Here is a 142,443-nt window from a genome sequence, read left to right as displayed (position 1 = left end):
ACCAGGACAGTGATCTCTAACAGATATCTGCCTTGTTGGCCTTTCCCCTGAGTCTTACCCATAAACTCTCAACCCTGTCCTCACCATCATTAAACTCTAGACATTCAAACCCCTCCCTAACATACAGGGCTACCCCACCACCTCTCCTTCCTTGCCTACCCCTTCTGAAGAGTTTACAGCCATTTGTTGCAGCACTCCAGTTGTGTGGGTCATCCCACCACGTTTCCATGGCTGCAGCTATATCATAAATTTCCAGCTGCACAATGGCTTCCAACTCCTCCTGTTTGTTGCCCAGGCTCTATGCGTTAGTGCAGATGCACTTCAGTTGGGCTATTGATCCTGCCACTTTTTGGGGGCGGGAAGAAGCCCTAATTCCTGTGTGACTGTTTTCAGGCACTTCCATGGTTTCTAAGACTTCAGCAACGTCTTTGCTGCCACGTGGATGTCCATCCCCTGCCTCCACCGAGATGGCTAGGGTGCTCTGTGTATTAGCACAGGGACATTTCAAATGTGCTCCAGTGTACTCAGCACATCATGGAGCAGACCGAAGGAGCTCACTACCATACCATCACTCGAACATTGCCATGCCACTCCCAGGCTTATCTCTAGCGAGCCTGGTTTTATCCCCTTTTCCCTTCAAATCTAGTTTAAAGCTCTTTCAATGAGCCCTTCTAACTCCTGTGGAAAGATCCTTCTCCCCCTTTGAGACAGGTGTACCCTATCTGTCACCAGCAGGCCTGGTGCCATGTAGGCCAACTCATGATCAAAAAACCCCAGATTTTGCTGGTGACATCAGTCTCAGAGGCAGTTATTGATCTGCTGGGTCTTCCTATTTCTTCCGTCATCGTTCCCTGCAACTGGAAGGATAGCGGAGAACACTACCTGTGCTCCGGAACCCTTAACCAGTTGTCCCAAGGGCCTGAAGTCTCTTTTGATTGCCCTTGGACTTCTTATTGCAACTTCATCACTGCCTATGTGAAAAAGCAATAATGGATAATGATCTGAGGGTTGTACCAGGGTAGGAAGTTTCCTCGTCACATCTTGAACCCAGGCCCCAGGGAGGCAGCAGACTTCCCTAAGAAGTGGGTCTGGTCAGCATATTGGACCTTCTGTTCCCCTCAGAAGAGGGTCTCCTGTGACAACAACTTATCTTTTGTTCTTTATGGAAGTGGTTTTGACACAGGGCGTAGGCTGACTTAACCTTGGTGGCACCTCTGACCCGGATGAACCATCGTCCTTGTCATTGTTCGGTTCCACTCGCAGAGCTTTTTAGCTCTTACACATGGGCAGCCGGTCTCCCCGCTCCCCCGAGGCTTCCCCAGTGCAGGAACTGGTGTCCCCCCACCCGCCGCCACCACTGCAATCGAGCCGGCACCAGAGCTGCCCACCTCGGCAATGAGTCGTGCTACAGGTATAAGGATAGGCAAAACCTTTCGGGTTCGAAAAGGTGAAGCCGCAGTGGTTGCTTCTAGATATACAGCAGGGCAGCCTGCTCGCTTTTGAGGAGCGTTACAAAACTAAAAAGGACAATGACAGACTAAAAGAAGCAACACGGGGATAGGTCAAAAATTAATGAGGGTTATTTGGGGTAAAAGAACAATTATGAAACAGAAACAATAGCAAAGATAGAGACACTGACTAACCTGGGGGAACTGTTTATCTGATCTCTCGCTTTCCGATACCTGAATCAATATCCTGATGACCTGTACCTGTTTGCCAGGACCTGGTTTTATTCTACGCAACCTTGGCTATCTGTGCCCAACTGGTAATATGCTGCATATTCTGAAAAGCAGCATCAGAATTTATATTGACTGTTGTCCTCAGAAGACTGAAGTGACTTTCATCATTCCCTAGTTCCTTTATGAAATGTTCAGATTCACTCATTTTATGACGATTATATACAAGAAGTACACTTTCTCCTCCAATGGGACAGATAGATATTTTTATCTAACTTTTCCACTGATACCTCTCTCTGAAATGTTTTATTCTAGAAACATGATTTTCCAGGTCACAGTGAATTTTTTTTGTAGGCAAGTTTTCTATCACTCCTAAAACTTTGTCATAGTTCCTTGCCAATACCCAGCTTCTGAAAACCAGGCATTTCTATATTGCCTTTGTTGGTCATACCAATCTTCGCTCTTGAATTTGTCAGAGCATGGTACATACTTGGGTACCCGACTTTGCTCAGTCACATACATCCCAAACACCGCAAGCGTCGTTATGGACTTGTGCAAAGACACTGAACTGAGCAGAACTTGAGAGCAGGATCCATTTTGACAAAACCCCAAAATGACCCGGCTGTCAGGGCCTGGTGTCTCAAGCTGAGGCAACAGGCTTGCCAGAATGGTGCCCTGCGCCAGCCTGTAGTATCCCTTTATTGATGACAATGCCCACTTTTTTTCTGTGATTTCCCTTGTATCTAGAGTATTTATGAATTTGTCGTATGTGGAACACAAATTTTTTTCAAGCATTCTGTCTTCGTGCATTTTCTGGTGTGGTAGGCATGCTGACACTGGCTGACTCTTTGAGATCTTAATTTTATACTATAGGTAATATGACCTTTCAAACTGTTTCAGCTATATTAAATCCCAGTTATATATTTAAAATTGTATTTCCTAGATCATTATGTCATAATGTCATTAGTAATAACAATATTTTGAATCTCACCACCTGTAACATTACCCACATAACCTGGAAATAACAATCATCTCTAATTAAAGTGTGGTACGTGGTGACTGATTGCAAAAGGATTGATAATCCACTCTGAGAAAAACGAAAAGTCTTCACGCAGCAAAAAGTCGTATAGCTTTAATAGAGAAAGACTGTGGGATTTAATAGTGTTTTGCACCCTGCAAAACTTGGCATGTTTTGCACTTTGTGTTTTGCAGTGCTTTGCACATTGAGGAAAAGCAAAATTATTACCTGTTTCCCTAAGTTCCATCTTGAAAATCGGTAACAGAAAGACTAAACAGGATTAAGTAGGCCAAAATAAACCTGAGAGAACTGTTATATGAAGGTGAGAAAAATTAGACCCAGTTCTGAAAGAAAGATTTACCCAACCTTCAATCAATGCTTTTCACGGCAATTACTAGCATAGTTTTTATGAACAACTTTAAGATTAGTTTTCCTCAAAAGGACCATCCCATTTCTTTGGAGATAAAGCTGATGGGATTAAGAATAAATCCTCTACTGTGAATAATGCATCATATGATGAGTTATATTGGTAGAGTCTGAGTAACCTCTCTGTTAGAGGTAAATTTAGCACAGGAAATACTGCCTACCCACTTTGCAGAATCAAGTTCAGTCACATTAAATTTAATGTGTTACAGCAGAAGACATCAGGCATGACTTCTCCAGCAAAACATGAAAAAGAAGATTGCAAGTTATGAATGTTTCACATATGTCAAGTTAATTCTAGCATTAAGAACCAGCTTTTTGTCGGTATGATGTGCAATAGTCAGATTTCAGCCTGCACCGCATTGGGTATTCATATATGCAGGGAAACACTCCATTAGTCAGCTCCCAGTAGGCCTCTTGCTTATTCCTGTGTTATAATATTTTTAACAGCGTAATTTCAAGTACAGTTTTCTCTGGGTCTTCGGAACATCACAATTCCCAAGCAAAGCAGGAGTTTAGGGGTTAACAATAATTGGAGGGAAAGGTACACCCACTGTAATTGTTTAAGGTGAAACAAATCCACATTTACCATATGTTGGTGCTGAAACCTTACTCAGGTGCCTCGTTATATAATTTATAATACATGAATTTATAATTTATGTTTATATATAACATATATAAATTTATAATTCATAATTACATAATCAATTTTTAGCTTCTGAAAGGAAGTGGTCGTTTACATTATCACTAGGTACCTCAGAAATTTGAAAATCAGCCTGATCTATTTCGACTGAAATTATTTACAGTATTAATAGATGGTGGCATGTATCTCCTGTGATACGAAATATAAGGAAGGATCTAGCACACATGAAAGTGGTTTTGTTTAATTCATGCAAGTCTATAGGTCTCAGGAATAGGTTTAAGATTTCCTTCATCTAATTTTATACTGCTTCTTCCCATTTTATTGTATTACTGTGCTCCAGGGGTCACAGCCCAATGAAAAGTGTTTCTGTTTTGTTCATGGCATTTCAGACTTAGGCCAAATGGAGCTACACAGGTGTAAACAAAGAGCGCACTTTGTTCCCAATGTCCCCTGCACGTGACCTGAAGCTTAACTCATAAATAAGAGTAAGAAAAAAGTGGACTGCGTTCTTGCCTTATTTAATTGCCCAAGAGACTACTCTTTTGTTTAATTGCATTTATGTAATTGCAGAACCCAGGAAAAGACTTAAATTTAGTCCATTTGACTGGAGTTTGTGCTCTTCAATTTAGATCACTGACTTGTTAAATACATTTAGTTCTATGGCCAGGAACTGTCTGACTGTTACTCTTATTTGACATTATAATTATTCCTGTCATTTAGTTTACAGCTTATACTTCGAACAAAGCACTTCGGAACGATACCTGTTCAGAGACCTTTTCGTTAACCAAGTGTATAGTTTAGAAGGTCTACAATATTACTGGTATATGAACCAGCAATTAAGTTCTGACAACACACATACTGGAAGGCATTGACTTACCTTCAGCAGTGGCAGCAGAAGTATGCCAAGCTTTAAGTCTGTGGCACTGCAGAGCTGCAAACCACTTGCATGTTCCTGAAGACACTGTGGGTTTAGTATGAAGCGGCTTGATAAGATTGGCTCTTTCCGCAGGTTTCTCTCAGTCAAATGATGCATCTCATATTAGTTTGCTTTCAGTATGTAGCCTTTGTGACAATACCCCTTTACCTTCATTTTCAACAAGTTTATGAAAAACAGCATGGAAATGGTCAGGGTTTTAATTTCGTTCCAGTGTTGATCAATACGGAGAACACAGCCACGTTGTTGTTGAACTCAGCACAACCGAGATTGAGTTTTCACCCTTAACGCTGATAAACCGTGTCGTGGTGGAAAATAGGACGCGCAGCATAAATTGACTCCCTCTTGCACATCTAGGAACCTAGGGGCATCCTCTGCATAACAGATGCTCATTAATATTAGAGGAAATCTTCTCCATTAAGAGTATCACACTAAGTGGTATTTCTGCTGCTGAAGAGATGGTGCTTTTAACTTTTTTATCCATGTTTTGCTCGGAGGTTTCCCATTCTGCATCCTATGTCCTTTGTCATTCACCAATACTTTGGTGTATGAACTAACCATAAGATGCTGGACGATATAAATCGGTCCCACAGGTCTTCTGCTCTTCTATCTTGCTATCTTTCTAAGGGATCATCTCTTTTGGAGTCCTGAGTCCAGGTGAGCACAAGAAACTCCAAGTAATTTCAAACAAGAAGCAATAATATCTTCCAAGAAACCCACTTGTTTGAGAATTTGCATCAGTTACTACCACATAAAACAAGATGAAGGAGGGAAGAAAAGGTAAACATACATGATGATCCTTTTCCTTGGATGGACTGAATAGTAAACGTCCATTTATTTTTCCCACAGGAAAAAAAGATATCAGAAGAAACAGGTTTTTTTAGTTTTTGCCTCATAACTACACAGGAGGTTTCAGTTTCAGAGAACTGCTCCTGTTTTTATTGGACAAAAAAAGAAGTTTAAGACCCATCATTCCACCTCTCTAAGCAATGTATCCTTGTGCCAGGTTCTATCAAAACCAAAGAAGGAAAATATTCTTGTGTTTTAGAATTTGCTCATTAAACATAATTATGAGATAGCAGACACCGAACTTGAGCTATAGAGGAAGCAGAAATGGCTTCAACAACACCCACTGCAGCAATTTTGCTCTGGGGGTATTGATGTAGACAACATGAAAAAATGTTTAAAAGTTCAGAACTGAACTTTTGTTGCCAAAAGAAGTCAATTAACTGTGAGAGAAATTCATCATATTTTCAAAACTAGATCCTGGTGTCTATAGTGGAAAAATACTATCACTGTATTCTTCAGCTGACAGGATGCAGTTTGCTTTTTTAAATGTAAACTCCAGCCAGTCTTTATTGAACAGGTACCTGGACTGCCTGTCATAAAAGTATATTAACTGGCTGTAATGCAAGACATCTTCATCTTCATGCAAACTGTTAATATTTAATTTAGGCATGCATGGTGAGCAAATATGTAAGTGTATTAATTCCTTTGCAGTCTTCTGATGTATACAGCAGCTGTGTGATTTGATTTGAATTGATTTTGCTGCTAACTCTGGTGACCTCCGATATAAAATTGTTGCATTCACCACAAAGTGATTTATGATAGCAGGACTCTCTATTATATAAATACTTTCCAATGCATTAGTCAGAAATCCACTATCTTACTTCATTAAACCAGCAAATATAATCAATTCTTATCTGATTTACAGTTTTTTTATGCAAGGAAAAAAGATTCTACCTTAATGCCAAATGGAGTTAAAATGTAGATCATGTAATATGAAATGTCTCCGCCTCAGTGTGTAAGTGCCACTAATCAAAATCAGAGTCCACGTTCAAGATTTTAGCTCTGACCAAACTGCGACTTGCACATTACAAGAATTAAATGCAGTATTTCAGCACTTACAGCTAAACATGCATGATAATAAATAGTGCTGAGCGTTAACACCGTGCCATTTTGTAGCTAAACAGCCACCTAGTTTAATCACAATGGAAAACTAAAGGCGTGGCTTAAATATGAGCATTGTACAAATTACATTAGGAGACAAAGTGTTTACTAGCAATACATTAGCAACATACCTCTTATTTCAAAACATCCTGAAGCACTTTACTGTCTGTCTGCACGTGCTTATGCATGGTGATACGTGCATGTTAAAAGTATTATACACAGGAATCACTTCGATCATATCTGAGAGGCAGACATAGAACTTGCCTCCTATACATATGGAGACAGAGAATAACGCATTTTCAGAAGTAATGCATTTTTTTATTTGAAAGGATAGGTGTGCTACTGAATCTATAGCTCCTTATTACAAAACAGAGTCAATAAAAAGAGCTCTCATCCAACTACTGAGCGATCCATTGATAATTCTGCCAGAACCACTAAACACTACTTTTCCTGTATTGTCCTTCTGGTCTGCTTATTTGGATAATAATTTTGAAGTAAAACTTGGGGGGCGGTGTATTTGGTCATTTTTTTTCAACATTGACCCTAGCGCCTTGCGTTTAAAGTGTGGGGAACAATGAAGGTTTTAAAAACCTAAAGGAGAAGGTGAAAACGATTCTATGTTTTCTGTGCCTGAGTGATTTACTCACTGAGATACTGTAAAGAGGTGAGTAGGAGAGGGATAGTTATCTACTGCGTCCTCTTCCTTTGGCAGCTATGCTTCACAAAGAAATGAGTGAAATCATCCCAGCCCTCTGGAGATGACCTGCAGGTTCATCAATGGAAGGGGGCACTTTCTGGAGGAGTAGCTCCAACACGACAAAACTCACCGTCTGTCCTTTAGATAGCTCTCCGTAACTGTGCGCTGGCCAGTCTCATCTCGGGGGACTTCTTTATTACGTTGGCTGTGTTGAATTCCTTCAGTCAGCCAAGTACCACGTTACTGCAGTACTCAGCTCATGCCCACATGTCTCTGCGATACGTAGCACGGGCACATCTTTGCTGTAACCTTGCACTGTCTAGAGAGCCTAGACAACCTGCATAGGCTCTGAATGCTAATGCAAGGGCCCACTACCCAAACACAAGGCACTGTGGAGTCTTAAGGCCTTTTTAAGATTCAATGCAAAGATGAATGATTAATAGCAAATCCAAGTCATGCTCGAGATTCTGCTGATGCACATACACTCCCCGCTCTTCCGTACTGAGCATGGTCCCGATGTAGGAAAGGGTCCTCCTGCCTGCTGCTGCGAGGGGTCTGCGTTTCTGTAACATTAATTGCATATATGCAAAGAGTACGGTACATAAAAACATGTCGAAGTGTCTTACAGCGAGGAGCTGCTGGCCGTATGCATACCTGTATCAGGCTCAGCAGGAATCACCTATTTGACTTTGAGCAACAAAAAAACATTCAGCCATCAACATCTGAGCTAAAGGAACAGCTCACGTAACTATCAATAGGTAGCATTCCTGTTCGTTGTTGGCACAGGTTAGACATCAGTGGGATGCTATTATCAACACGCTGTTAGCATTACATAATTTTCTAGACAAGCTATTTTTGAGCATTTAGGAATCACAACACTTCAAGTTCCATGGTGGGTTTTTTTCTGTAATGAACTGCAGGACCCTGTATAGATACATGAAATATCATGGGACAGACACAGGAATGAATCTGTCTCTCTTTCAACGCCTCAAGCTGTAGGAGTAACTCTGCTAGCTGTCAGGAAATAACAAGACCCTCTCTCTCTAAAGCAAAACATCTGATCTTGATCACAAAGTCCATGCCCTACACCACTAATAGGAAATCCAGGAAATATTTGACAGCTGGGAAGGAACAAAACCAGAACTCTTCATGGTATTTAAGAACTGGGTCTTCAGTTTCTGTTCTCTCTTCTATGATGCAACAACAGGAGGGAAAGGATAAAAATACCTGTATCAAAGGATCTTTCTTTTCAGAAAGGGTGCATTATTGGTGTGTGTTTTCGATAAGATGAAGGCTTACTTCAAAGGTCTCACCGCTGACAGCCTAGTAATAGGTATCTTAAGGTAACTTTAGCCCTGCCTAATCTTTTCAGGGAAGGTAAGCCTCTTAGCATATACTTAAAACACCCTAGCAAAATATTGCAATAAAAAGAGTAGTAAAGAACTCTGACGTCAGCTGCGAAAAAGCAAGTAGTCATTGTGGGACTATGTGGGCAGCTTACGTTAGCAGGTACAGTACTATTACAGAGAAGAAAATAGCATTTTGAAATTATAGCCCACATGCCTTCTTCAAAGCAAATAGTCAGGGGTACAAAGAAAACCCCCCAATGAATAATGAACCTCCTATTAGTGCAGTGTGCCTTGTGTTTAGATGTTTGGCTAAAAAGACAAAATGACCACTTCCTTCGGTGGAGCTTTTTTAGCACAGTGAAGAAACTTCTTGGTGGCCTAATAGTAAATTGTAGACAAGCCTTGTTTAAATGATATTTTGCTATGTGAAATGTGTATTTCTAGGTACTGTCTGTAGATTTTTCTTTCAAATGTCTTTTCTCCACCTTTTCTATTTTCTACAAATGATTTTGTCCTCAGAATGAAGTGAGGCCATTTATCTATTAGTTTCAGGCTTATCACATGAAATTAAACACCAGAATGCTCAGTAATTAGAAATCACCTCACCCTGGAAAATGGGATAATGACAGAGTCCTTGAAATCAATGAAGGTTAAAGCTGCATGTTTATAATAACGTTTCTATAAACCCAAGATAAGATGTTGATTAGGATATTATATCAGCTACATAACAATTAAAAGTTATATTTAATCCTGTAGGGAGAGTTTATTTTGAGCATTGCGTGACCTCACAAATTTATCCAGCAAATAACCCCCCCACTTTGATGCCAAAGATGACAAATACTGTACTTTGTTCAAACTTGTCCTATGTCCTCACACTCCTCGCAACTAATCATTCAGGGACATTAACGACATGTGAGGTGTTCCTGAAAATAAATAACAGTCTGCAGAAAATGAACGAGCCCAAAGTTTTTTTCTGATAGGAATGTATAAAAGACCCATATGTCAGCCAAAGCACAGACAAAAGTCCCCAGTATAATAGGTACAAATTGTATGTACGGCAGTTTGGGATCTATCAATTATTAAAACAAATAGATCTGTCCTCCCCTTGTCCTATCTGACTGAGAGGCTGCCTAACACATTTTTAACAAGCAAAGACTACTTCAAAATTTAGAAGAATGTGGGCAACCTCGTCTCTTGCATCTTTTCCCAGGAAACCTGACATACATAATCCTCGGTAGTGAAAAAGTATGGACAAAGATTTCTATTCTCTAGAGCATCAGATAATGGCTATTTCCTACTAAAATATAATTATCCACATCATCTTTAGACTGTTAATCTATATTCTATACAGAAGTTATCAACAGGACTTCTATTTAGTTAATATTGAATAACATGATATAAAAAATAGTCACATTGAGCTTAAAAAAAAACCAAAACACCAAATTTACACATTTTGCTTCCCACTCTTAGGAGTGGATTGCTCATGGCCTTTGTGCACTGAGGAAGCCCTTGAGAAACACAGTTACTCTTCCTGATCAGGGACCTGATAGTACCTGCCTATCTCCAGAATGATGGCTCCTTCTAAGCAATGCAATTTTAGTCACTTTAAATCAGATCTACCTTCCATTACATCCACACAGCACTGTCAGCATGTACATGGCTAGGAAGATGAGCTCTGAATCCTTCTGAGAAGTTAAAGTCTACAGATTTGCACTAGATCTTCCTTTGCTCTAGTTCTCTTTTGTCTTTAAATTTGCCCTCATAAAGAATCTGTGAACTATAGAATTTGATATATTATTTCTCACTTGTGGCTGCATTCAGCTTTTAAGGTCAATGACCTGATCTAATTTTTGTGATTGTGATTCCCTTCTATGGCTGAAAAGAAAATCAACAGAGACTTTTATCGTATCATGAACATCTCCAGGCCCCGACACAGAAATAGCTGAGAAATAGGGAGAAAAAATGTACTAATGCCTAGGAAAAGCTTGACGTTTTGGACAATCAATTCAGCAAATGGACAAGCATCCTGATGTGTCGATGCCATTCCAAAAGGTGTCCAACTGAGCAGTGAATAAACAGTGTGTAGTACGAGGATTTATAAGGCTTGCCCGGAATTTTTAGGGGTTTGCAAAATCAGTTGGCGTGTGCACATATTTTCCTGAAACTTAAACATACATTAATTACACAAATTAAGCATGATTCAGATTGAAATAAATAAATAAATAACCAAGGAAAAATCCTCCAGAAAGAAAGATTTTCAAACTGAAGTACTGTTGTGTTGAATTTCAAGCCAAAATACATGCCCTGGGGTAAGCAGAAACCAGCTCCTGGAAGTCAGGGTGGTGTGGCAGTCGTCTAGGGAATAACGTAACAGTTCTGATTGGTACAGGAATCAAAAAAAAACAGTTGGTACAATGTAGAAGGTTTTTCAACTGCTTTTGAGCTCACTTAGGAAAGCCAGGCTAGTTCCACAGCTAAACTAGACCAGCTTTAAACCTCTGAAAGAATCTACCTGACATTATTTCTTGATCCTGATAAAAAAGTCCCTGGGTTACATTTTCAAATTAGACTAAGTTTTCTAATTAAACATTATAGCAAATCATTTCTGTGTAAACTTGGCAGAACTTTTAACTCTGAGGGCAAGTCAAGAATTAGGACCAACAAACAAGGGAAGGATTGAGTCAACAACCTTAAATGCTGCAGATCTGTAAACTACGAAACCTGTTAGATGAGAACACTCTATAGACTAATCTTTATGAAAAATGTTAGATGATAATTCTTGCCAGCTCAGCATAACTCTGTTATTATGCCTTGTTTATGATTTTTAAGCCAGAGCTCATCTGTGCTTCTAAAGTGAATGTAACTCAACACGTGCAGCTAGACAGAGGGAAACTTTCTACAGGGTGGATGTTTCTATGCCAGAGACTAAATAACCAAACATTCCTTCCTCAAACATACTGTGTGGAAGGTTATATTGTTTAAACAACAGCTTTAGACCCAGACAGATAAAATCAAAATAAAACGCATTTGTTATTGGGTAATAATAAGATTCATTCTCTCAAATGAGTCAAAGCAGCAGGCTTGTTCCTTGTGTTTTTTCTGCTTTTGTTGGGTGGTAAGTTGGCAGCATCAATTGTATTAGTGTTTCTGTCAGCACCCACATTAAATATGTTTCTTTATGGGAGAAATCACATTCCAGCCTACTCTGGACATCTAAATTTATATCTTTCATCACATCCAGATTAAAATCCAGCTACCACCTGAATTCCTGTAGGGTTTACTTAGTGAAATGCTCAGAATATTTCTGTTCCAAATATCAAATTAAAAATGAACTGAAGTTTATATTTAGGCAGAACAGCCAGTAAACCACAGACACTTTCCCCTTTTGCTTCTATCTTTCTGCATTTTTGTAGTGTTAGACCAGATTCCCATGATCCAAGTCAGAGTGTGGTACATCCCTTGCTTTTTTTGGTATTACTTTAAGCTGCATTTATTTTTCCTTGTTTTACAAGTTTGGAGTGCCTTAGTGGCACTGCAGCCTTCTGCACTGTTTTCCATGTCCTGTGAAATTTAGAAATGGATACATGAATTTCAGCAGGGTCTTCCTATGTATTGACTGGAGAGTTAGCACTACAACTCCAGCTGAGGGTTAAATTTCCTGATGTCCATACAGTCTCTGTTCTGGCTTATTGCCTCTTTCTAGGGAAAAATAAACCAGCTTTATGGGCAGAGGACCTCACAGCAGAGGCACTGGTTCCTGCTTGATCTCTGCCCCTCAAACCTCTGTGAGTGTTCCTGGATACAGCCAATTCTACAAACCAGAAACCAAACACAGTTTAGATATAGCCCTGTGGTCTGTGCAGAAAAGTATTCAGAAATTTAGATCTGCATCAGAAAATATGTGGGCTTCATCTCTACAGAAATCTAGACAGGAACCTTACAAGAAAATTCTTCATCAATAAATTTCCAATACTGCCTTGTTCTTAGTGGGGAGGAAACTAAGGGGGAACTCCGTCTATCCGGGTACCACATCCTTTCCCTTCTAGATAAGAGTGAAGTCAGTAACCACGCTTCCAGAAATGCAGATTTTTTTTTTCTTTTTAAGTTATCCATATGCTTCGGAATTATTTTAGTTTCTAATTTTACTCAGAAGATCTGGCTGGTTTTATTTTTCTTATCTTTCATTATTACGACTAGAACACAAACATCACAAAACTAATTCAAGCAGCATTTTGGGCAGGGTATTTTTTTTTCCTTCTGGCAAATAGTCATGGTTTCTGCTGAAACAGTGACACTGAAACAATGTCATCTAATCACTTTGAAAAATACTGTATCTCTTCCTTTAGAGTACAATTATGTTTATGGATCTACAAGCAACAGGAACCATTATGACAAAATTGTATTAACTCCTGTATAACACGTTAATTTGGCACTGAGATCAATAGCTTCAGTAAAGTGCACCTTTGCAAAAATAATCAGATTCAGAGACATTAAGCAACGAGGGGAAGTCACTTTATCATTCTGCAAGTGAATAAAAAAAATTGCTTGGAGTCTTTCTTAAAAGTATATTTGCATTTGAGTTTTGTGAGCTCCAGATTTTAGCCATATTTCTTGCTTTGGCTTTGTGTCCTTTAATAAGGAACGCTGTGGGATCAGATGTCATCTTTTTCTCTAGGCAACTAGTTATGCTCAGACCCAGCTCTTTGGGCTTTAGGAAGCAAATATATACTGTATACACCAATACAGCAGTCTGAGGTCTATTTTTTTGCATTTCACAACAGGCTGTTACCAATTTTTATTCTGCTGTATTCAAGATTTCTGTTTCACTGCAGATGTCATTTATTCTTCACCTTGAGCAAAGTTATCTCTTTTATCTGATATATCCACAATCATTAACCACAATTATATAAAGACTCCCAAATCAGCTCCAAAAGGAAAATATTGCTGCATATGGTTTGTTTGCTGATTTTTTTTTCAGTTTTTTGTAAGACATGACACTGTCAAAACTCTTTGATTCAGGCCAGGCAAAACCGTGACAGGATTGAAACTAAGGTGTAAATTCTGTTCTTGTAAAACTCTACAACCCTATTAAAATTCTAGCTGAAAGGCAAAATCAAGCACATGCTTAACTTTAAATGTTTAAGTAAAATTGTTTTGCTGAACTGAGGTCTAAAGCTCCCTACTTATAATGGACAACATAATTTAACTTTAAACTCAGAACCACTGTGAATGCGCTAATGCAGAAATCAATGGTAAAACCTAATGGAAAGTGAGAACATTTCAAGTTTCATTTTTTCTTTCATTTCCTTTGAATATAATTATGCCCTTTTAGTACTGTTTTTCCTCAGTCCTCTCCGCCTACTATGTCATAATTATAAGTCCACATTTTAGAACACTAATTAAGAACATATTCACAGCAAGAATAGTGGATGGGTGGACACAGAGAAAGTGTTCAAGCACCGGAGAGCAAATTAATACCCATAAAAAGGAAACAAAAACAGGAGGGAGGAAAGGAAAAGAAAGGGAGAGAAAAAAAGATAGCTTGCTATGTGCCAGTAAATACAGGTAAACTGAAAATTACATTCTCAGATGTATACCTACAGCCTTTTCTGTCAGCATCGCACGGCTATTACTGTCACGTGATTGAACATTATATATATTTCTTGGAGTTTAGAAAATTTTATGTAAGCATCTAGGAAAAAAATTAAGCAACTCTTCTGAGCTTCACCCATAAAAGTGCTGTTGTATCTGTTTTTGCAGAGTAATAGGGTATTAAAGTATCCCTGGAAATGCCTGTTTACCTACTAAACGGATGTGCGCAGTCCTAAGTGTAGATACAAATCCTCCAGGAGCAGCTTTTCAGGTGTCATTTTAGGTGACGTTCGATAACAGCACAGTGTGGCTGGGCAGAAGCCTGGCTGCATTGAGGAGGTTGAACAGATGCAGGAGACTGACTACAATTTTCTTCTTGTAAGGTCAAGAACCAAAATGTCTAGAGCAAAAAAAAAATTATTGTAGATAGCCAATACGTCTTAATCATTGTAAACAATGCAGCTATTGTTAAGTAATTCTGATTAAAAAAGTGGTCTTTCAGTCATCTTGAAGAACACGTGCTCTGAAGTTTTAGTCATGTACACAGATATTTGTATTCAGGTATGTTGATTTGCTAACATGGGATGGAACTGCTGCATCATGTGGTTATTAATATTGGGTTACTGGAAATATAAAAATGCGACAAACGGACATGCTGTCCACTTCTTAGGAAATAAAGTACAACCCCATTTGATCCTATTTGATTTCAGGTCTTTTCTTAGCCTGTTCAAAAATATGTCATACCGTATTTTAGACACCCATGTAATCCAGGGGATTTTAGCACAGTCTTTTTTTCACATGAGATTTAGAGGTGGAAACCAGCATTTTGTTAAAATTTAAGTGCCTGAGAAAATACCTAAAAGCAAAGAGTCATATATAATGTAGAAACAGTGGCTCCCTGATCATACTCAACAAAGTCAAATAACAGGCACTGTAAAAACATTATTGTTATTTGAAATGCTTTTGAAGTCTCCAAAACAAATTCATAGTGACCATCACCAATGTATTAGCTATAACAAGATGAAATGGAAGGTCAATACTGAGTGGATTATGTATGAGAGGTTATGAATATGACCAGGGTAATTTTCATCCTTTTTTAGGGACCTATGCATAAGAGAGTAATTATGGAAGGCACTGCCACGAGAAAACATGCATGCAAAGGACAGCATGCTGTAGAAGGTGTTAAAGTGTGCCCTGAAAAAGCATGGAAGGTTTGGACTAGCAGTTTACCTAAATGCTAGAGCAGTGAGTTACCAGGAAACCCTTCCACCTAGTTCTCCGTGTCTAAGGCTGCTGTGAAATACCGGTGCAGCTTAAATAGCAAAATCGGTTGAGCTGGAGCTGTGTCCTTAGCTGGAATTAAAGCTAGAGGTCCTCTTGCACAGAAGCAGTTTCCCTTTAGCCCCATTTTCTCCTAGAAAAATTGAGGAGTAAATTCCCTTTAGGGCAATGACATCTATAGGTTGAGCAGAGTAACAGACCTTACTGCGTACTATTCTAGCTGAAGAGTTCCGTAATAAGCTTCCCATGGAACGCCAAACCAATCGGGAGAGACCCGTGTAATGAAAACACAACCCTCCTTACTGACACTCGGCTTTTTCCACACTGCACTGATACATTCGTGTTCATTTTACAAGAACTGAGACTGTGCAGCAAGTGAAGATTTTGAGTCCCAGAAGTTTTGATGCCCAATTTGTGGGACGTTGTAGAGGCCTTTCAAAAGTGCTGAGTGTCCATTTCCTGAAAACCAGCTACTTTGAAAATGCTTTTAGTTGAGGAGCCAAAACCACAAATGTCTTAAAACTTGAGGTAGCTACAACTTTGTTTAGTTTCTAATGGGGAAAAGCAAAGATAAAGTTTTTCCAGTGTTTACATTTTTTTTTTTTTTCAGATACACTGGCAGTAAAGTTTTCCTGTATGCTAAGCCTGGCTCTGGAGAGCACATGGAATGTAAAAATTAGCAAAACCACCTTGATTTACTCCATATGTAAGATGTACCAAGTACAGTGGCGAGTTACGCGACTGAGAAAACGCAGCATAACTCTGTAATATTTCCAGGCTCTTTGCAGGAGATACCAAGGAACTCACTTTGAAGTCAGATATTTGGTATTCGGTCTTATTTGTGGATAAAATGTTTAATTCCTTGGCTTTGGATTACTCATGAGCAACCAATATTCAACATGAAGCACATTTTGATCAAACAGTTAGCACTCTCGATACAGGTTGCTTCCTGATTGTATACAAGTTCTTAGAAAACCAGGGTCCTGATGTTTGCATTCACAATTCCAAATTTAATTGCTGTAACTGTTCTGCAGTTGTTGCTTTAAACGGTCTGTTTTGACTAATGCTCATTGTCTAGCTCGTAATCCCACAAGATGAACTGACACAGTTGGCTCAAATATGAAAGAACTCGGTGGTGGAGGGTGAGGGACATAAGATACCCTCCATCAATTTTGATGACAGGTTTCTCCAATAAAAGTAAAAGTCCAAGGGTCATCTTCACCAGGGCTGGCACGGGAAATCACAGCCGACAGCTCCAAGGACGGATTCATCTCTGAGAGGAGATCCACTTTAACTCTACTCCCTCCTCTTCCCCGTTTACCCTGTTTCCCACTTGGGAGCACGTGTTTTGCTCAGGCAAGGACCAAACCCAACTGATGTGTCCTCCGGCAGCTTTCGGTGCGACTGCTCCCTCTCACGTCTGGGGCAGCAGCAGCTTCTCAGCTTAATGTTTTTCAACACTGTTTCTACCTTTTCCCCTTTTACCTTTCCCTCCATCTTGAGGCTTTGAGTACGAACACAACTCCGGGTAGCTGGTGAAAGGTGAAATATTATTAAATAGTTTCGCTGCACAGCAATAAACCACAATTCTCCCACCTGTAACTTTTCAAACATGCAAATAGAGTAGAATAATTTGGAATCCGGACCCTTTCTTTTTCTTTTCTTTTTTTCCTCTCTCTCCATTGTGCTTTATTGATAGGTGAAAGGCTAATTTAGTCTCAAGAGTGTTCTGTGTCCACCCCAACTATTTCATTTCAATAAATAACCTTGCTGTGAATACAATTTAATCAGTGATTTCATACTTGGAATTGCACAGTTGTAATACAGTAGGCGTGAGGATCTATTGAAATGGTATAAAAAAGGCATAATTATTTTCAAAAGCTCTGTTGGAATAATGCAGGTAAAAAATTCCCCTGCTGGTGTCTGTTTTCTCTGTCCAATGTATCATTAGCTCTTCACATTCTCTCTGTGTTTATAAAAGGGTAGATGCTTGGACTTCAGGTTGTGCAGGATGCCCCCACAGTCCTGGAGATTTTTCATTCTTTGTTTGCTGTTGCTTGCTGAGATCATTGTAATGAAGACAAGATTTTGACTTCATTCGATAATTTGGGTCTAACTGACGGAAAGATATTACAAAGAAAAATAGGAACAAACCCATGAGATTCAGAAGGATTTTCCTAACTCTATGCGCCTGGCCTGGGATCTTTTCATGCAATGTGCAATAAAATAAAGTAGGGCCTAGGAACAAAAAAATCAAAACCTTGTCATACGTGTTACTGTTGAAGGCACGCTGACAGAGGAAGAGTTTTGAGGAGCAGTGAAAGAAAAATCATTAAGAACCATAAGCTAATTTCAGAACCGAATCCGAATTTGCAAACAAGATGCTGGGCTTCAGCCTAGAGGAACGAGGTATAAAATTAAAGGGGGCGACAATGTATAATGTGATTAAATCAGGCATTAGTTACATTTACTAGGAATGCTGCTCAATTAATTTGGCTATTGCTCTCAGGACACACACTGTGGCACAGAACAAAAAGAATGATAAAGGCCAAATGGATTTTTAAACACTACATTAAGCTGCGTTTGATGTGCGAGTTCCCTTGAAGGGCCTTTTTCTTTTTTTTCTTTTTTTTTTTTTTTTTTCAAAATTTTCATGTTTAAGAAAACTGCCAGAAATTCACTGGCATGTCAATGAAAACAAGAAAGTGTTCTTAAAATGTAGGCAATTTACACCTACTTACAGTGACTATAGTTGAAGAACACGCACATATAAGCTGTCATATCTGCTCCCTTCAACTCCCTCATAACGTCGATGCGGACATTTTGGCAAGTTTTCTGACCTGCACACAGTCTGAACAAGTAGGCTGCCTTCAGCTGTCGTACATGCTGGCATCCGAGCCAGGTTTTTCAGCCCAGGGAAGAGCAAACCCGTCAGCAGAGGACACGGGGAAGAGCAGCGGGCTCCCAGCGGGTCCCAGTCTCTCTGGAAAGAAGAGCGCGACGCGGTTTTCCCAGGCTGCTCCTCATTTCTGGGAAAAAGACGATGGTGGGAACAACCGGCGAGAGCGTATCTTTGCGTTCCCATCTCCCCTTGTTTCGTTCTTTTTTTTTTTTTTTCCTCCCTGGTCTGTGATTTAAGGGAGGAAGTAGCCGCAAAACTTGGATCCAGCCCGTCTAAAAAGAAGTTCAGACCCTTCTCTGACACAAATACCGGTCTCCATCGGCTATCGGGCATGACGGTAGTTCGGAGGGGGAAATTTGCTGTCTGTGGAGCTACGCTTGCAACTGTTGGAGGGAGCGTGGCAGTCCTCAGGCTCTGCTCAGCGATGGGCTTGGAGTGGCAGCTGCCACTTAATGTAGTGTGGGAGCATCACATTGCACGCGGCTGACTCTGGTAATGTTTTAGCCAGTGGCGTGGTTCTTTTTGTCACAGAGAGAGCGTGTCGATAGGTCTAGCGAAGTACCTAACATTAGTCAACAGGGAGAGAAAAGCTTATGGTCTCAAAACAAATTCATGGGAAAAGCAGTGAAAAGGGAGTGTTGATATTCCGTCTGAAATTTTACTAGTTCAGAAAATGAGACTATTAAAACCTTGTACAATTACAGATTGCAACAGCAATTTACTGAATCTGCCATGCCTTTAAATGTGTATCTCGCTGAAAAGGCTTGACACTGTCTCTGCTTACACATCCTGTTGCAATGCAGACCCGGCACCTGCTCTCTTCATCCCTCATTTGTATTCCATTATTTCACCATTTCTCCTGACCAGTTCTTAAATTTCTTTAATCTTAAACACCAGCGTCTCCAGACAAGAGGAGCCTGGCTTACGGGAAAAGGAGCTTACTTGTACATAGTCTCCTCAGGCAAGCACAGCAGCATCCCTCCCTGTGGCAGCATATTGCTGCTAATTAATTACCTATACGTTGCTCTAGGCAGGAAGGCGCTTTCATCAAGAGCACCAAACAAGCAGTGGTTTTGTTTCCAGAGAAACCTCAAGGTATAATTGTATACAGAGGGTATCATAAGATCAGCTGTCTGAATTAATCAATAATAAGGGCTTTGGAAGAGGGGAAGGGAGGTTGGAATATGAGGACTGAGAGTTCAGAAAGCAATCGGGGCACCTGAAATACAGCAGCCCTACAACCTGGGGTCAGAAACAGGGGAAAAAGCAAAAATTAAAAAGCAGTCCCAAGTACGAACGTTTAGTCGGTGATGGAAGAAATTTAAGACTGAGGTGTATTTGTCTGGGCTTTTCCACGGGGTGCTTGGGAAGAAATCTGAGAAACCTGCATAAACTTGAAAGGAATGTGTAATAAAGTAACTAGACAGTAGAGAGTTTAAGGACTAGACTGGGGTGGATGAAAAGATAAGATATAAAGGTCACTATGCAAGGACCTCACAAATTCTTATTGTATGCATTCTTGACTAAGTTTTAAAAGGGGAGAGAAGTATATTGATGTTACAAAGTGGAACAGAGTCTGGTCTGTTTTGTGCAGATAAAGCTTACAAACTGTTGTGTATCACTGAGGAAAACAAAGCACAAAAGAAAGTTCTTCGGGGGAAAAAAAAAGACTGAAATCAAGAAATAAACAGGAAATAACAACCTTTACCCACACCTGCTGCCTTGCAGTTGCTGGATATTGAACATCTTGGATGTGTCTATCTGCACTGGGCAAATAATTACCATCCTAGGGGAAAGTCTGGAAAGCACAGGGAGATCAAAATCCCTGGAGCATATCCTTCTTTTTCAGAAAGTACAGTCAACGAAGCTATGATCACTTAGAACACCTCATGATATTCCTCCCCTAGTAACCAAACCTCTACTTTTCCCAGATATGGTGATCTTAAAAATAGAAGAGCAGGAAAATTGTCCATTCCACTTATTCCATTTATACTACTGAAATCTGAGTTAGGACAGATACTTCTTATCTCCCAGGAAAATGGTTTCTGTTAATATCTTGGCAAGGGATTCACCCTCGGGAAGTGTGTGCGCTCCACAAAGCTGTTCAAGAAAAGGCAGAAGGACATACTGCCTTTTTTCCACCTCCCACTCCCTTCTTCATTTGGCTCACTGTGCATATTAGGAGTAAAAGAGAGAGGGCAGGTTTTATTCCCACCTGACTTTTTCAGTTTTCCAGAGATGAGCAAATACCCGAGACTGCACACCGATCTTAGTTCGAAGCACGCTCCGGTCCTATATAAAAATTACTCCCCTTCTCTGTGCACTTTATGAATGGAAGAAGTAGATGATGGTCCTGGGTGGGTGAATGCAAAGAAAGCAAGTTGGTGAGGCGCTCTCTACGTTAGCACTGCTATACTTTTTGGGTCTCCAAATTAGGATGCAGAAGAAGAATGCAGTCTCTGCCTTAGCCAAATGTAAAGGGAACATTTTTGCATATATTTGATATGTGATCTTATCAGCAGACAGCTTTTTCTTTTCAGTAAAATAAATCCTTGTAATTCCACAGTACAGAAATCTGACAGTACAGAAAGTAATCTTTATGATGGCTAAAAGTCTTTGCACAGCATACATTGCAGCTTACGATAATTATTTATTACTGGTGTTACCATTACTGAGTGTTTAATGCACTTGTGGCCAGTGGGCAGAAAATAAGCAATACCTGGTGACAACAGCAAAAATGCACTTCTTCACATGGCAAGTAACTTTTTAAAGTTCCTGTCAGGCTGTAATATTTTTCCCTCCATGCAAGAGTATTAAAATAAAAACTTTGGTTATATAAATCAGAGTAGGGTGAGTTCACTCCTGTGCCAAGAGGGAGCCAAATGAATCCTGTAGATGTTAAAGCTGAAAGGGGCCTCCTAGATCATCTTGTTCTGCCTCCCTTCCCATTGCTATTAACAACTACTAGTGTCACAAGAGCAGAATCTTAAAGAGCAAAAGTATGGAAAAGAAATACTGGGCTCTCCCCTCCGGCTGCTCATCAGTGCATTAACGTTTTCTACAAAATATTTACTACAGCTTTATTTTTCTATACTTTTCTATTTTCTCACGTACCATATCTAATATTCACGTCATCACCTCTGCAGTGATGGTGAACTTTCTCTAGATAAGTTATTCCATTGTAAGACTGACCTTCCCTTAAGAATGCCTTTTCTCTTAATGCATAAAATGAATTTTCTTTTTTCTAGTTTCAGTCCATTACATCTTTTAAGTACTCAATAATTCCTTACCAGCTTTATTGTCACTATAGTTAGGTATTTATAGACAAGTACGTCCCTTGCTTATTGCTTCAGTATGGAGGCATGGAAGTGACAGCCGTATGATAAATAGCAAATCTACTTGATAAACTGAGGAATCACATGGGAGAATACTTTCAAAGGCATAAAGAGGAATTAACGATCCCAAGTGCAAGCACGTGTGTATGCACACAAGTGTGTAAAAGAGGAAGGAAAAAGAGAAAGGGTTTTCAGCATGACAAATATTCCTCCACAAGGAATGGTTCTTTTAAGGGGTTCGGAGAGCAGTGAGATGGAGCTATCAGTGTGCAATTTTAGTTACTTTCACTTCACCGAAACAATCAATCTGGAGATCAAATAAGGCATATGAGATGATCCTGTCCACCTCTTTGCCACTGGGCATTGCATGATAATGCTTCATGGTTTCTGCATTTAGCTGCGCAAGCCTTAAACAACGGGATTTCCTTGCTTGTCTGCGTTACAGCCCTCGCCCACAGCTAAGCCCCAGGGTCGACGTGAGCTGGCAGAGTGCCGCCGTGACCAAAGCTATGCCGGGCTTCTTTATCTGGCTGAACCAGGACTAGAGATGTGCAAGCGCACGTTGTGACATTCATCCCCTTTCCCTCTAACTCTTCTTCAGCTCCAGCGCTCGGGTCTTTTACCACCATTTCCCCTTCCACGGAATTCATTATTTCACACGTGACTCTCCTTCCTTCTGTTTTAATGTTACCTTCATTTTCCCTAAAAGGGTTATTGGAAATGTGTCCTTGAAAGAACTCTATCATGACAATTTTATGCTTATAACTGACTGCGTTTCCTGGTTTTCCAAAGGCTGCTCTTTCTTTCCCATATTTCTTATCTCACCAATATGCTTATTAAAGCTTTTGAATATCTTCAGACCATTGGCTTAGTAGTGACTTTCTGCTTTCTGAATACCAGAGTACTTGCCTAGCACTCTTGTGATATATCATCTGAATGCAGGCTATTTTTTTTCCTATTATGCAAATATTTTTTTTACTGAGAGTTTGATCAGTTTTCGTGTATATTATTGTCACCAGTAGCTGCAACTTGCTTATATCCTGAAACAAATAATGGTAGCATTGGTGGTATAAGCTTAGTAAAAGATACTATACATCAAAAGTGTTGGAAAAACAAAAATGGTCCAGTGGGCTGGGAGGAAGTGGCTAGCTGATCCCTCAGACTGACCCATTTAAATATTGCTGAATATCAAGTTTTACCCACTATAAAAACTTTATAGGATGGTCTCACATTGGTTTTCAGTTTAGTTCAGGCCTGTTTTTTTTTCAAAAAAGGCTTTTTTTGCTCTGGTTCAGAGCACCATAAAGTAGGTGCAGAGATGGTAGCATAGCAACCACAAAAAAAGTAAGTTTAAACACTGAGAAAATGAGCTTTTTGCTTTCTAATAGCAGGGCTTTCATGTTCATATCTTCTTGCTGGCTTTGAAACACCTGTTTCTATTTCAGCTGACTTTCTTTGCTTCATTCTTTCAGTACAGAAAGCTGTGTGGCAGTCCTGAATTACAATTAAGTAAGCCTGTTTTCTGTGAATATTCTCTGGTCATGGGCAAACGGCGAGCAGAATTTTGAATGGTGGAGAATTAATTTAGTTTTTAAATTAAATTAGCATTTCCTTGAAATGGAAGTGGGTTTTGGTGTGAAACAGAATTGGTTCCCACAATGGGCATGAGAATAAACCTACTTTTGGCTGCTGACTCAGGAAAATTTTAGTGATCGCATCAAATCACTCCTAGCAATAACCACTGTGATTTTTTAAATCTGTTTTAAGGCTATGGGCCCTGTCTGCACAATAATGTGAACTCTGTCTGGACAGCTGAGGGACTGAGAGTTCAGTGTTTTGGCACGTCATTGACTTTTGCTGTTTACCTGAACTGAATTTAAGGCTGTGACTCATCTCAGATTTGCATCTTTGTTTTACAAGTTCTTGGTGTCTGGAAAAGTGGATGTGAAATGCTGACTTAAATAGCATCTCCTGCTAGTAACATCTCCTCTGCACGCCTGTGTAGCCACATAACAAGAAAAGCATTGGAGAATAATCAATGAAGACTTTTAAACTCTTTCTTTTTGGAATCTTTCTTTAGTTAATCTTGAATCCTTCTGCATTCTCTATTATATTTCTAATTAGGGTAATTTTTTCCTGCTGATATATTAAATTCAACAGACACAAAAGATCTCTGAATCATAAAAGGTATACTATACCAGGTACACCCTCCAACTGTGGTTTATCCTGAAATGAAATTATTTCTACCAAACTGGCATCTCACTATCCCCGCACCGCAGTTAATGACAAGTGATCTTTTGGTCAGGTTTATCCGTATTTTCACCCATTCTCCCTTCCGAGCTGTCAGCCTCCTGAACACACACTAGAAGGCCCCTAAACCCGTACTAGAAAAAAGTAGTTCCAAATGTGCCATCGCAGACTTTGCAGTTGTGTTGGCTTGTTTCCAATGCACATAAAGCATTCTGACGTATCTGCCTTCAAATTCTGTGATTTTTTTCGGCCGGCCCTGTGCTCCTCGTTAACACGGGAGCGCGTGAGGCGGAAGAGATGTTTTCATGGGAGCTGGATCTCTGTCAGACGTATTGCGGTGCCTGTGAAAGGCAAAGATTAGGCTAAAAAGGCAGGAAATGACTGAACAGACCTCCTCGTTGTTAACGTAATGGCTTCGCTTGTCTATGACCTGGAGGGCTTCCAACCACCAGCGTTTTGGATGAGAGGTTGAAGAGCTGACAGCTTGCTGTACTTGACCCCCTGCAATTTTCCTACCACCTGCAGGGTCCCAGCTGGGGAGAAGGGTGCTCAGGGCCCCCCCCTGCCCCAAGGCGATCATGCCCCGATATCCCCTGTGCTGGTGGGGCCAGAGTTGCAACACAAGGAGGGGAGGACTGATGGTTTTCTTCTTCTGGCAGGGCCACGAGGCAGGACAGAGAGCTTCTGCAATGCCCCCAAATGTGTTTTCTCCTCCAGTCTCGTGCAGAATGAAAATTATTCCCTATTCTTATACCATAAATACAAATATTACGCTTTCTCTCAAATTTTTCTTGCCCTGACAGTCCATGAAAAGCAAGTCAAAATGAGAAGTTCTTAAAGAGCTTTTTACCCCATCATTGCAAAGCAGAAATCTGCTATGACTTAAAAAAACAACGAAACTTATAACTTCCATGAATCTTTTGCATGACTAAACTTCTAGGACGCACTTTACTATGTAGTTTTCCATTACTAACCCAATCTCTCTTTAAGTTTTCCTCTTCCAACTATAATTCTGTTGGCAGCGTTTCAGCTGTTGTAGAAGTAGTGCTATAATACTTCACACCAAGCTGTGCAAAGCCTGTAAAATTACGGAGCTTTACAATGGACCTAAAAATCTTATGTCCATGTTACAGTGGGATTATCCAAAGCCCAGAGGTTATGCAAATTGGCTATAGTTATGCAGAGCAGAGCCCTGAAGAAAATACTAATATCCTTACTCCACACCTCATTCATATCTAACGGAAGATAGATCCACTGCCATAATTGGTGCTCTTATTTATGACTTACATGATTTTTCAATGCATGCTATTGACACGTCTTCATTTTCCATATACATTTTGCGTTGGAATGTCATTACTGACAACTTATTAGAAGTAAAATAACAACAATAAAAAGAACAACAGTGTTGGAGAATTATTGATTATTGAATAATAAACTGTTAAAAAATGTGAAGTGTTCATTTTTTTTCACAGGTGTATTAGGTAAAGCCAGTACTTGTGCTATAGTTAAAGCTGGAGTTTCCAATTATAAGATTTATTTATTTATTTTTCAAATTAAATCTATCTTGGAAAAGTGTATGCTTTGATTAGATGGAATTTACTAAAATCTGCATTCTGTCAAAAAAGGGAACAATTTCATATGTTTACATAGTCTTGGGGATTTTCTCATAGAACATTACGTTTTTCAGACAACTCTTGGAAGAGGGAGAAAGGAAAGAGGATCAGAAAGTGAGTATAGCCCAGCCTAAAGTAGGAAGGGAAAGGTTGACTACAGTCCCTTAAAGCAGAATCTGAGATAGAAAAAAAGCAGCAGACCCTTTTTGATTCTTGTCTCATTTAGCAAATCAGGAGTAAAGAAAGAAGAAAAAAGGAAATTGAGAGCTTTTGTACATCAGGAAGCTCTTTGTTCTTTTTCTCTCCCATGACTAAATGCTTACAGCTACCTGTTGCTCAGTGGTAATGTGTATGTCTGTCAACACCACGTTTGAATCCAGAGCAGTCAGATGTACTTCCATTAGTGACACTACATTTGAGATGTCAGGCCTGAATTTAGCCCTAAATAGAACAGAAATTATACTTGCAAAGCAAATATTAAGCTTCCTGCTCTCTCATCCTCCCTTTCAGTAGTCTACGTGACCATAAAAACATGTCATTCTAGAAAGCCTCAAATAAATATATTGGAGTTCATTTTTTAATTGTTATTTTTGATCTATAATTTTCCTCTTTCATTCACCCTACCTATTTTTGGAGCCTGGCTAGTACAGACAGCCACAACCTGCTCTTTCCAGATTCCCGAAGTAGTGGAGGGCAGAAAATAAGGCATATGGCTCCAGAGAGGAGGTGCTGGCTGCCAGAGCAGACTTCCATGGCAGCAAGGGGAGAGCCCCCACAGCTGCCTCTGGACCTCCAGGTGGAGACCAGGCTTCAGGTATGAGATCTGGATGGAAAAATTAATTCAGAGTTAAAAAAAAAAAAGAAAAGTGTAGATAGATAGATAGATAGATATGCATTTATATGCCAAAATATTTGATAGCCCCTATTCAAGTTCTGGACAAAGATATTTTTTTCACTCCTGATTGTATCTCTGGGGTGTCTCCAAGCCAGCTATTGGGAACAGGATTAGTCTTGGGATTTCTCATTATAGAAGAACAGGTCTTCTTGGACTTTAGAGCTGCTATATGGAAATAAAGAAAGAATAAGAAAAAAGGAAATGAGAATAAGAACAACAAAAAAAGAGAGAGAGAGAGAGAAGAAATACCTTACTCTTTCTTTATCATTAGTAGTTTTCTACAGTAGACATCTTAGAATGTTTTATTCAGTGTGTTAGCACTAAAGGCACTAGATACCATTAGTATTTATTGAATAGCATCCCCCTTAGAACTTTTCCTTGAACTAGTTAGGAAATTTTGTCACTTTTCTGGTGGAAGTTACATCAGACTTGCTGCTCCCCCTGTATTTGTCAGTAGACTGCTCTCGCCCCTGACAGTGCCTCTCTATCCTGACACCATGTGGAGTGCCCTGTGCGAAGGCCACGCCATCCCCAATGAGCTCTACCTCTTTGCAGTCAATTCTCACCCAATTTCTGCATTCATTCTGCACCTTCTATCCATCTTCAGTGAGCTATGGCAGCCAGTAAGATCATACCACAGATACCTAAAATACACTTTCTCTTCTCCTTTGTTTTGCTACGGTGGAAAAAGGCTTCACATCCATGTAGGGGCAGTGAAACATCTGCAACGGGCAGTAGAACTACTTTTGTATCTCTTCCTGGTGGTTGCTTTTCTTTCTTACTCCATGAAGATTTCTGAGATGACAGCAATGAGAAACTACTGTAAGCCTCCCCGGACCACTTACACTGGTGAACAATTAGTGAAACAAGCAGTGACATGGACTTAAGCCTCACTGGCTGAACTCCAGGGTTAAGTATAGCATTTACAGTGGGGTTTGTCATTAGTATCACTACTAGAATATAGATTTTAAAAAAACAAATACAACCATCACCGTACTTATACAACTTAGGTGAGATAATATGATGGAGAATACACTTTTTTTTTCATATTTGCCTAAAGCAATTTGCAGTAGTCCCAAATTCTGATACCTGTGCCTACATCCTAGAAGCATCTTTTTTCTGGAAGGGCTCTTTGTGGGCACATCCACGCTAGGACTGCAGGTTGCATTCCCCACCTTGCAGCTCAGCCGTATCGTGCCAAGTTGAGACCCAAGGCACCACCTTGCCCCCCCTCCCCACTCCCCCAATACACACACATGCTGTCAGCTCAACTGCAAGCCAACTCCTGAGTAGAGATGGGGAGGCAGCGCAGCAACCTCCGACAGGGCCTTTCTATCCAGATGATCAAAAGACCTTGAGGTGAGGTATACTCATTAGACTCAGCCAGTGGTTTAAGTCTTAGAAGGAGCTACATGCTAACATTAATAAAAACACAGAATCCTGGCCCTAAAAGTGAGCTACACACATTCCAAAGAAGACATCTCATTTTCTGCCTAAAGCCAGTCAAGTGCAATGAATTGAAATAATAGATCCCTTAAGTCTTAAGCAAGTATTTCTCATTAAACAAACTTGATTTTTAATGGAGGTTTGAAGGTAAACAGTATGCTATTCAATGCAGTAATTATTACCGTTTAATTCAGGAGGCCTTCATCAATACATCAACCAATCTGATTTCAGTTGAAATCTGGGAACTTACCACCTTTTAAGACTTAATCACAGTCATCTCCAATCTGACTGAATCATTTAAGGACATTTGTAAAGGATTTTTCTTCATACGAATTTTATTGTCATTGCCTGAAACAATATTACCTGAAACAGTGGGGACACTAAATGCTTTTTAGTCGTAGACATGTAACTATGAGGCTCCCACTCTTCTGAAAAGGGAACTCGCCCCGCTCCAATCACTATACATGAACTTAGACCTCCATACCCTCACTTAGGTCAGCGTAGACAATGTGAACAACTTACTGTGGCACAACTCTACAGTAGTGCTTGTGAAGCAGGTAAATAAGGACAGGAGAGAAATTTAATATATGAGGTTATTTTAAAGGGACATGGCTCTTTCCATGCTTCAGCTACGCAGGGAGGCTGAGAAAGATTGAAGTCCAGGGCCTTGTGCTGACAACACATCAAAATCAGAGAAGCACAAAAGTAAATTAAAACATTATGGTAAGTTCATCCATGCATTCCAAAGGAAAAAAATAGCAGATACAATACAGAAGTGCAGATGATTTCACTGTACCCAAGACACATCTATCTCCAAATCCTATTCCCAGGACTGACAACACTAACCTGTGTCCTTTTTCTTATGGGTTTGTTCAACCATCTTCAATAAAAAAGAGCATGTCCTGTGCTCAGTTTCTGAACAGAAAATTGTAAGCCAAAATGTGACGGTTTTTTCCATTACAACCTACAATTAGGTAATCTACAAAATTAATTTCCTTTACCTTTAATGAGGTTCTGTTATGTGGTTTGGTGTGCATTATTGTGTGTATTAGTCAGAGCCTGACTGAAGGGAAATGCAGCATCAAATTTATTGTAACAGCAATTTTCCTTGAAGTATATTAACACAGATGAATTGGCAGATCCCTAATACATGGCTTAAACCTATCTTTTATACAATATTGCCCTCTATGGGAGCACAAGATGTAAGAGATTTGAAATAAGCATGCTGCTGTTCTTTCGTCTTTTTTTTTTTTAAGTACAATATCTACTTCCTTAAATGCTTTTCTTTTTAACATAAAAGCTTTATGCCATCAGGAAAATCAACCTATTACCTTCTCATCATTTAATCTCTTTCTTTTGAGCCTACATTTCATATTGTAACAAATATATCTGTTGCTGGTGTTTAGCTTTTATATGACAAATTCAGTTCACAGAGTCGCTGCTCAAAGCATGTATGCCTTTCTGCCATGTTTAAAAAAAAACCCCAAACTTAAATCAGAACGCACACAACCCAATAGTTGCATCGGTGGTATAATAGGCAAACAACATTTTGAATATTATTTTAAAGTGCCCAGAAATACTCAGAGAGCAAAGGGGCAACTCCAAAACATCATTATAGGTAGAAACAGATACTTTCAAACGTAACCTGTTGAATGTGAGTGGCGTGAGAAGAGAAGAAATGAGCATGATAAAGGAGTATAATGGTGAAGTCAAATAGCAAGAGCTTATTCACTTGGAGTGCTCTCACTCTTGGTTACTCCATCCATGTTTTTCTTTGATCATTTTAATATTGTCACCTTTATTTTCTTCCCATGAGAAAAATACATTTTTAAAGGAATCCAAGTCCAAAGATGATTGTTTGAAGAACAATGATCACTGTGCATTATTCACACTGAATTGTAATGCATATTCCAAAAATAATAAAAAAAATCTTTCTGCTGCCCTCCTGATTTTTTAAGAGAGCTGTGCTGAAACTCTGTAATTCCTACCTCAAGAAAAATGAATCAATAGCAGTTAGACATTAAAAGCATTTCTTGAGCTTATTAACTCTGTTCTCCTTACAGACGTTGCAGAGAGATTTCACATTTCTAAAGAAAGTCAGCACAATGTAAATATAAAATCATGATCTTGATTTCCTTTGTCAGACTACAACTTCTGGAAGTATGTTAGCCTCCCTTTTGCTGAACCCGGGTTTGTGTGGCGGTTTTTTAACAGCGAGATGCAGCATAGTTGCATCAGTCTAAAAATAGAACCTCAGAGGGAATACTTCCACCTTCCTGTTTTAGTGCGGTGTGTCACGTTTCATGGTTTGGGGTGGCCTTTGTGAAGCGGTGCAGTTCAGCCCACGAGAGAAACGAGGAGAGCCCTCCAAATGTGTACCAGCATAAGCTAGAGCTTCTGCCAGACTGGAGAGGATGCCAAAATCCCAGCATAGTTCTGAAAGTTATGATACTGAAAGTGTTCCCATAATGAACAGCTAGCGCTTACTGTAACGTCGAAACATTGGACCCAGGGCACTTATTTTACTTAACACAATTAATCCCACTGAAGCTAACAGAGGTACTCATCTTAAGGAGACAAACATGTTCACACGCCTAGAGACAAACACAATTCCTTAAAACAGAAGGCTGTACAACACATTCTGGAGACCTTTCAAGTGCACAATGTTCGTATACCCCATAACCACTAGGAGCAAATCAATTTACTTAAAAGAGGGAAGACCACTCCCCTCCAGGTACCACTGACCTGCTTCAGAGCAGTAGCAATTTGTAAAGAAGGGCACAGAAGAGAACAGAAACTGATTTACAGAAGCTTCGTTCAACATCAAGATTTCCCATGCTAGCCGGAGCATTAGCTGAAGTAGCTCATAAGCACGAGGCCTCCTCCTGTAGGACTAGATGAAGCAGAAAACAAATGATAATGGGATTATCTAAAATAAAAGAAATTTGCTAAAAGGTGAAACAACACTGTAGAACAGGATCCATTTATTACAGTAATGCTAGAATACCAGTTTGAAAGTGGTTTAGTAATGGATTTTTCACTCTGAGGGTTTTTTTAAGTTTTAAATTAGGGTATATAAAAAGCTATACTTGTGAGAGCTAACCTAGAAAAAAAGTCATCCTTAAAATGTAATGGAAGCTTGATATCTAGATCGCAAGGACAGAAAAGTAAAAAGAGAAAGATAAATGCTCTTTGTAGTTTCTCCTTTGAAAATACCATTCCTGGTTTCACCTTTTATTCAGAGGTGGATTAGAGTATTTAAAGAGCCTCTGTAGACATGTTAAAGGGGACTCCCATTGGAGCTATGGTCTAATTAAGCTACTTTATGAATCATTCCACAGTTTGAATAACTCAAAAAAATTTTTTTAAAAATCACTTAATACATTAAACCAAGAGTTCAAGCTTCTTAATTTTTAATAATCAAGGAAGAAATGCTTAGTTTTAAGATTTGTCTGCTATCACTTAGTTTTACAGGTGATGTTCTTTGTGATAAGGGCTTTGCCAACAGTTGGTTTGGATTCCTCTTTATTAGAAGGCACCTTCCTGTAGGCATCTTACCAGCCCTACTACAACTTTGCTGTTTATTCTGTTTGTGGTCTTGCATGAGCTGTTAACCATTGGACCATCAAATAATTTACTTGAAGTACTGGTTTGCTGATTTATCCATCAGGAGAACAACATCCTGCAGTGATACAACCCCATTACTCTCTTTTTATTTAGAAAGCCACCAAAGCTCAGCTATGCAGCTAGCACATGACGACTGAAAGTTGACATTACACAGAGATAATTGTTCTCACGGTCCCAAGTGTTGTGGTAGAGCAGCAAGAATGAATTACCTCTTTCTTTCCCAAAATAATACCATAATTTGTTAGATAATTGCTCCTTAAAATGCAAGGGGAGCGGAGAGAAGGATATATATTACTCCCCAACGGCCAAGTTACAGACCTTTCCTTCCAGCACATTTTGGTTTCCTCCCTTCGTTCTATTTTTTCCAAAAATAGCCCCACTAGGTTTGGACTGGGAGAATGGAAAAAGGCCCAAAGAACCTCAGCAGAAGAGTGACGCAGCAGGGACCAGTCCCTCCGTACCAGCAGCATTGCCTCGTCTCTGGGGTTGGCTTCTTCCCTCGCCAGAGGCAGAGCGGAATTGGGCATTTTTTGCACATTCCTCATTGCAACGCATGCTCTGCAAGTCACGGGGGATTCATTCCATTTTATGGAAATCATAAACCAACACAAATCACGGCGGGTTGTCCAGAGATCATCTGGAGCTGGTAGATGGGTCTGCTGAAGTTCACGTCGGAGAAGAGTACTACACAGTCTTCTCGTAAGGAGCTCCTCGAGCTGCTGTAAAGCAGTGCTGTACAAAACGTGTTACTCATCGAAATAAGTCACTTCCCCTGAACTCATGTTGTGAGTGGGCACTGGAGAACGGCACCACAGCTGATGTACAACGGGGTGACAACACTTCTGCTGTCTGCAGTACTGGGGGTGAGAGAAGCTATATGATGATCTCTGGTGAAGGATAACCTTGGTGAGTCACACCGGAGAAAAAAAAATACAGTAAATGATTCTTCATGCTTCCACAGAAAGGGGAAATGGGAGCGCTACTGGAGTTTCTAGATCAACAAACATCTATATTTGCAACAGTTTGCAATGCAGTGGAGGCAGCAGCAAGCTTTTCTGAGCGAGGCAGTTGGATGAATTGGACCTGCTTTTAGTATAGTTTTTGTGAGGATTTACAAATATAGATTGGCTTGCTTATCAGCAGGGAGGTCACAAGAACAGCGTTCGTGAAAACAGACCAAATGAGAAACAGCTCCCATACATCGCTAAGGTGTTACAGGTGCGAACACAAATCACAACGGGGCTGAGCAGAACATAAACCTTCTCCGGTGCTTCAGTCTCTCCTGCTGCATTAAAGCGTGGCCTGGTAAAAAGCTCTTCTCTTCCTAAGCTCCAGTCCTACCCCCATTCACTTCCCAGGAGCTTTCTGCTGACTTCAGGCCAAAGCTGAACCCAGGAAGGATTCTGTAAGGAAAATTGTGGGCAAGAGCCCAGAAGGCTTTACGGATACACAAAGACAGGCTTCTCTCTCACACACCATGAACCCTTGTCTCGGTGTCACGGTGAGCTGATAACTCAGGAAATGGTGACACACATCAGACTGTGGATTAAGTAGAACAAACTCATTTTTTGCTTTGATAGTATCTTGATAACAGTACTTAAAAGACCAGAATTTATATTTTTATAGCTGAGTAAGCACTTAAGACATAAAATAGTAATGTAATTAGAGAGATGTGGAGCGGCTCTAAAGTTAGATGTTAATGAATGTATGTTAGTTTAACAGATATTTCAACATTAGCTTGTATCAACACACCCTCTGAAACTAATACATCCGAAGCCTTACAGGAACAAAAACACACTAGGATGTCAAAGTTATTTTACAAAGGAATAAAAGTTTAAGATAAAGGTCATTCATTACAGAACTGGTATGCACTGATTTGCCTTTATCATTTGCAGAAGTGTGTCCAGCCATAAACAGGGGAGCATAATAGCAGCTGAACAGAAACTGTGTAGCTGGAGAAAGTCAGCAGTCAGGGAACCTGGTTCATATTTTTTTATTTTGCTTGTAGGACTTTGCATCATTTTTGCTGTTGATGTTGTTTCAAATCAGTGCTTCATGCTTAAGTGGACTCCTAGCAGCATATTCTCCACTGTCATCTGGGAAATAAGAATAACCCGTGACAAGGCAGGCACTTTAAGTAGAAGACATGAATGCCTTAACTGAGTTGTGATGCGTGAAACTCGGCTCCAAGTGTATCTATATTTCAGCCCTACATTTCTGAGTATATAAAACTTCTAACACATTTTGAGTCAGAGCCAAAATATTCAGATTAAAAACCCTAACAACTTACTGAGACATCAAAAAAACCCAAACAGACTTTTCTTAATGAAATATATTTTTGAACACTCTAAAAAGAACACAGTCTGCTATGCCTTTATGTTTCTTGCACTTTTGATGTGAGTGTAATTAAGTTCTGCATATCTTGAGGAGCTGCTAGAAAATTAGAGACTAATCTATAACTCTTATAAGTTGTCATAGTTCCTCTGAAATCAATGGATGTTTTGACAATTTACACCAGCTGATGAACTGCTCTGTGTATTTAATAAAAGACACACTGTTGTTTAATTACAGGGAAGTTCATAAGATGTCTCCACAGCTCAAGGAAAAGCTGGTCCTTTCAGCAATAGTCATTTTTTGTTCTTTTAAACTCATTATGAACTTAATCGTCAAAAGCCATCTTTCTGTCAATAAAGACCGTAAAAGCATCTTTAGCTGGAAGAGACAGTTACGTGTACTGTAGTCAACTTTATTTTGAAGCACGGCCTTCGTGCTGCAAGGTAGTTTTTGAAAGGAGAAGTAAGGAGTACCTATTAAAGTGTCATCAGAACACTGTAATAACAGGTGAGAAAACCGGGAGCAATCAGAGAAAACAAAAACTCGACATAACAACAGAACATCAATCCAAATGTTTCAATGAAAGTTTTCAAGTAGTCTAGAAGTGTGAACCAGGGAGATACTGTATATTATACGTATTAATTTCTGAAAGCGTTTGCTTGTTCTGTATCATGTTTCTCAGCACAGAACTACAGGAATTGTGTTTTTCCACCTCATCATGTGCTGTGAAGATAAATACATTAAAATTAAGTGCACAGACATTGTCGTGATAGTATAGTACTTAGAATAGATAACTATGAGCATTAGAGTCTGGATTTAAGCATCTAAATAGGAGACAGATGCTGAATTTTCAGCAGTTGCCTTTCATGTAAATGCGGATGCCCCTTTAAAAACAGAATCTGATCAAAGTCTTGTTAACTTTCACAGTGCTAAGCAGAGGTCTATGTGAAAGCACTAGGTTTAGAAAAGTAAAGCATTTGTATGTCTTGTAAAGTGTGTAAGCTCCAAGAAAATTTGGACAGAACAAAGCAACGCTCACTTCCACTAGGGAGTTTGAAGGAAAAAAAACCCACCACGAAAAAAAATCAACACAAAAAACTCCAACAAACCCACAGTTATAAACCCAAAAAGCCATGTTTTTGAAAGGCAATACTAGTTTTGGGCAAAGTCCTGGTAGGTTTCATCTATAACTTTTAAACTACTGAGATAGGAGGGCTAGGCGGTTGTGATTGCCTATCCATACGGCGGGGGGAAATAAATCACACAACTATTAACTAATGCAGAATTTCCACTAGCTAATGCAAAATCTGTGCTGCAGGTAAGATTCAGAAAACCACACATGCTGTGACAAGGATTTCAGCATAAAAGTGGCACCTCTTAATACGGTGCTTTGTTACTAGAATTTCCCTTTTTTTACTGTTTCTCCGCACCCATACTTCTTTTCTGTTTCTTGCTGTCCTATTTTCTTTCATGTATATTTTTCCCTAAAGCAGAGCATGAGAATAATATCAAGATTGGAAGGACATTCTAGGTAACTCAAGTGCCTTTGTGTCCGAGCAAGAAGCGTTCAGTTCTCGCTACTACCCAAAGGAGAGAGAAGTGAAAAATCAAATTGTACTATCTTTTTCCCCAAGGGTTGGTGTGCTCTTTTTGTTACATGAAGAGAGTTGGAGCAATTCTGCCAACTGATTTCTAGACATTTCTAATAAGGGCAGACCCTGGCATAGTAAGTCTCCTGATCCTCCACTTAAAATGAATTGCTAACAAAGCAAACAGATATTGAGGCAGCGTGAATCAACAGCCATGCTTCTTCATGTTGAATTCATCTAGCGTAGCATGCTCTTAAGCCAAGGATTTAAGTTCAAAGAGTGACTTCAGCATCTGAATTAAAGCACACTCTCGACGGTACGCGTAACCACTTGGCCGCCGGCCCGCCCTGGGAACATCTGCGGCAGCGGCTTCAAAAGGGGCAGCCGGCTGCTCCCACCACATCTGGCGGCAGCTAAGAGCCATCCTGCGGCACACGCGCACCCCGCGGCCAAACCCTTCCGCCCGCAGGGATGTCTCCGGCGCTTGAAGTACAGCTAGGAGTCAAGTACACGAGTAGAAGGAGGGACAAAACAACTGGACTTGTTGTAGCAGCAGATTACTAATAGGAAGCTCTCCCATTTTTTGGTGGGTTTTGACCAATGGCACCAGAAGTCTTCCTTATGTTGGGAAGAGACTCTCTCACTTGGTTCGGAGGTTTTAGTTTACAGCCCGACTTAAGTTCTGGTGTTCGCACGGGATGCAAGGAGGCACCCGCTCACCGCTTAGTTGTGGTGGGAACCCCACACCCAAACTTCGCAACGGTCTTTGGGAAAGAAATCTCAAATCCAGAGCCAGCCATAGGTGCGAGGTGTTTGTTAAAGACCCCCAGCGAGTGCTTTGTAATTAGAAATTGCAGGAAATGACTCCGACATACTTTGAATTTTAATTTTCCCTCAGTTTCTAATTTAGCCAGAAAGAATAAATTAGTCCCCAGTTAGGAATATCTACCATCTTTGAAACTTGGATATTCACAGAGAGCAAATAGCTCTTCATGTAGAAGGTCCCAGCTGAAGGATGTAAATGGTAAACTGCATGGAAACCATTTATTTACACTATTTTGGAAACACGAAAGGTTGAGCTGACCCTTCTATGATTCAAATCTGAGTTTACAGCGTCATTCATCATCTCCGAATGGTTTTGTTCCAGTCTCCTTGAACAAAACTATTTTCTCCTCACATTTGCTGCACAGAATTGGCTGAATTTCAATTCCAAGGTGTATCGTACAAAGAACGGCGTTGGAGTGAAAGGTGTCAAGCTGGCAAAAATTGAAAATTAGATTGGTATAAAATCTAATTTTTTTAATATAGAAAGTGTTTAGGTTTTCCTCTGTAATACAATTTAAAGTCACATCACAATCGTGTTTCTTGGCTGTGGAGGTAGGTTTCATCTCTAGCTGGATGAGATAAAGGTTTTTAATGCGAAATTATACAACAAATAGGTGGAATTTGTATCGCATACAGTAGGAAAATACTTCGCACCCCTGAGCGCCGCACGTTTACTCGTATCCCCCCAGAGGTGGTGTCAGGGAGATCATTTGTAACCAACTTGCTGGGTGACCTCTGCTTGATTTTGGCCATGCATTAAACCCCACCTTTTGTTGTAGCGGGTGATCTTATCAGTGACCTAACAAGAGCAGGAACCAACAAGTCTTCTAGTATTGCGATTTTCTTGAGCCTTCTTTGGCATCTGGGGCTGGGGGGGGGGCTGGGGGCTCGAGCATTCTCCTGCTGGAAAATGACTCTTTCAACTTTTCCTTTTTCCCAGGCTTTCGGCTGCAGACTCCAGGTGTAAAATCCGAAGCTGAAAGTGGCGTTTTTCCTCCCGCATTTTGGGCGGGCGGGCGGGCAGGAGGGGAGGTGGTCCAACTGCACAATGACAGATTATGCAAATCCTCCCGGGAGCATCTAATCAATCACGGCGGTGGGAGAGGAATGCGGCTCGTCTCCGAATTAGCGTCCTCGCGTGAAGCATCCCCCCTCGGTTCGAATGACATCAGAGCGGCTCCGAGTCCTTGAAAGTCTGGGGGTTGATTAGCGGGAGGAATTGGCCGCTTCTGCCAATCACCACCCTGCAAAGCCGCCTCGATGCTCCCGTAGATATGAGGGAGAGGGAGGCTGACTACAGCAAACGGGAGGCACGGCGGCAGCACCGGCAGTGGTAACGGGAGCAGCTGGTATTCGGGCGATTCAATAGTTCGCGCAGCCTTCTTGCCGTCGCCTGCCTCGCTCCCCGGTGTAATCCCCGCGGCCAAGGAGGAAGCTGCGTTTTTTAACGGCGTGCTGAACAGAGGTTTGAATCCTTCCAGCTGGCTGCTTGTTTGGAAAAGGACAGTCTGTGTATAAATGAGATGTGACTGTGCCGGTAGAGTTCAGTTACTGGGGCTGGAGCAAGAGGAGCCTTCCCGGGATGCCGCTCAGACAGCTGCTTTCAATTGAAAACTCTCCCTAGTTTACCTGGAGCCATGTGAAGAGATTTGAATAGCAGATGTCTCTTCCCTGCACCCTAGGAAGAGAAATCCTTCTCTAGGTAAGCTATTGTTCAGCTTCTGCGCCTATTGCTACGTTAACCTATACTTCTGGCTATATATTCGTACGACTATATAGACGGTGCCTGTACCCAGAGGCAGGAAAACAGTTCCTGGCCAGGTATAAATACCCACAGGGCGTGTGAAATGCTTTGCCTAGAACCTAATTATGTATAGTAAGTACTTCAGAAAGCTGCCTGGAGCCTGGCATTCAAAGGATTATTTGAAAGTTTGAGACAGTCTTTGCCATGTTTGCATGCAAGTGCCCTTGATGTAAACGGATGCGCGCCCTCCGAGGGGAAACAGTTGTCTGACTAAATATATGAAAGACCACAGAAGTTACAGCATGGGAAGTTATGTGAGGAAAAAAGGGGGATAAGGTTGCAATTCTTCTTTGGTCTACTCCATATACTTGGCTTTTATTTGCTACCACCTAGCCAAGTTAAGCAAAACTAGTGGATTAAAATGACAATGCAAAAGCTTTCCGTGGCTATAAAGTAAACAGGCACTATTTAAAGTAAGAGTAATTGTCCTGTGAGGAAGCCAAGACCTGCAGATCTGCTCTCTTCCAGCGGTTTGATATCCAAACATCACTCGGCAACATTTGTTTTTTTTAAAACAGTATGATCATTCGTAGCGGGGAGGCAAGGATTGTTTCAGGTAGAAAGAGGTAAACTGAAGAAATCAGTGTTTGCTCTTCAGACGACTACAGAGTCGGAGCACAGCAGCAGCCCGGTGTTTTTATCTCACAGCTGTCATACTGGCTCCAAGTCATTACTGCTGGGAATAAACACTCAAAGGAGAAATGTTTAGAGGTGAATAAGTCTCCTCCTATAAGCACTACACTAATGTAACCGCACATACATACAAACCCCACACTCATTAAGTCCTCTTTTCCCCAAGGAACGTACCATGTAATTTTTTACTAACTTCTGCAGCTCTTAATCACATTGATTGGACCCTCCCTCCCTGTGAATAAATGCTGCAGGATCTGGCCTACCCCGTGTAGCAGGTTATTCTGCCTTTTCTACCTAAATGTTACCAGAGCAAAAGATAAAACCAGAAATAAGTCATTTTTACCCCATTTCTTCAGTAGTTTTCAGTTATGATCCTACCACTATAGGATTTTCAGCTTGTGTAAGAATAGCAGAATCTCCTCGTTCGTAAAGTTTAAATAGTTGGCAATGTCGCCAGGTGCTTCACTGTCTTGCCCCACCGTGTCTGTATACTTTGATCAGGCACATTTTACCATCGGCCAAGCTGCACTGTGTGACTCGCTTTCTAAAATGCTGCTCTAAAGAAAGGGGGGGGGGGGGAGTGCCAAGTTGCATTTAACTAAGGAAATTCTTGGCTTCCAGTTTTCTTCTGAATCTTATCAATTCAAATAATATGATCTACTCAATTAGATTAGATGTTCCTAATGGCATTACTCTGTGCAGAAGTTTAAGATCGTGTATTAGGTTTTGTGTTATTTCCTGAGAACATGGCCGGGGTTTTTTTTTGATTCATAATAAATGCCTAATGTCTGAAAGCCTCAAATGAAAGCAGGAGTATCTTAATGTCCTGTTGACACCACTGTTTTCTGGGAGGCTGGAGAAATGCTCCTCTAACTTTCATTTTACTGGAGTAAATCAAATCCAAAGGGTTAGATTTAAGCACAGAGGAGGATGCTTGAGTGACTGATCACTTGCACTCACACACACACATATATGCCCTCACCTATACTTCCACTGCAGTCTGAACACCCTGTTAACTCACATTATAAAGTTCTGGAAGTCCTATTAAAACTTTATGGACGTTAAGAGGTTGTGATATCTGCTATATTGCTCTTTGTCATGGCACTGATTAAACTTAGCTGATGTGGCAGCATGCAGGGAATCGTAAGCTTTTCCAGAGTTCAACTATCATTCAGTATGAGTGGGAGAAAAATATGCTAATAGTAAAGATTTTCTTTTTTTTTTTTTTTTAAGGCTTACAGTACAGGAATTCTCAGAGGTGTAATGAGATACTTTAAGGAAAACATGGCCACATATTACAGACCCAGGGCAATACTGATCAAAGAAAATGCTGATGAGTTACTAGTAGTTGTGACTGAGTTTTCAGGTAGATAAACAAAAAATTACATTTAACTATATGCCACCAGGAAAAGTTTTGTTTCTCATTTTATTGTTCTACAAGCAGTAAGGGAAAGAATATCATGACTTCTTACAAAAAAAAAAAAAAAAGACCATTTCTGTTCCAAATCTTTCTGATTTAGCCCACAATCAATTTTGATTTGACTGCCTCTATCACCATAGGGCTGGCTGAGCTTCAGCTGCATGTATACACTGATGTTTGCTTCCATCAAGTGTTTGCTTTGCAAAGCTTTCATAATGCCTCTGTTTCTTAGGTGCATCAAGAAACTGCTTTCCATACCTGCAAAATGGGCTTTTCTTAACAAAGCAAACCCTGGGCTAAGAGCAGCAAAGCATTTCAAGCTGGGGCCTGGGTGGCTCAAGGAAAGGATAGTTTGGAATTGTGCAGAAAGCTGCAATTTCCCCAGCCTGTGGAATCATTTCAGGAACAGGGTACTGAGCTTAAAACGAGCCAAGGGCTCTCCACACTTTCCAAGGTGAGGGGAGCCTGGGTCTGAAACCATTTGCAAGGATTAAGGAGTACAGTGTAAGGTGGCAGTTTAGCAGATCCCTTATTCTCAGGCCTGGGATGCAGCTGAGGACCATTAAAGCAGGCTGAGGGGCTGGACTATGGGAGAAGGAGGGTCTCAGTGCTGGAAATCGCTTGGAGCATTAAGTTAAAAGTGTCGTATCTCATATTTTGAGAAAGGCTGAAGAATGCTCATATCACAGCAACAAGTCTGCTTCTCCCATTGAGATGTTAAAGCTATGCCCCTCAAGAAGTGTAAGCCACCTAGAAGAGTGCTGGATACAAACACAGAATTTATTTTCCATCTATGTCAACATTTAAATTAGAAAAATTGTTTGAGCCATTAAAAAAAAAAAAGAAAGAAATCAGGTGCTGGAAGAAAATGAAAACCATGCACATCAATCCAAAACATTTATTACAATGACTGTCAGTAATAATTACAATGAAATCACAGATTCTTCTGAAATTAACAGTTGCTATAGAAAACTAATACTATTTTATATAAATAGTAATGCCACCAGAATCACATGGCAACAGCACAACAGTGTAGAAACCATGTCAGTGTTTGATGAAGAAAACACATTGGCACATTGGCAGAAGTGATGTATTGTGATGAGATGATTTAAACACAATTCTGAAAGGAGCAGAGAAGTATTTAAACCTGTTTCCTCCCCTCTGGCTACAGGAAGGGTCACAACCGCTTTCCCCAAGTGTGGGCAAGTGGAGCAAACTAATCCTCCCTCCTCTGCTGCAAGGATGGGGTTTGCAGAGCCAGAGCAAATACAGAAGTACAAGCCAGGGCAGGGTGGGCTTCTTTCATGAGAAAAGAAGCAAAAAGCAAGGAGTTCCCTCTTCTTCCTTGGAAGCTGATGAAATAAGAATTGTACTCGTCCTACTTAGCCTGGCCAAGGGAAAACCTGCTGAATCTCTGGTTTGCTTTTCATGACCTAGGGACGTCTTGGTCTTCCCTGCTTCAGCATGTCACCTGGAGGCTACCATGCAAGTTCCTGTTCTTCCCCAAAACTTGCCAAGACAAGGTATTCCATAGCACAGCCCCAAAACAGACAGCATAATGCAGACAGCAATTTAAAATCTGTACACGTATAGCTGCTGATGCATTTGTCCCAGACCATGGTACAGCTAAACTTAGAGAGTGCGTGCTTTTGCACCCAAGGCTGCTGTTGCAGAATTTCGGCTAGGACAATCTTCCAAGTTCAGAGTTAGTCCGTACGTGGCGATGGGACGAGAGGAGCATCTGCCGTCCTGTCACGGCCCACAAAAGCACCGAGAAACACATGCCCAGCTAATGCTCAGGGCTGATGCATCTACAGCTATAGAGTTTTACTAATGGCCGGGTTTTAATCTCCCATACGTATATATCATTATCAGACACACAGCAGACAGAATAATGTGAACAGGCTCTTCCCTGAGCAGAACTGTGCACGAAACTTATCCTCCTGAAGGACTATCCACAGCTACTTATTTCAACCCGCACTCTGCCAGGCTTCCACTGAAAGGATTGCACTTAGCTTTTAGTGTATAAATAAGTGTTCTGATAAATAATTAATTAGTAGCTGCTGGCCATAAAAGAAGCGACTGTTTGGAAAGTTAAAACAGTCTGTCATGAAATATGCACCCACCTCTATGTTCTAGTTTCAGGGAACATTTTATCCCACATCCTTTCCTTTTGCATGGGACCATATTTTGCAACGAGAAGGCCAGAGCTCAAGTTCCAGGGCCACAGGGTATTCTTTGAATTTATTCTTTGGCACTGGGATATTTATCACCCCCTAAACCACCGGAGGGGAGGGCAGGTGGTCAGTGAGTCAGAGAGAAATTTTTGGAATGAGAGGAAGGCGCAGTAGCATTTAGGCTTCTGGGTAAGATACAGAAAGTACACTTACTGGTCGCTTCTGATTTTAAAGTTCTCATAGGTTTGGTGTTTTGGTTTTTTTATTTAAACAAAAGCAGGGCCATCTCCCTTGATACTTTTGGCAGACTACATGCACTCTACCTACCTAAATAGCTGGTACAATGGACTAGGCCATTTTTATTCATTACTAGTCAGTAAACTCTATTTGTTGTGCCATTTTAAATGATTTTGCTATTCTGCCCTCCTACGATTGCACTGTTAAGGGTGGAACCATGCATGCACACATCGTGTGCAATCCTTTCCTGCACAGGGCACTTTACAAGCCAGTAACTACTGTTAGCAACTGAGGTTTGTTTTGAATTGATAGAGTGACCATTCCTCCTTCTCAAGGTCTATCTCATTAGTAACTGAAAAGCAGTGATTCTGGAACTACATCTTCTAACACAACATCAACTGAATCTTGTCTCCCCATACCTTATTATTTCCAAATTACCTGCAGGAGCACATGTTACTATAATTTGTACCTGAAAAAAAAAATCATAATTAAAGATCAAGAGACCTCTGTGGTACATACTGTCCACACGACAAGCGGAGCGAGCAGTGCATGCCTCAAAACACTTGACACTCTCAGACTCCCATAAGACTAACTCTGCATCAGATTTGGAGCAAGCTCCACGTGCCAGCATGAATCAGCAGCAGTCATTCTGCATCTTCAGATTTTTTAACTAAAAGTACCTCCGAAAAGGTTTTCTCCTCCATGGAAAATATTTACATTCAGGCAGAAAATTAAATATCTATGAATGCACTGTCTAAAACAGACCTTTATGGATTACAACGTATCATTGTGTCAACTAATGAGACATCATTTTGTTGGCTTGTAAGCCCTTTCCATAAACCAGAAAGCCAGGCTGGATTTCCTCTTCCAAGATGCATTCTGGAGATGTATATTAGAAAACCTAGCACAGTTGTGCCCCCAGTACACAAGAGAGAACAGGAGTGTAAAGAAATGTAACTAATTCCAGCCAGGTGCAGGGGTAGTATGTTCAGAAAGATTTTGACAACAAGTTGGTTTTTTGTTATTCCACCCCCCATTTCCAAAAATAAGTTAATGCCTCAGTAGTTCAATAAGCGGAGATTTTTCACGAAAGCAACAGGTTAATCAAAGCCTCGCTTTTCTATCACATAGCTCTAATGGTATTAGTTCCAGTTCCTGTCTCTGAGCTTACCGTGACTCAGCAAAAAAAATCCCTTGAATTCCCAAGTAGAACCCTTATCCTACTAGTGGCATTTCTAAATTGTACTTTATCTAGACAAAACAAAGAATAGATCTTTTGAAAGGAAACATTTGTTTATATTTTGAACCAAAAGGAAAACAGTACCTACAGGTCACAGATGACACACCAGAAATCTCAAAAGAGATCTTGCACTTGACTGACAAAGTGGCTTTTCTCAGAGAAACCCCATAAAACAGTGGCAGAAATAAACAGAAAGAAATTTAACCAGGGTATGAAGAATAAGAAGGAAAAGGAAGCAAGCACTGCAAATACATTTGACTGCACATGAAAGTATGAATTTTGCACTGGCTTTCTTAAATGCACTGTTTGCAGTATCCATGCTACATACATTTGAACTGAACATGAATCGTCTTAGAACATTTTACAGCTAATGCCCATGTAAAGGTAGAAAAGGGTATTATTTCCACAACGCAGACAGGAAAACTGAAGTACTGAAAAAAATCAGTGGCCTCCAGAGGTCAATACATGATGTTGGTGGCAGAAAGAGACAGAACTCAAAGTTTCGGCTCCCTGCCTTATCCTCTCACCACTAGGCATTTTTCCTCTTGATAGGCAAACAATACCCATCCAATCATTTCAAGATAAAAAGAAGTTGAATTTGTATTAATATCTTCCATAAAACTTCGTTGGACTATCTTGTCTGCTTGGCAGTTTCCGAAATACTTAAATACATTCAAGTGAGATATCATCTCTTGGGTATTGTAGTATTTTTAGGACATGATGAAGTTTCTCCGTCTAGATTAGTTTTACTGACAACATGTGCAGCCTTAGCTGGTTGCCACAAAAAGCTAATCTTTCCAGTTTTAAAGAACTGGTAATAAGACCCAGAATTTTCTGAAGGACTGCCTGGAACCTGGTCTAGGACTAAGACTCTAACTTATGCAATTTAAATATAGATGAAAAAGACAGGAGAGAGATTCTAAACTTAACTTCCTGCCCCCAAACTGTCACATAATAAAGCAGTGATAAATGCAAGTATTTCATGAGCAAGGTGGAAGCTACTGAATTTTCCTCTAGAACAATGTCAACTGGAAGTCCAAGAAGAACACACACACAGAGAGGCATGTGGAAGGTCACCATGTCTTCATTCACTTTGTTCACCTTACTTCACTTGAAAGCCTCTACATGCCATTAGCACTATTTGCTGGCTAAGACCTGCCAGGTTGTCACCAGTGCTGATGGTTTAGATGATGCTCTAGCCCACACACCTACTCTGATCAGAGGTTGCTGGGACCAAACTCATTCACTGTGTATTCTACCCATTTTTCTACCAAATCCTCTCAATAACAACAAAACCTTTCAGCCAACGAGGATGAGGATGGGGACAGAGGACTCCAGTAGAATTTACTTAAAGAATAAATATAGGGAAGCTGTTATAATGAGAGCTAATGTACCCAGAGCTTGGAAACAGTCTCTGGCTGGCTGCAACCTGGCTTGAGTAAACTCAGAATAAACCTCTGTTTAAATTTCATGTGGCAAATGTGCTGTTATAAGGATTTAGGTACAAAATCTTTGTTATCTGGATTTAAATAGACTTCCTTTGCAGTAGTAATAGATCATGACTATGTGACGGCAGTAGTCTCTCTGAAATAAGTTAGTGGCCTCCTTTTAAGTCCTAGCGCAGATGTGACCGCATCAGACTTTCTCACAACTAGTCCCTGTGACAAGATACAGACACCACAAAACATGTTATTCAGTGAAATATCTTGTAATTGATATAAGGGTGGAGACATTTTAATTATCTTGTATGGTGGTTAACATTTTTAGGTCCCTTAAAAGCAATAGGAAAACAGAAAGTGTGGGAAACTGTTAGCTACTACAAAAAAAAAAAAAAAAGTATAAAGACCAAAGAGTTTAGCTTCTAATAAGCTATTCCAGAGCCTGTGACTATGTCTTGTAGGCAAAGGGCCTTTTCATTAAAAAGAGAGCTTATACACTTTTTTTGTGTGAGAAATCTCCAAAAAGTAAAGTTTCAATAGCTATCCAGCAAATCTGTAATCCTTGGTAAATTTTCAAAACAGATAAAGAAAATCTGCAGTTATTTAGATGCTAATAGAACTATAAAAAGATCTAATTTTTTTTTATGCCTTAGCTTTCATATATCATCAAACAAGATGTACAGAGTTCGACTATTGCGTTGATTGACTTTAAGGAGTTATAGTTAGGCAGCCATTATATTGCACAAATGTTGTCTCTCAACTGAATTCACAACACAAATCATTCTATTGAAACCGGATAGCTAATTGACAGCCTTATAAAAGTAGAAAACAGTACCGGAATAGATGGACTGTAATAAAACATCTGATACAGCATCTCACAAAAGTTTTATTTGAAAAGTTAAATGAATTCAAATTGGCTTCCATTGAAGCATTAAACTATGAATTGAAAAGTGATGAAGAGCCATTAACCAAGTGAGATCAGAAGATTTGTTGCATCAAGTCAGGAGGAATGTTTTGCAGGCTGCCTCAGGAAAACATGTGAAGCCTGCTTTTATTCACCAGCCTCATACAAAAGGGGCAATCATAAGATGTTCATTACACCTGCACTCTCCATTAATCCCACTGGGAAAGCAAAGCATCAGCCCTAAGGACTCGATCCTGTAGGTCACGCACAACTTTGTGCTGTGGCATCTCTGCTCTGTTTTCAGCCATAACTTTCTGCATTGACATTTTGGCTCTGTCATCACGGCTTAAGCAATAAGCTTCTGATGCTCAGATCATCTCTGAAAACCTTCTTTTCATCCTTGGTAGTTCAGTCACTTTTCTACAGATGTCATGGTGGTTGTAAAGACACAGACCTGTTGAAGGGCATTACGCAAGAACAAGTGGCTATTGCTTCCAGCTCAGCCACGGGTCTACCAAATGGCCTAGAAAAAAATCAGGCCTGGACCCAAGAGTAATGCCATTTAGCTTTTTTGAATTTTTGGTGAGTTACTGGTAAAAAGCAATAGATCTTAGTACCACCACTCAGGCAAGATGGACACGTTTATTGGAAACGGCATTGAGAAGATACTTTTTTGTTTTAAATTTATTTTAAGTCTGGCCACAAAACTAAGATGTTTTGTCTGATGACATCAAAATGTTATGTGTATTTTGGTATATTTTGATAAAGTGACGTATTTTGATATCACTGCGCAAGATTTTTGCCACATATGGAGCTGCACAAAAGGTTAATGTGGTCATTAACACCTACCCATTGCGATGGTGACTAGAGCCACTCTGTCAAGAAACAAGAAATATATATATAGGTTCTGTCTTCGTCCATGGCCCTCCTAAGACTATACTTAAATTATCACTGATTTCTAGGAGCTTCTACATGTGACACTCAAGAAAAATAAGCAGTCAGTGATTTCTGAGGAAATATTACAACTACTTATATTCAAAAATGCTGACATGATAGAGACTAATCAGTTGTGACAATTGGAAGAAATGTCACTGAAACATCACAGATGGGACATTTATGTGCATTTCTGGGTGGTCCAAATGACCGTGGGACTGTTAGAGATTAACTCTTTTTTCTTCTGACCCATTGAAGCTGAACATCAGGCAACATTCACCAGAAGTGTGGTCTGGTTAAGTCTTAGAAGAAATTTCTACTTCGAGTTCAGCAATGTGAAGTCTTGCATATGTGCTGGAGAATCAAAGGAGGCAACACTTCCATGAGGGAGGATTTGCAGAAAGAGCAATACCTTCCTTATAGACTCATTAGTTCGCATTTGTAAAAGCATCCCACTGATTCATGTAGAATATCGTGGGGGAGGGGTCTCATTAGCAGAGGTTATAATTACCTGCCTAAAAGCATCAATAAGAAAAAAAAAACACTTGGTGAGTCAGCAACTTCAGATCACATGAATTAATGAGAACAAAATATGTCTGCTTACATGCTGTTACGACGGCACATCTATTGTACGTGTTCAAGAAAGTGGGACTTGTGGCGAGTCGACAGTGGCTATTTGCATAACTTCAGAAGCGTTTAAGGAATAAAAATTGCTACAAGGCTTTCTCTAATCGCAATTCCCCTACTCAGTCAAAAGGCAGGTAAAACACTGAAAATAAAGAAAACCACTCTGTTAATATACTTCAAATCACACTTGACAATACTAACCATTATAAAAACAGATCAACTTTGGTGGTCCTGGAGGGAGACAAACTGTTAGCTTTGCACAAATCTGTCTGCAGCAATCAGATGTTATCAGTTTATTAAGAGCAAAGAGTTTACAGACTTCCTAGGTACCTTTACACCATGTTTCCCAACTATCTTATATACATAGTAAGAGGTGGGGGGCGGGAGGGGGGGGTGCATATGTGAACACATGTCTGAGAATATGTACGCATGTAAAACCTATCTCCAAATATGCCTTTTGCCACCTTTCCACCAGGGAGCCTTTTTTTTTCTTCAAAGCTCCAAGTTCTGAAATCATCTGGAAAAGTTTAAAGCCAAAGAGATTGAAGTAAAAAGAGTCAAATAGCTAGCTTCCAAGTATTGTTGCATTCACAAGATTGTGCCAGCTTTCATTGAGTGCATGAGTTGAGGTATTTCGAACACTTTGCTTTATATTCGTTGATTATCGACTTCAGCTTCTGCATCATTTAGCTTTCTGGAATCACACAAGATTATATGGGCATTATAGACTGATCAAATTGCTGAAAATACTGAAAAATTGGTGTTTTAACTTACAGATGATTATGCATTGAAAACAAACGAAAGAGGTGAAAGTGCTGAGCAGCCTCTCTGCTCAAATTATAAGAGAGAGTTAGAACAAAGTTAGAAGACCTGCGACAGCTTTTACCAGCTGAGAAGCTGTCCTTATCCTAGGTAAAAGAGTTTTCTAAAACTTTTTGGTAAGCTATGAGCAGCTGGCATCAACGTCCCTCATGAACAAAGCCACATTTATAAAAACAAAACACATTGCAACTCTGTTAAGCTTGAAAAAGGCAAAAGTTACTGTCAAGAAGCACTTAAGTTTCCTGAGCTCAGTAAAAAAAGTCTCTTGGAAACTTTTCTGAGAAAAAGAGCTGTTTTTCCCTCTACAGTGAATAGAAACCCTGAACTTTTGCTAATGGTCAACAGGAGTCATTTTTCACTCAAATCAGGTTGCTTGTTTCTGTATTGAATGAGCAGTCATATGTAAGAAGTAGCAAGTAGGTATCGTGGATCATTGTGCTGCTAATAAATGGCAGGAGTCATACAAGCTTAGAAAGGAAGGAGAAGAGGAAAGAGTTCACATTAATTTTTTAGCCTAAAGGGAAGTTTCATATATAGAAAATAAAGACTGTCTGATTTCTGATTTATGCTGGAATAAGATGAGAGGAAACCTCTGGCCTGCCTCCAGATGAATTACCCGTACTATTCCACACAACCTTGGACTCCGGTGCAGACAGGAGACTAGAAACAACTGTATTGCCGTGATACGAGCGTCCTGCTCATCTCCTCATCAATGTGCTCTTAACCTGCTGCAGATGTGAAGTCTATTAGCTCAATCCGTAGGCTGGATAAACACAACTGCTTGCTTAACATCAATGCCTCCGCTTTCCATAATGCTGAACTAGATCACGGATCCTCAGCCTACTTACAAGGAGACGTAAGGAAAGGACAAGAGCTTACAACAGCCCCTGAGGCCGTGCTCCCCTGCCCTTTGGTCAGCCCACGTACTCACCACTAACCTCTTGCCAAAGCCAAACTGCTCGCTCATCATCTCTTTCTCCTGGTAGATAACAGAAGACAGCGACTCTCGCTCTTAATGTAGTTTTCCCTATTTACTCAGGCAATAACTTCATTATTTCAGCTCTCCCTCGTTAGCAATTAACAGCTACCTTCCCATTATGTAACTGCCTGCTGCAACATCTGTATTCCCCCCACTGATTAGTTACACCTAATTTGGTCAAGATGCTTGGTAAATCACCAAGCCTTGTGAGAAGGTCTGCACATAGGAACTGGACCATGAGAGGATCAGCTTTAATTCCTGATGCAATGTTAACACATGGTATTAATAAGAGGCTGTTTCTCTTCAGTATTGTGCTATTGTTTTTAAATAGTTGAGTCCTAATCTCCCAATCAATCATCTTCAAAATCAGTATGCTTTAATCATCAATCAAATGCATTTTTATGGGGAAGCAAGAAGTATTATTTAGCAAGGAGGCAGCAATTTTTAAGCCTCTGTTTTTCTTTGGCTGCCTGAATTAAAGAAAAATTACAGTTCCTGCAGACAGCTATGGCATCACAACAGTTATATTGCAGAGTACTGCTCTATCTGGGGAAAGGCCCCATGTGTGGGAAGTCAGCTGAACGTGAGATTGAGGATCTACTGAAGGACTAACTCTGGATGAACGTAATCTTGATTCCTTGATCAAATGTACCCAGCTTTCGGCTTTACCCCTAAAGAGTCAATGAATAGTGACCAGTGACCACAGGAACACAGGACCTCAAAGACTGGTTTCTGAAATGAAACTACATTAGTAATGCTAATTATGAAATACGGCCTATTTCCGTGTTTTTCAAATTAATATAGCACAGAAAGACTCCAAAGATATTTGAATTTCTGAGCGAATATAAAGCTGTTGAACTTTAAGGGGGAGAGTTTCAAAGGCACAAACGGCACTTAACTTCCAATTATGCCTTGGAAAATGTCCCACTAATGGCTAATATAGCTGATTTATTTTCATGAACTTTAATTACTTCACACTATTTTTTTTTTTACTGAGCAGTATAATCAGTTCAACAGAGCGGTTCAAACACAATGCGCAAACTAAGAAGATCAGCTCCAATGCCAGGTTTCCACATGCAAGTTTAAATTCCTTATCAATTCTAATATTTAGACATCTAGATAAGTGTGAATACTTGCAGTTGTTATAACATCTGCATACAAAAGATATACTAGTTTACATTAAATCTGATTACTAATATTTTAACTGGAAAAGGTTTTACCAATGTTATTTGGATCAAATAACTTGGGATGAAAACCATGCTTTTGTTTTGGCTAGCGTAAAGTCAGGGGCTTCTCATATTTTAGTAATACATGCAATAGTAGCAGCAAAGGTCTGGCTCGTGAGGTGTATTATTTTGACAGCTTGCAGTACCACTGCCTGGGACATCCAGCGGGACAGAACAGTGAGGAAAAAATGTGCAATTTTAGGTAGCATGCTGTTCCCTTGTGCTCCAGGTGTAGGCTGAGCTATTTGGTAAGCACTCAGTGTGATTTAGTGGCAGGTTTCTTAGAGCAGAAGTCCTGTTTTTTAATTATTTTAACACCTAAGAGTCTTAATTAGGGTGTTTCACCCACCTTGGGGATTTCTGAGACCCTTCTGGAAGAGCCTGCCTGCAGGCAGGGCTGTCTGCTCTCTGAGTGGAGGCGAGAGCAGGTGCTGCCTGCCAAAAAGCAAGAAAATATTGCCCTCTAGTGCTGAAAGCAAGCAGAGGATGCAGAGCCCAAGGGGGGGGGTTAATTATTGTTTCCAAGATACCTGCCTATCTCACGCTAACAAAACCAAGGCTCGTTGCAATGAGTTGTTTTGTAGGCAGATTACCCACCCAGCGAGGCTGCCCTTCCCACGGAGAGCAATTCTCCGGAGCTGATAAACCCTCAGAGTCAGGCTGAGTGACTCATCAACGTCACCAAAACTGGAAGGCGGCCTGGCGGAGGATGCTTCGCTTGATCCAGTTTTATCTTTTGATAAAATCTTAATTGGAGGTTTAATAAGAAGCGAGATCCCAGCAAGCAGACAGAACTGCAGAAGAAGGGAAGCACCAAAGGGGGGCAAATACTCTGACAATTACCAGGTTGATTTTAATTTCCTAGTGATAGCTGTGATTTCTTTTTTTATTTCTTCTCTTATAAGACATTACTAAATACAGAACGCTTTTCTCATTTCTGTTCACTTCTGTCTGTGGATAAACTACCCACCTTGCTCACCTTTTGGCCAACTGCTGTGTGACACACAGCAGGGTCACTGATGGAGTAGCCCACAATACAGGGGTACAAAATCTCCTAGCAAGCTTCCAACTGAGAAAAGTAAAGCACATAAAAATCTGAACCCGGCAAAGTCACAAATGGCCTCAGAAACAACTCCCTCTCTCTAAACTGAGAGCAGCAACAAGCGTCTCACAAGCAAGTAGACCTATTAATTCACAATTACTTCAGCATTCTGTTCATTGCCTGATAAGCTCCCCTAAGCAGTAATCTAATACTAGAATAGTGGTATACAAGGCATTTGAAACAAAATTAAAACTTTTCACTTGCGTTTTTATGATCCTGAACTGACAAAATCAAGAGGTTCCTTAGAACTGTATACCAGAGTCATAAAATATACTAGACAAATTTCTTCAATACATTTCTTACAAGCATTTTCCAGTTTTAGGTGAAAAGCTTAAGATGAATGAAGGGTTTTCAGAATTAAACTCAAAAGTGTAATTTGAGCTAATGGAGGAGGACACATCAACTGACAAGTATCTTCCTGGAAAGAGTGTTTCTTCCTTGCAGTTCAAAAATCATCCGTTGTTTAGTCTCATATTGTTCCAATAGGTAAACAATATAAATAATTCAGAAAGATATTAATTCCTATTTAAATCCATAGAGCACCATGGGCTATTTATTCGGTTAGTTTTAACTGCCTCCGAGCCACAGGGTTTAGTGTTATCTATGGTAATTTTTCATGGATTTAGGTAGAACTACCCGGAATTGCACAAGGGCTTCAGAGCTGGCCAGGCAGTCGGATTTAAGCACGTAGCACTCCTGCCATACAGCGCAGCAGGGGCAGACCAAAGCCCCAGTCCTTTAGCTGGAGGCATCATGACCCTCAGGCCCACCTGCGTGCCCACCCAGCAACTCCCTTGTGCTCCTTTTCATGCTCCGTACCACCTCCCTTTCATCCCGGATGGAGGCAGAGGCATGCACGGCTGCACTCCGCAGTTTTAGTAGCGTACTCCTTCGCTTGGAAACTCCATGCACAACCTTTATCATTCCAGACAGTCCTTAAACAGACTGTAAAGTACTGATCACTCCAGGTCCAGAATGGAAACTGGAAAGGAAAGTCCTACAAATCTTTCCTCAAAGTCCTCTCATGCCTTTCACTTTGGTTTCACAGTCCAGCACAGAATTTGTTACCCCTTTCAAAATAGTTATGGAGTTTGAGTTTGACATGGAACATGGCCCGATATTTAACAAACATTTACTTGGTCCTAATTTTGTCCCGCAATCTTCAGTCATCCCCATTTGCAATAGCAATGAATCATTTTAGATAAGAAATGTCCATAACTGAAGAGATACACGTGCTCAAAAAGTTATGTTTAGACTTTATTTTTATACCCAAAGAATATGGGAGAGCTGTTTAACACGGCTTATCTTCATCCATCAAGAAAGCAAGTGACAGTGAGTGCTCCTTGAACTGTTCTTAAACTTCCCTCAACTCAAATTACCAGTATCAATCACTGTCTTTATTAACATGTGTTTTTCATTGCTTTATGGATTTTATTTACTCTTCTTTTACTTCTCGTTGCAGATAATGTTAAGAGTCCTCTTCATTGACTATTGGCAGCTGCTGCATTCTGAGAAAGCCTCTTTCAATTTAGCTTTCCGAATCCTTTGACTTCCCGCTCCAACAGCTTTATAACCTCCCCGACAGCTTCATAAATGCACTGCAATGGTCACATGAACGTCTTGGGAGAGGAATCGGCACCTCTGCTTCTCCTCATTCCGATGGCATTTTAGGAAAGAACACCAAAAAAGCAGCAAGTCCAACAGAAGTTGAAAGTCCTGCGAAAGATGAATCTAATCGTGAAGCTCCGCAGAAGTTTCAGAACGCTGGTCATTCTCCTCGCGACCTTCTGCTTGGCAAGTATTGTCATTTCTGCCTATTACCTTTACACCGGCTACAAGCAAGAAATGGCCCTCGTGGAAAGCACCGGAGAAGCTGAGTGTGAAGACCTCAAGCTTCTACCATACAGGTCCGCGGAGCTGAAAACGGCTAAGCCAATTGATCCATCTAAAACTGATCCCACCGTCCTCCTGTTTGTGGAAAGCCAGTACTCCCAGCTGGGGCAAGACATCATAGCCATCCTCGAGTCCAGCAGATTTCAGTACCACATGGTCATTGCACCAGCTAAGGGGGATATCCCCCCCCTCACAGACAACGGAAGAGGAAAATACACCATTATTATATATGAGAATATTTTAAAGTATGTATCCATGGACTCATGGAATAGAGAGCTTCTGGAAAAATACTGTGTGGAATACAGTGTTAGCATAATTGGTTTTCATAAAGCCAATGAGAACAGCTCCCCAAGTACAAAACTGAAAGGACTGCCATTACACCTTTACAATAATGTAGCCCTCAAAGACTGTGTGGTCAACCCTCAGTCTCCCCTGCTGCACATCACCAAAGCACCGAGGGTTGAGAAAGGTCCACTGCCTGGCGAAGACTGGACGGTTTTCCAGTTTAACCATTCCACCTATCAACCCGTGCTTTTAACCGAACTGCAGACCTCCAGACTGCCCCCCGCGGCATTGCCAAAGGCTGCTTTGTATGCCACCGTCATCCAAGACTTGGGCCTTCACGACGGGATTCAGAGAGTCCTTTTTGGAAACAACCTGACCTTCTGGTTGCACAAACTGATCTTTATTGATGCCATCTCTTTCCTGTCGGGGAAGAAGCTCACGCTGTCCTTGGATAGGTACATTCTGGTTGACATAGATGACATCTTCGTTGGGAAGGAGGGAACAAGGATGAACGTCAACGACGTGAAGGTAAGACAAGAATTGGGGGATACCATCCCAGATAGATGTATGTGCAAATGGGTATTTAAAGAGAGACAAAGCTTGAAAAAGCTTTCCTAGTAAAGGCTGCAAGTGCACAAGCATAGCTAGCAGATATAGAAACCATAACCTGAGATTACTTTAAAAGTCTGTTTACCCACACACATCCAGAAATGCATTCTCGTATGTGTATGTATGTTGATACATAGGCATGGCCTCATACGGTAATGCATAAAGTGAACATACTGGCTGCCTCTTGCTTATATAGGTTCTGTTCAAGGGCTTCACCCAGAGCACCTGGGTAACAAAGGAGACTTTTTATACCACTCATAATGGAGATCTTTCTTTAAACTAAATAAAAGGATCTCTGTGTCTGGAACAAGTTTGCTGCTGAGATATCTGAATTTTTAGATAACACCACACGTTTTACACTGGATTACTTTGGTTTTCCCTGTGCACATACAGACATACACATGTACGTATGTGACATATATCTATATAATACCATTTATAGGCATTTTCTGTATTCTTTCACTATTTCTGAAAAGTAGACAGAACAAGAGAAGATGGGTGCCTTTTTAAATCTCACAAAACTATCACTATATTTAAAAAGGGCAGAAAAAGCAAAAGGGAAAAAAACCTGAAAAAATTATAGTCACATTTTGATTTACAAGAATTAGCAGGATAATTTTCATTAGCAGACTAGCAGATAATCATTTCAAGTTACCAGTGACACGATAGAAGCATAGCCTACACTTCAGCAAATGGCATAACCATCTGATACGGTGAAAAGCCCACAGACTATTCTTTGGGGGCTCTTTTAAACTTCTTTTCATAGTCTGTAGTATCCAGGGACACCATTAGATTTGTTCAGAGTAATTTTCAAAGATGTGTGAAACTTGGAAAGAATAGACAGAACTCAACAGCATGACAGTTATTTCCTTGCAATTTTCCACATGTGGGAATCATCAAATTCAGAGATTAATTGAAGTTCCTAAGCATGCAACATCACGTTCTCAAGCCTTTATTCTAGCAGGTTTTTTCCTGTAAATAGCCCAATACTTTCATGAGCAATAAGCAAGCCTTTTGGTTTTAAATGCAGATTTCTATTTTGTTTCTAAATTCTTACTTCCATTTCTACAAATCTGCATTCATCTGCCTCCTCATCCAGATCATTAAAAGAGGTATCAAAATACCCAGCAAAAGCAGTAGTCTCATATACAATGAAAACAATTTTGCACATCAGAACAGTTTGGGTAATTCTATTAGCCAAACCAGGCATATGAATGCTCATCAGGGCTGATTTCTAGCACCAGGCACTCCAAGTGCCTAGGGTCTTGAGATCTGAGCACTGTGCACAAGCTCAGCGATCAAGAGCTCTCTCTCCGGAAATATATGGTAAAATGCTCTGAGAAGGGGCTTGTATGTAAGAGGAAATTAACTGAAAAGGCAATTGTGGAACAAGTTTTGCAGCAATAGCTTTCCGCCTGCACATTTTTGAGAGCGTCTTTTTCTGATGTGGTTTGCTCCACTAAGGAAGTCTATTATTCTACGTTGGTTAAAAAGCCCCTATTACTATAAGAAGAGTGTCCACACAGAGTCACTTGGAAATTCAAATCATACTGTTTGACTGGAATAATCTCACTAGGCAGAAAAAAACCCAAGTCACCTCCTTTATTATCCAGCAGTTGACAACATTACTATGCAAACCTTTCCACCTGTGCTTGGCAGAGCAGCCATGCTTCATTGCTCATTATAGGAGACACGGCAGAAAACTCCAGATCCAGGGGCTTGAGTAGGACCTGGATAGCAGAACTGTAGCTGTTAAAGGCGTTCAGCATCACTTTTATATGCTGCACACATTTACCCATCCGAAAAGAGAGCAGTCCATGCTGCTGAATATCTTGAAAATAACACGAGAAAGCATCTTCTAGGATTCAGACATGGGGTTTTTAAATTATTTTTTTAAAGGCATGTGTGGTGAGTCTCCTTTTCATGGATTATGTTTGAGTCAAGGTATGAAGGGAAGCTTTCATTCTTCCCACATTTCTCCAGTGCTAAATTAGCAGCCCACTTCCATCGCAAAACCACCAATAGGGACACTCACGGGATAAATCCCCTCTTCACCTCAAACAAGAAATCACGCCACAAACACTGACCACACGGAGAAATCTTTTGCAGGCACAGGCTCAGAACCAAGCTTCCCATCAAGCGCTCTTTTGGGGACAATAAAAAGTTTATCTGCCTTTTAGATGATGTTCACACGTAAATCCACTCTGCAACTCGACCATCCATTGATATTCTGTCCTTAACATTGTGGGTTTCATTTCAAATCAGTTACCCAGTACAGGTTTGTTCCTCGGGGTATTTCAGAAACACTTGCTACACAAATCAGTCCATTCGCATAGACTGGACATTCCCAGAATACATTAACATTCAAAACAGGATGCTTGCTAATGAACATAACACCGAAATCAGAGTGTACTTTGGTTAGTTTACAGTAAAGGATGATTGCAGCCAGTTAGAGAACGATCTCCCAAGTCGCTTGGGGAAGGGAGCAATTAAGAACCAGCGGACCTACCTTCACCCCTTAAGGCAGAGCAGCTTCTTTGCTTGAAAGGCAAAAATAGCAAAGGGAGACGATATTTAAGAGGCTGATATTTAAGTGATGTCAAAGTATTGCCATGCATTTTTAAGCAGCGGCTGTGGCCAGCTGCTCAGAGAGGGCTGCCTTTTCACGGCAGGTGAGAGGCTGTTTCTGATACGTGGAGGCACCATGAGATTTAGGGGCAGGTTGTGCTTGTCCTGTAAGAGTACGATAAGGGTGGAAGTGTGAATGGCTCTGATAGCTAGAGGGATTAGCACAGGCTCTGTATGTTGTTCGACAAAAACTTGCAGAATTTGGGCCATCTCCTTTCTTTCCCGAACTGCATATTACAGGTATATTTAGCACCAAAAAACACACAACCCCTCCCCCCTCAAAAAAAAACAAATAAAAAAAAAACCCCACAGTCCACATTTATATTGTCATGCACCCACGCACCTCAAAACTCATTCCATCTTGTCCCCTGCAATGCAAGTTTAAAACATCAGCATCACCAATATAAAAGAAAATATTTATTTATACAGTGCTTTCAAAACCAAAACAAGAGAAACGTATAAAGCAGTGCTTGTAATTAAACAATTTCTCATCACAGTACAATCCACTGCACTATGCCACATCACTACTTGTCCAATTCCTTCAGTTCTTAGCCTTTCTTGCTGCAAACAGCGTAGGTTCACTTCGCAGAGTTATACAGACTCTCCGTTAGGCTCTCCGAAGGTGCCACGCACACCCACGTCCCTTGGGAATACTTTCATACGCAGCAGATTCCCAGGTGCACGCAAGAAAACTGCAAATGAACAGTTATCCACCTCCTAAAGCGTATGAAAAATACAACCAAGTAACATCACTCTGTTCAACCTCTTAGGCATTTCCTTCCAGTGACCAAACATATAACTGCCAACCCAAAGGACACATGACTAGAAATGAGTCTTCTGATAACAGTATTTGTATGTAACAATAAAAAGACAAGTAAGACTGTTCCTGTGTAATTATCAGACGTTTTTATCCCCCCACAAAGCCATTTCTCGATTAGGTGCTTCAGGGATATATATAGTTGTTTAAAGGGGGGCATCAGCTAGAGAAACAGAGATTAGAGAAGAGTGTTATTATGGGCTCTGTTTACCACAAAAGATCTCCTAGTGCCTTGTATTATAGAAGTTGTACAAGGTCATATCTGGCTAAGTAATTAAACAGGAACTCAGCAGAGCCACAGAAAGCTATTTTCCCAAGCTTTGCAGAGATCTATCTTGAGCATAGCAAGCCTCTGCAAATGAATTTCTCCCCTTCCCTCCTGCCAATATATTATCTCACTGCTTGATTTTTAGAAGACAAAAGACTCAAGAATTCATCAGTTAATTTGCAGAATTACTAAATTCATGTACTGGCAAATTATATTGGTTTCTAGCCACACAACAAGTCCAGGATCACTGGCATCAGTGATTTAGCAAAAAAAACCCTAGAAACATCTGGTTATGCTGTGTCTGGGATTGCCATACATAAAGAATACAAAACTTCTACCTTTAAAGTTGCTTTTTAACTGAGCACAAACAGAGCTGCATTACCCAAACAGGTAGTAAGAACTTGTTAAAGTCTTTGGGTTTTTTTGCTATAGCATGAACTACTACAATGTTTACTCCAGGAAGATCTCAGTGCAGCAACCAGCACCTTTCACAAATACACTTTGTATTGTTAATTCAAAAAACCCTGCAAGATCACAGTACAAACTAAGGCTCTTAAAAAAAACCACATTAACCTTCCACTTTCTGCCCTCCTCGTAATTCTAGGACTTGTACTACCGCACATCTTCCTTTCTATAGCCTCTTCCAGGTGGACTCTCTCAGGAGGCACCTGCTTCCCTCTCTTCCACTGCTCTCCCAGCTGGAGCTGGTAATCACAGAGAAATTGCTCGTCCCAGCACCATCGTATCACAAAGCCCCTTTCTCCAAAAGCTACACTTCCCTTTTCTGTATTCCCTCTAATTGCTGCCATAAGGGCAGGAGCATCCTTGTGCTTTCTGAGAGACTATAAAATGATGGGCAATGCTTGGGAATGTCCTTTGTGTTACTGTTGACTGCAGTCCGTCCTTCCCCTTGCAGTACAGCATAGCCTGTCTCCATTCTCCCCACTTCTTCCACTCTAAGCTTCAGTCCACTTACTTCAGTGGAAATAAGAATTACATTAGTTTCTGACACCTCCTCAATTCCACAAGTCTGCACTTTGTCTTTGACCTTCACCATCATTAAAAAGCCTTGAACACTTAAAGGCTGTGATTTCTTGCTCACTTTAGTATTTTAAAGACAAGAATTCATGTTGGAGTTGCATCTTTTCTGATAATTCCAAATTAAAGAGTACTGGCTCAGCAGGAGGCTGAGCTCAATAACTGAATCTCTCCAGCACATGCTTTTTCTGATCTTTCTGCAAGGACAATTGCTTTCAGGTGGAATAATTGGAGATGTCTGGGCCACATCACCAGGCATGGCAGAATGATAGTAGAAAACTGCAGGTAGGCACAGGGTGGGTCCGTGCTGCTGTGTGCAAACCCTCCTCCCTCTCCATGCAAACTCTAAATGCCCTTTGAAAGAAGGAATTTAATAAACTGGTGTAGTCCAATGCTCGTTCCTACTTCAGTTCCGCTGCAATACTTTACCTCTCCTGCTGTTCGGAGTTGGTGGTATGGGCCCGTGCCAGGCATGTGGATGAGGAAGCTCTATTTAACAGACACGAACACATTTCTGCACCCCTTCACAGAATTTGGCATCTAGTGTCACAGAATATGCCCAGCCTTCCGTAGAAATTGGCCAGCAGTGGTCAAGACCAGAATTAAGAGTTAGGGAGGATTACAATGGACACTTGGATTTCTAACTCAGGTTTCTGAAGAGTTTCTCTGGATGCTCTACTCTCTTCTACCCATCCTGCACTCATACCCAACTGTAGGGAAGATTATGATGGAAGTTACAGCAACCCAATACCTCAATCTGCATCCGGTTATTTCCAAATGTACGCAATATCAGTCCCCAAAATCCCAGGGCTTGAGCAAAATTCGAAACTCCTGGTGCTATAAATAGGCACTAGAAACAAATCTTTTTTTATTGTTCATTCATCTGCGGCTTTTTCCTTCAGCAGAAGCTGCAAAGAGCAATCACTTCTTTGCTGATAATGTGAGATACAATAGTCATCTCTATAGCCTTTTTATAATAACAAACTCCTGCCAGTAAAGTAACCACACCAATGGGCAATACAGGGAGAGACTAAAAACGGAATAATGTATGAGCGTAGGAAGCTAGAGGAGACAGCCAGGTATTAGTCATTATAGGCTGTGTTGCCCCTATGTCACCTTTTAAAGCACTTCAGAGTGGCAGTGAAGAACACAATGAAGTGAAATTCTGGAGTTCCCACTTTTGGATGGTCTTAAAGACTTTAAAAATGAATTTAAAAAGCAGCTGAGAAGGCATTTTAAGAAAAATTTAATAATCAGACAATCTTTTTAAAAATGGGAGTGTCTACTCCATTCAGCTTCAGCAGAGATGACAGTTCCCTCAATATTTCCCTTGTTGAGGTCTCTTGAATCACCCAATTCTTTCTGCAATAATTTGAGTGTTGAATACTGCTCAAGTGCCTTGTCAAGACACATCACACGAAACATTTCATACTTTTTTTGTTTCAATAAAGCCTGTTCTTTCATTCAGAATTTCAGTACTGATGTAGTTAAAAAACACAATTCCTTTGCCATCAGCAAAACATTTATTTTTTCTCCTTGGCGGCCTGACGGATTGACTGGTTATCTGAGTACCCTGCCTGAATTATAATAGATGTGGGATTCTCTCATCTGCCAGGTTTCCCACTGAAGATGTGGTAGGTCTTGACAGTGTTTTATACAGTCTTGCCAGAAAACACATTCTGGTGGCCCTAATTTTCTAGCTCTTCCATTTCGTTAGTTTAGACAATTATGTTCCCTCCATGTATCCCACATATTAATAGGGTACCTCTATCACATGGTCTAAGCAAGATTTTCCTGAATGTTTGAAAACTCAGTGAATGTTCTCTTGTCCCAGAGAGCACACTGGGTTTCTGTTTGTAGGCTTATAAGACTCCGAGCACTGCAACTTGATATTGTTTGTACAAGCACCACAGAATTATCACAAATCTGAATGGTTTTTTTCCCCCAAGAAAAAATTTTAATCTTTCACAAAGCAAGCAAATTAATTAAAAAAAAAAAAACCAGGGAAAAATCATCCTTCATTCTTCCAGCTTTTTAACTGTAAGAACTCAATAGAACTTAATTTGAAAAAAAGATTAACAATTCTGAAATTTTAAAAAACAGCACGATACCTTTTAAAATATAGAAAGGCCAGGGTTTTTTAGTCATTGGTCTAGTTCAGAAATATCTAGTGCTCACAGCCTGTGCTCAGCGTCGCTGTCTTGTGACACATTCCTTTGTCTACACTTCCACTGATTCCCTGGATTTATACTGATTTCTCAAATCCCTTCTCCAAAATAATTCTGAAGTCACAGGTTGTATCATACTGGAGTATATTTCCAGGATATGCTTGGTACTCTATTTAATTTAACTTCATTTAATTTAATTTAATTTAAATCATTTTCATAACATTTAGGGAATCCGTAGGAGCCAAAAAACACGGCTGCTTTATATCAGCCTCTCAAGAGGCCTACATTAACCTGAGTTTTAAAACAATGCATATTAGCTAAAAAGGAGCAATAACAATTGCTTCCTGTATAGCAAAGTAACACTCTATGAAATGATCAAATACCTTTCTAGAAAGGCCAGCCAATGCAGACTTAAAGAGCAGTCATAATTACTGCCTTAGAAGCACTTGATGCAGCAATAAACACATTACCATGAATGCCATATATAATGCAGTTACTTTAGTAGCAGTGTTACTTAAGTAACTTTAAATATGCCTTTGTCATCCAAATGTGAGCAGAAGAAACAACACTTAGAGCAAAAGCTCAATTTAATATCATTGGCATTATTCAAATGATTTGAAAATGGCAATGCTCAGAAAAAGGGTGAGTAGATGGAAGATGGACAAAGAGAAGAGATAAGAAAGAAAATCTCAAAGAGAAAAGGAGAACTTTGAAACTTAATATATTTAGCAATAATTAACTAGGCATTTTCTGCCCACCTCTGTATCATAATGTAGTATGAAAACAAATCTTCGTCTATGCCTGGTTTCAAATTCTTAGACAGATATATCTATATATATATACATATACCTACATACGCATACGCTCACACGAATTAAATCTTATGATCTTCTTTATCTCTTTTATGAATATGGCCATAGACCCCTTCAGTTAATGCTTTACTTCTAATGTTACATGTCTCCACCTGTCTTCTTTCCATACAGGCAGAGTAATGTAAGGGCTTTTAGGTAAAAGTTACCAAATTCCAGCTTACGCAGAGGACAGAATAAGAGTCTAGCAAGAGCTGCCCCTCAAACACTGGGCTTGGTGTCCCTCTAAAGTGCAAAATTACTTTCTCATAGATGGACACTGTCTATTAATTATCATTCCTGAAGATAAACACCACATGCCAGCATGTGGAAGTTCAAAACTGGTAAATCCTAAACAGATTATGATACCGGATAATAGGATAACGTTCAAGCTAAACCTCCTGCTTCATTTCAGAAAAAAATGCCTTTGGTCAAAATCTAGGATGTGACCATTGCCTCTAGTGAGCGGTGCATTCATCTGTGGGAAGATTTAGGGTTCCCCCAAAGGGCTGGACAATTTTCATAAGGGTTTCCTTTTCCTCTGGACATATACAGGGTCCAAATACTTTTACAGAGACATAAGAACAAATGACCTTCTGACTCCATTGTTCAACATGAGTCATGCATAGCTTGGAATAGTTAGAATGAGTCATATATTGCTTTCAGCAGAGTTTGTCGAGTAGTGCTTTGCATACAAACACACTGATTCATCTGGAGAAAATCGCTTCGCAAGAAACTATTTTATTTAGGAAATTTCATATGGTCTGTGTCTAGCTACTTTATTAAATAAACAAAAAAAAAATGAATGACTTCATTGAACATTTGAAACTCTGACAGTTTGATAAAGTTATTTCACCACTGAAGGGGCTGTCTGTGCATCAGAGTTTCTTGGGTTTTTTTGCAGTGATTGTAAGCACACACACAAAGAATCAAATTTGATGAAAAAATCATGCTGCCTTTTATGTTTATGTCACCAGATAATATTCTGGTGACTGGCCAAGCAAAAGAAGATAAAATTGCGCAAAGCATTCAGGGTTTGCTGTGAAAGCACGAGCTGTAATAAAACACTACATGATGCATTGTGGCTTTCCATCAGACGCCAACTAGTTAGACCCGATGGTCAGTTTTTGACCTATGACTATTGGCATGGCAACTCTCCGACCCTTTGTGGAGACACAAATCAAGGCTCTCCAGTTTAAAACCAAGAGCACCAATGGCAAGTGATGGGTAAACCTTTCATTATTTGCTAGTGTTCAATGGGTGTCTCGGGAGGGTCTAGTAGGTACACATTTGGGAGTTTTGGGCACCGAATGGTGTCTATCAGTCCCTCGCTTTATTCCAGACCCTGTGGCAATGCAGGTTCACTAGGGCTTTCAAAGGAGGATGGTAAGAAACTGCCGATGATTGACTCTCCATATTCCGACCTCCTGAATAAGGCCAACACCTGCGTGCACCAGGTTAGCACTGCACCAGCAGTGCTGAGCGCTGATCCATTCACCTGCATTGTCAGCTTCCAGCACATATTATATTTTCAGCTGCTTCTAAGGGGGGGTTGTTTGTCATTGCCAAGACATACAGCAGGCTGAATCAGAAATTTGTGGGAGATTGCCTTGTTCTCCATTGCTATGGCCCATGCTACAGGTGCGTGCCACTGCCAGCGTCCCAGGAGGAGAGGCAGCCTGCTCTGTGCTCAGCGAGCAGGGCAGCGCTTGCAGCCAGAAGTATAAAGCTCTTTTTCAATTGCTTCAGTTGTTTCAGACTAGGGTTGATTGGGAATATTTGTGCTGATGTTCTTTGGGGCTAGCGGTTTGCAGCACCCACGAAACTTCACCCATGCTCACATGAACTTACAAAACAGTGAAAACGCGGACACCATAGTGCCGGAAAGTTCCTGAAAAAAATCTTCCTTTTCCATAGACTCCCAGAGCTCCCTTGCTTAGGAATTTTATGAGATGGCTTCATTTTTTTGCCGTGTGCCACATGCATGCCTGGAAGCACCTGCTGGGGGTTAGATGGTAACGTGTCTCCAATGCAGCCCCCCACTTTGCTACACAGGGCACCCCGACCCCGTTTGCAGAGATCACTGTTTGCTGCCCTGCTCCTTTGAACCCCCTTACAGAAGCGACTCACTTCTTTTCAGGCGTTTTTGCTGCCAGTACAAATTACTCGTGTGCCAGATCGGGAGAGCTCCTGTTTATTTACTGTCACACACCCGCTAGCAGCAGCAAGGTTCTCTAGTAAATCCCCCTGCTTCTTCATTGCCAGCCTATTCTCAGTTCAGGAGCAGAATGCCAACGTCAGTTTTAGCTTACCTTTCATTTTCGTTCCGCGGCCTTTAATGTCTTATCCATACATTTATTAGCACTGCCATCTACACGTCCCTTTTACGGCGCCTATTCTGAATGCACATCGGTACCCTTTCCAAGTGATGTACGTGGATGTAGCATAGCTTTGTATCCTGCCGTAATAATTTTCTGCAGGCAGCAAACACAATTACTACATAAATACAGGAGGTGAGAGGAATAAAACTTTGTTCCTTATGGGCCAAATGCACAAGGCAATGTTTCTACAGAGATTTTCTTAGAGATAAGAAGCAAAAGTAATTTGAGGACTACTGCCCAGAGAGCATCGTCACCCACAGAGAGGAAGCCACACGTTAAATTTTTATGTTGATGGCAAACTTTTATTCTGGAAACAGCGTCCTAATAAAATAATACTTCTCCTTACAATTAGCCTTCTACCTGTGCCAGAATATACAGTGGTCCTAAAATCAAGGTTTCTAACTGTTTATGAGATTCACCTGCATAAGACCTTACCATAAGTGTCTTTCCATTTATTAAAATCATATTTTTTTCACATTCTTGTTTTTACTATTGAATACCATATTCTAAAAAAACCCTCTCTAGTTCTACAACACTTAGATAAAAATGATTTTTGATTGCTATTAATTCATTTCTCAAAAAAAAGTACAAAAGAAATTTTTGGTCTCATGGGAAATTATAATAGTATAATGTAAGACTAGTGATTTAAAAGGACCATTTCATTAGACAAAATTCTAAATTTGTAATAGAAATATTAAATATGATAAATCATAATTTCAAGTTACAATATTTTATACAGAATATTTAATAAAAGTTAAGAATTTCTCTCAAGTAATGTCAGAATGAAAACAAAACAAAACTTTTGTTTAACCTTAATAGAATTCATTTTCAAAATTAACAAGAAAATGAAAGGATAAGTTATTCATAATTTCCTGCAAACCAGTGTATTAGTAAAAACACTCTGGAGCTTTCTGAACAGTGTTTTTGTTCATTAGGATTTGATTTATTGCAACACATTGCATGTGTTAAAGTTTTCTGATTTAAAATCCAGCATTTACCATTGATTAATACAGCATGCGATAAAAAGCTTTTTTGCATTTCCAGTTAAGGTTGGCACAGAAAGACTACTAAAGGAACATGGTGTCCTTCTTAAGAGCAACTTTGCCTGTTTAGAGTCCAGAGTTTGCCTCACCCAGGTCTGTCACCCCAGTCCATACTGCCCACAAGTGTTGTTCTGTGGATAGCTTAAAGTATACTTGGATACAGCTTGAGAAGAAAAGTAGTCAACAACTTGAAATTCTTGAAGATGAGTGAAACTCTTATTTTTATTTTTTTTTAATTTGGTTTTTGTGAGACAGGGTCTCCTAAATCCTGGATTCCTTTAAAAAAAAAATCCCCTTTTTTGTTTAATTAGCAGTAAGATTTACAACAAGCTTGCAAAGGTTAGAATAGCCTGTTCCTTTCTGAGACCATTAAGTTTGAGCGGTAAAGCCGTTATCCCACCTCTGGCTCATTTTAGAAAACCAGAACCGGTGACTGGCTGTTTTAACTTTCACCTGAAAGAAACTAATGCCTCCCCATCCCCAAACATACTCTATTAGCAAAACACCACCTCACTGTTAATCTTTGATGTTTTCTTGAGGAAATAAAGCCACAGATGATTTTCTTTTCCCCTTCAAGAGCACAAATTATAAATACCATTCACCAAGCCATGACAGTTTCTCTAAATTTCTGTGAACCTTACTCTTTTCTACATTTGTGTTATTTCTTCATATTACCAGCACTCCTTTAATCTGCTGTTTACATTCTCATCCAGACAGCCCCCAAACCGAAGTGGGATCTATGGTATGATATACACTCAGCTTCTCTAGCACATGACATCCACACTATTTTTAACACTTCTGATTGGAGAAGACTGAATTAGTTATCTGAGAGAGTTTTCTTTTTTTGATTGATGTAGTCATTTAATTGGCATTTTTGCATTTATTTTTTTAAATCACAAATTAAATATATTTCCCAATACTTTCTGACCAAGGTATGGTGAAATGCGAAGATTTAGAGAGTAGGATTCTAAGTTTTCCTTCCTTCCAACCTGTTTAGCCATTTATTCTGGACTAAATGGGTAAAAAATCCTTCCAAAATGGCAAAGTGGCAAGGCAGGGGAAAATGAAGTTTATATTCTTGTTACTCGATCAACTTGGACTGCTCCAGTGAAACAGTTTCCCATGGCAAAATGTTGATTTATTAAATGCAGAATGTTCCACTAGAATGTGATTTAAAGAAAATTATTATCTGCCAGCTCATCTGCTCTGGCAGGCTGAAGGAAAAGTAGGCAGTTTGAAGAATATTAAAAAAAAATTTCCAAAAGATCATAATTAAATGTAGCTTTGGAATTGCTGATCTTCCAGAAATTAAAAAATGCAAATAATTCACACTCTGCTGAGAGACTTTTTTAATATGAGAATATCCCAGGAAATGGGTATGTCAGGTTTTTACTGCCTCTTCATTTTATGTAAAAGCCAGAATTTTTAATGTAACTTTTACGTTACATATTAAACCCAAAATAGCAACATTTAAGCATTTTCTAAAAGTTGTCTCAATATTATACTTGAACTGCCTCGATTGAATCAAAGTCACGGGATTCGAGGCCCTATGCTTTTCACCCCAAAACATCAGACCTTCAAGTAAAGGCTGTATAAAGAATGGTTGAATTCACGTTTTTGACAGCATCCCGTATTTGCTCGCCTTCCCCAAAACTCATGAAATATTGGCTCTTAAAGCTGTCACTGATTCTTGAAAGCACAAGTGCTTTTTTGGTTGAGGTCCAATTGTTTTAACAGGGTAGATTTCAGTCTAATTTTCCATTCCCTGGGTTTTTTAACTCCTCAGAAGTCTGCAGGTCCGTACGTTAGCCTGCTCGCTGATAGTGTAGATACAAAGCCCAGATCAGGATCGGTTTAGTTAATGGCAGTTTTGATATTGAGTTCAATATCGAGGGGGGTTGGCCTCAAAAATATTCTCTGGAAGAGCAGCTCTGACCGTGATCTTGGGGCTCTGGGGTGCCCTCTCTCCTATAGCCATAGGCACAGATAAAATAGCTAGAAGCAAAGACGAGGGGCCAGACCCCCTACCTCTGCCTGGTTTGGTGCCGTGAACATGCCAGGAGAAAAGAAAGACGGGAATCCTCGATGGGAAAGGGGCTGTAAGATGCCACGGGCGGCAGGTTGTGCCAGGGCAAAAGCAATGTGGTGAAGAACAGAAGGACAAGGGATGAGGATCGAAGCGGACCCTGGATCAGGGCTACGCTCTCTCCATTTTTCCAGTCGTATTTAATCCCTGAGAGCTATAAAGACTGACGACCTCCTTTGTAATAATATTTACTGTGGGTTTTTCAACAAATTAGCACAAATGTTTGGAAATTAGTTGAATATACATGGATAAATAAGCATTAATCTATATGTATCTATAATTAATAGAGACTAAATACTCTATAATCTTATTAATTTAGGAAATCTTTAACAGAGCTCCAGGCGTAAGTGTGAGCTGCTGAGGCTACGCTCTACATGGTTAATAATAATAATGCATTTCTTTTTTAAAAAATAGGTTCAGCTGCAGAATGTGAATTCTTTAATAAAAAAGCTCTGCGTGTGTCTTCCTAGTAACATATTCCAAGATTTATGTGCATCATAAACAAATATGTCTGTGGTAGTATAAAGTGTAATTCCACTGTATTTGTTATTAGGAAAGGGAATAAGGTTTCCCATATGCTTTCACTATTATTTCTCTTGTAACTGGGAACATGCTGCCAGTACGTTATCAGGAAATAAAAGCTACCCATCACTGCTGTAAATATTGCAAGGTGGGTGTTACGGAGCAGCTCTGTATTAAAGACCAGAGGGGATTTACTCTCAGCCTTCAGGCAGCAGGTACCTTTCAAAGCTCAGCAGCCAAAGGCAAAGCCTCAGCCTAGTGACACCTTGTCATTTGTTTGCTTAATATAAGGAAACATTTTGAGTCGACGATACACACATTGATTTCAGGAGTTTAGGATGACACCAAAGGGAGGTTTAGGCATTTCCAGCATCTCGGCTGGGACCTGGATGTAAAATTACCTGTGCTCAACTTACTTTTTGTCTCTCCTTTCAAGATTGCGTGAGGGCTGGGGTAAGAAGAAACTCCCTTCTCTTCCCTCCTGTGTTGATAGTTGATACTACAGTGGACTAAGCCATAAGGGAAAAGAAACTGTCTTTAGAAAAGGGCATTTATTACTCTTTTACGGTTATTGTCATGGTTTACGCTGGGGGGCATGGCCAACAAGCCCCTGTATGTTGCACTGGGCATTCTCCGAAGGCAATAAATACAAAGTCCATCCGTTGACATGAGGGTACAGCAGGGCAGCGCGGTGCTGGCCAGGCTAGAGTAAAATCACTTGAAACTGTTTAACTGACTAAATACGTTGGGGGAAAAATTTTGGCCGAATCATGTACTTTCATAAGTACTTGTCCTCGCTTTCCTGCGTTGCTATGTTGGGCGATATTCTGTGCTATGCCAGTATAAGAGGACCAGCTTGTAAATGTGAAAAGCTACAGTTCATCACAGTATATATAGACACAGATATGTGCCTGTAGATCTACATGTACGCAAAAGGCTGGAAAGAGGTCACTGTAGGACAGTTAAAACCAGTCTTCTAATATTCTTCTGACATTAAACCGATCAAACCCAGCTGATATTTGTCATATAGAAATATCCTAGGTTTAATAACTTCAGTGGCTGGTTGCTGGCGCTATAGCCTCAGACGGCAAAGGTTTGAGGTGTGCTAAACACCAGCAGAGGAGAGAGGGGGCAAAGAAGGGGGAATGCAGAGCCCATTCCTTGAGGAATAAGGAAGATTTCCAACAGTGGAAAAATACCGCCTATCTTTTAGCTATTTCTCATCTTACAGTTGCAAATTCTTTTCAGGATTTCAATGTGCACCTTGTCAAACAATTTCATTTGGGTAGCAGAGCATTAGCCAAGTAAAACCTATCAGAACAATCCAGTATTTATGATTTTTAAACAGCTATTCCCATATAAAATCAAACTATGGCACTTGCCTACAGCTAGGAGAGTAATAGAACCTCTCACTTCAGAAATGAGTGGAAATTTAGCGTAACACCTATAATTAAAAGGTTGATACTTTGGTGACCATGTTTTTCTCAGTTTAATGATCCTAAGTTACATGGGTTCATACTTTACACCGCAAGTAGCTACACAGTTTTCAACAGGAATATTTAGAGAGAAAAGGACTACCTATAATGACTAAGATCAAAAGCAATTAGATTTAAAAGTTAACTGGCTCAGTAATCCACTTTCTGCTTGCCACCAAAATGCATGTGAATGGCTTTGAACAAGGAATGTTTTTTAAGCAAAACCCAAAATAAATATCCCCTCCAACCTTCCTGTGCATCTTTTGTTTTCTGAGATAATACTATGCAAGCATTTAAGATGCTGGTGAGCTTAGCTTTCTTCACTGTTCCTAAGTGCTAGAAACTTATTCACCATAAAGATTGACAGCTGGTGCTCTCATATATGTGCGAACAGAGAAAAACCAAAAATTTCCACTATTGTGAGACTTATGAAAGGATCACAAATATTAGAAACACTGATTTTTACTGTATTATTATTGTCATCAGACATTATTACGCTTGGAAGACATACCCTTCTTCTAGGGTGTGGGCTGAATCTTTCACCAAAAATTATTCCCTGTGGAAGGCTCTATATACCACAGGAATGTGTTCCATACAAATGACAAGTTGTGGAAAAGTATAAGAAATTTCAAAATTATGTTCCCATTCTCTTCCAAGCAGCCAAGAAAACATGTCGTAAAACACATCAGTAAACACTCTCTGATTAAAAAATGCTTGCTAGAAATGTTTACTCTCCCTTCCAAATAATTCACTTTGTGTACTTATGGCACAGCACAGCATTCGCCCTCTGTAATTTACAAAATCAGGGATGAGGAGCTTGAAGAGAGCACCAGCATACCTTTCTAACAGGAAATACTTCATAGATGCACGATGCTTGGGGAAATTCAATGCATTCCAATACCAAAAAAGGTTGTTTGTCAGAAGCAGTTTTAGAAGCCCTGGGGATAAGTCGTCCCTGTCACGAATGATTTAGCAGTATCTAGAAAGGGATGAGCTCCATCAGACGGTAGGGAATTCACCCAAAACCTCTTTTTCTCTCTCGTGGCTGAAATTCCCTGCCAGATCTCCCACTGATGGGGTGAGGGAGCAGCTACTGTCCTTGCTCAGGGTCTTTTCCAGAGCCTGGCGAGCCAGCCGGTCCTCTTCCCTTCTGAGGGGGCTTGGGACAGGCTGGCGTGCCGTGAGCTCCTACACAAGTTTAAGCTGGGAAGGTCAGAGGGGACCATTGGGATAATTTGGCGTGACAGCCTAAATAACACAGGGCATCGAAACTCAGCCAGCAATCTGGGCATCCAGCTTCATCTGTCACAACCAGCAGAAGCCTGGACTTATCTGCTGCCCCTGGATCTGCCTTGGGTTGTGGTGCCAGGTAGAAGGGCTCCCTGTTATCAGAAGTTTCCTTCCTAGGAAGTCACTGGAAGGGCTGAAAGACTTCATACTTTTTGACAAAAACATCATACCACTTCAATTTCTCAAGGGTGCAGGTTTGAGGGTTTTTTTCAAGTCTCTAATCCAGAGTGATCTGAAGGGCAGTACTTCAGTTTTGTTCTGAGTATAATTTTCCCGCTTTTTAGAAAGGTGTGGTGATACTTTTTAACCATACATCTAGGACCTGAAGCATTTCCTCTGGCTCTTAGAGAGATTTGCTCTCAATTTTACCTAAAATTACTTAGTTTTACGAAAAACTAACCTACCAGAACCTCTGAAATGGTTGATTTCAAATTTGTCAGCCTCATTTGGTGATCTGGCTTGACTTTATTGGAGAACATACTGGCCTTTGATGTTTCTATTCAAGAGAATTGAGTAGAAACTTACCATGGGCATTGCCATTTAGCTTTGCATCTTCCAGCTTCCTTTTCTGGACAACTTACTATGCTGTCTTCAAGCTGGGAAGCATAATAAAGCAGTGGTAAGCAGGAGGATTTTCTTGGACGGAGGGATTTTGAACATGTCCTCGAGGACAAGACAGGCTTTATCTCCCTCTACTTTAAACTTGAAGGACATAGGGGTGGCAGAAGCAGTCTGACCTCTGGTAAAAGAGATGAGTGTGGTGTAAAGCACGAACATTTGCCTTGCAATTCCTTTTTCATTTTGCAGAAACTTCCAATTCCAGTTAACAAACACGATCAAAACACTGAAGTGAGCTCCCTAGATAATGCAAGACAGCATCACGAAGAAGGAAAAAGGGTCAAAAAAGTTAAGCTCTGCTAGACAAGTATCAAACATCTCAAAAATATTAAAAACCAACATTACTCCTAGTGATTTTTAAAGCACAACCTTACCTGTCAAGATTTTTCAAACTCCAGTTTTCAGAATAACTGATGAAAACATGGAAGTCTCCACAGCTCCACCAGGGAAAGCTGGGTGATAGGAATTTCCTAGCAAGCCATCCTTTTATTCAAGAACAAAGAAAAATGTTGCACTGGCATAGACTTCTGCGAGCCTACTTAATTTTAGGGACTCAAGTTCTAGCACAGTTACACTTTTTACAGACTGCAGCCAGATGTCTAATTGCAATCCACTGAGGATAAAAAGGAACCTATAAAAGTAGACAGATCAATTAAATACAGTTTGGGCTTTCTGTAAAACAGAAGCATTCCTAGATCATTGGAAGTAAGTGCAAAGGAGACTGTGTGGTATGGGTACCTTACCTGTAACTCGGTTGAGAAATATTCCACAATAATTTAAAAGACAGCCCTTTCTCAATCTTAAGGCATTTTTTACTTTGCCCCAAAAGAATGCCAGAAAACAGTTTTATTGCTTTGCTGCAAGGTACGCCCTCGCTTACAGTACAACTGAGTGTGACTTTTTCTACCTGTTCGGGATCTACCTTCCTCTCCCCCCTGCACAGTGAAATAGATGGGCAAGGCTAGACAGGGAAAGGACAACGACTGCCATCTGCCTTCTTGCTTCCACCTATCTCCAAAGCTTCTGGGGGCACCTCAGCACAACCATCGGTGTTTATGGAGTCCACAGGGACTTGGGGTTTTGTAGCTGCCGGCAGAAGGCAGAAGTGCTGTGCCTGCCCCGGCAGCCACTCTGTGCTGCCCAGGGAACTGGTTGAGTCACCGTCCCCAGAGGTATTTGAAAGACGTGTAGACGAGGCATTTAGGGACATGGTTTAGAGGTGGACTTGGCAGCGTTAGGTTAACGGTTGGACTCAATGATCTTAAGGGTCTTTTCCAGTCTAAATGATTCTATGATGCTTCTCAGTACGCCATTAACTTAGACTCCCTGGTTTCTGATTTTTACAGGGAGGGTGGGCAATGGACAGACTTGCAAATGGGAAAAAATAACAGACCACAGACACAGCTGGTGTATAGGTGCTAGAAGCGATGTGAAAGGTGTATAGAAATCATCTGAATGAACGATTTGAGATTCCCATTACATACTTTAGAAGGGGTTATAAAGAAAAATAGCAATTAATGCTAAGAAAGACAACAAAATTGGAAAAGTCTGCACACTGAGTATATGAGTTTAAAAGTACCTGTTTACAGACAAGAAAATGCTGAGGAGAGCCATGTTTCTGCTCTGTCCTTCCGCATTTGGATATTTTGGACGTTCCCATTTGTTACCACTGACAGCAGGAACAGAGGAATTAGTAACTGCTGTGGTTTCCTTGTTCCCCCTCCCAGGCCAAAAGTTTTAGAAGCTCTTCATTTAAACATATGGAGGTACCCTCTTAAAGCCACTAGTTATATCCATCATCACCCAAACACGCCCATTCTGAAAACCGAAGGACAGACCTGAATTTTTAATATATCACCTCTGTTGCAATCTCTCCTTTATGATTGAATGTGTGTTTAAAAAAAAGCTTAATTGCACCACAAAACGTATACATCAGTTAGTTTTTAAGCAATAAATTTGAAGTAGAAATTTGAGATTGCTGGTAGGAGTTCAGAATTTTGAGATAAATGTCCATGATGAGAATTTTAAGGAATTTTTATTTTTATGACAAGGTTACCCAAGTAAATGATTTCCAAGGGCAGTAAAGGAGCAGAAAACCACTCTGATTAAACCTTAGTACATCCAAATCCATAAATTAAAGAAGATAAAGAAGGTAGCCTCCATTAGTCCAGCTGTTAAATAATTTATAACAACTGAGTGCCCACCTATAACAGCCTGGGGGGGTTGTGTAGTTGGGGATTTTTTTGCTTAAAGAAGCAATTCTGAACAAACAAGAAACAAAAGGATAGCATATGCAACTAAAAGAAAATGCAGTTGTTAATGTTGCTTGTCCTTTACTATATATTTGTATTGTACCAAAGAAGGGGAGACTTTGATCTCTTTTTGGCATGGCCCAAACATTACTTAAGAGGAATTTTAAATACCAGTCTCTGTATTTTACTATTAGTGATATGCAGCACAATGACTGACACCAATACAGTTTGCTGCAACAGGATCACGATCGCCAAACATGAATTTTTTATTAACGTACTATTTTAAATCTTGACATTGTCCCTTTAAAGCCTCGAGATGCTTTTCCCGTTCATTACTTATTTTAGGGGTTTTTTTGGTGATTGAACAGAGCTGGGTGATGGTTCTGCCTCTGCCTTTCTGGCCTCTCTCATGTGAGCGCTCCAACAGAATTACAGACGGACAAACCCCACCTGCTTCACATAGATGTGGATACAGGGCAAGATGCAAGAAGCATCTTTCCTTGTACTGGCCAAGCAGAATTGCAGCCATAGGGAGCAAAGGAGCTGGGGCTTTTTGCTCTTTAGAGACCACACAGCCTCTGACAGGAGTAGAAAACAGCAGAAAACAGCGTAAGGCTCTACTTGGTGCTCCCCAGGCAGCAGCCAGCAGAATTATCAGACTGCAAAGAGAAACAGCCTTCATCTCCGTGAAGGGTTGGGGCATTCGCCTTGGCAGGGGAAAGGCTCTCACGGCACACCACACAGTGGGGCTGGCTGCCTCCGTGCTGGGAGAAACAGGGACCAGCTCCTTCTCCAAACTGTCATTCCAAGCCTGCATTGGGTGAGAAACCAGGAGAAACCAGGAGAAACCAGCTTAGCAATGGGGCAGCATCCTGCAGCTGAGACCTGCCACGAACTCAAAAGTCTGAGGTGGGAGAGTACGGGACCCCAGTTCAGAGGTAGATCCAGACACAAGACGAATAAACCATTATGTGCAAGGCAGAGAAGGAACCAGCAGAGAAAGTTGCAGACTCAACCTGTTTCTCAGACGAGCATCTCTTAATGAGGGGCCGCCTTTACTGACTCTGCTTGGAGGCAACAAAACCATTGCAGCTGAACAGATGAGAAGAGGGAGATAGTAGGGAAATCTCACATTTCAGCATATTTTCCAGCATGGTCTGCAACAACAGGAGGGGCAAAGGTTGATGGACATTACGTAGATTCTTCAGAAAGCTGAGCTATTACTACAGCTGCTAAATTCTGGCTCAAATGCTGATATTGCTGTCACATTACAAACAAGGAAGAAGGGGCCATGCCCTTGCAAGGACACCGTACCTGACTTGTAATCTCATTCAGAGAGCAAAATACTTACCACAGTTTTCCGTTGAGTGGGCAGGTGGCCTGGGAGAAGATGCAAGAGCTCTATAAATTAGACTAAGCGTTCCTGATCTTGTTGTTTGTTTTAAAAACTGGACCAAAAATCCTTCATCTACAGCTGGCAGATTACCTCCTCCTGATTCCGAAGCCTGCATAGCCTTTCTTCGAGAGACTTCTTTTGCTGAAAATGCTTAAGATTTGAAAAATTAGAGTTGGTAAGAAATAAGCCCTAAGCCCTTTCACTACCATGCTGAAAGAGCCACCGGTTTCTGTCCCTGCTGCATGCAACCTGCAGGGAGGGAGCTTGGTCAGCTGCCGCAGGGAATCACCGCCCGATCTCACCTTCGGCATCTGCTGTTTTATCCCTTTCCAGGATTTGTCAGCAAGATTCGGTTAGTATTCCTGAAAAAAATCCTTCAGAATCAGTCGTGATTTATATTAAAGACCCTCAGTGATTTCCCAAATAGGCTGTAAATCTTTTCAGCGGTTAACACTGACACAGAAGAGCAATCACGGCTGGCGGGTAACCGCTGCAGCGATACCCTGCTCCAATGGTACCGGGAGCAGGGTCTGTGGCTGCTCTCTGCCTAATGCCTTTGATCTTCCCCAGCCAGCTAATGCTGGAGAATTGGAAGCAATTGCATTTACTTTTCTATGCGGTCCTGGTTAAAATAGACCCTGCTTTTGATTAATGCTCTTTATTTTTAATTTATACTTTTTGCCCTGATAGACTGTCCCCTTGCTCTTCACTTGACCTTTTACTTGTTAGATCTTCTAACAAGTACAAGATGGATAGCTGTGACTCCTTATTCCAAGAAGAGAGACCGAACAATTGCCACGGCTATTTATTTGCCTGCACCCGCACATGTGCAGTTGGCCAAGGTGCTCTCTCACTGCCGGGATATCTGTGTCACTGTCGTAGCATCATCTCCCCTATAATACTTAACCAAAAACCACCCTCTGAGTTCTCAACTGATATTATTAGCCAGTTAGTCATGAGTAGCTAGTAAATTTGGTGCAATATCCCCCCATTCATCTCATTCAGCTAAATCTGGATGAACTTTTACCGGAACAGATGCATTCCTCTGTGCTGAATTAAATGCAGTTAGACTCCTGACAGTTTTCTGACTTTAAGACAGAGTTACAAAATAGCAGCAGAAGTAGATCTGATAAATTGGGTATTCCACTCATAAAGGAAAAAATAAATTCTTCTGTTTGCAATAAACATATTACATATGAGTGCAAAACATGACTTTTTTCTCACTTCAAATAAACCCACATATCCTCTCAGACCTCACACTAAGACAGCTACTCGAGGGAAATGCTGAACAGACTCAAGTAATAGCTCCATAATAAAAAATAGATCTGCAGACAGAGCTGGCTGCGTTCAGCACCATCAGAGACCTTCCTATTAATTATTTATATGGCACTACAGATTAGCATAGTACTTCACCGAAATAAATACAAAAAGAAGCGAAGTCCCATATCTCAGGAAGGCAGGGCAATGGCCAAAGCCCTGCTTGCCTCCCTGGATGTGGCGAACGATCTGCAGCCAGCGCTGGGTATTACACCGTTTGTATAACGCACTGGGGGAAAAGTGTCTGAAGAGGGAATGTAAATCCGCGAGGGCTGACAGTTGCCCATTGATCCGGGACCCGGTTAACAGCTATTCAAATCAGTTTTGGCATAGGGTAAATAGTATGAGTGATTTCAAAATCCCATTAAGGATTTGACTGACTTTAGCCCCTAAACTCCTTTCTAGCCAGTAAGTCAATAATGTGAATTCTTTATAATTCCTACACTATAGTATCAAAGAATTTTCCGTTAAAATTCTGTTATAAGCAAGTGAAGTGGCCGAAATCCTCACCACACAGAAATCAATGACTCAGCTTCACTGGATTTATAAATTCTTCACTGAACTGTGTTTCAAGAAGGGCAGCTACAGCCAGTTTGATTGTCCCCCTTACAGCAGAAACCTGTGCTCCAAACCAAAAGCTGAAACTAAGGAACCTGGAGTCCTGGTCCTGCAGTGACTCTGCCAGTGATGTCAGGCTAGGCATCACTTTTTTTTAAATTCAGTTTTCCTATCAGAAAAACAGTGACTAGCCATTTCACACCGGTTATGATGGTTACTGTGATTATTACTATTTCATGGTAGTCCTATGAAGATTGCATTGGCTTTGAAGATTGCCAAGACCACATCGGGCATTGTCAGATTTTTTTCCTAGCGTAGATTTCAGGGAAGGAGCAAGAGTGGGAAGAGGCAATCAAAAATCACATCCTGACAGCAGCTGCTTGCAGTGGAAAGAAACATTGCAGAAAGTATTCTTTGGTTTTTTTCTCTACAAATTTTCAGCTGGAAATCAAGAGCAAAACTGGTACTTTGTAGTCCTCCAACTTTCCACAGACCACCAGGAAATTGCTGTACAGAACAGCTTGGGAATTAACCTCCGGGCTATATAACTCCAAAAGCATTAAGGACAGATGTTAGGGACAAAAATGAATAAATGCACTAAAAGACTTCTTGCTATTAATAATAAGTATGTACCATAGAAGCCTGAGAAAACCATCCTGAAGTGGAAAATACAGGGAAAATTTTCATCAAATCTTAAAATAATTTTAGTTGGAAGGAACTTCTGGAGGTGATCTCGTCTAAGCCCCTGCTCAAAGCAAAGGTAACTTCAAAGTTAGATCAGATCATATCTCAAAGGGCAGAGATTCCCCAGCCTCTCTGGGCAACCTGTCCCAGGCAAAAATCCTGTTTACTAGGCAGTGTATATAAAAAGCATGTATAGAAAGCATTAATGTAAAGAATGTCTACATTTATATATTTGCACATATTTTATATCTACAGTACATATAAAAAATAGTAATATGCATATAGTGAGCATATATATATATTATGCACACACACACACGAAAGAAAAAAAACCCACCTGCAGCAGTGGAATCACTACCCAGCACTAGGATCCATTCCCAAATGTATGACTTTGAGTAATGGCAAGTTAGCCCATTTTTGACAAGATTCTCAGTCATATCCCTCAGATGGTGATAGGGCAACGTAACCTTGGCCATGTCACCCTGGGATGCCAGACACTGGTACATCCTCCTGCACCAGAAGTGCTTCCTAAAATGAGTCTGTGGAAATAAAATAATTCATGATGACAGCAAATTATAGATACACTGAAAAGCAGAAATATCTAACTTCCCCTTCTTCCCTTGATCTCCTTCCAAACTGCGTGAAGAACTAGATCCTTTCTCATCCGCCCTCCACATTGTGCAGTCCTCATGGATAGGCTGTGTAGTAACTTGAGATTGCGTTTCCTTGGGCAGCTCTACCTAGTGGAGGAGGAGGAGTGGTGGTGGTGGTGGTGGTGGTGGAGGCTAGGGACCCTGGGCACTGTGACTACAGAGATCCCTGCCACAGAGACAGGAACCTCCAAGACCTTGAGTTTTTGATGGTTCCCAAAATTCACATTCGCAATATTGCCTCTGTAAGGCCACATGTATGACCGGGACCCCAAATAAAACTTTGGGCTTCCTGTTCCACATCGGCGTAATGTTGAGTCCTGCAAATCTTGGGTCCCTCCTAGGCTTCTCCTGATGCTCTCAGACATGTTCAGCAACTTCTGGGAAGGTCCCTGAAACACCTGCAAAAGTCAGGAATTTGGTTCAGTTTTGCAGAAATAATGTTTAGAGCTGTTATAAGGACATTTTGACAATTTGTTTTCAGGCTAAACAAAGTCCACGTTTCACAAACTGTTAGGATTTTCCTCCAAAACCAGAGTTTAAGTTTTCACCAGCTGTTCTCACAGACACCAGTCTCTTCTTTCCCAAATACCCCTCCTGTCTTTAACACTATTACCTGCGATGTGAGCAGCTTTTCGAAAGAGGCACACGAACCAATGTTTGTTAGCCTGCCTTTAAGATGGTGACCAGGTATAAAATGCTAGATGAAAGACAAGGATCTGTGTATTAATTCCTGTAATTAATCCTTTTTTAGTTTGACTAACGTTTCCGCTCTGTATTTTCAAAGAAAGGTATCACCAATCCCCTTTATGTGCATTTGCACACATACAAACACAGGGTTGCATATACCTCTGTCTCACTACAAACAGCTTGATCACATTTGCCTCACTTTCCCCGATAAGAAATATTAGTTTTTGTTGGCTCAATTAATCTGGCATCTGTCCTCTGCACCCTATAAATCATTGCACATGCAAAGAAGGGCTCATGCTTTAGCAGTTTTATTGATCCACACAGACCTTTGGGTTAGGAGTAAAGCCTCTTTAATTACTTTGGCTGACTTTCAGGTTTGGGGTTTTTTTTTCCAATGTCTTGGGAAGACTAGTACCACGTTTTAACACTGTTATCACTTAGCTTAGATTTGGAGTTTTGGTCCCCAGAGAAACACCTTCTACCTCAGCCTGGCCTGCCCATGCTTGGCATCAAAATCAGAAAAAGTCATTCTTTTGCCTTCTCTAAGGATTTGATAACCTCTACACTTTCCTTAGCCAGAGGTGTTTTGACCTTTAATTAAAAGGAAAATTTGTTGTCTTCCATTCAGAAGGCAGCAAATAATGAACTCATTAAAATGAGGTTAGTGTTCAGGCCTTAGAGCAGTAAGAGCCGAAGTCTCATTAGCAGCTAACAATCCAGAACATAGCACATAAATAAACCTAATATGGCAGAGCAAAATGCCTTGGTGCATTAAATTTGAGCAGAATCAAATGTTTACAGTCAATGATGTCTGGGGCATGAAGTTTTAATGTACTTAATAAAGGAAAGCAAATTACTTCCTATTAGGCATGAAATGTTACTGCAGAAATTGCCCCAAAAAGTTTATTATGTAAATGGAGGATAGAGTTATAATTAACAAGGACATAGCAGGAAAATATCACTTCTTCTTAATAGATGCACCAATTACAAAGAATAAAGACACAGCAGCTTCAAATCTACAAAAGGTAATTATATGGATTAATGTAAAAGACTGCTGAATGTAAACGCAATATAAAGAAGAAACTGTATCTTGTGGATGTCACAGAGAGAAGCCTCACTGACAAAGCAAAGAATCAATAAAATGAAACCTGGGAGTTTTGAGAGATTCCAGGCAAATATTTGAAATTTGTATTTGAAAGGCCAGCTTGGATTACCTTAAAACAAAAAAAACAAACAAACAAAAAAAAAAAACCAGCACACTTGCTTAGCCTGGCAATGAGGCATGCCTGTTTGTCCATGTGCAGGTGTGCTCCATGGTTCTTTCCTTGGAGAACGATAGTTATTTAGCATCATCTATTTAACTGTCCAAAAATAAAACAACACTGAGTTCCAGCTGTTGCTTTACCACACCCCTATGAGTTCAATGGGGAATGCTAATTGTATTTTCACATGCAAGTAGCTTTCCTCCACTTACAGTTCTTTTAAGCCCCAGTACTCAGAGGAAAAAAAAAAAAGGTAATCCCACTGACTCTGAGGAAAAGACACACACTGGCAGGTAGAACTTAAATACTATGGTCAGATGAGATATCCAGGAGAAAAATCTTCTCTACAAAACAAGATTTGTCATGCTTTCTTTTTTTTTTAATCCACATTCCTCTATATGAATTTGCCTTCTGCTGAAGTTGTGGGCAGTGCCTACCATTTCTCCCTGGGTGAAGGCAGCAAAGTCCCCAGGTCAGCATGCAATGGGGACTGGGATGGGACTGGGACAGGTAAGGCTGCCAAGAGAAGCTGGGGACACCATGGCAGAACCAGGCAGAGCGTGAATAGCTGTGTTTGTACCTGGCCTCGGGTAGGATTTCCAGCTGTTAAAATTCAGGAGCCCTTCTCCATCCTGCAAAACCCTGCGAAATGAAATAGATACCTCCCGCCTCGTGGGGACGCCAGGGACGCACAGCTCCTCCATCCAGGAGCTGGAGAGCCGGAGGACTGCCCCAGCAGCGGTGTTTGCAGCTCTCCTCACAAACGGGCAAACACGCGGGGGTTCACCCACCCGCCCACCCAGGAGAGGGCCAGAAGGGTGACGGAAGAAAGTTGTCTGCCCTCCTGCCACGGCCCTTCTCTAGGCTGCCTGCTGTTAAGGTCTGTACCTACAGGAGACAAAAGTTCTCCTTATTTGCCGTGCAAAACTACCAGTGAAGGCAGTACGAGTCATTGGCAATTTTGTTTGAATATATATTTATTAAAAATAGGGAAGGCAGGCCCTAATCACCTAAACAGAAATCGATTTTTTATATTAATGATGTGGAAGACATTAACCCCACTTCCACAAGCAGGCAAGTAGTGACAAAATAAGTTTGGACTGACTTAGCTGACAATATCTTCTTAGTGTTAAAATTAGGTGGGGTCACGAAAATGAAGTTTAGCTGCATATTATATAAATTAATATGCATATATGGAAATTGCCATTTAAAAAAAGTCTTTAGGACCAAGCCAAATCCAGTTTGAGTGACAGATTTGCCCTTTAGACAGAGAAAAACGCTTGACACACTGCAGGTTACAGGATTTACATCTTAATCCTCGCTCTGTGTTTTTAATGAGACCTCACTGGGCTGGAAGGCTTCAGCCTATCCTGCAGTGCTGTCATCTTATTGAGACATGAGTGTGAGGGGAAATCAGAGGGAAAAACTGAAGTGATATAATGATGTTTGTTTCCTGTACCTTCTTACGCTATATGTTAAGTGATAATCATTTCTCAAGATGTTCTTTCCTCAAAGGAAAATTGAATTGATTTTGCTCAGCCCATCAGTCTTTCTCAACATATATAAAATGCTCTAGATAGCTTGGAAAATTATGTTCTAAAATATAATGACTCAGATTCTATGCTTGTGACTTTAACGGTGTCAATTTAGTGTCAGTTTTTACCAACTGGGGATTTTCCTCAGTGTCTTAGCTAACAGTGGTGTCGATCTCTAAGGTTTTACATTTTAGTGAACATTTAGTTGTTATATATTATGTAAATATAGTCTCACATGTGAAATTGTCACAGGATTGAAATAACCAACTTATTAAATGGCTGGCAAGGTAGGCTGGAAACCATACTGCTATCTTAATATTGAATGCTAAAGCACAAGATTTACTGTCATTAGGCCATTTTATTTCCTTTAGCGAGGAAAGGAATTTGCTTGGTAACTGTTGTAGCCGATAACCACTACCTTTGTTTTACATCTTCCTTAACACCCAATAAATGCTTCTATTTCAAAAATGAAGGCAGATGCACACTGTCTGACAATCTTCTGTATTACACTCCCGAGCTGCCTGGCATCCGAATGATGCCTCTGTAGAAGACGGCTGTTAGCTAATGATGCTTCCGAAGAGGTTTGCGCTCCAACATGCACGGTGCCCAAATATCGGTGTAATTAGGAGGGAGGCAGTAACTTTAAGAAGTTAATGTCCTACAGCAAATGCTGACAGTAGCTGACAGCACCTCCCAACCCATCGCAGTGCGAAGGAGGTAGGACATCGTGAGACCACAAAAACCTGACCTGCTTAGTTCAGCTTCGCTCTGGACTAGGATTGCACAGGCCATCGGTCTGCATCTCAGCTGCTTAAAAACTGGTTTCATCATTTATGCTGGACTGGCGATACTTTCGGTTTATGGTCACGAGTAGAGCTGCTTGTTGTTGTTGTTTTTTAAATTAGACCAGTGGGTTGAGCAAAAAGGTGAAACTATTTTCCTGTAATGTTAAGTGAAATTACTAATGACCATAAAAAATGTAGTTTTTTCAAATGAAAGGAAACATTAGCTGGACTCGGACTGCATGTAAAACACTGCATTCATTTTGTCTTTGAACTGTGCAAGAACATGAACATTCGATCAATAGAAATGTTATTAATAGATAATGGGAAAAGTTCTCAAGAGCCACATAACGGAGACACAGAAAATTGATGAAAATAGAGCTTGTAACCCATCCAACATTGGCAAGACCAATAGGGAGATAAATGCACTACCCATTTCACATATGTAGCACGTCCAAATTACATGGGCTGGTGATTGAAAGTGGACAGGTATCTGTGCAGCGAGGACTACCTTTAGAAGCAGGGCAAAGTTAACAACTAACAGTAGATGTAGATAGCTCATGCAGGCTGAACCATCTTTTTTCTTTCTGTAGTGGCTGGAAATATGTCCAAGAAAAAACAGATAGGTGACCAAGACTACACCTATTTCTTCTATAAGCATTACACTTTTCCTCCATTTCATTTAGATTGGTCTTATTTTTTGCTTGGAGGAGAGAAGAAAAATAAGCAGGGGTTTAATTTCTGACATGGACACTACTTCTACCATAGGTCAAAATTGGAGTTTTGCTCATTCACACTTAAGCCTGAATTTGGTATTCAGACACAATCAAAACTGTTTCTGCAGGTAAGTAAATCCCAACGCCTCCACATCTGGATGGCAAGTAGTATTCCTAATTTTACTTTGGGTTTTAAGCACATCTCATCAAGCTCCATTAATAACCCAAAGCGTGGGTGACTTAGTGATTTAGTATATTGCTGCCTCTGAATGGCTGGATTCGAGCCCTGACACACATCACTGCAAACAAAGTATACCAAATTACAGAACCATCACTTACTTAGGTACTATTACTACCATTGCTAGACCATCAAGCTCTGATGGAACAAATTAAGTTCACTGTAATAGCCTTATAAAAAAGAATGAGCCCAAAATAAAACGTGAAATATTTAACAGGATCTTCTTTTTTGTATCTCCTCAGATGGACACAACTTTTAAAATGAGGCATTCCAAAAATTAATATTCATTTTTCTAAATGCATGTTAATTTCTTATTTATTTCAGGCTTTACTAGAGACTCAAAATTTACTGCGCACTCAGGTTGCAAATTTTACCTTCAACCTTGGATTTTCAGGAAAATTTTACCACACAGGTAAGAAGGAACTTCATGCTCTCAGGTAGCTGCAGTTAAATAGGTGACAGGATTTTAAACCTAGCTTTAAACATGCCCTTTTTAAGTAACACGTTGACTCAGTGGAGCAGTGGGAAATACATGCTCCACCATTTTAGCATCCAGTGTCTAATTCGGCATCCAAAGGGGCAAAGGGGCTACGGATGAGCTTCTCAGGAACATGTAGATGCCCTTGGTGCTTTTCTGAAAGATGTATGGTAGTAAATCTTAAGTTTATAAAGGAGGCAAAGTAGCTGCTAAGTGATCTATAATTTCCCAGAAAACATACTAAGGTTTTTCCAGCATGATAGGTATGGTGAAATATAAAAGATTGGAAAAATCATGGCTTACAACCTCTGAAGAGGCAGAAGTATTTGAACGGGATGCACAAGATTTTGTTATGACTGTAAAAGTAATCTACCTTAGTGGTCTGCAAATCAGGAGGGATGATAAAAGGAAAACAAGATGAAAAGCAATTGGTATTGAAACCCTACCGCTTTCACACTCTGTGCAGTAACAAGTTGCACACTTGCACTGTGTTTCTGTGGAAGATTAGGCACTTTTACATCTGCTCCTCCTCCTCCTGACTCTTTCTCTCTTTTGCTCCATTTCTTCACAGCACAATGCCCCTTTTTTTTTTTTTTTTTTTCCCCTCCTCCTTTGCCTTCTCCTTAACACTTTGCTGCACCTCCACTCAGGCTTCCCTCTGCTGCCACTGAGCCACGCTGCTCCCTAGTACTGCTAAGGCTAAAAAAAAGACATATTCAGCAACTCCCTTCAAAGGAGACACCTCCTGTCCTTCTCCTTTCCAAAGCCCACACCCTCCCCACCTTTGAAGACCAGCTCCAAAATCCTCAGCAGCCATTCAGCCACATTTAGTGTCACTCACCGAGCGATGCTAGGGAAGCCGAGAAGCTTATCTGGAGCAGAGGAGGCATTACAAGCAGCAAGAGGGTGGAAGGGTAAGTTTAAAAGCTAGGAACGATGCGGTCCCGGCTGTCACGGAAAAAGTAAGGCAGGTCACCCCTCTCAGCGTCGGCGTAGCAGTACTCCCCTTTTCGTTGCTGGTCTTTGAACACCAGACAAATGGGTTTACCCAGATCCTGCGTGTCCGTCCCACCACCCGTTAGGAGAGTACAGAGGTCCCTGGGAGAAGGGGAAGTGAGGAAGCATTTGAGGGATGAGTAGAGGGAAGGCAATCAAAATTATGTATTTGTATCACCGTCACTTTCAAAGTACGGGCCGGTTTCCCCTCGTGCAAGCACATAATGCTAAGTAACTGCTGGCCAGGAAACCTTACAGGCTAAAGATATAGGCTGGAGAGCCGGAGAAAAATGAGAGGGAGAGAGAGATGGAATTACTTGCCTGGAGTCATATAACAAGCCAGTGGCAGACCTGTGATTAGAGAGCAACTTCGGAGACAGAACTTCAGTATTCTCCTCACTTCATCTTGACCTGCCTGTGTAGTTATTCCTTCTGGAGATTAATTGGACACACACGTAATACAGCAAAATAAAGAAAAATAGCCCAAGGCTCTGAGCCAGTCTAAAGCAGGATGCTGCTGGTCGTGGCCATCTACAGAGTAAAGCTGATATCAGTCATTCTAGTGTCCACTGCAGAGAAAGGTAATTCAAGGAGGGGAGGAGGTGGAGAAAGAGATAATTTATTATAAATACTCTGACGTACCAAACAGTGGCTGGCACAAAACATGCAGCCTTTCTACAAAAATCAAACCCCTTACCTGCCAATACATTTTTATTTCATTCATCCCAATGGCCTCCATATTGTTGTCACAGGTTTTCTTGCCCAGCTGATATAATGCTGACCAATTTCAGATTTGCTGCTGCTGTAGAGAGAGGAAATAGGAGAATGCGCATGTGTGTCGGTCCTCCTAAGGCTCTCAAGGCTTACAAAATAGCACAGAACTACTTAATGAGTTGAAGCATGTCATTGCCTCCATTAAGGGACTTGCTGCTGCCTGTACTCAGCAATGCATCTGAGTTTTTAAGTGAACACTTCATTTACAGGTTGGTGGTAGCGTTTTGTCATATCAGCTTAGTGGAAAGGTCTCAAAGTATTCTCCATGCAATATACACTTTACTGACTCATTATAAATAAAACACGGAAAGGTATTCTTTAATTACTGTAAATGTAGCTTGTTTACCCAGAAAGGCTTTTAGTGTCAGATATTCAACATGTTTTATTAGCGCACTGCAACTTCTCTGCCTTATTGACTTCCTTAATGTGTGATTTTGCTCTCCTTTCCAAAACTTGGATCATTTTAAAACTACAGGAGGGAGATGAGCATGGGAATGTGTTGGCAGATTAAACAGTTATACATTTTCATCAAAAGATGTTGCTGACATCTGTACTACGAATACCAATTCCAGTTGGTATGCCTGCGCACAAGTACAATAGCTGACACATCAGCCTCATTGCTCATCATCTCACCACCACCACCATTCCCTTCCGCGGCACTGGTAAACTATGCACTGTAGACATAACATTACTAGCAAAAAAAAATTACTAGAGCCTATTAGTTATGCAGTTTTAGCAAACGCTTCCACTTTGTTCATGCTGTGGCAATAGAAATTAAGATGTTCTCAGGATTTGCATTTAAGATTTATAAGATTATTGAGAGCAACTTCAAACCTAGTTGGAGTTTTGAGCTCAAGAGACCTCTAAGTTATGGTTGTAGTTTTAAAATATGGGATTATTTATTATGCACAAACAAACTTTGAATTATGACTTACCTGTGTAAAGTGCATACTGCATCTCAAAACAGATATATGTTCACCTCCTTGATTGTAGGTCTACTGCATTTTTCAGATTTCTCATTAATTTTAAAGAGAGACAGTTACATAAAGAATGTTGATTGTACAAGAAATTAAAATCTCAGAATCCCTTGTTTTGCCTCCAATACTCTGAATAAAGGATTGGGCAAAAATATTTAAACAATATAAACACTCACCAAACACTCCATTAAACCTTTGCGTAAGATTTTGGGGGAATAATGTTACTTAAGAATTTATAAAATCAAGCAACACTCTTTTTAAAGGCTTGTAAAGAAAATTATCCTCAAAAGCAACACCACCACCAAATGTTAAACTTCCAACCTTTCTGTTTCAGCTCTGCCATTACAGGGTGGGCTTGTTTGTTTAAACTGCTTTAACTTGTTTTATTTTTGTGAACTTAAAAAAAGTGCAAAGTTTGATTAGTCGTATCTAAATTTACAAAGAAGTTAGTAGGAAAAAATAGGACTTTAAAATACAGTTTTTAATAATGAAATTATTTCAAGAACCATACTCTACTTCAAATGTTAATAAGGCACTAAATTATACTTTGACCTAAATCTTACGTCAAATGATTGTAGTTCTTTATATATTTCAAATATCCATTTTTTTTCCTTTTCATCCCTACCTTCCGTTTTCTACCTCTGGGTTACCAGAGATCTTCAATGGTTTCACAAACTCCTATCCCTTTCTATTCTGTCCTGTTTTGAAAGCCTATGTTAAGTTTCTTCTCCCAATCACATTTCCCTTGCACGTGCCTGGGTGACTGCAAGTGAACCGCCCGCCCCAAAAAACAAGAGAGCGGTCATTCGACAGATGCGGTATACAGAAGTTTTGCACAAAGGAGCAGCCATCGGTCCTTTCTTTTCAACAAGGAATTACCTAGAAAACAGGGTTGTTTTCTTCTTCCAGCAGCACTCCCATCAGCGGGAGTAACTTGCTTAGAACTCGCAGAGTGCTGCAAAGAGGGGAGTAAAGTGATTCAGTGACACCAGGAAAAAGTTTCAAAGTAATGCTCTCCTTGTGTAGTAGCATTCTTCAAAAAACACTGCAGAAGTGAAAAATAAAAATAAAGAGCTGAAGTGCATGCACTGAACAGCCATCTCCATATGTTCCTGCATCATGCCACAAAAGCAAACAGTGACATCCACGGAGCATTTTCTTCCAATGAGTTTTGCAAAACATTGAAAAGCTTGTAAGAAGATAAGATATCTAGGTTTGCATCACTAGACTGATTTTGACAATTATTTCTTTGACTGAAGCTAAATAAAAGCACTTAAATGGTAAAGGAACAAGAAGGAAGGCTGCTAATAAACCGAATACATTGAGTAATTTGAAAGTGAAGTTACTGAAATGTAACTCTGTCTTTCCAATTTGCAAAAGCACTGCAGACATATGTCTGCAGATGGTGGAAGCAGCATTGTACCATTTCTCAAATGGAAGGTTTTCTTCGTTATAACCACACATGCTTGCTTCTGCCTGAAGCAGCTACTCTTCACTGACACAGGAGTTCTTATTGTTTTTACTTCAAGACTGAACCTGGCAGAAATTAAATACTGAACCATAGGAAACAACATTCGGAACCCCTTAGCCATTACAGCTTCATGTTTTCCACCTAATTATATTTTGAGACTATTGCAAACTTGTTTCACACTTTACCAGAGATTATCAGATTTCAATTTACTGAGGCTAATAATGAGGTAGCTACAATGGGGGGGGGGGGGTGGGCGAGACTGGCACACATGTGATGCCACTTTGACCAGCTACAACAGTGCAGTGCCTGGCAGGACCAAAGCTGGCGGGTACAAGTCCATCCAATCTCCACCCTTATGGGGAGCCTGAACTTCTAAATACTCCTAGTGCATTACATAGCACAACAATCAGCCCAGGAAAACTAATTCTTGTTCGAATCACTGTCAGTTAACACTACGCCAGGAATAGAAAGGGATAGCTACCATCCATGGTAATTCACCTCACTCTTTTTGTGATATGGTAGAGCCTGTCTGCAGCACAGTGTGACATCCAGGCCAGGGACATCAGGTTTTATGGCAGCCTCTTCTGTGTTTGAAAAAACAATTATAGCCATTTTCTACTGTTGGTTTTCTATTACCTTTTTTTTTTCTTCTTTCTTTCTTTTGAAGGGACTGAGGAGGAAGATGAAGGTGATGACCTGCTGTTGAGATCTGTGGATGAGTTTTGGTGGTTTCCCCATATGTGGAGTCACATGCAGCCTCACCTCTTCCACAATGAGTCATCGCTGGTGGAGCAGATGATCCTCAACAAAGAATTTGCAAGAGTGAGTAAAAGTTACCAAAAGATTCACTAGGATACCTTTGCGTATTATAGCTATGCTTTCCAAGCTGTTTTTATGTTTATCTATATTATACATATATATATATTTACATAGAAATGCAAATAAGGCAGCAAGATTGGAAACTCAGCCCCAAAAAAGCCTTTCTGTGACTCAAACTTGGGCTGAATTTTGTCTTAGCCTTTTTCTCTGACACGGGCTTTCTGAAGAGGTAGTAGCCCTTCACCCAAGCAACCTTGTGAGACCATAGGGACCAGAAGCAGTGAAATCTCAGCAGGTATCAGCTGGCCTTTTAAGCTTTAGGAAGGGGTTTATACACACGTTATCAGCTTCCTGAAGTCTGGTGGAAACATCCTCAATAGGGGAGGGAGAAAGTTGCAGTGAACCCTAAAGGTTGTGTATGGTTTGTGAGAAATCTTGAAGTTAATGAAGCAAATCAGTGAAGCTGCTGGATTTCACTGTGCTTTTTTTAGATGACCTGCTTGAAAATATGCTTTTTACACAGCTGACCTGTTGCTAATATTTATAGATAATGATGTTTCATTTTTGTTGTTAACTTACAAGAGCTATCCTCCTAGCATTGTCCAGAGCTCGGAGTACTTGTTCTCCAAGGTCAGGCGGAAAACCATTTTGAGTCCTTTCAGGGTAATTCTACTTGCTTATTGAGCATGACAAAGACAACCTGAACTCTGTAAATGCTCACTTTGGAAAAGACACTGTGTGGTCTTTGACAAGGCATAGAAATGCCAAGCAACCAAAGCCACTCAAAAGAGCAGAGTGACACGGCGGGGCTTTCTCTGCTGCTCAGGGAAGGCAAATCTCAGCCCTCCGCAGCTCCGAAAGGCCAGCCAGCAGCTGCCCCTTCCTCCCAGCCCTCGCATCAGCCAAGGCGCATCAGGGAACGGGCAGAGGCAGATGCCTGAACAAGCAGCTGGAAGCGATTTATTCCCTTGTCTACAAAAATATTTTCCCCACAACCTTTAAAGCAAATTCATTAAAAATGGCTTAGCTGTTAACTCTTCTTGCCAGACTTCCCCCCTTCCCATCTCCTGCTTGGCAGGGTGCTAGTACAGAAGCATGTTGAATGACTTCTTTTCCTTTCTACAGTTCTGCTTTACTGTCAGCCTTCAGTCCTGGCATGGCTTGTGTGTGCCTTTTGTGTAGCCTGGCCCAGAGACCCAAATATAGTTGAGATTTTAAATGCAATAGTAATTTTTTAAGTAATTTGTATCTCAAAAATACATCTTTAAACCTATGGGGAAATTCTCCTAGTGTTTTCAGGAAACATGAAGTCCTCTAGGTCAAACAACCTTTAGGAGTAAAATCTACAGCATAGCCTGAAAACAGGGCTTGTAATAGAATCTGTTTTCAACTTCAACTACAGAAAGATAAAGCCCATGTCCCTATCATTACTGAAGTGTAGAGACTCCTTAGGGTGCCTATAAATAAGGAGCTGATGTCAGTGAAAGGCTGCTGTTATTACAGTTTTATTTCCTGCTAACATTTGGACAGGGGTTGTACCAACCTCTTAACCTTGAATCTATATGAGCTGTACAATTTACTTATGAGAACATTTCTTTTCAAAAGGCTTCCCGTGAAATCCTCTCTGTGGGAGAAATTTATCTTCCCGATATGACAACCTTCCTGATAGCTATCAGAGAGGTCCCAGCCATGACTTCAGAGCAGTTTTGTATCCTCTCCTGCTTTCTCATCCTCAGCATCATGTCTTATCTTTGGAAAGAAACTCCCTGTTTGACAGCTGCATTTCTATAAGTCCTCCAAAGTTAAAGCAAACCCCTTTTCATTATTCTTTGACTTCACAGTGTGGATCCAAATTTAAATTAGAGATCTAGAACAACACATAGAAAATCTGCTCGATGTTATACATGTTTTATTTGTGCTTTAATGTCTTTATTTAGTATTATACTCAGGGGAACACAGCTTGATGCTGATGCCATTTTCTCTCGCATTTCCCATTTTAAGCTGCAAGTAGAGATGACACTTGGTGTCACTTTCTGCAAAGAAAGCTGCAGTAATTATTTGGAAGCATGATCACATTCATTCTTCACCTACTGTGGTATTTCTTCATTCATTTTTTAAACATGGGTAGGAAGGCAATGGGGTCTTCAAGGTGGGAGAGCCCATCGTTATGCCTGAGAAGAACAGTCAAAGTTGCTTTAAGATCCCAAATACCACCACAAAAATTCTGTTCATTAAGACCTGTTGGCTCCTCCTGGTTTTATCATTTTAGAAGAAAGCTAAAACAGATCACACTGTCTGGAAACCTGCACACAAATCCCATCACAGTCAGCTGTTTCTCCATGAAGTGTGTATCAGGTTTGGGACTGACATTTTCACTAGGGAAAAGGTTTCATGAAAGGAATGTCCTTCTCTTGAGTATTGTGGATTAAAGTCAAGCTTAATAAACACAAGGCAGTGCACCTGGAACAGTATTTCATGGATATTATTGCATGGAGCTATAAATGCACACAAGCATAATTTTTATTGGCTCTTGTACTTACACTGTATGCATAATCTTTGGTTTGCAGGAGCTCACATACACATACAGTCTACTGAACACAGGCAAGAAATACAGGTGTTACAGCTGGCAACTAAATAAGAGCTCGTTCTGTTTTACTCTGATATATCCATATCTCACATGATGCTCTATAAAGTGGGGGCTTACAATTGCAGCCTGCCTCAAATGGCTGTATCACAAAATAGATGTAGAAATAGGATATCTAAACAGTTTTGTATACATACAACTAATTGCTAATGAGGTATCTAACTGCCTTGATTTCAGCGCAGATATGTATGCCTCTCTACCTGGGGCTTAGTAAAATCAACAGTGTTTAAAGGATTCCCTTACATGTGAATTGCTTGTGAATCAGGAGACTGCCTTTAACAACAGCCCTCCAAATTATTATATTTTATGTGTCACTGAGACATTTATCATTTCTACTGTTTCATGCCTAGCTGGTGAGAGGAAGAGAATTTCTCACATCTTTCAGAAATGTTATTGCCCCACTGCTCTGGATCTGGCAGGCAGCATGGGAAGCTTTGCCTGGCAAAATCCTTGTCCACACGTGCCTGAGCCTTGGGCCCCACAGCTGCCTCCATCCATAGCCCCGTTCCCACAGCCCTCCCTGCCAAATCTCTTCTCAAGCACTCCCGATATCCTCCACCTCAGAGGAACAAGAGCCAGAGATTTAACTCTGGTAAAGTAAGTTGCAGACTACCCAGAACTTTGCTATCCCAGTGTTGTCTTATTTACGTAAATATGGATGGTATGCTTCAGAGCCTGGCTAAGGAAATGGCAAATGACATTAATTTTGATTATCAGTTGCGTTTGACTTAATCATATTTTGTGGGGGTTTTTTCTGTCAGAGGATCCCAAAATCCATTAAAGTCACTAATGAATTAAGCCTTGGATTAAATTTTACAAACTGATAATATCTCGAGTATTATTCTCCTGCTTTATAGGCAATGCAATTGATACACAAAGAGGTAAACAAATTGCGCAAGCAGAAGTCTGATAGTACATATTCCAAAAATAAAACGAACCAAGTTTTCACTGCCATCCTCTAATCACAAGATATCGTTCCTCCCCCCCGCCTCTTGTACATCCTTATCTGACAAAAACAAGAAAAATACATTTAAGTCAAAGCCTGTAGCTCTATTTTGTCCCTTGATTTGTTTGCTCAGTGATTATCTTCTGTGCTTATTTGTGAGCACATGTGCCAAAAGCACGGTAGAGATAGGGCAAAAACTACCATCGACTGTAAAAATGTAGCTGTGATCTGATACAAAGAAGTGAGAGACACACATATACAAAACAAACAAATCAATTCAGAGATACACATATATAAAGCAAACAAATCAATTCAGAGCCTGCCTAACACTCCTTGGCTTCAATCTCCTGTTTATAAACCAACTACAGCTGCACATTAGCACTTCCTCTGCCTAAAACTTTTGAGCTGCCCAAACCACAAAGAAACCATGAGCTTTTAATATACCAATTAAATACCAAGAACAAGAAGACCAGTGACCACATATCGAAGGCAAAGTATCTACATGTGATGAAAAGAGAGTCTAATTTGTCCCATTATTAATATCTGTAGTGTAACGTTGGGAAGGAGAGATGCCTACTAGACATTGCCTCTAAAACGGTTGGGTAAATGGTCTGCATACATAGGATAACATTGTCTTGTGCCGACAGGATGAGATTTATTCTGCCTAACTTTAAGGTCCTTCCAAAATAGTCCATCTTCATTAGTGCTTTTGTCCGTATCAGGAGTGTGCTTTGACAGCGCATCTTTAAGACTGCCTCTAACTTCTCAGCTTTATTTAGTACCACACACATGCAGAGTCTATGCATTTCCTAGTCAGGTATAGCTTCCTCAGTGCTGGGCTGCCTTTCTTCATTTCACATCCTCAGAAACTTAAGATCTTAAATCCCAATCTCATCTCCGCCTCTTGGTAGTCCACTACAGCGAGAAGCATGCTTAGAACAGAAGTCATGGTGATATCTGGGAGACTCCTCTGTACGACTGGTGAAAAGCTGGCTTTTCCCATGCCCCTATCAATCCTGGATCTGATGCCGACACCAGAAAACCCGCTTTGTTAAGACCCCTCGTAGTCTCTGCTTGGCGCATTGTATAGCCACGTGGCGAGGAAGCACGCCACGGAGACGAAGAAACAACGGCGAGAGCAAATACCAACACGCAGAGCCCCTGTATCTCAGTAACAATCACCTCTCGTTCGCTGAACAGTCTTGTCTAGCTAGAGAGCTTTTAAACAGATTTTCGAAGGTTAGAATTGAACTAAAAGTAATTGAAGGCTGAAATATTTATTCAATAAAAATTATCTAGAAATGTAACCCTTGAGAATAAAAATCACGTGTCCATAAAAGATGAAATGCAACACAACATTTTTGTGACTGCAGACAAGCAAGAAAGCAGCAAATTCGTTTACCAAATAAAAGAAACCTAAGTATTTTAAACTGGCATAGTAACATATAAACTTACAGGAAATCTCACCCATGTGCAGCAATGTTAGAAATGTATCGCAGTAATAAAATATGCAAAGCTTATATAAATCTTTTAACTTTGGAAGGTAACATCTTAAGAAGTACTACATTTACTCTATCACCTACCGTTGGACAGTCAAAAGGTTTAGCAAACTTATCTGAGGTTGTATTGTTAACTTTTTCTTCTAGAAAAGTCTTTACACCAAAGGGAATCCTGCAGTTCAACTGACTGTGTGAAGAGATCTACAGTAGACATTAGATTTAATAAATTAAAATAAAAGGTTGCCTTTTTATTCTTTCTCTGACAATAGCCAATACTAGATGTTTCTGTAAAACTAAACACCAGCGATCTTTAAGAACCGGAATGCCAGTTATGTTATAACAGTTTTAGGTTTTGTTTCATTTTATTACTTACTGCATTTTAACAAGGACATGTAATATTTGGTGCATCAAAAACTGGGGGGTTTCTGTTGGACAAGATCCTGCTAATATAAATAGTCAATCTTCCATACGATGTTTTTTATTCAAGTTTCCAACGTCTGCTCACAGAAAAAAACTGCTATAGGAACGCCAAGTTACTTGTTGAGAATATACCTCCTTCTGGAGAGCAGTGCTCATTCTGCATTACCTGCCCTTCCCTTAGCTGAGGGGTTTTTTGCGAATGCAGAATAAGTACGCACAGCACAAGCTGACTCATGGCAAACACAGCTCATTTCTGCACAAATAGGAAGGTCAAAAGAGGTCAGGAGTTTCAAGCAAATCTTCTCTTGCTCAAACGAACCTGATAATTGAGAGAGATAAGCAGCCTTGGCAGATTGCTTCAGCCTTTCCAATCACCCGTAGAAGTACCTGTCCTAGGCGTGGGCTCTGGGCGAGGTAACTTCGGAGGGTGCGCAGACGAGCCGGGCTGCGTCGGCAGGACGACGAGTTCCCCATTCCCGTCGCTTTGGCGCGGGTGCGTCACCACGAGCGGGAGACGGAGATTCCCTGCGCTCTGCCACGTGAAGCGGCTGCCGCTGGCCAGATGTGCTGGCCGCATGCAGGCATCAGAGAGAGGGTTCTTCTGAGCTGGGGGTAGACTGACCCGCATACCAACCTGCTCACTGGTACCTGGAGGACATGAAGTGTGCTTCTGGAGAACATCTTTTAGTGTGGTCTAGCCCTTAAAACAAAGCAGGGTGCGCGGTCCCAGACCGGTCACTCCATGATGCAAACCAATGCATGGGAAGTAGCATCAACTCAGGGAATTTTCTGCCAAAAATGCAATGACTTTTAATCACCTTCCCCCATCTCACGGGTTATAACAGTGATTCTCCTTTAATATTGAACTCATCCACTGCTGCAGCTTCAGCTTACACCGTCATTTAAATTAGAATTGAAAGTCTCTCAACGCACAAGTAAAATAAGAATACAAATTTAACCTGTTCAAATTAATGGCTCTGGGGTCCCAGCTTAAGCGCGCAATGGCACGTAATGTTGCTGTTCTCAGTGCCAAAAAGGTCCAGAAAGTTTCCAAACTAGACAAACACATGCACAAAATTTGTGAACAAATTTTGAAATGAAAAAAAAAAAAACCACAACAATTGAAGTCTTGAATGTAATTATAACCTAATAAAATCTTGTAGGATAACGTTCCTTTGAGTGCAGAAGGAAATATACTCACCACAGGCATCTCCCATTTTGCCCAATAGCTTAGATTCAAATGTATACTCCTCTAAGACATTAGTTCTCAATCCCAGACAAAATTTAATAACAAAATGAGAGGAAAAAAGGAAACAAAGCAACAGAGATTCACTACAAGAGGACACACAATATTTAATTTGCCCAAGTAAACTGAACATAGAACTGACCATGTATTTGTGTGATGAACTATATAGTAGCTTTTTATATTGAGAACTCATGAAAAGCTGCCTTATTTTATTTGTGAATGGCAGATTACCATTTCACCATTCTGTTGCTATGGCAATACCAGCAGCAACTAGTAAGTAGATAAACAGGATTTTGCATGTATTCATCCAGATACCTACTTTCAGACATATCATTCGGAGCAGTATTCATTATCTAGCTCAGGACACATTTGCCTTACATTTATGTGTCTGTATGCTCCCTAACACAGGTTGGGTAAAGGTTTGTAGATTCAGGTTAATACAGTATATTTAAGTTAACACAGTGTATTTGGCAGCGTAAGCATCGTAAACTACTCAGGCAGAGTAATAAATGGCCAGATTTTTCACAAACCTTTAGTCATAGCCTTTTCCTTTATACGTGTTCATGGCAAAAAAAATAGAGAAAAGAGCGATTTAACACTTCTCATTATAGAACTGCTCCTCATTTCACCCTTAAACTGACTCAAGCCTTTCAGGCAGGTAACAATATTAATAAGCAGAAATTACATTTTGCTCTAGTAAATTACAGAAGTTGTGAGTTTGGGTTTCTTTTTTTCAAGATCAGCCAGTAACCTAAGATCTTTACTGATAACGAATGGATAATTTTAAGTGGTTGCATTATATGGTGTATGAACAAGTGTTCCCTACAGATTTAACCTAATTTTTGTCAATGAACCAAAAACCTTTCTTTGCAAAGTACTTGAAGATGCCCAGCAGAACCTGCTGTTCCTGGAATTAAAGTAATCAACAGTTCTTGGATAATGTGGGCAAGAGAAAGGACAAAAAGGCATTAAAAAAAAAATTGTCTCGCATTTTAGCCATTTCCCTCTGAACATCAATTTTAAATGAACAGAAAACAGCTGATGTATCCTGTAGTACTGGGAGCAAAATTAATTCAGTAAACACCCAGAGCGTGGGAAGGGATCCGGCGAGAGCCCCACCGGTGGTTCACCCTTGCAAACTGGAGATGCCATGGAAGAGTTGAAGGGGGCTTTTACTGGACCTGCTGGAAATGAGCCTTAGCAGGAGAAGAGGCAGAGCGCAGCTTTTCTTTCTGCCAGTAGCTGACGACAAATGCTGGACGTGTTTCCGAATGGTCCCTCTGACCAATGAAACTAATTACCTCCTTTTCACGTGTACAGCTTACGCTTCGTATGATTTGTTCTCTTTTAAATATATCCCGGCCTACGGACGTGGTTATCAGGCCTCGTCATCAGACGGGGTTTACAGACAGCCCATGCTAAGCTGGAAGCGGGAGGGATGAGGAGCAGAACGAAGGCAGGAGAGCGTCAGGAGTGGAGGGAACATGCCCAGCACACTTGCAGCTAAGCTTCTTCCTTAATTCCTTCTCCCTGCACGTTAACTACCTCACTGGGCCATCAGAAGATATTTTCAAGATAACCTATAGGTTATATTCATGTAAACGCACATATTTCCTCATAGAAACTGAGCTGAATAAAGATTTATGAAATGAAAAAGATGTCCGTCGAAGTCCAGCTTTTTCTGCTACTACCTTAATACCGTGGAAAATATAAGCAGATTCAGAAGCTATGGGGGATATTTTTTTTTTCCTAAATCAGGAAGGAATCTTGCTCTTATTCCAGAAATAGGAAATAAAAATCCCACATATGTCACTACAACAATTTTTTCCATCTGTTTACTGCTCTAATGCTGTTTGATAGCTTAGTAAATAAGCAGCATCAGCTTACCGGATTACCTTTAAAAAGAACCAAACAGGTAGGATGCACATTAAAATACACACAATCTGTAATGAACAGGCAGGCAAATCTATTCCATGTAACAGTAACGCAACATAATCCAAGAGGATAATTTATCACTCTGCAGTTATCAAACTGTAATTCCAGTTCCCCTCATCTCTTCCCCATTTTTAGCTTGTGCTACATGCAAATAGATACAAGTCGGTCCAAGGACAACAGCTTCTCCGATGATGCTGTCTGCAGGAAAAATAAGCTGTGAATAATTACATGTTCTTTTCCCGTTCCTAAATATATTCCTCCCTCTGCTGTGTCGCAGGAGCACGGCATACCGACCGGCATGGGGTACGCAGTGGCTCCGCACCACTCCGGAGTCTACCCGGTTCACATCCAGCTGTACGAGGCCTGGAAGAAGGTCTGGCACATCCGAGTGACCAGCACAGAAGAATACCCACACCTGAAGCCTGCACGGTACAGACGGGGCTTCATCCACAATGGCATCATGGTACACTGCATTTCCATGCTTCATAGCGATAGTACTTTAAGTGACTCAAAAGTATCCTATTTTTACCGAATGCTTCAAGTTTTACAGCAATCATTAAAATTCTCTGTGATCGAGGCTTTGTAAGGGTGCCAAAATAGTGCATTTGTTATGCAGCCAGTTTAAAAAAAAAAAAAAAAAAAAGTCACACAAACTCAGGCGACTGCAAATGTAATCCTCAGAAACTAAATGTACTTGTAGCCCCATCAACTATCAACTGAGTTACAAATGCGTACTTTGAAATTCATTAAACTGCCTAAGACCTATGTTTCAAGCTCGGGTTCATCTTTATGCATGAAAGGATTAGAAATCCACCACCTGGGAAGGTGAGCAGGTGTAAGTAATCTCCTCCAGCAAGGATGACGCTTCTCTGAGGCCAAGGTTTCGTTCCCAGCTTTGCTGCTGAAACTCTCGGAGCCAGGGACCGGACACGTGCCCGACTCTTCCAGACCATGTATTTGCGTGAGGAGAGAGAACGTTCCTCACATGCACACTTGAACTGCATGAGGGGCAGGAGAACTTATAAAATTATTTGGCCTGTCTAACCAGCCAGCTGCAACCCTACAGATAGGTGAAACACCAAAACTGAACATGCATAAGTGAAGTTAGAAATATTTTAAGGGCAGGTCCCAGGATGCTTTCAAGTCCCAGCTGACTTGAATATTGCCTACGCATACGAAGTCAAAACTGTGATCCCCTACACAAGACAAAAGGAACGTCTTAATCAAAACTAAGAAGTTACTGCACAGAGTCCAATTACTATTGAAATAGACTCCAATTCAGCAGTGCATTGACACATGTATTAAAACCCTCTGCTGAATGTAGGTTTTATTTGTTGTTTTAATCGAGTAAAAGTGAAAACATGACTGGAGGGAAACAAAAGGCTTTCCCCAGGTGAATTATATCTCTGCATGGATTAGGCAGTACCCATAAGCCCTGACAGTCGTTGTCCTTACTTTACCAGAGCCCTTTGATTGTACTTAGCTAATAATGTAACTAAACTATCTAGTGGTCCGAGATGAGTTTGTTGTCCCTCTCCTGCTAGCTGGCGTGTTTCTGACACGCAGCCCCTTGATTTGTGGTGGGACAGGGAGCTGACCTCAGGCTGGTCTCCTGTGAGCATCCCACCGGTCCGTAAACATTTCACCAACAGGCATGAGGGGCTCGGTATGGTTTTCAGGACTGAGGAAAGTAGGAAGCAACAGGTCTTTTGTGGTCCGAAGCCTTGAATACAAATTCGGTTCAGCGTCTCAAGAACAGTGAGATTAATTGCCTGAGACAGAGGAGACGGCCAGGAAGCACTATTTATCTGCTAATAAACCAACCTTGCTAAGGGAAGAGAGGTTTGGCTTTTTGTTTTCTTCCTCTCCCAAACGCCAGGAGACAAACAATTACTATGAGTGTACGAGCTGAATAAAACGGTCTGCACGAAAGCTCAGCGCATGTGCGTAGCAGCTTTTCAGAGCTGGCATCTGGAAGTCTCGACATCTGCAGGACCGTGCTTGCTTACCACAAGACTATGGAAGGCACAAATAAAATAAATAGCGAATTTTATAAATGAAAAACACCAGAGCGCAGAGGCAGAAAGGGTTACAGTTTTGTTTACTTTGAGTTACTGGAGGGATTCGGGTGGCTGCACCAGGGTAAGTTTGCAGAAAGAAGTTAATGTCACAACAGTGCTGTTATTTTGTTCTCAGGTGCTCCCTCGACAGACCTGTGGCCTTTTCACTCATACTATTTTTTACAAGGAATATCCTGGGGGCCCTCAGGAGCTGGACAAAAGTATCCGAGGAGGTGAACTCTTCCTCACCATTCTCCTGAATCCCGTAGGTACCTTCTTTTGCTATTTTTTGGACACTCTGACTAATGGGGAGGAGGGAGGGAGGAAGGGAAGGAGGTAAGTTTTCTTCGATCTTGTCTGAGAAATAAAAATCAAGACCACTTGCTCAGAGGTAACAAGCAGTTTAAGAGGAAAGGAGCAAAATGTCTTCTGCTAATTTCTAACTACAACGGTATGCAACAAGTTACTGGAAAATGCATTCATTTGAGCTCCATACTGTTTCCCAACCTGAAGCCTGGTCCCTGTGAGAGAAGAGTGTGCTGACTTATCTAACTGACACGGAAAGAAACCAGTGAGGGTAGAGAAAACTGTGTGGTCTTATTCCACTTTTCCTTTTTTCCATAAGCTTGGCCCCTCAGGCACTCCTGATATAGCTCAATGGAAACCCCAGGGCTCAGACCTGATGTCATTCCCCCACCACTGGCTCTTGAAAACAGGTTATGTGCAGCTAAAAATTACCCTAAGCAGTACACAGCCTTCTAATGAACATTTTTGCTTTGCTTAGTGCTGCATTTCTTTTTCCCTGTCAGCATTACACGAACCTTAAACTATATATACATATGTATGTGTGCACATGTAAACAACCTACATATGTATAAACGCACATATATATGGTTTAGTCAAAGGTGCCACAGGCTAAGGATTTGCAGAGCTATTACACAATTTTGTCTCTCAACTAATAAAGCGGTGTGAACTGCGCTACGCTAACATACACATACACGCACACACGTATGACAACATAACGTAGGTGAGTGCATAGGAGTGATTGGGTTTACCAAGGATCAAGGAGGAAAGCTACCTGACTGCAAATGCTATATTTTGAAGTCACAGTTTTCTTGCCTGTGAACAACAATCTGGTGCCATTTAAGACAGCAGCCTAGAGGTGGAAGGAAGGAGGACAAGAACAAAAAAAAAAAAAAAAAACAACAAACACCCAAAAAAACCCCAAACAAACAAACAAAAAAACCCCATATATCAATTATTTTTTTGCCATTGTCCTCCCTTCTTCCTGTTCCACCCAAACAAGCTATACTACTCACAAGATAAATGTCTCATGTCTTGTCAGGTGGCCTAATTTCCAGTGGTTTTAAATTACAGTACTCATTGACTTCTCTGCAGAGGTAAAGAAACTTCAGGTGGAGCTAAGTCTCAAATCCAGGTCACTTTAATTATTTAAAGACCTAAATATAGATTTTAGTATTCTATAATTAGATGCTTGTAGGTGAAAATTTTGGTTAGGGAGCTAAGTTGGTGTCCGAGTGAAAGAATCAGTGGGTTTAAAGAAATGGGACATTTCTATTAGGAATTTTTCTGTACCATACATGTGACACCTAAATTGAGAATAAAAAATATCCCTGTTCTTTACCCTGTCTCTCCATTACCTGCAGTTCTCTCAGGCTGGCTTTTCTTCCTATGGTTTCCTTAAGTGTAACTTGGCTCATCACTGTCTTGGGATGCTACTGGAATTTATCCTTAGCTTTATCGTACTTTGATCAATAACCTGTGCATCTTTCACTTATCTGAAGATTTCCTCAGATTTAGGCAGTGCAGCAGTCTGTAGCAATGTTCTTACTCCAGGAGAGATGCTCAGAATAGCCCAAATTCCTCAGTCGATCACCATGTCCAAGCCTGTGAGCATGCTCGGGCCACCCTGACTTCCTCCCCTACAACTCACTTTTTCCCTAGTTGCAGGTTTTTCTTTCTTACTGACAGCAAATAAGCAAGAAGGCACAAGCTCACAGGTGCTTATTAGAAATTTCAGCCTTTGGATCTTTTAAACGATTGCATCCAAACGTTCTTTCCAAAGACAGGCTGAGGCTATGGGGAAGAGTAGCTCTTCAATTCGTCTAAAAATTATTTTAAAGGCTATTATTGAATTTCGAATGGAATCAGATAGGCCTATGCCACCATTTATTACACTCTCCATAATTCATTAGCCTGGACTTTCCAGGCAGCTCCCAAGCAGGACCAACCTCGGAGGTGTCGGAGCATCTTCCACCTGGGAGCTCTAACACCCCCAGCTGCTTGCCCCAGCCCTGCAGGAGGTTTCCCCAAGCCGGCTCCAATCGCTTCCCCACAAAACGGCCAAATCTCTCCCTAGACAGGTCCTGTAGCACAGACGGGTGCTCTTCGTGCCTTGCTGAGCGTGACACGAAGAATTCTTGAGAGAAACTGTGCCACCGTCCATCTTTCAGGTTTCAGGAGTGATGCAGCAGAGGCAGGACCTTTCCTAGGAAGGCAATACGTAATGGCAGGCAAAGCATTCCAGATTTAATCATGCATCTGTCATGTTCAGGACTGAGAAGACCGTCTTCCAACAAAAAGGTGGGGGGGGAGTGAAGATTTTCTTTGATTTTCTTCTGTACATGAAGTCATTGTTTTGACCAGGCTATGTTCCATTAACTCGAGAGTGCAATATATATTATTGGGTGGTATTTAAGAACAACAGCTTTTCTATACTGTTAATGTTTGATTCCCCCCTCCCACTTTCATGATTTTCTATCTTTACCTCATCAAAACTGATATTTTACTGAGCTAAGCGACACAAGTGAAATACTGACATGCACTTCCCTAACTCCGAGTTAAGTATGAATCTGTTCCAATATAAATGCTTATTCAGACAGGAAAAAATATAATTTAATCATCTGTGAGCTGAAGTAAGATATACCACAAAACCCCACCATCATTCAAGTCAGGTTGGTACACTACCCTATGAAATATGCACTGACAACAGTAAAAGCAAAATCTAGCCTTATCTCAGAAGGAAACTGGTGTGAGTAGGAAAAAGTCATCTATATTCATACACCCTTTTTTCTTTTTTTTAAATACCAAGTTTGGACAGCACACAAATGAACAAACGGGAAGAGCTTTCTTTTATTCAGTGTAAGAGAAGGTGTAGTGTTTTGGTGGTTAATTTGAAAAAGTTTATAGATTAATATCCAAAAATCTATGGTAGCTTCTGAAAGGGATCAATAGAGAGCCTATTCCACTGGCCAATCGCAAATTCAGTTGAATAAAAAAAAAACATGCTTTGAATGTGTGTTCTCCAATCTGGCAGCAGTGCAAACTGGAATAGCAACAAGGGACTTCCCGTCTTACATCCTGGAGGATTTTCAAACACATCCACTAACTTATAAGCTTCCTTAGTATTTGAATATCGCCCTGTGCAGTTCAGGGCTTTACCACGAGCACAATTCAGGGGTTTACGGCAAGCAGTCCAGTGTAAACCAGCGTGTGCTCTTCAAATGGATTACGGAAAATGTAAAGGCTTTTTCAAAATCATAATTTAAAATTTTGTAGTTGTTATTGAGTCATAGTGAATGAGATGCCTAATGTAGTCTGTGGACAGAAACCATATCCATACAATAAAATCCTAACCAGAATGCACCATCCCCCCAGCATGTAGGCTGCTTTAAACATCATTCCAGCTATCCTGCTTCAAGTTTTGCAGGAAAGGGATTGCCTGTACCGTTGTTTATTTTTGCATTGTTGACATTGCTTAAAAATATTTTTCTTTTACTCTTTAAAAACACTGGCCAGACTCTTTCCTGGCGTGGAGGAGATTCGCAGAAATAGAGTAGCTCCTATAAATTCCACCGTGGTAGAATTTCTATAAATTCACGTGGTTGCACAAGTCTGCTCGCCGGGCTCTGGACTCAAGCGGGTGTGCGCAATTGCCACCAGCATTAGCGTGAGTTATGTGCATACAGCAAGGGGAAAGGGAAACCCCTCCGCAAGGGCAGTGTGCTCTTCTGGAGGGTGAAGGTGGTATAAAACCATTTCTGCTTGCAGAAAGAGAACGTATGCATGTGCACTCTCACAGCCCTGCCAGGCTACCATGACAACCGAAGTTACATACAAATTATGTGTGTTATTACCATAAAAGATCATATACCAGAGTCCAAGACTGGGTTAGAAATCTCCTTATGCAGCTCATTATCTGCCTTGCGGTGCACAGTGTCGTCCACTAGCCCCGCTTGGTTCGAAAAGCACAGGGGCAACAAAAAAAAAACCCCAAAAACAAAAAACCCACAACACCACAGGAATATCTGGTTTCACAGAGCCCTTTCTACAATTACAGCAGACGATCATTTTGTTACCATTTTATGAGGTGCCTTCTTGATCATCAAGTAGGCTAAAAGTTAGGAGAGGGTTTCTGAGCAAGTTTGTGGTTGTTGCCCGTCTCATTTCTGTGGGGTTTTTTTTGTTCCCTTTGCCAGTTTTTACATTGGTATGTTTCTGTAGATGAGCCTAACAATAGTTGGGCAACAATTCCAAGTTAGATGTGATCTATAACAACCTTTTAGCTTTAGATGATCGAAAATCTAGATGCTTTCCCCGTAAAAACAAACCAACCCATAAATAGTTGCTAATATACTTTTCAACCAAAAATAAAATGAGCTGTGCAGTTCAATGACATCTACCCAAAGCAGCTATGCTAAGGGCTGGTGTCCCACACATGGCACAAGTGCCTGCTTGCTCCTAGCTTCTCTTTCAGAGGCAGCCACCTAGTTTCCTCCAAATCAAAACCCTGGACCTGGGTTTAGAGGATGGTTTACTTTAGGGAGCGGTCTCAAAAACCAGTCCGGACAAGGATGCATTGGCTTTGGCTCTCTGTCAACCTCCAACACCATTCCCAGCAGACTTTCAATCCTCATATCTTCCCACCCTTTTGCTCTATGTCCTTCAGCGTGCAACACACATTACCGGTGTCATACATCCCTCTAAAGCAACAACATAGTTCTTGCACTATTTCAGACACTTAGAAAACAGACGTACAAAATAAGCGTTCTATTTTTGAGCCATACCTGCAGAAACGCGATGTGGCGGGGGGGGTGCAGGCACGAGGTTACTCCATGAGCAGATGCAGGGGAGCAGCACACTCCACGTCCCATACCCCCCCCACACACAGAGCATCGCTGCTGTAAGGGGTCTTCTACCGCCGCACAGAAACGACCAAAGCTGTTAGAGCACTAAAACCAAACAACTTCTCTGACTTTCAGTTTGCCTTGTTGAAGAGACATGTAGGTGAATCCATTGCTTATTAAGAAGCAGACTAACAACACCAGCTAAAAAAGTACAAAGATGCACTGCACCATTTGGCCTCTTCTTCCCTTCACCACCCAGCACCAGCCTCCTTGCAGGATTTACCAGCATCCTTGCTTCATCTTACTAGTCCAACAGCTGCTCCTTTGCACTAACATTGAATAGAACATTGAAATAACATAGTGAATATATTATTCACTACTTAGGGAGGACAAGAGTGCAGCTGAGAACAGTTCAGTTCATGTCCACAGTTAGTTTAAGGCAAGGCTTCCAGAAGTGAAAAGCCATATTTTACCCTCCGGTAAATAGAATTACTACAGGTTTCCCACACACACACACTTCGAGACAGTCTTTTTTAGACTGTTTCAAATTTTAGAAATGATCACAGTGCCTTGATTAAAATCAGCACACCACCACCTTTTGCCGTGGATTACAGCTCTTTAGCTGTCTAAAAACAAACTAAATGCCAGCTATTTCTGGCCTTCTAGCTTAAGATGTCAGGGGCAAAGAAACAGAAACCTGAAAGTCTGTGAAAAAGTGGTGAAGAGACACAGATGCACGATAAGTGGATGAATAAACTTGAGCATGAACAGCAGCCCAAGCACAACAGAACCAAAGTCAACATCACTGCCAGCTTCCAGGAGGACTACTGCCTGCTTGTCAACCCTATAACCACCGACTAATGCTCTTTCTGCATTGGCATCGATACATTGAGCAGATCAATCACATCTAACTGAAACAGCCCCCAGCAGAGTTAAAAAACAAGCAGTAGATCACGGTTCTTTCCATTGCGCGGGCACGGCATCTGCACTACGATTCTGCTTTGTTCCGGAAAATGCCTCGCCTGGATGATGTAGACCAGGGTTTCCAGGCACAAAACAGCGACTGGATTTGTAGTTGTGTTTTTAACAGGATTTCAGCAGTGAAGATGGGTTGTAAAAGATAGCACAGAGAAGTCCATGTTTCCTTAGGCTGTTACGACATTCATTTATAATCTTTTATCCCATCCCCCCAAACAAGTGGAAGTAGGAACACAACTTAAATAATCAAGTTTTGATTAAATATTTTTTTTCAATTAGCTTGATTACTGAAGCACATTTCACGAATAATTAAATGTGGGGAAGCAAATTTACTAAATAGCAATAATGTATCAGATAGGAAGAATTTATTTACAACTAATTTAGGGTCAGACTGCAATTCTCAATGATAATGGCGAGCAGTAACATTGACATTGCAGTACACTGACTGCAACACTATTTCTTCTGTGAGTATATATTCCATGTACTTCACATGTGAGAAGCTTACAAAGTGGCCTCAGCAGGGAGCAGGTGCGAGATAATGAAGTTTTTGCGTGAGGTAAGGAACCTGCAACTAAATCTTGAAAAAGGCCAGAACTGAATATCTGCTAGGCTTTCCTAACTTTAACGCATGCCACCAGTGAAGGCAACTGGCAAATTCTCTTTTTTCCCCTCCTGAGCCCTGACAAGCAAGTGGTTTACAGAAACCCCATCCATTACTCAGGCTGGAGTTAGCAATTTCAGCAAGTGTATTACAAATAAATATTAAGCTCATATACCAAAAATGTTTGCACTTCCATGAAGCAATACCACATAGATGGTTAAATTAGAAAATGCCCAAGTGACATTGCATTAGGATAAAGAGTTTGCAGAGAGATTGTCAAGGGAATCTTCAGATGGATTTTTTTTTTTTTAATGGTTTCTACTGAATACTCTGTGGCTCAGAGAGATATTTTCACTTTCTAATTTATGAAACCTAAAGATGAGTCATGTCTGGCAGAGATGATTTAGTAGGATGCAGAGAAGGGATAAATTCCACCAAGACAGACAGAAATCAAACCAACTTTCTTTTGAGTTTTAATGAGGGTTACAAGAATCCCAGCCAGATCTTTCCAGGATCCAGCTAATGCAGAAGGCTGCTCAAGCCCAGAGTTTGGGGCACTTATTCTTTGCATAAACACTCCAAGGCAAAGCTCATTAAAGTTATCTGAAAAAGTCTCAGCAAACAGGATTTGAAATAAACCTAAATAGTGCAACTCTTTTGAAAGGTATCAATCTAGCTCCTCTCTGAAGGGTTTCATTCTTTTGGAGACTTAGAACAATAACAAGGAGCTTCAGATGTATTTACAAATAAGAAATACACCTACAGTTTGGGACAGAAAATGAGACATTACTGTGCTCTTGGAGTTTTCCTTTACTATTTTGTACAAGAAAAGCAATGAAACATTCAACCAAAAGATTTTTTTCTCCCTTGCCACACCAAAGCTAGATGTTCGAGCAGTGTTATGTTATCATCATCAATGTTATTTACTTTGTGGTTTGACAAACAAGATCAAAAATCAGTTATTTACTAAATCCCAATTAGGACAGAACTCCTAGAAGTCATAGCATCAGCAATTCCATGTCAGTGGTGAAAATAAAACAGCAAAACCAACTACAATCAGTAGAAATAAGCAAGGGAAGAGAGAAAAAAAAAAAAAAAATCTAAAACTTCAAACAATCAAAAATGTAAAAAAAGTTTTACAAAACTTTTTTGTGCCTAATCTAATTTTGATAGTAAAATAAGACTTTTTGCAAGACTAAGATTCTTATCACTGTGCTGTGACAGCATGTATGGCTCTATTAACTGTAGTTAGATCTTAAAACAAGAAAGTACATTACTACTCAAGTAAGTACGTTGCTACTCAAGACATATCTTCAAAGCCAGGAATTTAATGCCAGAGAGCATCAGACAAGAATACCATGTCCTTAATCTGAATATAACACTATCCAGCTACATAAATGTGATAGAAAATTCTCTGGTTCTGACCAGCATTGTAGCAACCCCATCCCTTGTGGAAAAAATATTTAGGTTTTCTGCAGGTGTACAGCATTCCACTACTTCAACAGAAAAAAACAAAGTCAACCTAAGGCTTTTTTTTTTAATTTATTTACTTCTTAAACCATTTCGAACAGCATCATTTCCTTTTCTCTCTTCCTAAACCTCCCCAATTCTTTACAACCTTTTTGCAGTGCTTTGAGGTGCTTTCAAAGTTGGTTTGGTTTTTTTAAATGTTTGCTTCATTGAGTTACATAACTATAAAAAAATCTATGGCATTTCAAGGAGTTCAACATTTCAGTCATTTTCAGCATTTTTTTAATTCTACTTCTCATTAGTTACTTAGCTTAATTGTGCTTTAGAATAACTTTATCCATTCCCAGAACATAGCTGTAAAATCCCCCTTCCTCTTTGTTCACTTCACCAATGATGCACCATATTCCCTTTCTTTGCCCCAGTCCCTTTTTTTTTAATACCTTCCCATCAAACATTAACCAACTTCACATGCACTGCTGTCTTTGACATACTCGGTAGAGAAAGACAGGTTAACTGGCATTAAAATCAACCTGCATTAAGTGACCTTCTTTCTTTTGAAACAGGGCTTTGGTATGAAAGCTGTGATGTGCCAGTCACGTGCCAATGTATTTTTCTAAGGCACACTCATGGGCACATCATCTGCTATCATGAGCAAACAAGGAGCATGAGGTGGAGCAAGCAAATGGGATGAAAAGAGCAAATCCCTTGCTTTGCTTCAAAATGTAAACCATGAAAATTTATAATTTAAAAAAAAAAAAAAAAATCACATTCATAACATACAGTTCCCAAACTGATATACTCTTCAGCAGCAAAAAGGAGGTTTCTCATAAGAAAAGTTAGGGAACTCAGTTGGACTTTAAATTTAAGGAGGATTTTCCACCTCCAAATGTCAGGCTCAAAACTAAGTGGGTTCAGTCCGTGTTCTCTGACCGTTGCCCTTCATTCAGTCTCCTGAGAAATGCTCTGACATATTTAAAGCATGCTTTTACAAATTGTTCTATATATCACATCTTCAGCATCCACAAGGTCTTCCAGTATCTGTTTTCTAGTTCGTCTCCTTTACTCCCCTGCTTCACAGACGATAAAGAACAGTCATAAACGTTTAACAGCCAAGATAAGCTAATAAATACAGCCCTAAATATTATCACCCCTACAAATAAGAGCGAGAGAGTAATTTCTCCTAAAAAAAACCACAAAAAAACCCCAACTCTTTAAACCAGAGAGCTTTTTATTAAGCCAGCAAGTGACAGCACAAAAGGCACCTCAGTCGAACACCAAAGCAAAAATCAGTGCGTCAGGCTTTGAGAAGAACCAGCAAGACCCACTTGCTCAGCTGAGTAGGCAGTTAATTGGATTTACTTGCCAGTTCGGTGCATGTTTTTCTCATTATCTGTTCACCTCGAAAAGCTAATGGATAACCCTTAACACTGCCACCCCCTTTCCTGCAGTGCCCTTCCTATTTTCTGCTCTAGCCCCATTGCAGCTCTGCAGCCACCAACCCCTTCCGAGACACAATGTCAAGTTAACGCTGAAACCAAAGTAGTTGTAGACCTTCCCGTGCACGCAATGGCAAAGATTCTTGTGAAGTATGACCCAAATGTTGGCCACATTCAAACAGTGGAAAAGCTTGCAGAAAATGAAACCTAATATGAGGCCCCCACCACCTCAAGATATTCCCATGTCTGTCCTGGTCACAGCTGAACACAGTGAGTTAAGATTTTTCTGTAGCCTGAACCGAGAAGGTCAGATATCCCTAGAGAGGTGGTTAAATTGAAGATCTCTACCAAGGATCAGCTTGTTACTTATATCCAGTGTCTTAATTCACAAGATGCTTCTCATTTCCTATTCTTCCTTCTTTTACCTCCTGGTTACACGCATGAACTTGGCTGGGCTAACTCTTCCTTTCCCCTTCTTCTCACAGGGTGTTTTAATTCAGTCTCCCACTGTTTTCTTTTCATAGTTCCACCATAAAGAACTTGCACATACCATTCCTGCATTTTTTTTTTTTTTCTGAAAAATCTCTTTAGATTTATACCCACATCACCACATAGTATCTAGAGACACAGGCATACCATGCACAAAACGTTTTTTGTCTGCAAAGGCAACAAAATAAGATATCTTTGCAACTGACTGATCAAGCCATATTTGAAGCTAAAATAAAGAAACATAGCAGAAAAAGGGAAAAGATAAACTTGTTTAAACTCCTCTTCTTACTTCAGTCAAACATCCCTAAGCAGCTTTAACCTGAGATGAAATGTGGCATATGAATTTCAGGAAGATTAGCTTCTTTTGCGGGAATTTGGTTGTCAAGAGTGAAATCAGACTTCTGATTGAAAGGTAACTTTGAACTCAACTCAGGAGAAGCTACAGACAGTCCATAATAAGGCACTTTATTATTCTAACTTTGAAAAAGGCGTGATCACATGTTGCAGAAATAGGCAAATTCTTTGAAAGTGTCATGGGATGCTTTTAATTTTGAAGGCCACTTAAATGCATTTACATTTTTAAATTCTCACCGTAACTAAAGGGTTATTGTTCATTTCCAGTCTGTTAGATCTAGATTCTGCATGTCCCGCAAGTGCCATACTTCGAACATTTTGTTCTTGTTTCCTGCTCTCACTCATCACAAAACCAGATGAGAATCACACGTTATTGCTGTAGAATATTAAAAGTAAATGCAGAGAGGGGTTAATTTATACCTTCCACAAGAGATTTGGGAGTGTTATTATGAAACATCTGGAGTGTTAATAATATTTTTCTTTTTATTTGCTTTGTTTCTCTGAGCATAGCTGTAGAAAGAATAAAAAATAACCTTGGGCATTGTAAGAAATACGCTGCAATCCAAAAATAATTCATAATGCAGTTCTACTAAGGGGCCTGTGAACAGAGCATCTCAGCATATTTCAGGAACGGGAAGAAGAAAGCAAGCGACCTCCCACTACAAAAATGTCAATACCCCTTGAGCCATAATTAGCAGGCTACTGCCTACAGGGACAGGCGTGTCCTTCTCCAACAGGACGAGGGATACGATCATTCTACCAAATTAAAAAGGGAATTCTGTTATTAACCAGGTATGTCAGAATTTGTCTTAGTGGTCAAAACCATATCAAATCAAATGAAAAAAAAAAAAGGGGGAGAGCTGGGCCTTATGATTCTTTGCACAGGAGCGCATTAACCTGCCAGGACAACATAAAGAACCATTTTACCACATTAAGGGAATGTTAGAGTGAAGCACAAGAGAGTCACCGGACACTCGTCCCTGTAGGGAGGACCATGGGGTTGCCGTCCCAGCGGCATCCCGGCCAGAGCTGCCTGGGCAGGCAGCGTAATGGCAGGACGTAGTCATTAGCTTTGGTCCGAGGAGATGGTAGTACCTCTTCTTTATTTAGAAAAATATTTACATCCCGCGCACGTTCGGCATCGTAAACACTTCTGTTTTCTTCCTGCCACGGCACACATTAAGGTTCAATACAACCGGCGTACATTTGTTTTGAAAGATAGCGCGCTACAAAAGTGCCTGCATCTACAGCACAATCGCCCCTTCCCCTAAAGATAATTCCTTTTGCAACTAGAAATCCTGTAAGCACTGATAACATGATATTATAATACAAACATAAAAGTTGAAGCCACTTTTATCTTCCAACTCCAGGTGTATGATTAAATCCACTCCAACCTTGCTCAGGCTCTTGAATCTTTTTTCCCCTTTGTAAATCATTCTTTTTTCATTCCTCCCACATGGCTACCCCAGCCGCAAAGAGCTGGTGTAGGAAAATATTATCCCATGGAAGCTCAAGCCTTCAGCAGCATATTTAGAAAATAATTAGCTTGAAACTCAGAGCATGAAGAAAGCATTTCAAGGATAACACATCTCCTTCCTTTCTTTCTTACACTGAGCTGATACTCCACACCATGCGTTTTGGTACTTTATCAGAATTACTTCCCAGCAAGTTAGGTGATGGCAGAAACAGTAACAAATGACTGTGTGTCAACAAGAGGGTTATTGGGTAAAGAGAAAAAGAATCTGTTACCTTCAAGCACACACCATACAATAATTTATTAAAGTGTCAGGAGCAAGCCTTTAAGGTAAAAACGAGCTGACGCAGAATTCTCTGATTTTCGAAAATGAATCCTTAATAGAAGTAAATGGACGAGAACAAAATTTCCTTGCTGTGTTCGCCATTCAAAATTAATTGGAAAGTGGCTGATTTGAGAATATTATATCCTCTAGTGAACTGAAAACGCTGTATTTTTTTCCTCTGAAACCAAGAGTGGAGAATTAAATTAACTCTGAGGTTTGTTTGCTCGGAGTAGGCCACCAAAATGGATTAATTAATCATCATTTATGAATATTCTATAACATAGAGCAGTCAGCTCTTCATAAAACTGCTAGAATAGCAACATGACAGTAGAACAGTTATAAAAACAAATGATAAATTTCCTGCATCTCCAATCTATATCAACTTGCCTGACATGTCTTTCTTTGCAGTTTGAAAGAAAGTATCCTGATGAAAACTCTTATTCAGTGCTTATAAGGGGGGTCAGTTTAAACAGGATGATTTACGGTTGTTCTACAACTCTGTGCTCTGCAGGGTCCTGGGCAGTAATTTCCAGAGGGAATGTCAATATTGCTCTGAGAGACTTTACCTTCCTCTACCTGGAGACTATGAAGTGCCACATTAATGATAATAGACATAATTCATTCCATCATTCGAAACACAGTTAGAACCAGATCTTATTTAAGCATATCTATAAAGTGAAATGTCAAAGAAACAGTCATTTATGGACTCTTATCCATTGTCTTAATAATCATTTTGACCATTATTTGCCATTAACAGATATGTGAGCACATTTGTCCCAAATTTCAGCCAGCTCAGAGGATTATGTTTTAACTCATTAATTGGAAGGGTCAATAGAGAGAAAAATGACTGAAGATCCAGTTTAAAAAAAAAAAAAAACAAAAAAAAAACCAGCACTGCCACAGGGTCAGGCTACTATTGAATTTACTGAAGTCCTATTGAAGCGAATAGGGCAGCTTGCATCTTTGGCTGCTGTACTGAACTGTGATCTGTGAAATATCATGCTTCCTCTATGGGTATTAACATCAATGGCCCCCCACGCGATACGTTCTGCACCTGCAGTGCTAAAGCAAATGTTTTGTTTCTTAAGGTGCCCAGTCTGCCAACCTTAAAGTCCACATTTACTTCAGGACTAGTTTCATCCTGCCTAGAAATATTGTCTTCTCTAGAACCTGCCAGAGTAGCCAGGGGACATCTCCAAGCTGTGAGATGACAAAATTTAATCCCAGGTCATTGCAGGTGAGAGAAATTTGACGGAGCATTCCCAGGCGATCCGCAGCGCGTACGCAGAGAAACTCGAGTCAAGCACACAGCTTGGCTCAAATGCAGCATTCATAAATATTCATTACCACTGTTATTAGCTGTTTGGCAGCATGGCCACTGCTGGCTCCCCTGGTTGAATGCCGTCTAGTTGTTTACACAGATTCCTGAGTGGCAGAGTCTCCTCCTCTTCTCCAGGAATCGCAGGGATGCAGGTACTACATGTGTAGAGCAAACTCTCCCAGTTACATCGCCTCGTATCCTCTGCGGTCTACCTACCTGAGGTTTAATATTTCTTCAAACATAAGCATCATATTTAGATTTCTTCAAAGTAATGAGAGCGCTGTTAATTTCCATTAAAATAAAAGTCAAACCAGAAGAATTTTTCTGACTGTTTTCCACTCACACAAGTAAGAGGCCCCATAAGATATTTTGGAAATTCTGGAAAAGTAATTAGTTTTGATGCAAAGATATTTAATCTATGCTAAAAAGTGATCCCTCCTGGATTATCTGCAATATCTACATGCTACTAAAACACGTCATTATTTAATTAGACATCAGGCATTTATGAACTAGCGTGCACAAATAAGAGAGCAAAGCTGACCCTTCCCTAGAAATAAGGCCAAGCAGTGGGAAAACTTTGTGAGGGGAGAAGCAGCAAATCCTGCAGGCTGGTTGATGGGCATGGCTCCAGCCTGAGCACCCAGCTATCACCCGTCTCGTCCCCATACACATGTGCAATGGGGAGCAAAATATTTCCACCCACATCCAACGCAGCACTTCATTTAACCAGTGGGTTTTCACGTCGCTCACGGCTCTCGCCTGGATGCCCCTTGTCCCCTATAGCCCTGCTCCGTGTTGCAAAGCAGAGTTTGTGACCTATCTGGCCGTGCACGGTCCCTCTCACCTGGGCAATGTCAGCTAAGAAATAAAACAGCTCCTGCTCAAACAGCTGTCCACGGGGGCTGCTGAAGACAAATCAAGGTACATAAGCTGATGGCAGTTGCTTTCTTAAGCTGCGACATTCAACCCTTAAATGTGGGGCTTTGCTCTGTCCCCAGCCCGTGCCAGCCCACTCTCCTGCATGAAGAACAGGACTGACCCATAGCTCTTACCCCACCTCCTCGCGGCTGCTGGGCAGCACTAATTAGCACCAGCCCCGTGATCCCCATGGAGAGGTTTAGATCCAGCATTTGCCTGGAGCTGCAATTCAGCAAAATGATGCAGTGCCAAGGATCAGGCAGTCTGCTGCACAGGACATACTGGTCCTAAAAAGGAAAGAGCCGTAAGATTTCCTGTAAGTGCCCAGTGTCCCCCCTCTTCCAGTTGGTGTATCTGTTCCTTCTTGGAGCTTAGAAACTATATTTTAGGGTAACATATTTCCATAGAACCGTTTAGGTTGGAAATGACCCTTAAGAGCATTGAGTCCAACCATAAACCTAACGCTGCCAAGTCCACCACTAAACCATGTCCCCAAGTGCCACATCTACACGTCTTCTAAATACCTCCAGGGATGGTGACTCAACCACTTCCCTGGGCAGCCTGTTCCAATGCTTGGCAACCCTTCCAGCGAAAAAATATTTCCTAATACTCAACCTAAACCTCCCCTGGTGCAACTTGAGACTGTTTCCTCTATCACTTGTTAACTGGGAAAAGAGACCAACCCCCACCTCACTACAACCCCCTTTCAGGCAGTCGTAGAGAGTGATAAGGTCTCCCCTCAGCCTCCTTTTCTCCAGGCTAAACAACCCCAGTTTCCCTCAGCTGCTCCTCATAAGACTTGTGCTCCAGGCCCTTCACCAGCTTCGTTGCTCTTCTTCAGACACACTCCAGCACCTCAATGTCTTTCTTGTGGTGAGGGGCCCAAAACTGAACACTGCTGTCATTATTTCACTCCCACAGACCCAAAAGCAAAACTTTTACTTTACCTACATATACATGGGAAGCACAGCATATTATTTAGAATTATTTTTGCATTTTTCCATGCTGTGATAAATACAAGGCTTGTAAGACGGCACTGTCTACAGCATACCACTCAAAGGTGCTGCAGAGGATCTTGGACTAATGCTGGCCCATGGCGGTCATTCACCCATCAGCTCAGGCCAGCCCTCCTACTACAACAGCAGTACTGTCAGAACAATATTTGCGACATTAAGAACAGTAAGGGAGAACTATCATTATTTCAGTGCAGTAACAGAGAAAGCTTCACAATTTCCTATAGATGCAGCCAGAGCGGGATGTAATTTGGTATCGTAAACCGATGCCAAGAAATACTCACATTATTCATTGGCAGAAAATTATTGAAGCTGAACTGATTTTTATCTGCAGAGGATTATGACTAAAGAGGTTGACAGCCTCGACCCGTATTTTGTAGTTGCTTGATAGAAGTTAACAAGGAGCATGCAACATATATCATCAAGGAAATGGGTTATTGATAGCTATCTCCGTATACAAACTCCTTTGATCATCTTTGAAAACTGAACACCAAAACCATCTGAGACTTCTCAGAGCTGTTTCTTTGATGATACATTTATTATTCTGTCAGAAATGGTTGGTGTACAAATCTGACTTAAGACAATAGTACACAAATCCGTTTTCGTCTTGTTCATTTGTGTAATTTGAAGTTAGGTTTATTCTTGAGTCTGAACTGAATAGATTTTTTTTTTAGAGGAAGTTTATAGTCTAAAGACATCTTTTCAATGAGAAAACACAGATGGCCATGAAACAAATTCCTATATCATGAATTTGGCTTAAAAATGAAAATATTTGCTTATGACAGGAGGATTGAATTGCTCTAGACTTCTACAAAGACTTCATGGGGCCCACAGATGTAACCGGTAGCACTGCATTTGCACAGAATTCATTAAACTTTGGCCACAATTAGATGTACTGATGATCACTTATACAAGTGTGACAAATGAACAGACATAAAAAGATCCATTTAGTTTTTCCACTCTAATGCAGTTATGCACTGATTGCATAAAGTCATCAACAGCAGCAGTTATTTTTTCACAGGCTCTGAAAGCATGCCCTAATAGTAAAAAAAAAACCCCAAACAAACAAAAAAAAAAACAAACCACAAACGCTTCCTTTTTTTTTAATTGCAGGCTTTAAAAAAAAAAAAAACAACAAACAAACCAAGAACCTAATGGAGTGGAACCTCCTAAGTAGCTTTCTTCGTCTAGGACCCCACGTGTCAGGGGTATCAAAGATGTATACAACATGGGAAACAGTTGCTGCATTGGAATGTGGTCATGATTTAGCCTTTATTTTAGAAGTGAGACTTGGGTAGATATTAGAAAATAAAAATAAAGAACAAACATAGCAACTTTATTCTCATAGGGAAAGGAACAACGCACAGGATTTTTCTGTCAATAATAAAGAATTCATTTAATCATACCAACTAAATAATGGAAAAGTAGAAAGCGTTCCCGGGTAAATGAGAAACCATTTTGCTCTTCAAATAGGGCATGTTAAAACAACATAGATACACTACAGCATTTGTATAGCTGTCCCAAGGCCACGTACCACCATTGATTGACAGCAGCTTCCCCTCCCATGGCTGGGAGCACTTTGGGTGGAATACAGACACTGTAATGAATATGGGCATGGGAAATAAAATGCCATTCGACATTTTTGTTTCCCCTTCAATCTAAGACAAAAATGTTTCTTTCCAAACACTGCCTTTGTTGCTTTCTTTAGAGATATCATGTTTGGAAAATATTTGATTATCCTGTCAAGAATGCTAAAATATAAAAAGATGTGCAGAGTGGAAATAGAGTAAAAGTAAAAAAAGCGATTTTCAAGCATATAAATGATTTTGCTACAGTAGCAGAAGGGTCATGAATATGAATAGTGCTGAATTCTAGAGAAACAATTTGTCATTATTAAAATTAGTGCTTTGTCAACACAAAAATCTCACTCCCAGCTTCCTTTTTGTGCTACTGCACAAACAGCTGCATTAAGGGCCCGAGTGTTCTGGGATTCATTATCAGTGAATGGGGCTCTGGCTCATAAGGTACAAGAAAAGTCTGTAATCCATAATAGGAGGCTGTCAGGATGTGAAATATATTAAACACTTGAAACTGAAAGAGGTATTTCTGTGGTCAGCCTAGCATAGAGCTACTTGGTATTAGTAAATGGACACTTGACAGTTTTGCATTTCTCAGCCATGACATCCCATTTACACATTCAGAAATACAGCATACTGCCATCTAGATCCAATTATGAGAGTTTGCTCTTGGAGCAACTGTACAGCATTTTCTGAGCACAATGGAAAAAGATGGAATAGCAAAATTCGTTTTTTCTGGGAAACACTCATGCAAGAGAGGAGCAGAGAAGAGCAGTAAATACGCTACCACATTTCTACAAGAACAGGATGCCTGCACCATATATTTCCCGACATGTCTTTGTTCTGCACAGGGTTGAGCTATACCCCTGGTTTCTTTTGCATGCATTAACTCCTCCCTTCTTGCAAATTGTGTTCAAGAGGCGCAGAAGCAAGAAAAAAAAACCTGCTAAAGACAGTGAAGTTCTTCTTAGAGGAACAGGATTTGCACGTGAGACCTATCTTTGTTGCTGGGCTTTCCAGCAACGGGGCAGGGCCAAAGGACGAGCAGAAGGAAAGGACCTGAAAGGGAACATTGATCCTATTTAATTATGGAATGGCTGAGAGGGTGAGGTGGAGCACATTTATACATAACTTTTGTAACTGATTTTTTCACTGCAAGGGCTAGATGGATGGATAGGCATATTTTGAAATATCAACATGAAGGCATCAGCCAATATTTGATTCCCAGTACTGGATAGCCATCCTTGAGACTGGCCAGGTACGCCAGTGAGATTGGTTGGGTTACGCTTCAGCTGGAAGCTGGAGCATTCTACAGTCCTTTTTCCAGGAATTTCTGTTCTAGCATGTAGGCGTATTTTATTCTCAAGGAGAAACCAGCAGCTCTGTGCTAATTTTGTAATTGTTTTAATTCACTAGGATAGACGGCAAGGACGTTGGTGGCTATGGAGCACGGGCTCCTGGGGAACACAGAGGAAGCAGCCTTATTTAATATCAGCTCCTGTACAAACCAACACAACTGCAGATTTCGCACAGGCTGGAGGGATTCACACCAGCTGAGGGTAGGACTTACCCTCAGTCATCCAAAGGCGCAGCTTTGAAGTGAAACATCAAACACTCCTGCACTCAAAGCTGCATGTATAGAATAAACTAAATCCTGCAGTAAACAAATGCGCACGCACAAAGGATAGAGTTTTAAAAGCAAATATGTCCTGGGTTTGGAAGTCACTTTTACCCTTTGACCTTCAGGATATTTGCATTCCTGGCAGTCACATACAGTAAGGAATTTAAGCCTCTGAAAGTATAGCTAAGTGGCTGATGGGATCTTCATAGCTACCTGGCCATTGCTAGCATGATGCGGGTCACCCAGCCAGTCTGAACATCCTACCATAGTTCAAGACTTTTTGCAAACTTCTCTTTAAAGCTATGACCACACTGCAGGATCTGCAGTGGTTTGCAGTTCTCAGGGATGATCCTCCCAAAAAAAGACAAATATGAATTCCAGTCTTAGAGCAGACTAGCCTCCTAGTGCGCTCCAGAGACAGGTAGCTAACCTTCCTCCAAAAATGAGTGCTTTTAGCTCAGACTGTACTGAGTTTGGCACTTACAGGAGGAAATAAACCTCTATATTCTGCATTAATAGGTACATAGGCTGTGCACCTGGAGAAAGCGCACTAACTCTGAGTAGACAATGCAGTTTTGGGGCACCGCAAGCAGATCTAGCATGGTTTATATGCTGATAATTTTGAAACAAGCCCTTTTTTTTCCCCTCTACTAGCTAATCTAGATTTCATTTTTTGTATACAACACAAGCACGCATATACAAACATTACATATAAAGAATATGCTGTATATCTATAATTTCTGGACATAACGGATTTTAAAAAGCCCCGGAAACAAGAACCAGAGAGTAAAATGGTGTGGTGGTCCTGTTACTAGTTTACAATCAATCTCATATCATAGGCGTGACTAGTTCAGGTTTGTTAATATGTCACTAACCAAATATTATGGTTTAGGAGCAGAGGAGCTGGTAAATAGCCAGATGTAGGATATAGCTTCTGTTGGATTCTGTCAGGTGGAGGAAGTGTAAAATACCCTTTCTTCCCCCTTGCCCACACAGCCTAATGGAAATAATATGATTTATCATATTAACTGCACAGGTGGTCTGAGAAATTTAGGATCACTGTTCTCCCACCTCTTTCTTTTGAGCAGAGAAATTGCAGACCATTGTGGACACCTCTAAAATGTTAATACAGAGCAGACAAAAACGAGGAGAAAAAAGCCCATTACGACAGTAAAATCAGAATTTCCACAGCCTGTGGGCCACAGCTCTCCATTCATTCCCGCTTAATATAGATATAAATAAGATGCTCCTGGAAGTGCTGTGTGGGTCACCCTAGGGAGGGCAGACCAGCCCAGCAGCAGGCTCCCCTGCGGGAGATTAATTCTTTGCAAATCACACCATCCCTCTGTGCCGCAGTTTTGTCGCCAGCAAAAATGTAAATCTCAGAATTCTCTTTTTTGTGCAAGTCTTTGAAAGCCACAGCTAAAATCTGCGGATGTTTCTTACAATAAAATCAGGGGTTAAAAACTAATTAAAATAGTGTTTCTGTAACAAAAGGACCCCAACTGCAGAAAAGGGAAAGCGATTTTGAAAAAAATGTATTACAGGGTATGAGAGGGAGGCAGCGACTGAGATCTGGATCAGAGGGTGGATGGCGGAAAGAGAGAAGAAAGAAAAAAGAAAGTTTTCCTACCCACACCTTCAGCATTCTTTCCCCTTCGCACCTCTCAAAGCATGAGCGATCACAGTGACGGAGGCAGAGGGAGAGATAAATTGCCAAAGCTAATAAGACACTGCACCAGTACAAACCACAGCATCATTTGAACACCGCTGCCCCGCAGAGCGTCTGTGTTCTGGCACCAACGGGGGAACACGACCAGTGCCAAAGTAACACACAACCGACCTCCTTTCCCGTAGCACGTTGGCTGTAGTTTGTAATCTGACAGCAAGGGATTTTACTCAGTGCCTCTCCGCACATTTGTGCGACACACATTGCTTATGCTAGTTTAACCTTAAGAGTAATGCAATGCAGCCAGAGCCCTTTCCCCAGCCTCAGGAATTTGAAACAATTTATTGCCTTTGTACCGCACCGTTGCGCAGAGCGGCATCTCGCCTCCCTCATAAAAGCATTATCCCTACCTTGATGAAGTGCTGCCTGCTGGTTAGCATCAGTCTGTGTGCTGTAGCTTACTTTTTGTCAGAGAAAGTATGAAAAAAAAGCTCCTTCTATTCACCAATTTTGCTCAGAGCACTACAGGAGGGGACAGCCCTTGGTTTTCACTGGTTCCCTTACTCTGGCCCTCGAGGCTGGTTCTAAAGCCTTTTTGGGTCCACCAAAGCAGCACGGCAAAGCAGCGCGACAGCATTGTGTATCCCAGCACCAGCCTCAAGACACGCAGCAGCATTATGCTAGCTCAGCACATTTCTAGACTATTGCATTTTCTATGGATTTACGCATCGGCATGAAAACAAACTTTTGTGTCCATCCACGCTGTAAACACAAACAGTTAATACCCATCTCCTTGTGTCTCAACTGATTTGGAGACAGATGGCAAAGAATTAGATATGGTTTTATCCCATGTACAATGCATCATATTTGGGGGTTTTTCCACTTCAAACAAGATCAATGGAGCAAAAGAAGTCAAGAGAGACGTCCAAGATCTTTTGACTCCATAAACAGTGATCAATTGGATCTTAGGGATTGGACTGCAGCCTAATAAAACTCTTAAAGTAAGCTAATATCCATCTCCTGTAAGTACCTTTTTACATTAAAAAAAAAAACCTCATTCAAATTCAAGTGCAAAAAAAGCAAAAAAAGCAAGTAGATTTACTTGCATACTTCATTTGCTGCAATAATTTTAAATTTCATTGACAGACCCTTTACCACTTATCAAAAAAAACACTTCAGAAACAAGATGATATTCTCTATCAATATTTCCTATAAGTGTTTTCCTTTTCATCATTTTAAAATAGTTTGCAGGAAGCACTTGTCACATTTTGAGGAGTTGAACTCTAAACTAAAAAGGCTATGTTTGTCTTGGGGTATTTGGGGGTGGGGGAGAAGGTCAGGAGACTGGAAACCCAAAGAAGATGATTCATTACCTCGCTTATAAGTTTCTAGGGTACTACATATGGACAAAGTTCAGGGCAATTTTAGTGTTCACTCCAGTTACATCAAACACTTTCAGTCATAAAATACATAGGTACTGGAACCCCCAAAGTCAAGCTGACAGAATAAAGATCTTGTACAGTTGCCAATCCTTGCTCAACAGAGGCTCAGAACAGAATAAAAGTGAAGAATAAATTACCTTTTGTAGAATGAAGTGGGCACAGTGCAAACACACTGCAGATGGGCCATAAGGGACACTTTCTCCGAAGCTCCATCCATCTTCACCTTATAGAAGTACTAAAAGCCTTATCAATAATTTAACAAACTAATGGACATGTTTTTAAACATTGTGGGCTGATGCTTAAAGAAGCACCACGTTGGCAGAGCAAGACGGTGAAAGTGGAAAGCTTGTGGCTTTTTATTCTGTGGCTATGTTGAAAGTCAGGACAGCATGGTGTGCTACAGACACGGTATTTTTGTCTGCAGCACTTTCTTCTGCTAGAGCTCAAGCCTGAGACCGCAAAGCAGCAACGTTCTGAAGGGCAAACTTCATCTTCAGGTGGTAGCAGTGGTTTGTTTTGGCAAGATCTGCACAGTCAGCAGGACTGAGCCACGGAGATCAGTGATAACAACCTTCCCGAGACACCAGGGCATTTCACAGCTGTTCGAGGCGTGAAGGTCCCAAGTTCTGAGACTCAGCACTTCCCACCACTTTATCTGCTGGGGAACCTTCTTGCCACCCAGCTGAAACACATTTTTCCAGGGCTCTAACTCAGGGCCCAGAATGCCAACACAGCCTACCTGGTTTCCCACCCATAACCTACCCCCGGCAAGGACAGCATATACCTTTACATCTCCAGCGTATCTAACATGCACTTCAGGCTTCAACATACTGCAGCCTAAACATTGTCCCCCCTGTCTGGGTTGTGCCTGGCATCACTCAAACTGCATCCAGCTTCCCTTGAGACACAGCGGGGGGAAAAGAAAAGCTTACTGACCTGAGCATGCACTCGGGGTGCTGGAGACCCAGATCTCCTGCTACAGCTCTCAAAGAAGGAAGGCGCACATGCTGCTTCTCCTACAGCCCCCTTCTCTGCTGCCTTTATAAGCTCACACCCAGCTCTGCTGTCCTTTCCCGTTCCTTATCATCCAAAAAGAGACTCACCTGGACATGGATCTCTAGCTGCAAAGCAAGCGATTTACCTGGGAATCAGGTGTCCTCACTGCTGATGACTACTCTCTTCAGAGTCAGGTCCTTCAGACCCCAAAATATGGGTCGCTTATACCCCAACCCCTGCCTGCAGACCTGCATCCTAGCTGGGTAATGCAGGTAATACAAGTGGCTGAGCAGGCGGGCTATTGCTCCTGCCAGTCTTCAGGCACCAAACCCTCCCAAGACTTTACGAACCAGCTACCCAGCTGAAATCAGGCACAAAAAGGCCAGGAGACAGAGCGCTGAGCCTGGGTCCGTTTCCTCAACCCAGCCCAACCTGAAGGTGAATGGATCGCTGCCCGTGGTCTTCACAAAGCCGACGCTTTATTTCCCTTTTTCTGGAAATTTCCTGCATTATGGCAGGACAGCAAACTGCTAAACTTCCCACCACCATATCCTGGAGTTTGCTGTAATCAACATTATGCCTCTAATTTTTTCCTTCATGTCAAGGCCCCCTTGAAGCACGATATCATTAAGTGCACCGCCTGACATGCCATCCTGTTTAACTGCTGTGGTCACGTTAGTTAATTCGTACTTTTTGCAACCTGCCGCATGTTATTGATTGTCAACTTTGGAGACGGTGCTGAAAAAGAAGAAAAATATACACTGTTCAGTTACCACTAGTATGTTATATCTTGATAACAGTGTAATTAAATTCCACGGTCATTGCGCATCCTATCTTAGGCCGACATACTGAGTAAAACAGTCAAGTACCAATACTCAGTTTGATAAAATCTTCATAAAACTAAATAATGACAATCTACAGATAAACCAGGCCTTTGCAGCTGCAGAGCTGGGTTTAATCACCTCATGTAAAAAAAATACTGGGAAATATATTCTTCGCATTACTCTTACAAATTGTCTTTATCCCTCTGAAAGAAATTATGAGATCTGCAAAGCAGTGGCCATGTAAAGGGGAGAAGCAGTAAGGGTGATAAAAAGGCAGAAGTTATATTGGCTTTAAGGAGAAAACAATGACAGTGATATTTAGCTGAGAGATCATCATTCAGCAAAGCTTGAATTTTTTCTGTTTCAGAACTTATTCACCTCCTTACAGCCATGCCATTTTAAACAAACTAGCCAACCCTGCATTCTGAGGAGGCAGCGTATTAGTCAGATTTGCACGTTAATTCCATAAAGAGCAGCCCTGAAATTAAGCTTTGCCTACACGTCTGAGGAGCGGAGAGCTGGGGATCCTAACCGAGGGGTCACGTACGCCAGCACCTCCCAGACGCCTGTCCGGGGATAAGGAACAGTGAAGCAAACAGAAGGCATGCATAAATGTTTATGTTGTTTGTAAAGAGAAGTCAAAACAGAAGAAGAAAAACAAATCTCAGAAAGCATCTCCTGAATGTCAGTCCCTGGGGAGCCCGTGAGCAATACATCCCTTCAGATAAGCAGGGGGAATTTAAAGAAATGGCACATACGTGACAAGTTTGGAGATTTGACCCTCACAGAGGGGCTAGGAAGTGCGACTAGTTTAACATTTTTGTCGTCTTTTGGGTTTGGGATGGGGAGAGCGGGTTCGGCAAAGCTCCCGGGAGCCCCCGTGCCCGCCCTTCCAGCCAGACGCTGCCATCTCCTGTTGTCCTGCAACTGAAAGGTTTCTCTCGCCTCCCAGATCAGCATCTTCATGACCCACCTGTCTAATTATGGGAACGACCGCCTGGGCTTATACACCTTTGCGAACCTGGCCAACTTCGTTAAGAGCTCGACGAACCTGAAACTGCAGACGCTGCCCCCAGTCCAGCTGGCTCAGAAGTACTTTGAGCTCTTCCCGGAGCAGACGGACCCTCTTTGGCAGGTAAAGTCACATCCTCTTCCTCCTCCGATTACAACCCGCTCGTGGAAATAAGGATCTTTTCCTGTAAAAGACAATAAAAATAAAAATCCCACTTTACATTCACCTGATTTCTTCCTGGATGCCGCCTTAGATTATTTAAATTTTCTTGAGAGACCACTGCTTTCGACTAGAAATGGCTTAGCTTCCATTCACCCCAAATCAGGCGTGGTAAAAGCACCAAATTGCCATTTATGTGAGAGAAAGCTTCCCTTCCCATCCCTCCTGCCTTGTAGTTTTCCTGACGCACCGCGTTGTGTTAACTAATAGTGTCGCGCTATCGGTAAGATGCCCACGGCCAGCTGATAGCGAGAGTTACCTCGAGGCAAACGATGCAGATTCATTGCACCCCCTTAACGAGGAATCACTGATGTTGGATCACTGCAGCTACAAGGAGGATTTCCCACCATCTGAACCCCCTTCAATGACACAGAAAGGAAAAGGGAGGGCAGGAAGGGTCAGCGCAGCAAATGCAGAATGGGCACAGCTCTTTTAAGAATGGAAGAAGGTTTCTGCACAGACTGGCTATTTTCTCTCTCTGTTTCAAATGCACAATAGTGCCACTTGTAATCTCTACACTGTAATTTCCTAATCATTGTTACACATACCTTATTCAGAATATGATGTGCCACGCTGTGCTTTTAGCTATAAATCCAGAGTGACACCACGGAGATCTGTGGACTTATTTCGGGCTTACACTGGCAAAAAGGAGCAAAATATTTCCCTATTATTTTTGGCCCAGATGCAAAAGAAGTATAAATCTATAATATTTCCATTGAGTTTAGTGGAGCTGCAGTGATTCACATCAGTTAATGATTTTTTTCCATTATATTTTGTTAACTTTATTCACTAGCAAGCTGTATCTTCTATTACCAGCTAATACTATGCAAAAGCAGTATCTATATGATAACTGCTTTAAAGAGCAGTCAATCCTAACCTTTTCTGTGGGGTCTTTTGTTCACACATTTTTATTTTGCATTCATAGGTAGTAGAAAGATAAGGAGATGAATAATATCCCACATTTCTATTTTGTCCTTCCTTCTGGGTTCTTATGCAAATTAAAATTGGCACTAAGTCCTATGCATCTGAAACCATTTTGTCACCTAAGAAAGTAATGCCTTGAAGCTATTCAAACAGAGGTTTCCATTTTAACCTCAAATGAAAACTTGATTAAATCAATGTTTTAATCTTTTTTTTCTTCTTTTTCTTTTCTTTTTTTCCTAATGACTGAACTTAATCCTCGGTCATGCAAACCTATTATATAGACTTTGAATTTTAGTCAGAGGGACCACATACGTGCCTACCTACGTGCCTATGGACTCTGAGTTTCTTAAATGAGCCTGACTAACAGAGAGAAGGAAATGCAGTCATCTCACAAGGTGTGGATTTTGACACCAATCCTTCCAGGATTTGCACAACTGTGTAGCATTACTGACTTCACTGGGACCCCTGGAAGGATTGGTCCTGAGGGATACCCAGCAGTTTGGTCCCTGTGTACCTGAATGCTTCCATGGATCCATACCGGAGTGCTCAATATCTGTCAAGAGTAAACTCTTATGAGGAAATGTGGGATTTTACTACTTAGTGTAAGGCTCTGGCATTAGCACGTAACATTTAGATCCTGCAAAGACTCGCGTGCATGCGAACATTTAGGATAGCCTCAGCGTGATGTACACAACCACCTTTTCTTCTTCAGAATCCGTGTGATGATAAACGACACAGGGATATTTGGTCCAGAGACAAAACTTGTGACCACCTACCCAAATTTCTTGTGATAGGACCCCAGAAAACAGGTAAGAAGTAATGAATTTGTAACCGAAGCTAGCTCCCCCAGTTTTGTATCTGTGTATTTGTGTCCTGTAAACTGAAGCCAACTCTCTGCTATAGGGATGGTACACTACCCATCCTTACGGGATTCGGGTAACTCCTTCACTGCCAACAGAAAGGGGTAACTGTTTGTATAGTAAAATTGCATTCGTTCACAATAAAAAAACCCATGCTGTCAGGCAGCCCTACGTTAAGATTGTCATTAAGTTCTCTGACAAGTTATTTCAACATCGTTTGAGAACCTAATTGACAATAAATGTATTTACCACCTTGCAGGCCTCTGAGGGTCTCGGGGCATTTTTTTAATTAAGCCACATATTGCCACTCCCAAGATAGCTATTACTGTTGTGGACATATTACAGAAAGTGGATGCTGAGGCAGGGAAATAAATGACTAATCCAAGATCATATAGAAATTCTGTGACAGTGACAGAGACAGCAGGTCTTGATTCATAGTCCAATGATAGCTTGCATAGCATGAAATCATTGAAGAGCAAGTTTAAAGATACATTCTCCAAAATTTCCTTTACCACCATACATAATTTCCAGTTGTTTTTGTCAAACAAATAACAAAAAAGTACTGTTACTGGGATTTTAAAGCATACTTATGACATAGGGGTTTGTTAGCATTGAAATAGATGATTTATTCCTCAATAGCAGAGCCCCAGGAAAAATACACAGAGGATGAAAGTGCAGTTCTGGGAGCAACAAAAGCATAATCCCACAGTTAGGGCTTTTGAAAAGTTTTGTGCAACATAAATAGTTTGAAAACGAACGTGTCCGGGCCAGATTCCCTCACTGGTTAAATACGCAGTCAAGCAAGCAATGTCATCAACAGCAATATCACGCTTGCATCGGAGAGCAGAATTCAGTTTGGAAATGGGGAAAGTTCGATGAGCAGAGAAGTCTGCACGTATTCCCCCCTCCCTCTGAAATCCCCTTGTGCTTACATAGGCCTTTCATCAACAGGCAACTTTCTTATAAAAGGTAATCTAATTTTCCTTTATATCTCAGCGTGCATTGATTTGAAGTACTTTCTTTAATGAATAAAGTCAAAGAGGTTTTTTTCTGTTTCCTAATGGCATCTCTTTTTATTGTTGTAGGAACAACAGCTCTTTATTTATTTCTTCTGATGCATCCTTCCATTATCAGCAATCTCCCTAGTCCAAAAACTTTTGAAGAAGTTCAGTTCTTCAATGGAAACAATTATCACAAGGGAATTGACTGGTAAGAAGAATAAAAAAAAGAAGTATTCATTATTAATACATGGTAAATCACAACGGAACAGTTATAGAAGCATGTATGACATAGATGTAATTACTCGATGAATTTGTTATGCTTGGCGTTATCAGACAGAAAAAGAAACTAATTTGTAATGATGGGACATTTAATCAAGTTCTTAATTTTTTTTAGATATTACAATAACAATTTTCTTATTTTTTTCACAAATGAATACAATAGCCAACTTAGTTATGATGTCTGTCTTCACACTGAATAGCATCTCTGTCTTTTCATAACTGTATCTATACCGAATTATACTCTTTTTCTTCAAAAGCGGCTTTTCATGAAATAAGATTCGATTCTTCTCTTCATGAGAGAAAAAACCCACTGTAAAGCATTTCAGCTGGTATTCCTATCACAATTTTAAATACTGCTTTTACTCTTTTTGCTTAAGAAAGGCATTTTTTGTAAGGCTTTCATTTCCACAGGGAACAGCTGTTCTCATCCTTGTGTGAAAACTGAAATATAAGACAAACACCACACTACACAGAAACAGATTAATCTTGAGCGGTTTCCCTTGCCCACGTACGGCATGGAGAGTGTGCGGACCAAACGAGGCTGACAGATAAAAGCAGGTTGGCCCCGCAGCTGCCAGAACAGCTTCTCAGTTCAAGGTGTCACGAAAAATAAAGGGAAAGAAATGTTTGGCATTTGTTTTCCCATACTGCATAAAGAAAGAGATCACCTGTGGCTGTCATAGAGTAAATAAATGGTGTAACACCCTCGGAGAAGAAGGAGCGGAGATGGGGACTGTCTCTCCTCTGCAGCCCTTGGCACAACACGTGGAGGAAGAGGATGGCCTCTTGGAGACCTCATCTGCCACGATTCACCCAAATTGGTCTGCAGGTTCAAAAGTCAGTAGGGTTCTGTGTGCACGGTGAAGCCCCACATACTTCCTTTCTACAGAAAGGACACGAAAAACAGTTAGTCCCACCAAAACTGGAAGTTCCTGGAGTGCTCAGCAAAACTAAAGGGACCGAAAAATGCCTCCAAAACAATTTCATCTTTTGCTTCGTTTGAATTCTTCACCCTTTCAGTTGAACCTTCTGTTTTACTTACTTTTACTTCCAATCAGTTTTAAGTGGAAAACACCATTCAATGCCAAAATGCAAATCTTGCATTCTGAAAATGTCTAAAAGAAAAGATTTGTTGGTTCCAAAATGAAATATTTCAACAATATTAAAATTAAATAGTTGACATTTTGAAGCTTTTCCCATTTTTTTCTGCAGCTAAAACTGAACTCACTCCAAACTAGTGAAAGATATCCCTTTGACATTGAACTTGTTAGCAAAAATCCCATCCATCAAAGGAAAAAGCTGATTACCTGACTTCATGGAGGCTTTAGCTATTACCAGCACCATGTAAGAGCCAAGATGTGTTCCACCTCTTCCAGTTCCAGAGTGAGCCAAGAAATTCAATTTTGCTTCTTGAGAATTATCTCTGAAAATTCACCTTTTCACCTACCATGAAATGGGAAGCACAGGGGTATGACCCATTTGTGAAACTGCTAATTCTAACGAGTTTCTTCACCTTGCAGGTACATGGATTTCTTCCCCACTCCTTCTAATGTCACCACCGACCTCCTATTTGAGAAAAGTGCCAACTATTTCCATTCTGAGGAAGCCCCTAAACGAGCTGCTTCCCTCATCCCCAAGGCCAAGATCATCACCATCCTCATCGACCCATCTGATCGGGCCTATTCCTGGTACCAGGTACGGACCTTGCCTTTGAGAAAAGGACAGTGAAATCAATGGCAGGGGATGATGGCCAACATCAGTGGGAATTTGGGTCCTTGAGCAAGAATGGGATTTATTGCAAGGCTTTTGCGCTGTGTAGAAGTGGAAGGATGCTGAATGCCAGCTTTTGCAGTTGGCACCTGTGACACCAGTGTCATAAACGATGAAACTTCTCAGCGCTGAGCTGCCACCAGCTGTAAACAAACAGTTTAATCTCAATTACAGCTGACACTGCATAGAGGAAAAGCAGTGCTCCTCACCCAGGGAGATACAGGGGGGAAAATGAGCATGGCCTAACTAGAAAATCAGAGCTCTTGATGCTGAGAATCTGGTACCTCATCCCATCCTCCAGCATGTAAGCTGAGCAATATGCGGTGGTGTATAAATGTATGCAGTGTCTTCTGAAGTTTCCAATGAGTTAAAGAGCTGTGTCTGGAGAGTTGGGGTTGGTTTTTTTCCTCTCCTTGGAAACAAAAGAAAGCCTGTTGTTTTTCCGAGGAAACTCTAGGATGCTCTTTCTTGCCTTTTACTGAGCCCACACCTTTCCGTAACAAAGTCTGCGCCGTTTAAAAAAGCTATTTTTAAAGAGACATTTAAGCATGCATGTAAAACAGGGTGTAGTCATACAGATAAAGGAAATACTAAAAGCAGTGTTAAAACAGACACAAATTTATAATGTCGCAATAAGCATAAAATACACCATTTCTGATACTGTTATTATGAGTTCTGCAAGGAATGAAACATGGCCTAGGGCTGCAATTTGCACCCTTTTTGATATCTCGTTTGCACCTTTACAACTGCTGATGCGAGATGCAAAGCAGTAAAAAAAAAATGGTGCCTACTTTGGCAGAATTTGGCTCCACAGCTCCCCTCCCACCTGTCCCGGGAGGGCCCTTGACTGAATGGTGGCCCCATCCTGCTTCCTTACCTGTCCCCCACTCCTACCCAGCAGAACTGGGACTGGTGGGGATCCAAGGGACTGCTGGGGGCTGCAGCTGGGCTGGCCATGCCAGCACAGCCCCCCCCGACAGCTCTCGGGAGGCTTACAGCTTAATCTTCAGCATCCGTGTGATACGTGTCGAAATATCTCCCTTTAGCATCAGCGATCCCATGAGGACCCCACTGCCCTGAAATTCAATTTTTATGAAGTCATTACATCCAGCCATTGGGCAGCCTCGGAGATAAGGACTCTCCAGAAGAGATGCCTGACACCCGGATGGTATGCTGTCCATATTGAAAGATGGTTAACTCATTACCCTGCTTCACAGGTAATTTCCAACCTATTGTTTCACTGAGCTCATCGACTCAGAAAGTCCCAAAATCAGTATGGCCTCATGATTAGAGGTGATGGGATATTTCCCACCGGAACTCTTAGCTGTTAGCAAATGCAGATTTGACAAGATCAGGATATTTGGCAGAAGTGTGTTGATTTTTCTGTCTTCTGATGGAAAAGATGCAACAGGAAAGTGCCATGAACTGTGGCCACATGGGCTTGATGGGGGACTTTGGGGTTTCCTTCCAGGATCAGCCAAGGTTGCCAAGGCTTCTGGGTCCCAAGAAACAAGCAGCTGCAGCATGAGACGTTGTGGGAAGGTTTGACAAATTCATTAAGAAAATGCCAGGGCTTTTTCTGAAAAGAAATTTCATTCCGCTTCCCACTCACTCCCTTTCATAGAAAATTTCACATTTGTTTAATCCCAATATGGAATTAGCCTTCCTCAGTGTTCGAGCAGAAATTCCTTCTTTTGCCCCATCTTTCTTCAGATGTTTTACTGAATTGTCTTTTATAATCTTTCCCATGAAAAATTTACATAAGCACATAGACCTAAAGAAAATTCCCATTGCTAAATAAATTGTTTACAGATATGAACCTAAAGCAAGCATTTTAGTACTACAAAATATACGCCTGGGCACTCTTTACCTGTGGACATGGTCCATAGCACAGTTCATATGTCTACCTACTGTAAGAAAAAGTTGTAAAAGAGTATTTAATGAGTAAGCACAATGAACAAGTATCTCCAGAGATTGCTCTATGTGGGACAGAATTTTGCTGAAAGGAGGTAGAACTGAGTGTTGCCTATTTAGTCAGGGACCGGGGGAAAAAAAAAAAAAAAAAAAAGAAAGAAATAGAATCTCTGTCTTTTTGCAATCCTCATTTTTCTTTTTATACAGTCTCAGCTGTACTACAAAGAGGAGAAGCAGGTCAATCCTATTTCCAGGAGAAAGGAGAAAGTCTCAGTCATTTACTTTCTTCTTTCATCTCTGGCCTTTCTACTCTTTCATAAATGGGGAAGGAGTGCTGCCTAAAGCAGCTGAGCTTGCAGCAAGGGCCGTCCCCAGGCAGTGTTGTCCTAGGAGCAAACAGGGCACGTCTCCTCATCGGCCGCTACATCCCGACTTATTCCTCCAAAGGACAAGGGGCTGTCCCGGCAAATTCGGAGCACATAGAGGGTGCCGAACACCCCATGCTCTATCACCTGTGCCCCTCCTCTGCCCTCACCCGGGGCTGCTGCCCCCTCTCATAAATATTTCTCTCCTCCTGCCGTAGCGAAGAGCAAGCGCAGCCCTCTTATTAAACATTCAGGGACACATTGACATATTTCTTGTAAAACCGGTAACCACTCATGTTTCATAGTTACAGTGATTAATTTTACAAGATACACAACAAAATGCACTCATTCTTAATAAGGTGCACACAGAGAGTGCACTCACGGTGCTTACTAATGGGCACTCAGTAATATGCATTCACTCGGCCTGTGCACTCAAAAACTTAATAATTCATAATAAGCCCTCACAATAAATATAAAACACATCTGCCCAGAATAGTTATTAGTAATACTGCTTGGTACTCCCGTAGACTTTTGATACATTGTCTTAACATTTGCCAGAGGTCAATGTACCTTTGCATGACATCAATCTTTAATTAAAAACAAAAAAAACCCTTTGCTAACAGTTTTGCAAGCCTATATGGTTGATAGGCTGGTCGTGAGTTTCAAATAAATTGCCACAACATCACTTTTGAGCGTGTAATTGTATAGTTTCTGAACATTTAATTCTAGGATATATTTATGAGCTTTTTGTTCTTTTTCTTATTCCATGCCAGATTTTCTATGGACACGTTGTAAACCTCAACAATATTTTTACATTCCTTCCTTATATCTTTTTCTCAGAATTCTCTGACACTCAGGTTTGGCTTGTGAGATTTAACACTTGCATTTGAACAATGTGCACACACAGAGTGACAAGGTGCCCGCCTATACAAATTCAACATAAGAAAGTAAAAGTCAAATCTAAGAAGAAGTTCATCCACATGATTATTAGCACTGTACAAAGTCACATGCTAATTTAAATCCATGTTGTCACAGAAGGGAAATAATGTCATTCTTTCATTAACCTTAGTCCTGTTTCTAAATAGCTAGCATATTTACCCCTACAGTTGCTTATTATTGATGGACAGCAGCTAAGAAGTGACCCAGCTACTGTGATGGATGAAGTGCAGAAGTTTCTTGGAGTCTCTCCTCACTATAATTACTCTGAAGCTCTAACGTGAGTCTGTTCCTTTATTATCTATTTGCCCTATGGGATCACAGTGTACATCCCCTCCTACCAAAATCACTTGATCATTAATTACAAACAAAGAAAAACCACATTACAACAATGATAATTTTGCAGAGTCTGGGGTTTTCTTAAAGTCAGTTTAACGCCCGTCCAGTTTTCCCTTAACTTGCATACATATAATACATTACAGAATTTAACTGCATGATTGCATGCATTTCCACATGCAAACTCTACTTTGCACAACACGCAGAACAAATGACTGCTCAGTATTTGGTTTAGATGAAGAACAAAGGTCCAGATTCATGTAAAAAATGTCTGCTAAGTTTGAGTGTTCGATCGGAGATGTCCAGGACTTGTTTTCTCAGGGTACCTAGTTTTGCTTTCATCGCCGCACTGTTTAAAATGTACGTTCGTTTGATGTGAGCTGTGCATGTAAGAGTTCAGCACGCGTTTGCACATCAGACTGTTGAACCTTATGACAGTCTCCAGAAGCTGAAGAACGCTTAGTGTCAGGCGTGAAAAGTTTGGCTTAAATGTTCTTATCACATTCAGATAGGAGTCTAATGACAGAGATTGGATTAGAAGCACTCGGTATGAGAAGATTCATCTGGTTGTATGGTTTCTTTGATTGTTTGCTTTTAACGTGGACCAAATATATCATTCCCTAATCCCATTTTCGTATATGGTTGAGCCGATTCTACTGACCTTTTACCTGGCGGTAGCCAGGCACATGGCACAGCAGAATTCAACCTGTACGCTTGGTAAAATTACAAGTTACTAATAGTAGATCCCTAACCTGGAAGTGCCGGGCTTAAGCGCAGCACCTGGAGCGTGGGGAGAAGCTCGTATTTGCCTACGAAGCACAAAACCCTCAGACTGAGCAGCCTGAGTGTTCACGGCCTGGCGTGTCGGTGCCTAAACTGCAGGTGCTCTGCAGGAGCCCACATCAAGATCCCCTGAACTTAGGGAAAGCCCTTTGATTGACTGCCCGCAGCCTTGGGTTGGGATCTAGCAAAGGCAGCTGTGATGAGCCTGGATCACGTTTCTCCTCCTCGTTACCCGGAGGGTGAGGCTTTCCCCATGAAAGGGGATTAATGGGCTGTGCGGCACTCTCTCTTCCACATTTCTCAATTCCCCGCAGGAAGGCAGAGTCTTCTCTGGAAGAAGGGGCGGGAGTGGGCTGAACTTCTCTCTCCCCTCTTAGTCCGGCAGAAAATTGTAAGAGGCTTTTGCACTGAGCCTCTCCATATGAGGAGCATCATCTCGTTCCAGCCAGAAGCACTGGGCTGGGAGAGCCCTGGGATCTCCATGGGCTGCGGCGGAGGTTTTTCCAAGTCAGTGTGCAAGCAGAGAGCACAAGCCTGCGCGTGGGGTGGGAAGCAGAAAAGCCTGTACCTCAACTTCCCTGCAGGCTGGTACCACAAAAATTGGGGGAAAATGAGACCACGGACTTTCCACCTACCCTACACCGCCTCCTCTCTGCCTATGATTATTGTTTAATGTTTCCTCTGCTGGGACGGTTATGGTTATTCATATAATATAAAGTGAGAGTTGAGTGCTTGTTGTTCTTTAGGTCTTAAGAATGTTTCTCTGCCAAAATCTTTTTCTGGAGGAAAAATTTTGGATTTCGGAATGTAATTTTTTAAGTCATCGCTTTCCAAAGCGGATGAAATAGAGGAGGAGTTTGAATACACAGCTGAACTACTGATGTTTGAACAACTGCTGCCGCACATCTGCAGTGCCTTCTGCTAGGTTTTCAAAAATACACACCCACACACATCCATCTTCCTTTCTGTAACTAAATTAAAGTCAGTGGAGTCACACACCAGGAAAAAATTTGGCCTCTCATATTTGTTTGGACAGGAAAAAGGGATTGTAAACAGATCTATAAAATTATGCAATCACTGTTTAGAGGCATCAAGAATGCAAATGTGCTGTGGAAGCACACACTTCTGTACGGATTTAGGATGGAAGAGAAAAATGCATTAAACAATGTAGTTGCTTTATGGTAGGACTGTCAAAGTAAAAAAGATTGCATGGAATCGTTCCTAGTCATTACTGCCTAATAACTGTATACCACACGTTTTTAAAGTTGTCACAAAGCAGCCTAAGGACCCAGTCCTGCAAACACTAGTGAGCAACAAGTTCATCACCCTGAGTAATTATGTGGATGTCTTATAGGAAAGTAAAGTCAAGCCAGTCAGAAGGAAGGTACTAATCAGAGCCATGGAAAGAGAGCAGAGGGGAGACAGAGGCAGGGCTCAGGCATCTGGAGAGAAGCGCACATCACGCCGGGTTAGTAAGAGCCACAGCTGAGACGAGCAACTAGGTCGTTGCTTCTTACACACAATGCTGAAGAGGACCTAGATCCAGACTAGATGCAAGGAAGACATTTTTTACAATGAGGGGGGTGAAACACTGGCACAGGTTGCCCAGAGAGGTTGTAGATGCCCCATCCCTGGAACCATTCAAGGTCAGGTTGGAGGGGGCTCTGAGCAACCAGATCTAGTGGAAGATGTCCCTGCTCATTGCAGGGGGTTGGACTAGGTGACCTTTAACGGTCCCTTCCGACCCAAACCTTTCTATGACTCTATGACCTGCACTGTTTATGAGAGTAGTGAAAACAAAGGGGGAAAATCAACCAATGTTGCAAGGCTTTTACACATAATGCCATCAACAGAAAGGCTTTGGGATCCCTGCACAAAGTGCTAGGAGAGGGAAACTAGTCAGTGGTCTTGATGAAGTTCCCATTACGGCACTGAAGAGATGTTTCCTACCTCTTCCCCCACCCATTCGTTTTCACAGGCAGTAACCAAGGCCTTAAATTTTTTAAGTATCTGAACTTAATGAACAGAAACCTAAGACACATGGGACTAAAGTCACAAAAGACCTTTCCTTTTAATCACAGCATGGCCCTTCCGAAGCTCCACTGACTGCTAGGAAGATGTATTTCATGCCCAACACCCTCAGAAGACTCCCAGTCCGGGTAGCATGGGCCAGTGGTTGCCTTCTTCCTTTGTTTTTCTCCACGGGCAGCAAAGGAGGGAGGCAGGACAGAGCATGGCTCTGCCAAAGGGCTGCCAAAATGCCGCTGCCTCCAGCCCGGCGCATCACGCCACGCTCTGCCCGCAGAGGCAGCTCCACATCCAGCCTCGCCGGGGAGATTTCCCTCATTTTCCCTCATGTGAACGACAGGACGGAAAGGAAAACACAGGATTAGGGGAGCAGGCTTATGTTTTCTCTTGGAGTGCTGCTACATTCTGTCAGGGAATATGAGAAAGATCCTCACGGTGGTGTGGCTTGGTCCTGTCCTCGCAGCCACCTTCCTCGCCTCTAGCGTCGGGTACCGACTCCTGCGAGGTGGGGTGGGCGTACGGGTGTCCAGCTTCAACCCCGCATCTCCCACAGGCTTACTCGGCAAGGGAAGAAAAGGTAACCGGGCGTGGAGGAAAGGGTTCTGCTGAGTGCTTTTAAAAGCTCACTTTTAACTACAGCCTTAAGGCTATCACTGTTTTTAAATAAATACTGCCATTGTGCCCAATCACGTTTTCAGGAGTCCTGAGAGCTTCATAATACCTGAACACAATGGGTTGAATTCAGCCCGAGCTGTCTTACCCTCTTTTCCCCTACCCAAATTTGCACATTCTCTTAATAATGTTCAATATGCTCCTTCTGAGGCAGAAATATTGTTTGGAGCACAGTTTTGCAGTTTTCCTTTTAGCCAGCACACTATATTGCTCCTTCTCTTGGGAAATTAGTGCGAGCCAGCTAAAGTACTTCACCATGCAATGAGCAGATGGAAAAGGCCAAAGTAGCAATGAATCCATCATCGATATATCCATTTAATCAATGATTTATTTATTTTTAATTGATACAGCTACTGAGACAATTTAGGAAACAAGGGTCAGGCCTGCAATAATAGGCTGGGCAAGAAAAAAAAACATGAAGAAGGTTCACCCTTCTCCAGAAATTAGTTCACTTATGTACGGCAGCAAATTGCAGGTACACCTGTGCCGTACGGATAGACCCAGGGCAAAAAGGTAGTCTGTAACTAATTAACTCCATGTTCCAGCCAATTATACTTCATCCTTTTCAAACATCTGCTGAATAGCAGAAACGCGAACCTTTTCGATGTTTTATGCATGCTGCAAGTCCCATAGCAATAAATTCAAAACTTAACACTGTGTGTTGCTCATTCCTTAGTGAGTACGTGTTTTAAAGCCTTAATCTAAAATTCCTATACCTTTGAATTTTAGACATCAAAATCAAATTGCGTATTTCAGATAAGACTGCTAAGACAGTGTTTATGCTATAATGCCATCTTTGGAATGAAAGTGATATTTAGATCTAATGATATGGAACAACCAACTTCTCAGGTGCAGTTAAATTATCAACAACCAACCAGCGGTTCTTTCGGTAGACCTGCATGCGGCTTATTTCACTCAAAAATGAACATAAAACATTTCAATATTCTATTTCTCATTGTTTTGTAGTCCTGCAACAATCATACGCTTTTGTGTATAAATAGACTTAGGGATTGAGTCTATACCTGTTGAAGTCAGCAAATAAATCCGCTTGCCCTTTTTAACCCCTCTCACCTTGACAGTGCTGACCTACAATAGCATCAGCTCCAGCTGGCCGTGCGGAGAGCTTTCCTTCAGCACAGGTGATAATGTCCTTGAGACTATAGCGCATCTAATTCCAGGAAAAGAGCTGATTAGTCATTTTTTCAACAAAACGTTCTTTGTTCAAGTGTCAATTGATCAAAACATTAGCATCCCACAAGGATACAAGGAGCAGTCTGACATGAATAAAATCCCTGACCAAAACCAGACAATAAAATATGAGTCACAGTCTGGAGTGGGGCTGTGCTAAAATCCTTGAGACTGAGGCTCAGGACCTTGACTGGCATCCTATAGATCAATGCTTAAAACTTGTACCCTATATGCTGGACAAGTAGAATAAAAATTAGCTAGTGTAGGCAAAGCAAAATGTGAAAAACTTTTTGCCTTGAGCCACTCCCAAGGCAAATTTGTGGAAAAAAATAAATTCCCAGAGCTTTCACAAGAGGGGAAAGCTGTTTCCCACTCTGTCCACCGTATTTCAGTCATCTAGAGAGATATGTGCAGCAATAATTTTTGGCTAACACTGATGTCTTAGTAGCTGGGAGATTCTTCTGTAGTGAGGTCTTTCAAAAAATATAATCTTCTATAGGTTTGACCCTCAGAAAGGCTTTTGGTGCCAGTTATTGGAAGGAGGGAAAACAAAGTGCCTGGGAAAAAGCAAAGGTCGAAAATACCCACCAATGGACCAAGAGGTAAGGGCTTTCCAGAGATTTAAGTTAACATTTTTTTATATTGACCTTGTGTTTGACTCCTAAAATAAACACACTGATTTATCCTTTTTTTTTTTTTAAATTGGCTTGATATTTTTAAAAATCAGAAACTTTTAATGAGCTTTGAATGACAGGATATTAATTGCCCCCTCTTAAGAGCCCTTCTCTGGGAGCAGTGCATAGCTCCTGGGCAGGAATGCCTGCCAAAATCTGCTGTTGGGTGGGTTTCCTTCTTTGACTGTTGTTTTGTTTTGTTTTTTTTCACCCTTCTCAGTCTCGAGCGTTTCTGTCAAGCTACTACAGAGACCACAACGTGGAGTTGTCCAAGCTGCTGCACAGGCTGGGGCAGCCCCTGCCCTCCTGGCTGAGACAGGAGCTGCAGAAGGTCAGGTAGCACGCAAGGGTGGAGGACCCAAATAAGGACGATCTCCTTCACCGTCAGACCCCTTGCTTCTCCGACTCACTTGTGATCATCAGTAGAGGACCTCATGAATAACGCTCTTTCTATCAAAAAAAAAAAAAAAAACCAAAAAAAAAAAAAAACCAAAACACAAAAGAATAAAAAAAACCAAACCCGACAACTGTTTATATGCACGCGCTGACAGTTACTAGCATCGACCCCTTTTGTCAGCTTCCAGGAAATAATACAGAGCTACGTGGCATTACTCTTTATCCAGACCGGGATTCGTGCATAGCCTAGTTCCTCTGTTCATCAGGAAGTACCAGAAACTGTGTGCAGGACGGATTGACTTCAGTGTACATGACAAATTGCAGTCTGTCAGGACACGAGCAAAGGATGGGAACATCTCTCGCTGGACGGTGAGGTTGGTCATCCGCTGGCGTTTTCCACATTCGGTTTCGCTGTTTTTCCCCCAACCCCGCAAGTCTTCCTATCGTTTTATAGGGGGATATTCAGCACTTTGCAGTCGGGATCCCTAATGGTTATGATATGCGTAGTATTAATGCACCATCATTGCTTTCTCCCTAGAAGGAGGTGGGCTAAATTCTCGCCTAACTTGGTTCCCTGGGGTTCCTGTAATAACTGACGACAGTCTGTGCTCTTTCTTCTGTTGGGTTGGGTTTTTTTCCCTTCACAACAAGATATAACCTGATTTACTGGTGTCATGTGGGTTGTTGAGGTGCAAGGCAGCGAGGTGGCCCTCCTCCCAGGTCTTGGTGAAATCCATTACCTGTCTTTTGGACGTGGCTACTTTGCCACCCTGATAAGGTTTTTCATCGCATCTGTTGGGTTCCTACAGCAGCTGTGACAGAGCTCTGAGATGTGAAATCATATCAAAAATTTTGTCATAATGCCATAGGACTCCTTAAAACATTACCAAAGCCTTTTAAAATCTAAGCAGGCTGTGCAAGCAGTCTACTGACAATAACCTAATATCAACAACTTTGTTTCTATATGGAAAGCAATATTTTTGCTCTGAAGCCTTCAAAGTAAGAAATTGGGTTAGTCATTTAGGGTGTCATTCTGCAAGCTATTACAGAAAAGAAACTTTAATGACCAAAGGTATTTGTTAAGGTTTGAAAACAAACTACAGTCTGTTGAATAAACTCTTTCTTTTGAGGAAGTTGAAAGGACAAGCGCATCCGCTAAATATCACATATACGTATATGATGGATGTATTTTTGTGCCTGCGTATCTATCTACTGTACATCTACATCAGACATACATTTAGTTTTAAATGTCTGCTTTTTGTGCCCATAAGTAAATGAAAGGGTGGTTTACCAAAAACATGATATTGTTATGAACTGCGCTTTCCTCTTAGATCTGTGTGGGCAAGGTCGACAAGGCTGGGCAGAAACTCACTGGGAAATTTAAGCTGAGGGAACAAATACCATTGAGGCATTTTAGCCTCGTAACACTTTTTCTCAAGAAAACAAAAGCTGGCAAAAGCGTTGCTACATGTTCTTTATGCAGCACAAAACGGAGTAGGTTTTAGTTTTCAAACTTCCCCGTCTTAGTTCCCAGGCACAAGCTATTTCAGGTGCTGCAGAGGCTTTGTGCTTTCCCCTCCCCACGAATTTGATCCTTACCTCCTAGCTCAGGAGACAGAACTGGACGTTGGGGTTGCACCGTGAATTCAGATTAGCGAGAGCTAGCCTCGGGGAGCACAAATCAGTGCACACCATGGACTATGGTATTCAAGAGCACTTAAATGAATTAATTTAGGCTTCAAACCAGTTGATACATGTAGATAGCTATCTTAGCATTTCCAAACTCCTAAATCCTGAGACTGTCCGCCAAGATCATGACACCAGCTTATTTCGGATTCACAAGTCCAGTGCTTCCCAGAGCTATCCTGGTGCCACCCGTCCTGCTCCCAGCTCGGCAGCGGCACCACCCTCCCGCCACACTGCTTCTTCTCACCCGGCTTCCATCACTTCTCCTCCACCACTGCCCATCTGAATGTGCCTGGCCGCTCCTTCCCTCTGCAGCGTTCCAGCCCTTTTCTGACTCCCAGCACTGCCCTGGTGGAGGTCCCTCATCCGCGCGAGGAGCCGGCACTGCCCTCCTTGGTCCCGCACGTCCAGCCCACGGGGTTTGCACAGAGGAGAGGCTGAGGTGCGACCAGCACCCAGTCCCCGCATGGCCCCTTGGGATCCTGCTCTCCACCTCGGCCCTCGCTCCTTCTGCAGGAGGACCCACAGGAGGGGTGGGAAGAGGACAAGGATGGGTACCCCCTGCCCAACGGCTGCCGGTTGCCGCAAGAGCACGGTGTGCCCAGCCCCACCAGTGCTGCACCAGCCCACTCGCAGAAGGATGCACACAAACGTACGGGAAAGCCCGAAAGCCCAGTCTCATGTTTGCTTTTAAATATTGAAATGGGATTCATTTCACATAAGTGAGACATCTACTTTATTTTATAGGTGATGAAGGGAAATAGCGCTTCTAGGACACCATTCATCTCATCACAAAGCAGACTTCTTAAATGAGTGAGATTAATCTTGCCTCTTCCTCTCTATTGATTGTAAAAGGACAATAGACAACTCATTCAGGGGAAGAGCTTGGCTGTATAGGTCTAAAATTAGGTGAGCTGAAAAGGAGATGGTGTTTTATCTCACAGCTATAGTTGTTGAAGACGAGAGGGAGCTGGGAGGGTCTCAGGGAAGGGTTTGATTTTGTTTTGGTTTCCTGAAGTAATTTTTCTAGTTCTCATATTTCAACCAGGAGGACTCTTCAAAATGAGCTAGGGCAAACTAAATGCCAAATAAAACAAACCTTTTGTGGGGGTTGGGTTTGTTTGGGGGTTTTTTTGCAAGGGGTGAGGGGGAAATCAGTTACATACTTTCTTGCAAATTCACACTCTTTTAACTTTTAGCATTGATAATGCCAAAGATGACTAGTCTGATGAGAGTTTTGGATAAGTAAGGCTTGGTCAGAGAAGAATACCTAAATCAACTATTTGATAAAATTTTAGCTGTTAATATACGTTAGACTTGGCTCATGATTAATTAAAAGATGACTTCATAACTTCTTGATTAAAAGCTAAGTAAACATGAAATTGGCTTCAGGACGTTTTCAAGGAAATGAGACAAATACCGTAAAATCTGGAAAAGTATTTCTTGTTCTTACCTTTTCAGTTGGGGGGGGGGGGGGGTTTTTCACCCCCCCCCCCCTTTAAAAACCTC

The 142,443-nt window shown here is 41.0% G+C and overlaps 1 protein-coding gene across 1 annotated transcript; it reads left to right on the top strand.

The window, feature by feature from the left end:
• Nucleotides 1-53,647: 53,647 nt before the first annotated feature.
• NDST4 (N-deacetylase/N-sulfotransferase (heparan glucosaminyl) 4) lies at nucleotides 53,648-139,304 on the top strand. Its single transcript, XM_010575546.1, has 13 exons — nucleotides 53,648-54,628; nucleotides 84,296-84,383; nucleotides 89,335-89,489; nucleotides 98,454-98,639; nucleotides 100,373-100,501; nucleotides 124,844-125,026; nucleotides 126,759-126,855; nucleotides 127,992-128,115; nucleotides 129,707-129,881; nucleotides 131,003-131,173; nucleotides 133,342-133,451; nucleotides 138,678-138,780; nucleotides 139,073-139,304. Exons 1-13 carry the CDS (start codon nucleotides 53,648-53,650, stop codon nucleotides 139,190-139,192), a joined length of 2,622 nt encoding a protein of 873 aa, XP_010573848.1. The 3' UTR covers nucleotides 139,193-139,304.
• Nucleotides 139,305-142,443: the final 3,139 nt, after the last annotated feature.

This window comes from Haliaeetus leucocephalus, unplaced genomic scaffold (genome assembly GCF_000737465.1).
Source record: "Haliaeetus leucocephalus isolate CR32 unplaced genomic scaffold, Haliaeetus_leucocephalus-4.0 Scaffold484, whole genome shotgun sequence".
NCBI classification, from domain to species: domain Eukaryota; kingdom Metazoa; phylum Chordata; class Aves; order Accipitriformes; family Accipitridae; genus Haliaeetus; species Haliaeetus leucocephalus.
This window is presented reverse-complemented; position numbering and strand designations above follow the sequence as displayed.

Bases quoted from the DNA above. Each gene is read 5' to 3' on its own strand.
- NDST4 (XM_010575546.1), top strand. From the start codon at position 53,648: ATGAATCTAATCGTGAAGCTCCGCAGAAGTTTCAGAACGCTGGTCATT. The intron at 100,502-124,843 runs GTAGGTACCTTC...CTCGCCTCCCAG, and splicing joins TCACCATTCTCCTGAATCCC to ATCAGCATCTTCATGACCCA. The intron at 128,116-129,706 runs GTAAGAAGAATA...TTCACCTTGCAG, and splicing joins TATCACAAGGGAATTGACTG to GTACATGGATTTCTTCCCCA.